The 107,841-nt window shown below is 41.0% G+C and overlaps 3 protein-coding genes across 4 annotated transcripts in view; all 3 read left to right on the top strand.

The window, feature by feature from the left end:
• Positions 1 to 2,211, top strand: part of LOC133402817 (calcitonin-1-like) — a 4,757-nt gene extending 2,546 nt beyond the window's left edge. The window contains exon 3 of the mRNA XM_061676983.1: positions 2,022 to 2,211. Coding sequence (XP_061532967.1) covers positions 2,022 to 2,211 — 190 coding nt within the window. The remainder of the gene's footprint in view (positions 1 to 2,021) is intronic.
• Positions 2,212 to 4,785: 2,574 nt separating this feature from the next.
• LOC133402571 (protein inscuteable homolog) lies at positions 4,786 to 70,922 on the top strand. The gene is made up of 13 exons (XM_061676477.1): positions 4,786 to 4,850; positions 6,093 to 6,251; positions 51,203 to 51,584; positions 51,663 to 51,715; positions 52,460 to 52,583; positions 52,649 to 52,762; positions 59,801 to 59,926; positions 64,437 to 64,608; positions 65,437 to 65,615; positions 65,702 to 65,768; positions 66,724 to 66,879; positions 68,618 to 68,694; positions 70,402 to 70,922. Exons 1-13 carry the CDS (start codon positions 4,786 to 4,788, stop codon positions 70,528 to 70,530), a joined length of 1,803 nt encoding a protein of 600 aa, XP_061532461.1. The 3' UTR covers positions 70,531 to 70,922.
• Positions 70,923 to 80,874: 9,952 nt separating this feature from the next.
• LOC133402820 (ethanolamine kinase 1-like) lies at positions 80,875 to 106,791 on the top strand. 2 transcript variants are annotated; one of them, XM_061676988.1, is made up of 8 exons: positions 80,875 to 80,953; positions 89,143 to 89,396; positions 90,331 to 90,465; positions 93,738 to 93,886; positions 95,501 to 95,584; positions 97,032 to 97,192; positions 98,840 to 98,913; positions 106,423 to 106,791. In XM_061676988.1, the coding sequence occupies exons 1-8, from the start codon at positions 80,951 to 80,953 to the stop codon at positions 106,484 to 106,486; spliced, it is 924 nt and encodes a 307-aa protein (XP_061532972.1). In that variant the 5' UTR covers positions 80,875 to 80,950; the 3' UTR covers positions 106,487 to 106,791. The 2 variants fall into 2 exon arrangements, with proteins under 2 accessions (XP_061532972.1, XP_061532971.1); XM_061676987.1 differs by lacking the exon at positions 80,875 to 80,953 and adding an exon at positions 85,099 to 85,242.
• The last annotated feature ends 1,050 nt before the right edge of the window (positions 106,792 to 107,841 follow it).

Raw genomic sequence — 107,841 nt, 5'->3', positions numbered from 1 at the left:
TCAGGACATCGTGGGAACTATATTTTCATAATCCCATTTCAATGCCAACATTACCAAATTAATGCAGACATTTTACATATTTACCTCCTCATTTCACAATTCTGCACCGATTCAAACCACTCCAACTTCAAACTGTTCAGCTTGTTCAGACATATACGTAGCTATTAATAACATTCCCAAAATTCCCATATTTTCAAATTCCCAAATCAAGAGAATTGATTGACCAATGACCTCCTCTTTCCACATTTCTTGACTGATTCAAACCATTCCAACTTTTACCCATGCAATTTCTGCAGAAATACCACCGTTTAATTATTATGATGAGTTGTGAGCCTGAGAGGTAATGTGTCAAATTCAAACACGTACAGTATAACAAAGCATTCATGAAGGCACTCCCGCACGGACAACTTGCTCTACATTAGTAGTACTACTTTGAATGAAGTGTGCATGATAGCATTTGGCATGAGAAGGGGGAGCAACTCTTTGTTCTATGGGTGTATAAAACTGTGTTAAAAAAAAAAAAACGGGGGTGTGTGAGTGGGGGTGCATTATATTTGCATGAAAGGATGGATGGGTGGTGATGTAGTTAGCATGATGCGAGAAAGCGGATGTTTGTTTACTAAGTGGTTTGCTGGCATGAGACATTCGCATGCCTGAATTAAACGTGAATGAAATGATTCGGAAAAAAGGGAAAAATATACAGTATGTAATGAGTAGAAAATGCATGTTTGGAGACAACTGTAATGTATCCCACTGGAGGTCATACGGATTTGCTCAAGCATTCCAGTACTGTAAGTTTGCATTAACAAATATTTTTACGTTTCTATTTTTGACCTCGTTATGGTTTAAGTGAAAAAAAAAATCAACAGACCTTTAAGCGTAGTAACAGTATGTGGTAACGAACAATTTTTTTTCAATTAATATTTTAGCATAGATAGTTTTCACAAAATGTTTCTTACAAAATGTAAGTGGAAGTTTAGTGACGCTCAATTTTTAGTGAAATATAAGTTTGGTAAATTTAAAATTGAAAGACAGTTAGAACAAAGCTATAGTAAATGTTTCATAAAATATAACTGTCCAAATTTTTTTTTTTTTGTTAAAACCCAAACTAAATGACGCTAAACGCTAACAAACAATTTTTAGCTAATTCTTGTATAGATAGTTTCACAAAATGTTTCTTACAAAATGTTAGTGGAAGCATAACAATGCTCAAATTTGAGTTAAAACCTAACTTTGATCAAATGTTTATGTAACTACATTAGATAGTTGCTAAAATATAACTATTAAAATATTCATAGATTTTTTTGTTAAAACCTAACTATGCTAAATGCCATTGAAACATTTTAAACGAATATTTTACAGTAGGTAGGCTTTCACTTACATTTTAGCATAGTTAGGTTTTAAATAACATTTTTAAACGAGCATATGAGCAGTTGTTTTATCAAACATTTTGAAACTAACATTTAGAATAGATAACATTTTAGTGCAGTTATGTTTTAAACCCTTTTAACTTACATTTTAGCTCACCTATGTTTTTTACCATAATTCTTTTAACAAACATTTTTAAAACAAATAGTTCAGCACAGTTATGTTGTAATGAACAATTTGAAGCTAATATTTTAGCATAGATGCGTTAAAAAATATTTTAACATACTGAAGTTACACTTAGTGTGTGCGCTCCATTAATTATTCCTTTTCTATGAATGGCAACTGATGGCTGTATGCTAACCTTCTGCCATCTAGTGGAAGAACATTTAATTGAGCTGCCTGTCCCTATATGTCGCTGGCATAGACAGATTAAAAAAGCTACGTTATTTGTATTAAATTTCTGGCCAATTAGGTGAAGTTGAAGAATTTCCCGCAGCACGCCTGATCTCTCTCGGCACACTGTGCCCAAAAATCCAAGAACTCCGGTGGGATCCAATGATTCTTCCTGCATGTTATTGTTCTATTTTATTCTCCTGCTCGACCCCACCCCTGTGCATGTGATCTGTATGTATTGTGTACCCCAATTCTAACAGCATGGCCCGGCCGCTAACCAAGCGCTGCTCCAACCTCAGCACCTGCGTACTGGGCAAACTCTCTCAGGAGCTGCACAAGTTGCAGACGTTCCCGCGCACCAACGTGGGAGCGGGAACGCCCGGCAAGAAGCGCAGCGCCCCCGATGGCGAACGCTACGCCAGCTACGGCGAGACATTTGACGCTGTCTAACCTCACCCTCTTTTACGCCATCATCCTCTGCCCCCTTGCCGCCCCCTTGCTATGTCATTTCCTCCCAGTCGTTCTCATTGGCCAGCGCATGTTGGCGTGAATTGCCTGACTGACGTGAAGAGAAAAGAAACAGGCGTTCATTTCGGGTCTCAGACCAGGGCTGGGCGATGAATCCATTTCATTAATTAATTTAAGTTAAGTTTGGTTTGTCAAGCTGAATTACATTCTTTTTTTCCAGTAAATTTTCTTAGGGGCTCCTGTTGTTCAAACAGGCCCAGAATTTATACAGTAACTATTTTAGCATAGATAGAGTTTAACTGACATTTTAGCAGTGGCGAGCTGTGCGTTTGATTCCATGGGCCAAAAATGCTGTACAAAAACAATATAACAGCAGGCAACTGTGGCAAATACATCACTTGGAGAGTTCAGAAACAATATTTATCTAATCACATGACAATAACATAAAACCTCAATAAAACACTTCATACTCTACAGAGACACTGGTTATTAAACATATGAATGTGTGCAGATCACTACAGAAAAATTGTTGGTCCTGGATTATGTCACACTCCAAGAATTTCCGTCATTCCCGGCAAAATATGTCGGGCCCGATGCGGGAAATCGGCTGCGATAGCTAATCGGGCCAATATCGGGGCTAAAATCCTGTACTCTGATCTAGGCATAAGTGAATTGAGGAGCGGAATTTAAACAAAAGAAGTACCTTGCCTCCAACTTGTGGCATCTTTAAGCAATTACAGAACACTCTGAACCTTTTTGGGTGGCATCAATTACGAGCATATTTTCCTTTTCTCCCACGAATAGCTGGGGTTCACTCATCGGCGAGCACTACTCGTTTTGAAGGCCCTGCACAGATAACACTGATATGATAGCAAACAGAGGCTGAAATCTGATTGGACAAAATAAATTCAAAAATTCAAAAATTCTAAATTGTCACCCTTGTACTGGAAGCAGTGCAGCCAAGAGAAACCCAGCGAAATGAAGACCATAGACTGTTGGGAATAAATTTATCAAATCAAATCACATTTAGGACTTTTTAATGAACCGCAAGCACACTATATAAAGGTTACCAAAGTGTCCATGGAAGCCGATGCAAGTTAACGCTGGTGAAATAAATAAAATGGTTTCAAAGCTCATATGGTATGAGGAAAAATAAAGCAATTCTCAGAAGGTAGGGAAAGAACTGACAGACTTCATTAAATTAATTTTACTCTCGGCGAAGTGGGAAATAAATGATTTAAATCCCAAGAAGGATTTTTGTGAACCAAACATGAGGGATTTTACTTTCAAGCCATGTCGCCCAGCCCTAGATTAGACAATCAGACGTTCTTTGCTGTACACCACCAGAGAAACCACGCACACACGCATACACACACGCCTACTGTACTTCTTCGCTTGTAACAAGAATCACCAGGTACCGCCATGTTTCTTGTTCAATAAACATATTTTTCTACCAGAAAGCCTTAGCCGACTTTCATTCAGTGCGGTACAGTGTGCGACAGACATTATGCTCCTTTACTGCCAATGAATGCCTTTGAAAGTTACTACGAATAAATAAAGAAAGAAAGAAAGTAAGAAAGAAAGAAACTAAGGGGGGGGGGGGGGGTTGACCTTTCAGCATATACTGTACTAAGGTAAGAACATCAAAACCACAGAAAATAATGCAACCATACGGACTATTACTTCTACATTTTAGCGGAATTTTGTTCAAACTAGCTTTGAAAAATAACACTTTAGTGTAGTTATGCTGTAAGTAACATTCTTAACCGACTACTTTGTGTAATTTTAAGTACAATTCAGCAGTTATGTTGTATTTCACATTTTTACAGAATATTTTGGCGTAACTGTAGTCTTAACATTTTATAACAGCAATGTTAGCGTACCTTTACAATCATTTTAGTATAATTGTAGTTTAACTAACATGTTTTCGCTAAAATGTTAGTGGTTATGTTTTAAGTAACTGTGAACTAACATTTTTGCTGTGTTCGAACTCATTCACTCACTCACTACTCCCTACTCCCAATGTAGGGTTGGACTATACAGTGAGCGCATTTATAACAGCTGTCGGACACTACCCGGCGCTCTGTTAATGATGTCACAGCTGTCGCACAATAACAAAGTAGGCTGTTGTGGTTGGGTTAAAAAAACAGCCACAATAAAATCAAATAAAAAAAGATTGCTGCACATTATTATAATGAGAGGATTTTGGAAACAAACATCCTGTTTTTGTTTTCTTTGTTGAAAAGTTACATTTATAGGAATAATTCACTCTCTCCATCTGTGACGTTTTATTAGGATTCCCAGGCAGGACACGCCGTGCTACAATATTACTGACTCCAGTACACGTGCTACTGCACTATGATTGCATGCTGTATCCCTGTAGAACACGCCCTACTGCTTCCAGTAGTATGTGTCTTAAGTGTGACGGCGTTAATATACTTCCCACTAACCCTAACCCACCCTAATCCTAACTTTAAGGCATCCTAAACCGCCTTAATCCCCAACCCTCGCCCGAAACTTAACCATAACAAACTTCTTTGTTTTTATTTCGTACAAATGTATTACATGTTTGGGATGGGCATCTCGTTATATCTGCGTAGCCTGCCCTTCCCGCGACGCAGGTGCCAATCATGTTGCAGTGGGGCGTGTCCTGCCTAGAAACTATGTGAGAATCTTAATAACGTGTCTGTGATGTCATTCTTCTTTCTTCTTCTCTGAAGACGCAATGCATTATGGTAAATCACAACACGGTGAGTGACCATTGGTTGGTCACCACTTTTTGCTATGCTTTGTGGGAAATTTCGAGTGTACTCTATAGGAGACTGAATTTGATCACTGAGCATTCGGACACCACTACAAAATGGTGTATAGTGTATAGTGCACTATATAGTGGTTAGTGAGTGATTTTGGACACAGCCTTGGTGTAATGATGTTGAAACTAAAATTTTCTAGCTACCATTTCAACATAGTTATGTCATAACTAACATTTAACACAGTTATGTTGCGAGTTAAATATTTTAAAACATTTTAACTAATATTTTTATAGCCTATTCTTAGTTGAGTTGTTTTAAAATACATTTTTATAAACTAAATTATTAGTTTAATGACTATGTTTGAACGTAATCATCAAATATTTTAGCATTATGTTTTAGAAATTTGTTTAACTCATTTTTAGCATCGTTATGTTTTAACTAACTTTTCAGCGTAATTATGTTTTAACAAACTGTTTCGAGATAAAAGTATTCGTTTTGTTATGTTTTAACATTTTTGCACGTTTTAGCTGCATTTTTTAAGCTATGTTAACTTATATTTTAACTTGCATTGTGAGCATAAGTTTTAACTGATGTTTAGTGGAGTTTTATTGTAACAAATATTTTTTAGATGACATTTTAGCATAGTTATGTTTCAACTGTTCAAATGTTTTTAGTTAAGTTTGAGATACCTTTTAAAGCTAACATTTGTGTGTAGTTAGGTTTGTATCAACATTTTGACAAACATTTTAGCATAGTTATGTTTTAATTAGCATTGTTAATTTTGCATTGCATTTTAGCATAGTTACTGTATGTTCAAATGAATATTTTAGCTAAAATGTACCATAGTTATATTTTCACACACATTGTTTAGCTAACATTTTGCCTTAATTATGTTTTAGTGAACATTCATTTAGTATTACTAACAAACATTTTAACTTATGCATTTTAGGTAATATTTTAGCGTATATTTTTTTGTAACATTCAGCTTTTACATGTGGATGACAGGCAAAAGTATATAGGAAAATTGGATTGATAAAAAAACCTGACGAATGTTTCTGTTTGATGTTTTATGTGGGTGAGCTTTAACGTACTGCTCCGCTTCCCCTGAAGCAGCGTTACTGCACAGAAGCGAGCCTGCAATACGGCCACCTGCGTCACCCACCGCCTGGCCGACTTCCTCAGCCGGTCGGGAGGGATGGGCAACAGCAACTTTGTGCCCACCAACGTCGGTGCTAAAGCCTTCGGCCGGCGGAGGAGAAGCATTGCCATGTAAGGGCCTCGACAAGCCGTCGAGGAAAAAAAAGGTAAATGGACACATCAGATGTCAATACTTGAAGAGGAGTAGTGGGACAAAATGATCAGAGTTTAGCTAACATTTTAGCAAAGTTATGTTTTAATGACATTTTGAAACTAATATTTTAGGCTATTTATATTTTAACAAACATTTTAAGTAACATTTTAGCATAGACATGTTTTAATAGTGGTGGCACGGTGGATGACTGGGTGACGTCCCGGGTTTGAATCCGGCCTCCCCTGTGTGGAGTTTGCATGTTCTCCCTGTGCCTGCGTGGGTTTCTCCTGGTACCCCCGGTTTCCTCCCACAACCCAAAAACATGCATGGTAGGTTAAAAAAAAACACACCCAGGCACTGGGAGAACATGCAAACTCCACACAGGCGAGGCCAGATTTAAACCCGGGTCCTCAGAACTGTGAGGCAGATTTGCTGTTATAGCTAACAATTTGGTGTAATTAGATTTTAAAGAAATGTTTTACAATTTTTGCATAGCTATGTTTTAAGTAACATTGAAACAATTTTCATTGTATGCTATAACGAACATTCTAGGCTAGCTATTTTTAATGTCCTTTTTGAACAAATACTTTTGCATTATGTTTTAATTAACATTTAAACACTTTTTATTGTAACGTTTTAACATTTTAACATAGTTACAGTATGTTTTAAGATAATTTTTAAACGTGTTTTAGTGTCATTATATCTTAAGTTTTTATTGTAATGTTTTAATTAAAATTGCAATACAGGTATGTTATAACTAACGTTTTTGTGTAGTTTTATCTTTTTTTTTTAAACAAATATTTTTGTGTCGTTATGTTTTTCAGAACCTTTTAAACTAACATTTTAACATGGTTGTTTTAACTACCATTGTAGCATACTTGTTTTGATTAACATTGTCGCATAGGTTTAAGTAAAACATTTTAACCAGCATCTCAGCATCAATAAAAATTATTTTGTACAAATCCCTACTAAATTCTTACAGCAATGGACTTGGCAGTTGTATACAAATATGAGTCAAATGTTTTTCCTTCTTTTTGTGTTTTATGCAGATTACACGGCAAGAAAACATCGGGGGTAAAAAAAAAAAAGGGGGAAAAAATAACACCACCACCAACAACAATGGAGCAGAAAACCAACAGTGAACTGGCCCTTTGAATACACTCACGTTCATAAAACAACAAGTTTCCATCTTGCTTTTGGCCCCAAAAAAGCCCTTTAGTTTGTGTACACTTCCTGTCTTTTATACATTCGTATCATTGCAAAACAATATAAAAAAAAACAAGTGCTCACCAAGTTTTTGCACCTCCTCCTCTTTCTCCTATCGTGTAGCATAATCCAGCCAGCAGGACCGCTATCAGCCTACCCAGGACCCCCCCCTAAAAACCCTCCGTCCCCTCTTGTCTCCCCACAGTGGGCTGTTGTCTTGTGCCTTGATGTAGAACAATTTACATGATTGTATAGTTCTGTGAAGAATGGTGATGATGATGAATATGATGATGAATATTGTCAACAATATTGTTGGAAAAAAGATGTTTGAGCAAGATTAAAATGTATTTTAGATACACTCGGGTTTGGGGTACTTGTGTTGTTCTTTGCAGGTTTTTAAGGGGGGGAACTGGCCACATAATTATATTTGAACACATTTTAAACACTGTCAATCAACTATAAATGATCAAATAACAGTATTAGAACATCACCGAAACAGAGTGATGTGTGTGTGTATGTGTGTGATTTATGGTTGGATACACACAACACACACACACGTATGCTTAGTTGGGATATGTTTTGCAAAATATGGGCAAATAATAAGTGCATGGGTAATTGCTGAATAAAAAAAGCAGTGCAACCTGCAATCAGACTTGTTCTTTTTAGAGCTTCAAAGGACAGAAATGCACTAAAACATCTTAATAGTCATCAATATATATCATGGATCGCCAACCTTTCTGAAACAGAGCTACTTCTTGGGTACTGATTAATGAAAAGGGCTACTACCAGTTTGATACACACTTCTGAAATAATAAATTCGACTTGAATTTGAAAATGACTTCTAATAAGCGGTACAGAAAATGAATGGATGGATGGATAATGTCATTATTACATAATGACATTCCTCTTTGGGAAGACACTGATCATGTTAATAATCATCAAAAATTGTTTAACAAGGTAGGAAACATAAATATCAATATGCAACACTTGAGTTCTATGAATCTATGCAAGTGTTAATAATTTCAAATGATCACTTCTAAGAAATCACAATGTGACATCACTGGTGAGCTACTGTATGTTTAGAACAGGGCCACTAAACTGTGTGTGTGTGTGTGTGTGTGTGTGTATATATATATATACATCCATCCATTTTCTGAGTCGCTTCTCCTCACTAGGGTCGCGGGCGTGCTGGAGCCTATCCCAGCTATTATTGGGCAGGAGGCGGGGTACACCCTGAACTGGTTGCCAGCCAATCGCAGGGCACATATAAACAAACAACCATTCGCACTCACATTCACAACTAGGGGCAATTTAGAGTCTTCAATTAACCTACCATGCATGTTTTTGGGATGTGGGAGGAAACCAGAGTGCCTGGAGAAAACCCACGCAGGCACAGGGAGAACATGCAAACTCCACACAGGCGGGGCCGGGGATTGAACTCCGGTCCTTGGAACTGTGAGGCAGACGCTCTAACCAGTCGTCCACCGTGCCGCCTTCATATTTATGTATTAACTAATATCTTAGCAGTTATTCTAAAGAAACAGCCTAGTTATGTTTTAACTACAATGTTCTAACTAAAGTTTTAGTGTATGTATGTTTTAACCAACATTTTACAGTAGAAATGTTTTAGAGAACATTTTAGCACAGTGTACATAGATTATTCTGATGTTTTTGACACAATTCCCTGGCTAACTAGCAGCTAGCTTTGCTGTTGTGTCAAATCAATTGTTTTTACCTTAGCCTCCTAATAGTGCCAAAATGTTTAAGCAGTATAAAAAGCTGTGTTGTTGCAGACTAAGCGCTTTTGAGCTCGTGGGTGATAAAAACCAGAACATACACCTTGTTTGAATGCCTCTGAAAAGCCATCCATCCCTCCATTTTCTGAGCCGCTTATCCACACAGGGGTCGCGGGAGTGCTGGAGCCTATCCCAGCTATCTTCAGGCAGGAGGCGGGGTACACCCAGAACTGGAAGCTAGCCAATCGCCTCTGACAATCACTTGTTGCTTATTTCACCACATCGCTACAAACGAAACTAAGCTAAAAATGGCTTAATATTACTTAGACCATTTGTCATAATTTCTACTATTGTACTTTGAACTGTACTGTATCTTAGCTATTAAAACTTTATGTATTCAAAATCATTAAAAGAATACTGCATTTACTGTATTTTGCAAAAAATAAATAAAATAAAATCTCATGTCCTAAGGTCGTAAAATTCTGAATTCAACATATTTTCCAGAAAATATGCCGCTTAACTTTGCTTTTCTTTTGCTTTTTATGTCATCTTTTTTGCCACCCTTATTCCAAAAGAAGGGGCTGCCTCAACAAGGAAGAGACTCCAGCGTCACCATATGCATCAACACAATGTTTTTACAGATTTTTACATTGGATTATTTTTACTATTAAGAGTGGTTAACACCTTTTGACACTTGTACAACAATCAAGAAAGTTAAAACGTCCAGTTTGACCAGCAACCTGGAAGAGTTGCATCTGACTTTAATGGTTGTTAGTAATTTTCAGGGATTGTGGGTTTGAAGGGTGTCTAGGAAAGTGTACTAAGCAGGGAACACACAAAGAGATAACCTTGCCTAATTTGAGCATTTCCCCAAACCTTCTGATCAAAGTCAGCGAAGCCCCGAATATCAGATGCCTCTAAAAGATTATCCGGATTGATTATCCTGCGGTGTGGGGGTTGTTAAGAAAGATTTTTCCTCCCACATCTGCTGGGATGAGAATCATAAATGTTAAACCTGTTCAAATTTTGCTCCAAAAACAGAGGTCAGTCTTGCGGCTACGACAGACATGGATATGTGTGTGATGCGCTGTATTGTGATCATCTTGAGTATACCACACACTATCGAAGCGGTAAGAACATACTTGTCCGTTTTTCCTCAACATGTGTTGAGTCTCTCAAATTTTATATGGTGAAATCATTGTTTTGTGTGTTATGCCTTTGTTTGCACTTAAAGCTGACATAAAATAAAAGCAACAGTGCAGTTGTTTCGGCTGGAAGAAGGCTCAGCGTCAACCGAGGCTGACAAATCGGGTAAGTGTTGGCAACAGTGTTTGCGCACCGAGCGTCATAACGAGCCCATTCAATAAGGGTGAAATTGCAAAACAGGATATAGTTGATCCTATTTGGGAGCACGGATGAGCGGTGAGTGTGCGCCCGAGCAAGGGCAGGAAATTTGTCGTCGTAGCTTCCGAAATCAGAGCGCGAGGATGTTATTTTGTACCGTGAGGAAAATATTTAATAATGCCCTTGTGGAAGCATGCTCGCTAATTGAAATGATATGCATGATTAATAGGTTGGGTGAAGCTATTGGCGTATATGAGAAGGGGGTTAGTTTCAACCCCCTTTGTCCCCGTCTTAGCGTCCAGCTGGAGAAGAGCCACAACCACACTGGGATCCGCACGGAAACTTTTCCTGGACGACGCATGTGGAGGAAAAATATGTACATATGATCTCTGTGTTCATTCGGGTACTTTGTGGGGACCGGGGGGGGAAGCAGCTGGAAGGCAGCTTGGTGGGTTGTTCTTTCGGTTTTGGAACTCGTGTTCCAGTAGTGATGTAACAAAGCCACAATGGTCGCTTCTAATGGCACACACATACACTGCTAGGGGCCCCTCCAAATGGAAATTAGAGGATTTTTGTCAGAAAAACCAAGCCCCCTACCCACCACAATCCAAAATTGAAGACGACCCCAGTCCCATTCCCAGAATCCAACACCACAAAAAGCTACAGTATTTCCAAACCAGAGTGCTTCGGAACTTTGGTTTTTCTACTGTTTCTGGAAATTCACTTAATGCCTCCCCCATAAAAAAACAGCTTCAACCAAGCCTTAATTGACTATATTGATTGACTTCTGTGTTAAAATGCGAGACAAAAAAATGCAATGGGAGCCAATAGAATGAAGGCTTGACCTCATGATACGTTTCCATCAAGTGCAAAAGTTCAGCATGGTAATGGTTCAGATTGTTAAACCCAGAAGAGGCTTAAGTCGAGTTCTGTCGGAAAGGAACAGGTGAATAAATGCCGGCATTACCATAACACTTCTGAACGCTTGGCAGGAAAGCATTGTGAGTGCAGCTATAAAGACATTTGGGAAAGGGTTATGATGACATGTTTCTATTAAGCTTTACAGTTATTTTTAATTCACCACGGGGCGGTTTGGATCAGTCAAGCAGGATTTTGCTTGTGTTCCTATTCACCAGCCGCTTAAATAGAGTGAAGTGCCCCTTTGCGTTGACAGCAATAGCTACTGTCGCACTGATGTCAACACGCATATGATTTTCTCAATGTGGCAAGACGCGACAGTCGTGTGAACACGCACTCCATCGAGTTCATTCTGAGAGGGACAGGCCATGAAATACCGTAATGGGAATTTGCAGGGGAGGCAGTATTGAAGGCGTTATAAAGTGGTACAATTCAGTTTGATTCGTCATGGTACGGTTCGCTTTAGTAAATCCAGGTGAGGTTTGTGTATTGGCGAAATGGTGCTAGCTCCATTACTTACTTAAATTGGGTGACACCAGCGGCACATACTACTTGTAATAAACGCTGATAAAAAAAAAATAAAAAAATAAAAAATTAAACAAAGCTGCTTCATACTGGCCATCTAAGGTTTGCGACCTAACTGTCCCTGTCCCAGACCTGGACATTGCCATGCATCGAATTATCTGCATGTGCCAAGCTGCAAGGACTGCGTGAAAGGCAATGTCACACTTTAACAGGTTCTATTTGAAGGCACAATTGAATAAATCCAGTGTCTACTGTGTCTAGCCCCTTTCACACTGGGCATCCAAGAAGTCGCTCAAAATTTGGATATTGGCACTATATCGGAAATGGGAGTATGTGGCCACATAATTATTCAGTCACTAAGTAACCTAATTCGAACCAGCCGACTGCCGTTCACACTTGAACTTTCCTTCTCCGTTTTTGAAAGCCCTCGCTTTTTCCACATGGGCGTCACATCCAAGCGTGAAAGCAGACACTGGTGGGACAAGTCAAGGCAGTACGGGTCCAGAAAAAACACTGGGTCTGACCCAACATCCTCTCACCTTCCCCACAATCCCTCCACTCGTCTGCGTACGATGATTCCCAGGGAAGGTAAACAAGCTTTTCGCCTGGTCTGAAATGGGATTTCATTCTGCTGCCGTAGCACTTTTTCTCCATCTTTTTCAGCCCCTCCCTTATGTACTTCTTCTCCTCCCCTTTGCCCACACATCTGGAAGCCAGCTCCTCATTTATTTATGTTTTTTTCCCCCTTCCTTCTCCAGTCTTATTCTAAAAAAAAAGTTATTTACCTTGTCGTGCAATTACATCTCAGTATGCAATTACACAGAGACTTTCTCCCGCCCCTTCAATCTGCAGCAGTGGTGGTGCTCACATGGCAGTAGACGGAAATAGAATAGCTTCACGTCTGTTTGGACCGCGGCCCGGCACAAACTATGCTCCGCTGCTTGACTGACAATAAGAGGTGGGCTTTCTCCAGCCAGGCCAGTGCAGCGCTTTACTTCGGCAGGGCTCCGCAACGCGGCTCCGGTACGGGAAAAACTGAAGAAGACAGAAGAAGAACCAAGTGGTGTAGCTATGAATCCCGGCGGGAACACTTAACCTTTTTAGACCACGGCAGCTGGGGTGAGTTCAACGAAAAGTTCACACTCGAGTACGTTTGGAAGCAGTGACTTTTGCAGATTGTAAACATAACGTGGATGTTAGCTCATGTGTCTTATGTCTATTTAGAGATTTAAGGAAATTTAAGACTTTCTATAACTTTTTAAAGCCACTTTGATCCAATTTAACACTCAAATCAAAAGTCTCATCCAGTTAAAACTGTTGTTTTTACCTTTTACCAGTAACTTATTTTTACACTTGTATGACCATGCATTAAATTTTTTTTTTACTTAAAACATGCCTGTAAAGTGACTTTTAATTTTTCAAAAGAAATTTTAGCAATGTGTTTCTTTTTTTTATTTTTATTTTTTAAAGGAGATATATTATGCAGGGCAGCATGGTGGCCGAGTGCAGTTATTGAGCTAAGGCACATAAATAACATTGGAAAATTTAATGGCGTGCCACCAAACAAAAAATATGTAATGTATTCTGAAATAATGATGATCTATACTAAATTTACTCATGAATGTACTTGCTCTGTTTGAAATCTGGGATTGCTTCATTGATCATGAAGTGCATAATAGTAGAAATAGTAGATGGCTACCCATCTAGCGTGCAATTAACCAAGTAAATCTTTTGTTATTTACCTATTTCTGAAAATGTCTTGGTGGAAGAACCCCTCTGAGTTTGTTGAAAATGTAAATTTTTGAAGTCTGAAATTGCACCATTACAATTGGTTAAATTAGAGACATATTTATGGTTAAATTAGCATGTGGTGGGTTCTGGCAAGCACTGTTTATTTGCTCTCCGGATGCAGAGGTGTGAGTCTCAGAGTCTCCTCACCACAAAATGTTGATGGATTTGTTGTGACTCACTTTTTTGAAAATAGTAACTAAAGTGGTTGGAAAAGTGATATTGATGAAGTCACTAAGTTGGCAACACTAAGTAGCAGTAGCTTCATCGCAACGCCCTAGCGCCGCCCTCGGTCGTCATGGTAACAAAAGATGTACTCTGTATTTGCTTGAGACAGCCACCAAAACTAGGTGATTTCAAGTTCAGTGTGACAACTGAAAACCTTTCTGTAATTCTTTCTCCTTTGTGTATTTTGACCCAAAAAATGCCAGAGAGCATTTATTAAGCAACTGGGAACTGCTTTGAATTGTGAAAAATAATGCATCATATACCTCCTATAAGGATCATGTGACATTTTTAAGAATAGTGAAAGTACCTTTGTTCAGAGTGTTTCAGTGACATGACAGTTGTTGGTTCTGTTAATACGTTTAGCATTGTTACTGCTTTTAATTTGGTAGCGGTCTATTTCCTCTTTTTGTTTTCATTCCTATTGGCTTGATAGGGCTGAATGACCAGCATTTTGAAAACAAATGACTTTGATTCAGATCTTCTGTGACTGCTGACTGGTATGGTGCATTTGAATTGAGCGTTTTGAGAATAAAAGGATGATTTTCTGTGACCAGTGTGGTGCATGTGACTCCTCAATTTTCAACAAAGGACAAATGTTGAGCTTCTGAATGGTATGGTGCATTTGAATCTAGACTTTAAACCGATCTGATCGGCCTGATCGGTATCGGCCGATATTTATCATTTTATGCTGATCGGCTTTAATGTCATAATTCGCCGATCGGCTCCGCCAAAGACATTTACTTTGCGTCGCCATCGTGCACAGTATATTTGAATCCAAAAGCTAGTTTATTTTTAACCTTTTCGCGTGTTTTTTGACGTGGTACTGTAAATACCGGACGGCCAATAAAGTAATTTAAAAAAAGAAAATGTCAGCAGTGTGGGACAGACAACACATCTAAGACAGACAACACGTAATGCCCGGATCAGACTACAAGACAAATTTGCTCTGTCACGATTGCACTATGTCAGACTACTGCAATGAAATATTGTATTCCGATACCCTTTTTTACGATCATTCATTGGGGTTTATCTTGTCAACTCAAATGCGACCGGATACACTCGTTACCGTGGCGACGACAACAAGAGTGGATCGCACTGTATTATAAGAACAAAATGGGGAAAAACGTGTGTTGGTGGTCACCAGTGCTCAGGAGAGGACGTTCGTTTAAGGCTTGCTTGAGATATGTTCCCGTACTTCTAATACGATACGGCTCGCAAGCAGGCAACAAAACGTTATGTAGCCTGGCAAGCTAGTGCTAGAACTAACAGTTGTACGTGAACATGCTGCTGTTCTGTCGAATCATGCTCTAAAGTTTCAGTGTGGGTGAAGTAATTTAATTACAATAAAGTAATTTCATTACAGTAAGTTAGCACCCATTATTTCTGTCATGTTGTAATGTTGGTTTGACCTGACTGATTAGAATACATGAACTGACAAGAGCAGCGATTTCCAACCTTTATGGAGCCAAGGAACATATTTTACAATTGAAAAATCTCATGGCACACCAACAAACAAAAATGTCACAAAAAGTGGATAGATTAATTACTTTATGTACTTCCTGCCATCTAATAGAAGACCATTCATTTGTTCTGTCTGTCACTATGCCCTCACTGGGATAAATAGATGAACAAAGATACATTATTTATTGTAAATGTAATTTTTTGAGCAATTAAGTACACAAGTATATACAGTAAATGAACAAGTCATTTATATAGACACATTGCTCCATCTTGTGATTGGATCGGTGATCGGTTATCGTTTTTTTAAACTCGATGATCAGTGATCGACCCCAAAAATCCTGATCGTATTAAGCCTATTTGAATAATTTTTTGGGGTGAACAAAGGACCTTGATGTGGATATTTGACTGATGTGGTGCATTTGAGTTCACCATTTTGTGAACAAAGGGCTTTGATTTGGATCTTGTATGACTGATGTGGTGCATTTGAGATCCACTTTTTGTGAACAAAGTCCCCCCAAAAACGGAGCCAGAGCTAACACTTTTATGCTCTTATGTGATCGGCTGACAGCTTGTGTTTTTTTTTCCAACATTTCGTGCCTTTTTTTCCCTTAAATTCTGAATTGTACATTAGTGCTTATAAAACTAACCACTGGAAAAACTACATGTCCAAAAACAGTTTTAAAAGGGTGCCAATTTTCAATTTGTCTGGCTCCTTCATGACATCACCCCTTCTGAAGTTCAGTGTTTCTTCGATCGTGGCTAGCAACAAAATGATAGCTCAGTACACAAAACACGTTTCCAACCTCTATGGCTGCTGAATAACTCAGAGGATTAGGGTGTGGCGCCTTTGGCCATTTAGGCTCAAACCTCCACAAACTCCTCCATCCGCTGTGTCATAGCCCTCGGCTAATCACAGAGCGACTTGCTCATTGCAGGCTCCAGAACTTTGATAGCGGGTGTGAGTGGACTGTATGGTGCGTTGTTGCTGCTGCTCAAAGGGAGGACTTCTCTTCCACACTCAGTTGGTTCGGATACCATTAGTAACATTTTACATACCGCTTATCCTCACTAGGGTCGCAGGTGTGCTGGCGCCTATCTCACCTAAATCTGGACGAGAGGCGGGGTACACCCTGAACTGGTCGCCAGCCAATTGCAGGGCACATATGGACAAACAATCACACACTTACATTCAAAACTATGGGCATTTTAGAGTCTTCAATTAACCTACTATGCATGTTTTTGGAATCTGGGAGGAAACTGGAGTACCTGGAGAAAACCCACGCGGCATGGGCAGAACATGCAAACTCCACACAGGTGACACCGGATTTGAACCTGGGTCCTCAGAACGGCGAGGCTGTCCTAACCAGTCGACCACTGCCCACATTTTATCATATTTCATATTTTTGTCTTCATAGACTCAGTTTTTGTTGTTGCTTGAATATGTAGCAGTTGCAAATTTTCTCAGAACTCGTTGAATTGGAGCCTCTTGGGTTACGATTTGTGATATTCTAATGAGACTAAAATTTAATGTTTGAACACGGGTCATCAAAGAATGTACATGGGAGCCAATAAAGTTACACTTCTTTTTCTTTTTTTTAAGACCAAATTTTCCCAAAAAGTACGAGATCCTCATCTACTTTGCCATTTTTTGTTGTTGTTTAAACATGTAAAAGTTATGACTAATTTTTTCAGATTTTTTAAAAATGTTAGAACACGGGTCAACAAATAAAGTACATAGTAAGAAAGCGATTCGTACGATTCAGGATTAGATACAACCTGCAGAAAAGTAAATGAATTTGTACTTTCCCACTTTTGCCTTGCTGACTCATTTTTGTTGATAGTTTGAATATGTTAAACTTCTATAACATTTTCTCTGAACTTTTAAATGTTAGAAGATGGATCATCGAAGAACATCTTTAAAGTTACGATTTGATTCAGTATTAGACGATAATCTTGGGAAAGGTATGCCATCTTGTATGGTTTTATATGAGTTTTAATTTTAGCACATGAAAATGGGGGTGTGTCAAAGTTTGATTCCGATTTAGTTCAGCCCGAGCAATGGATTATCATTTGGTCTATAGACATTAAATATGGTCTATATACAGTATGCTACATTAGAGTTGTTATTTAAGTTTTTGGTTCAGACCCTGCAATGAATTATCATAGCATACCATACATAGAGGGTGTCTTTTCGCATTGGCATTGTCTTAAATGCTCATTTGCATTTAACTCCACGCCAGCTTTGACCAATAGAAACAAACTGTTCTGGCACTGGGTCTCTGAGTCTGGCTGCTGTCTTTTAAACACTACCTTTGATCTCAACAGAGACGGACAGATAATATCTGCACCCTCAGCGGCGTAAAAATAGACGCTCAAATGATTTATTGCTTTGATCACAGACAGTTGGTCCAACTGAAGAAGTGGCATCACTATTGATGTCCTCCATTGGGAGTACACACATAACATAATATCTAAGACTGGATTTACACTGCGTACACTGCGTGGTTCAATTAAGATTTTTTTACTCTCAAGTGCCACAGTTGTCATATGCGTCATGGCGGTGTAAAGATGCAAAAGAACTTCAGATTGGAATCAGGCCTCTACCAAATGTGGATAAAAAAAAACCATGTTGAATATCTGCCAAAGCGGGTGCAGCGTAACTGCACTGATGGTCTAAACCCAGTGGCACGGTGACCGACTGGTTAGAACGTCTGCCTCACAGTTCTGAGGACCTGGGTTCAATCCCCGGCCCCGCCTGTGTGGAGTTTGCATGTTCTTCCTGTGCCTGCGTGGGTTTTCTCCGGGCACTCCGGTTTCCTCCCACGTCCCAAAAACATGCATGAATTGAAGACTCTAAATTGCCCGTAGGTGTGAATGTGAGTGCGAATGGTTGTTTGTTTGTATGTGCCCTGCGATTGACTGGCAACCAGTTCAGGGTCTACCCCGCCTCCTGCCCGATGATAGCTGGGATAGGCTCCAGCACGCCCGCGACCCTAGTGAGGAGAAGCGAAAACCACACTGCTGCTCTTGAATCTGAGATTCGACTTCCCGACGGACCCTCCTCTCCAGCACCCCTGAATAGACCTTACCAGGGAGCATTTGATGACGACAAACAATGGACTTCGTTTTCCCTTGCACGGACGCGGGTCACCGGGGCCCCCCACTGGAGCCAGACCTGGTGGTGGGGCTCGAAGGCGAGCGCCTGGTGGCCGGGCACAGCCCGAAAGGGTAGCGTGGGTCCCCCTTTCCATGGGCTCACCACCTGTGGGAGGGGCCATGGGAACCTGGCTCTAGGGAGGTGGAATGTCACCTCTCTGGCAGGGAAGAAGCCCGAGCTGGTGTGTGAGGTCGAGAAGTTCCGATATAGTCGGACTCGCCTCCACACACAGCTTGGGCTCTAGTACCAGTCCTCTTGAGAGGACTGGTCCTAACTGTTTTTCATTTGATTGTTATATATTTCCAGAATCAGAATCAGAATCATCTTTATTTGCCAAGTATGTCCAAAACACACAAGGAATTTGTCTCCGGTAGTTGGAGCCGCTCTAGTACAACAGACAGTCAATTTACAGAACACTTTGGAGACATAAAAACATTGACAAAAAACAATTGTGCAAAAAGATGCAGAGTCCTCTAGCACTTAGAGCAGATCGAATGACTAATATTGCAATAGTCCGGTGCAATGACCATTGTGCAAAGGGCGCTGAGACTATGGCCTATAAGTGTTTTAACTTTGATGGTCTGTAGCCATGACATGACTTAATCTGGCTAGCGAAAAATATGGATGTAGTATAGGTGCACACGGTACACGTGGCGTGTTATTTTACCATAGGCAACATCGACGACAGACTCAATTAGGAAAGTGCAGGTATAAATTTCTGCGAAGGTGGCTCCAATATGGCAGCCGGCGCAGGGCGTCAAGGCCGGCGAGTGAATCAATATCAGACCGCTTGAATTAGAGCGGCGGCTCCAAGCTTCCATTCTTGTGACCTGCTTTTTCTTTTGCCTTTTTTAGCTCTATATCTTAACCTTGCTTCCTTTTTTTTCTCTCCATCTGCTAATTGGAGGGAGGGCCGGACTGAAATCTACTGCGATTGTTGCTCGATAGGAGCCAACAAATGCCTCACGACTGCTTTCCCTATGGGAGAGATGAATCATAACAAATACACATAAAATTTATTAAAAACTTCCCTTTCTTAGGAGCTTGACTTTTGATTAACTCTGAACTGAACTAAAGTGACCAATGACTATTTTGTTCAACCTTTTATTTTTATAAAATTCTATTTTATTTCATATTCTTTTATTTTACTTTATTTTTCTTAAATATTTTCTAAATTGTATTCACTTTAATTGTATTTAATAGTTCATTTTATTGTATTTCATGTAAGTCACTGATGGTGTAGTGGTACACTCGCCTGACTTTGGTGCAGGCAGCGTGGGTTCAGTTCCCACTCAGTGACGGTGTGAATGTGAGTGCGAAAGGTTGTCCGTGTCTATATGTGCCCTGCGACTGACTGGCGACCAGTTCAGGGTGTAGTCCGCCTTTTGCCGAAGTCAGCTAACATAGGCTCCAGCGTCCCGCGACCCTAACCAGGATAAGCGGTGTTGAAAATGGATGGAAGGATGTATTTCATGTGGCGGCACGGTGGACGACTGGTTAGAGCGTCAGCCTCACAGTTCTGAAGAGCGGGGTTCAATCCCCGGCCCCTCCTGTGTGGAGTTTGCATGTTCTCCCTGTGCCTGCGTGGTTTTCCTCCCTCCGGTTTCCTCCCACATCCCAAAAACATGCATGAATTGAAGACTCTAAATTGCCCGTACGTGTGAATGTGATTGCGAATGGTTGTTTGTTTATATGTGCCCTGCGATTGGCTGGCAACCAGTTCAGGGTGTACCCTGCCTCCTGCCCGATGATAGCTGGGATAGGCTCCAGCACGCCCGCGACCCTAGTGAGGAGAAGCGGCTCTGAAAATGGATGGATGAATGGATGTATTTCATGTATTACTTATTGTATCTAATAATGAATCTAATTAATTATTATTATTTTAATATAATTATATTTGATATGATACCATTTTAATAATAATTTAATTTGATTGAATTTGTTTTATTATTATTTAATTGCATTTAATTTAATTGTATTTTTAAAAATTACATTTTATTAAATATTTGCTTGAACGTATTTAACTTTTTAATATTAAGTTAATGTTATTTAATATGTACTTTTATTCAATAGAAAAGTATTTTTATATTTAATGTTAGCCAATATTATTTAATTGTATTTGATATCTCATTTTATTTAATATTATTTAATTTCATTTACTAGTATCTCGGTGTTCTCATATTATTTTGTTATTTATTGAATATTTACTTCATTTAATTGTATTTAGTATTAGTTATTTAATTTTATTTAATTTTAATATTATTTAATTGTATTTTTCATTATTTAATTGTATCGTAATACTATTGATGTCTCTAATTTGATTTAATCTTATTTCCAACCATCCATTTTCAGTACCGCTTATCCTCTCTCGGGTTGTGGGCGTGCTGGAGCCTATCCCAGCTGACTTCGAGCGAGAGGTGGGGTACACCCTGAACAGGTCGCCACCCAATTGAAGTTAGTATTATTTAATTTAATTTACTTGAACATAATTTAATGGTTTTGTTTATACATTTTACTCGTTCACAGGGGTTGAATGACAGTAAAGAAATGTTTGATGTCCATTATTAGTATCCTACAGATTGCATCATACAGACCATCCATTGACCAACATCCATTCTGTTTTTTTCCCCAAATGTGTCATAACAGTGTTTTGTACATATTATAAGCTACTAAACTCTTGTGTTAAAAAAATTACACTGACTCTTTTATAGCAACATGCGTGTGAAGCACAGACTTCTGTACATTATTTACTTCTGTTGACCCTCATGTGGCTCCAATTTGGCTCATGCGTCTGCAGAAGATGCTGCGGGGAAACGCCTCCAATAAAACCTCCTTGAAGTGGTGCTTAGATCTGGCCTGGTGGATCCTCCCGCCCATACTTCCTTGTTTCTAGCCGTCTCGCCTAAACGGTCCTACAAAGGAACCAGCCCACCTAGTTAAGCCCCGCCGTCTAATGTCAACCAGCTGTGGAGTTGCCTCGTGAGCATTAAGCTGCGATAACGACGCCGAAGATTGGGCCGACTTTGAGCATTTTCCTTCCCTTCTGATCAAAGTCGGCAAAGCTGCAATTTTCAGATGTCTCACAAACATTACCCTGCAGGTGTGTTAAGAGTGATTTTACTCCTCCCTGATCTCCTTGTAAAATGATCGGGGCTGACAACGGTAAATGTCAAAGTTGTTGAAATTGTAAAGCGGCGAGCCCACATAACAACTGAGATGAATTTGACAATTTTCCCTCTATTGCTATAAACAAAGGATTGAAAAAAGTTTTGACAATGCAAGTTTTTGACACTAGATGATCGGGCCAAATTGGAGCATTTTCTCTTCCTTGCGATCAAAGTTCCTGATTATCGGATGTCTAGGAATGATTATTCCGAGCCATTATCCTGTGGTGCGTGTCATAGGGGTAGGGCTTTTACTCCATGATTCAGCACTCGCAAATTTTTAACCTGTTCAATATTTATTTTCTTTGTAATTCCTGGCAGCCCGGATGCCTTGTGGCACTTTGTTCCTCTCACAGGTCACTCTTAGTTATGAGAGACATGGTTACTGTATGTGTGTAGTGTGCTTTGTTGGTTATATGGAGTACAACGCACAATAAGAGAAGAAACAACACTCTTAGGCGGCACGGTGGATGACTGGTTAGAGCCTCTGCCTCACAGTTCTGAGGACCTGGGTTCAAACCCCAGCCCCGCCTATGTGGAGTGTGCATGTTCTCCCCGTGCCTGTGTGGGTTTTCTCCGGGCACTCCGGTTTCCTCCCACATCCCAAAAACATGCATGATAGGTTAATTGACAACTCTAAATTGCCTGTAGGTGTGCATGTGAGTGTGAATGGTTGTTTGTTTGTATGTGGCATGCGATTGGCTGGCAACCAGTTCAAGGTGTACCCCGCCTCCTGCCCGAGGAGAGCTAGGATAGGCCCAGCACGCCCGCGACCCTTGTGAGGAGAAGCGGCTCAGAAAATGGATGGATGGATAGACAACACTCTTAATTATTTTTTTTCCTGATGAAGTGAGAAGTCTCTCAGATTTTAATAATAGGTATGTGTGCACTCGTCTTTCACTCACAGTACCATGAAACTGCATCGCGTGGGTGTTGATGGATCCTCGGCCCGCCTATAAATTACACGTATAGGTCTACGCTTGTAGTCACCGGGTCCTCCTGACACGTAACGCTGAGGCCGATGCCATTTGCGAGGCACTCCATCTTGCTTGAAGGAGCCGTGCGACATAAATGCGAGTGAGGTCATTCGCGGCTTGATTGAGAGGAGATAAGGATGGTGAGAAAGTGCTTCAAAAGCCTGTTGGACACTGTTGTACTGTTTTGGCCGTTAGACGAAGCTCAGGATGGAGATAAAAGATGCTGTTAAGCCACCAAGGATGGGCTGTAAATTAGGAGGTAATGGAATACCAAAAACATTTGAGCCATACCTTGGTTTTACAGCCATGGTTCAGTTCACATTGGGTACAGCAAGGGAACAAAACTATCACTGCTTTTGTGCAAACAAGTTAATGACAAATGAAATGGGCAGTAAAATATCAAATAAATAAATAAAAGATTCAGCTGCTTAAATCATCTCTTTTGAGTAAAGTGCAACATAATTTTTAATACAAATAAAGTGGCTCTTCGGTTTATGATGTTCCCTCATGCAACATTTCAAGGTTACAAACGGTCAGGTTCTGCTCTACGGTTTTTCATTTGATAATTTTTTTTTTTTTTTGGCATAGAATTGTTTTTTTGTTTTTCATGTAAATACTTCCTGTACTGATTTTACTATGGCGTTATAAACAATGTGTTCCAACCTACAAAAAAAATTGCTGTCTTGCCACGAACAGAACAGAACTCCCCCGAAAAATCGAACACACCCTGTAAACAAAGAACGCTACTTTTAAGTTGGTTAAGCAACTATTCAGAGCTGCTCGACTAGTTTGCTGTCTAAACGGGTTGCAAAAGAAATTGAAAGTGAAATCTAATGTCAATGTTACAATACCATACAATCATCATGCAACTCAAGATAGCGTACAGTGAGTGGAGTGAGGTTCCCCAGGCCGAGGAAGTTACCATGTACAGCTCCTTGGTTTACGATGGTCTCGTTATACGGGTTCGTGTATTTGCTCAGTGACATAAGAATACATGGTCACACTCAGTGACTACCATACTTTCAGTTTTTCCTTTCCTTTTTTTTAACCCATTTACTGTAATTTCGACTTTACTACTGTGTTAGCGTAGGTTAGTGATAGACTACGTACTGACTTGAGTACAAACTCGAGTTACGTTGCTGCATTAGGAACAGAACTCAGAAACGGAGGACCCCTTTACTGCCAAAAGCATATCTCGAGCCATGACGTCCATTCACATCCATGATCTTTGCCAAAAAGACAAACCACAGTCTATCTGGGAAAATCTAATCATGAAATTGGAGGACTACCAAGGAGTCTTAGAGTAAAATACAGCTACCCACTGCAGTCATGTAGGTTTTGGTGGAAGATCGTGGCTTCTTCACAACAATTAAGATCACAAAGAAGCATTCAAAGCACATAAAAATGCTTGATAAGGGCAAAGGTTAAATGTGTGCTTTCATCGTATAGGACTGCTGAACAAGATTTACTTGCTCCTCATCCAACTTGGAGGCTCTAGACAGACTCAAATGACTCAAAAACCTCTGGCAAGGTTTTAAAGACGAGCATGGAAGACCATTAATATTGTTTTTACATGACATATTTTATTGCCGTGGGCTCTCTCTGTGTGCGCTGTAACTGCCAGTATTTTCCCAGCGCAGAAACAAAGATGGAAAAAATATGTGCGGACAAAACAAACCAAACCCAAAGTGGCTATTCAGACAAACATTAAGGAACAAAAAAAGAGCTTACGATCCAGCAACTTTCCCTTTCTTAAGCTGAGTTAGGAAGTCACGGTTTTCACCCCTGTTCATTCCTGCATCCGTAATTGGACACCAAAGACACAGGGAAAAATAATACGTAAAAGTACTGTTGTAAACTGCACTGAAAAGGAACATGAAGCTCACTAATGATATATTTATTACCCATGTTCTACTTTACATTTGCGGACAGGTAGTGCTTAAAAATCAATACATTTACCATAGATTTTTTTAAAGTTTATCTGGTCAATAACATAAAAACAACCCTGTTCTTAAAGGTTTGAAGACAAGGACCGTGTGCAAATCTGATATTTATCACCACTGACTATCTACGGATCAATATTTGAACATAAAGTCTCAGCAACAATCTTCATTTAAAATACCCAAATGCAATAGGTATCTTGCTTTGATGAAGCCCATATCTCTAAAGGAGATTGTCTGAAGAAGAAGATTGGTTGGGTTGTCAGAGACCGTTAGAGAGTTGACGAAGACCTTGTAAAAATCTGATGTCTGACCTCAAGTACTCAAGTATCTTTTGTCAAATATCCTAAACCAACATATCTTATCCTTGAAAGTGTGAAGATTGTTTGAAATGTGAGTGACAGGTAGAGTTAACAAAGAGAATGTACAAAAGATCACGTTTGACCTCAAATTCTCACCATGGACTTAAGGATCTAAACTTTGACCATGAATTCCCTACAAGTATCTTGGATTAAAACATCCAAAACCAATAGATATCTTGTTTTGACAAAGACCCTATCCTTTAAAGTCGAAAGAAGATGGGTTGGATTGTGAGTGACTCGTAGTAAATTGGCGAGGCCCGTGAAAAAATTCGACCTGCTGATCTCAGCTATCTTAGATAGAAAGTCAGTTTTGACGGGTAGAAAGGACGCAAGGACCATGCACAGGTGTGACAATCTAGGATCCAAACATCCAAAGTCAAAAGCAATCAAGGAACCCACCGAATAAAGATTGGACATTTGACCTCCACTACCTTCGTCAGCACGTGTCAGACGCAAATGAAAATCAACAACAGAGCTCGGAGTTGAATGCTGACGAGAAGCCGCTAAAGTCACAACAAAGACTCTATTGTCCCAAAGAAATGAGGGAGGCTGGAAGGTATTTTGGTTGGCTCGTGTCAAGTGTTAAATTGCTGTTTTTGCAAATGCAACCACAAAGTTCTGGTAAAAAGAACAATGATGCAAATAGCTTTTTTTATGCTACATTTATCTCATATTTACAAGAACACTCTGACTTTAGAATCATCGTCAAGGCCGAATTACTGGCAATGAAAAAGCATGAAAACTGCTGCGAAGAAGCTTAGCCGCAGGGCTAAATGGTAATGGCATGATGTGTGTCTAATGCGCTGCTGCTGTTTTTAGACTGTTGGTTGCTCAGCAAAAACTGAGGTCATCTTTTTGGTTTTGACAAACATCCAATCGTTTAAACCCAAAATGCATCACAGATATGTTTCTATCTCCTCTAATCTCAGTGCTGAGGTTACTCAACAGATGCTTCATGGGAGAAACACTGAGTCTGCTTTTCGTTCTTTGCCACGTTTAATTCTTGTTTCCACCAAGTCCAGTTGGGGAGGGTAAATCGTATGGAGCGTAACAGTACATCAAGATATCTCACTCTGGTAAGCCCCCTGGTTTTAAGGTCGAGGTTTGGATCACATACAGTACAATAGTGAACAAAATGCAATTTTTTTTGTTGTAAATGGGAACAAATGTAATGACATTTGAAACGAAACCTACAAAACTGCACATGGCAGCCAGTAAATACGCAAATAAACTAACAATTTTCAAATGATGAATATAAAATGATAAACATGTAAAATCTTAATTATTTTCTTTTTAGGAAGGTTCCACATCAAGTTTGACGTGTCAAAAGAATATGCCTCACCACAATGTCTCCTAGCCAGAGGTTGAGCTACACTGTGTTTGTTTACGGAGTAGTTGTGTGGCTAGAATGCAAGGCAGTTACACTTCCTGTCCCTTATCTAACATGTGCCACCTGTGAAGTCAGTACGCCTTTGTACTGTAATGAAAAATCTGAATACATTTATCATTATATAAAAACAATAAAATAAAAATAAAAAACCAGCCAAACCCTAATGCACTAAAATTCCTAATATGGTCATACCCCTCGTAAAATTCTATTACAATTCATCACAATAGAGTGGGAAGGGTAACTCTGGAGGGTGTAACGGTACTACAAAAATACCGGTTTGGTACCTTGGTTTTAAGGATATTGTTCAAGTTACATTTGGTACAGTAAGGGAATGAAATGCTAAATCAAAAGTGGGAACTGATTTAATGACATTTAGGAGAAACCATAAGTGCTAAGGCTAGCGGTGAATTCTTTAACAAATGAAAAGCTTCTCCAATAATGCATACAAAAAAGACATACATTGTCACGATTAGGGTCTTTGAAGGTGAGGAAGGCAAGGCAAAAACGTGGAGGACCTAAGTGTAGGCAAGCAGAGAGGCAAGGGTGGAGTGCGGGACTCCCAAACAATTATATTTAATTTCCAAAAAAAAGGGCAAACAAGGAACATGGATAAAGAAAACTAAACAAAGTCCCACAACAGATAACCAAAGTAACAAAGAAACACTTGAATAAACCTAAAACTGGAAACAAAACATGACTGGTAACTAAGACGTGACACAGACAAAGACAATGACAATGCATTAACAAGAAGTGAAAGAAACCAGGGAACTAAATACAAACAGATTGACGACGCAACGAGGAACACCTGGACAAGACACGAGTGGCTGGAGGGAGCTGATTGGTTGACACAAGGTAGAAGGTTGATGAGAACAGGTGGACACAATAACTAAAGGAGCAAAGAAGACATGAATAACATGGAATAAACACATAAAACATAAAACAAAAGCGAACAACCCAAACCAAAACATAGACCATGACATACATACATAGTTTAACTCTTTTCAGGAAAGTGCAACATTTGATGTCGTTCCAAACGCAGATCGCTCACCATGACGTCATCTAACCAGAGGCTGAGCTGCAATGTGTTCGTTTACGGAGTAGCTGTGTTGCTAAATTGCGAGGCAGTTACATTTCCTGTCCCTTACCTAATATATTCTGTGTGGGAACTCGGTAATACATAAAAATAAACATGTACCCTTACACCCCTAGTAAATGTTGATGTGCTGTGTGTACCACTGTGTTTGGTATCCCTAAGAAAGGATGCCCAAACGTGGCGAGGATGTTTCTGACACCCTTCACAACCTTTGACAAAGGAAACACACTTAAAAGAAGCAGACCAGTGTAGTTTCTTTGTCAACTTGTGGTGGTGACATTGCGCTTAAGAATTTTTCACGATAAAACTGTGTGAGTGTCAACACGTTTGCAGCCTGCTGTGTGTAAAGTGCCGCAAGGTGATGACAAGCGCTGTTAGCAACATGTGTGACCACTCGCTATGGCTGATTACAACTGCTGCATTTAGGCGGCCAGGCTGTGTGGCTGTGTCCAATTATGCCCGGATGACTCTCCTCTATTAGCCATGTGTGCTGCCGCCTCTCCGCAGGCCTCATTCATTATTAAGCGGTGACCGTCGCTTCTCCGGTATCATGTACCTACAGTGATCCCCTTCCCCGAATCCGATCCAGTTCCCAGAATTCTCTCAGCCCGACTGGAGAGTCTCAGCAGCCTCATCAGTTCTTTATTTCTGAGTTTCTTTGGATATTGTGTGAGTGGAGCAGTTAAAATGCATTTGGATATTTCACTGGTCCTGTCTCATGAGGTATGGCACTGCTCTGGTTTTATTTGTGAACAGTATGTAGTGAACAGACCCTAGAAGATATGTTGGTGTTATTATTTTTGATGGAAGGTATTTCCACTGTGAATGAGTGGTTTTTACGTCTGGCTTGCAGTTCTAAGGTACGTCTGGCTTACAGTTCTAAGGTACGGGGTATGAATCTCGGCTCAGAGCTTCTTGCTATGAGACGGGCAAGACCCAGCTTTGGTAATTTCATGTACCGGCGTACCTCCAGGGCATGTAAAAGTGGGACCTCTACGCTGGTCTGGACGTGTTCACAGCCGACTTCAATGCTGTCCAATTGAAGCGGCATGTCTCATTCCTTTTAAAAGCGGTGCAATACTCTCGTATGGAGACATTGCTATACTGTATGTGGAAGAGGACGCAGCGATCAATGATTAAGAGGGTTGGAACTCCGATGCCTGTTGTTGAAATAAGTCTGTCATCCACCAGACATGTCTGTTGAGCTCGAGTGTCTGTCTGCCTGTATGTGCCCTGATCAAATTCAACAAAATTGCGTTAGATCACCTCTGTGTAATTTTAGATGGACGTTCGGTTGTATGAATCCATTCTTGTATTCTGACAACCTATTAGTTCCTCACAGTTTGCCTCAAATTTGAAGTTATGTGGAGATGGCCTCTTTAACGGGGATTAGCATTCCGGTAGACATTCCGGTAGACTGACTGGGTTGCTCCGCAAAGTTGTGTGCGTCCGTGCTTGTAATCTGGCAATTTATTATGTCCTCCCAGTCTGCTTTAAATCTTACATTATGTGGAAGTGTTCACTTTAACAACAATTAGCACTCCACGATATGAAGGGGGTCACTCCGCAATGTTGTGTACATTTACGTTTATGCTTGCGATTTATTAGTCCCTCACAGTCTGCCTCAAATCTTAAGGTATGTGGAGACCTGTGGTCACTCCACAATGTCTTGTGTGCCCATTCTTGTATTCCGGCAATTTATGTCCTCCCAGTCTGCCTTAAAGCTTATGTTACGTGGAAACATTGACTTTCACAACGTTTGGTGCTCCAGTAGACTGAGGGGTTGGCACTGCAATGTTATGTGTGTCCACATTTATGTTCCAGGAGCTCGCGCATTTATTTGTTCCTACAATTCTGCCTCAAAATCTTACATTATGTAAAGACGTCTTCAACAATGATTAGTGCGCTAGTATATTCTGGGGACTTATTAGTTCCTTCCAGTCAGCCACAAATCTTACATCATGTGGAGACAGCCTATTTACCGATGATTAGCGTACCAGTAGACGGTGACAGGTGATCGCGTCGCAATGTTGTGGTGGTCCATGATTACGTTTGCCATTTATGGTTTTGTTACTTGCCATGTGGCCACATTTCTCCATTATTGTCATTTTTTCCCTCTCCATATTATTATTACAATGATGCCAGGGGAAAGAATGCAGTGAGACGTGAATAGAATGGCGAGGCCTTACAAGGGCATGTGTTTGGTTGCGTCTGCCGTTTGCAAGCGCCCGTCGCAGAGAGCAATAAAAGTGTATGAGACAGAACCAAAACAAGACCAAAAGCAGACCATGCAACATTGACAATGGCTTCTGTACAATCTGATGTCACATTGGGGAAAAAAAGAACTCTGCATTTGTCATCTATTTAGGGGGATGGAAGCACTTCCATGGTCAAAAATTACTTTTCCAGTTGAGTCACTTGTCTGCCTATAGTGCATGTATTGATATACTTGGACTTTGTCTTTACATATCAAATTTGAACATTCTAAACACTAGGTTGAAAATTACTTACTTGGCCTTGTAAACCCTTATAACAAGGAACAATTGTTATTCATTCATCTATTTTCTATGTAGTGCTTATCCTCATTAGGGTCGGGGGTGAGCTGGAGCGTATACCAACTGAGTTTGAACGAGAGTTGGCGTATACCCTGAACTGGTTACCAGTCAATCACAGGGCAAACAAATGACTGACAAACAAACATTCGCTAACCTACAGACAATTTATAGTCTTCATTGACACTAATATGAATGTTGTTGGAATGTGTAAACAATTAGGAGTACCGAGACAACAAACAAACAAACTCCACACAAGAAGACCGACCAATTTTTTTTTCACAAAGAAAGCAATGTTTCAGTCTAAATTGAACTAACTGTAACTTTCTTAATATTCATAAACACAGCAAAAGCCTGTTAACTCTGATTACAAGTGACATAACCTCCTCTCTTCTTTTGGAATATGTTTTGCGAAAAGTAAAAGCACAAGTCAATCCTTTAAAAATTAGCTCGTGAAGTACACTGAGGTCTTCTTTGACGTCAAGAATGACGGGGTGACTTTAGAGCCATTTTTTCCCAAAAATCTGGCTGAATTCCAAATTGTATGACTTTTGAGGTTGTACAGTATTTATAAAGGTTGACGTCATTAATAAAAAATAAGGTACACTTAAGGTACAATTCTGCTTTTGTAAGGATAATGAGTGAGTGGTATCCATTTAAAAATCTGTTTATTACTGTGATCGTGTAGAATTGCACTGCGTCATAGTGAGAGCTCTTTCTAATATTTTGGCAAAATGATTTAGAGATGACTAACTAGAAAAATTACCGTGGGAATATTAAATGGCCTAGATATGTATGCCAATCTTTTGATATGCTAACATATAGAAAGATAGCAACCCAAGTACAGACACCACCAGACAAATACTGTAGGATGAGGATTTTAGAAATGAGAATTGATTAAATGCAACATGCTAAGAGATGCTGTGCTAACTGCATTGTAATGCAGTAAATGACAGGAAATACTATGATAATTAAATCCCACCAAGATTCACGTGTTTAAAATAAGAATAGAATGATTGCCCTTCAGGAAAATAAAAATAAAAAAAGGTTTATTTGTACACTACAGTATGGTTTTACCCAAAATGTGCCTCCCACGTTCAATCCTGTCACCTCCTTGTCTTCCTCAACACTTTTGTGTAGTAAAGCAACACGGAAAAGAGCATCAACCCTGCTTACTTGTCAGCATCCTCCTCGTTTTTAGGCTTCCCATGTCAACCTCCCGGTGTAAGACGTGTCAACCACTCACCGCACTTTTTCCATCATTAGGCTGCAGGAGGCGGCAGGGTGTGCCGTTAATGGCAAGATTTATGTCGCTGCGACACTCAGAGTGAAACGACGGCTTCCCCGCCAAACTTTGTGATTAGTATTAATAAAAATAGGGGTTTAGTTCCCTTTTAACAACAGCTTTCAGAGACATCGGTCCTTTGCTGACTTTGATCATAAATATTGAATGTTTAACATTTTCGGGGTTACTATATCTTCAAGGTGGACAACTGCTAGGTTAACTTCGCCCCACCCTTTTCGCGTCGTCGTCGTTTATACACAACAGCGACCAGGTCCAAATATCGGCTTTTACAGGCAGTGTAAAGGGCTCATGAGATAGGGAGGTCCATGTCAATGTAATCAGAGGAATGCTGAGTATTTAGAGCCACTGGAGATAAAGGGCCAAGTGGACTGTAAACTGTACATGCAAAAGAGTTTGTGTGTGCACAAAAGTCCACAAAAACACTATGCAAAACATGAAATGGTCTAAAAGAGCAAGAATATGAAAGATGTCCTCCACCAAATTCTTCTTTTGGGTCCCAGACGGATGCTTCATTTGAGTAAACACTGTGATTTGTTTTTAATCTTCATGTCAGTGGTTTGTCACAGAGTCTGCGAAGAGTCATTCAACCTCACCACAGAGTGACATCAAAGCACTGAGCATTTATTTTTATACGGTTACTGCATGATTGTGACTAGGACAGACTGAGCTCAGTCCACAGCATAAAAGCTGGATTTTGAGCTCTTTCCCACCCGACTTGGTCGTATTATTGTTAAAAAAAAAAAGGGTGAAAGACTGAAGTAAAACTCCGTGGATTAATGTTTCCCTTTTCTTAACTTGTAACTAGTGATGCACTGAAATGAAAATTCTTAGCCGGAACCAAAAATTAGGAAACTAAGGCTGAAAACCTAAATACCAAAAGAAATGATTATGCCAATTATTAGTAAAACTGCATTTACGGCATCACTGTGTACTAACCTCACTAAAAGTCCTCTCACAATATTTTTTTCCCCTATCAGTCAATATCAATATATATCACGATATGAAACAAACAGTTTTTTTCTTTCTTAAATGTTCACTGTTATTCTTAACAATTCGATTGAAATATTTATGTCATAAGTTGAACATGATATGGAACATTATAGAACTAGCTAAGACAAAAAAATATATATATTCATAAACATGCATAATTTGACCATGCCAAAGCTTTCAAGTTTTCCAACTCCAATTTATGCCCAGGCAGCTCGTAACGAGGGTCTGTTATTCAGTCATCCACTCAAATCCTCTCTTTTCAAATGTGCTTACTGGAAGCATGTATTTTCTGGGGAGGTGCATGATGACATCTTTGACGAGAAAGACCTAAAAATTTCGGCAGTGTGGAGTTATTTTGGTTTTGGAAAGTCTCACAAGAAAACCACGGCTGGAGCAGTTGGGTCTCGCTGCTAAAATGCTTTGTGCATCAACCTAGCTTGGCATGGTTCTATTGACACCATGATTGTTTCAGCGTGGAGCAAATCGCATATTATTGGCTATTCGTATTGTCTGTCAAAACGGAGGCAATTTATTGAAGTTTGTTGACCGTGTCAGTTATTTTGAAATATGTATCTTTATCGTTTTACTATTGCCCAGCCCTGATTAAGACATTTTGACGGACCCTCGTAGCCACTAAACATCGAGACTGAGACGCACACGTAGCACACAACCTCATTATTGGTCTCCCCGCCGAACTTTATGCAAAGAAGTGCGAGCTGGCATCAACATCCTGTCCAGTGGTGTTGTTTGAGTGACAAAAAATGTTCGCCAAAAATGGCAAAGAAATGCATTATCGGTCGAAAGTTTTCAGTGGCCAAAAATTCGGTGCGTCGCTATTTGTAAAACACACAGACTTCACAGTTTTCTGTAATGCAGCAAATTTGCTCAGTCTTGACTAATGTTGTCAAAGGGGTATTATTTGGCTGTAGTACTATTGCTGTAGACTGATGACTGTCCTAAGTACCGTACCGTACTGTACTTTACATACTTTACATTTGTATGTTTCCTTTTGTATATTACCCTTTGTTTGTTATGTTTCATAAATTACTTTTTGTCAGTGAACTGAATGAAATGAATGAAAATGAACATTGTAGAGCACCAGACTATGTGATAAATGTTGCCCACTCGACGTCCATTGCAGCATGGTCATCCTGGAAGGGGGATACTCCCCATCTGCGGTCCCTTCTCAAGGTTTTTTTTCCCCCCAAATGGGGTTTTGAGTTTTTCTTTGCCCGATTGGGGGGTTTAGATTAGGGGATGTCGTCAATCATTGCCAACTATGGGCCCGTGAAGCCCTTTGAGACTCTTGTGATTTAGGGCTATACAAATAAACTTCACTAAGTTACCGTTCGTACGTTACATTCTGTCCCTTCCGTAACTTCTGTTCTCTACATTCCATTCTGGCTATTCTGTTTTGTACTTTATATTTTGTAGTTCACCCTACTGTATGTATGTTACGTTTCACATTACATTTTGTCCGTTTTCTTTTGTACATTAGCTTTTATATGTTGTTTTGTATGTTATGCTTCATCGGTTACCTTTTGTATGTTACTTTTCAAGTTACTTTTTGTGCATTATGTTGGTACGTTTTGTTGCTTAAACTACTTATGTTATGTTTCATCTTTCCTTTCATACATTTCCTTTCGTACATTACCCTTCATATGTTATGTTTCGTTCTTTTACATTTTGAAAATTACTTTTCGACATTACGTTTTTCTATGTTAACTTAAATTTATTTCCTTTTGTATATTATGTTTTGTATGCTATGCTTCGTTCGTTACCTTTTGTTGCATTACATTTCTTCCGAGGCCTTTGGGAAAACACTGTCAAAATCTGTACAGCTTTTTTTGCACAACCTACCAACCAGGGTTTATCATGATTAAGACCCACTAAAGTAGAAAGGCGGTTTCTCCCCCAGCACCCAAACCTAATAAAATACATTACGTACTTCCATAACATCGGCATAAACTGTACTTAAACCAATGGTAAAAAAAAAAAAAAAAAAAAAAAAAAGAGGAATTAAATTGTGTGTCGCCTTTGTGACCATAAAATGCTTAAGCCATTTTACTAAGGCTACCTAATAAAAAGGTCCCCCATTTTGGAACCTATTCCTCAGTTTGGGAAAATGTACAATAACGTCCTTGATGGAGGTTATAACACAACACCTGACTTTTATACTCTCTCAAATAATGCATGCAAGTATGGCAGTGATTCTGGAATGTGATTTTCTTCATACACATGCAATGAGACCTTGTTGTTTTAGCCGCCATGCGACATGAAGCTGAAACAGTGGTGTCCTTTGTTTGGTCCAATTTACCGCTGACACCGCAACCCACCGGCGGTGGGAAACCCCCCCCGTAAGGGCGGCTTGCGTTTCAACGCTGGACATGAAAAGAAACGTCCACCCCGGTATTGAAATTAGCCGGCGTGAAGTCAAAGTTCTCTCATCTCTGAAAGAAAATACAGTGAAACATTTGCGGCTTCGGTGACATGCTGGGATGTTCAGCATGCTGCCGGCTCTGCATCAGTTGTGTGCCGTGCTCCATTTAAAACAAACACTGAAAGACATTGAATTATTGGCACTGCATCACTTGAGACTAAACTAGCGCCATCTGCCTGCTGAGGATCTTTCCGTTCTTTTAGTGGCATTTAGTGACGCCCTCAAAGAGCTCGAACGAAATTGCATGATTGAACTCAGTCTTCGTTTATGTGGCCATCCTTACGAGAGCTTGTGATGGAACCTGCTGCTGCATGTCGCTCATTGGCTGTGACCCGTGATAGGACCAATCAAATTAATCTCCACAGTACCATTAGGTTTCCTAAGAGATACCAAAAGATTCTTGTCACTCCTGCCTTCTGCTGTCTAGCAATCTTTTGGTTACCAAATTTAGAGACTGCAGTCTTTTAACGACCCAGCCATCTACATGTTCTGAACCCCTGTTTTCAATACCAGCTTAGTCTTCTTCACACTGTAGACTCGTTGAGACCAAATCAAACAGTGACTGTGCTAGTCACAGCCAAGTAGTGCCACTCCATTTCGCATCCATTGCTCCAAGAAACGATGGATCAACAACCAGTTCCAAAAAATCAAACAAATATGGATCAAATCAATACACCACACAAGTCAACTCATTTTGAGATCTTTCCTGGTTGTGTCACATGTTCATACTCTCACCCTTATGTCACGATGAGAGTTGACTACCTCAACATTAATAACATTGTTTATTTTAGGTTTTACGCAACACATATTGGAATTGTGGTTTGCACATCTGCCTAACAATTAGGAGATCCAGGTTTAACAGTCTGTTGGAACTCCATGTGAAGATTCATTGAAAATGTCCAGTTAGCTGTTAATAAAAAGGACAAGCAGTATAGAAAATGGAGGGATGGAAGGATGGATGTTGTATGGATGTTTTAAGGTCCAAGGAATCTGTCATTGGATAGCCAAATGGGTAAAATAACATTGTTGTGTAAATAATTTTGGGATACAGGTAGCTGCTAAAGGACAGTAGCAATGCTTCTTCTCAAGAAACATGAAAAAGCTACATTTAGGGCTGCATTCAAATTGGGGCGTTTGGGCGATCAGCTGTTACTTTTGAAAGACATAAGTTTTCCTAAACGCAACAAATTGCTCTGTTTTGACTGACGCTGTCATAGAGGTATTCATTTACAGTATCGCTGCTGACTGTTGACAACCTGGTACAGTTCACTGGGTTACCTTTCATACATTACCTTTTGTACATTACTTTTCATGTCTCATTTTGTAAATTACCCTTCATTCCGTGTTACACCTTGTATGTTACCTTTCATGTTACTTTTCGACGCTGCATTTCGTATGCTACTTTTCATAAATTTCGTTTTGCGCATGACCTCACCTTTTGTATGTTATGTTTTGTATATTACGCTTCGTATGTTGCTGGTCTTTGAAATATTGATTGTTGTTCAACAGGAAATTCATCCAAGAATGAGTCTATGGCAGTGATTTTCAACGAGTTGTGCCGGGGAACATTAGTGTTACGTGAGTGCTCTTCAGGTGTACCGTGGAAAATTATAACATTGTATGTAATTGCTGAAAAGATTATTTATTTACAAGAAATAATGTATCTTTGTTCATCAATGTATGCCAGTGAGGGCATTGTGACAGACAGAACAAATAAATGCTCTTCTATTAGATGGCAGGAAGTACATACAGTAATTAATGTATCCACTTTTTGTGACATTTTTGTTTATTTGTGTGCCGTGACATTTTTCAATTGTAAAATACGTGCCTTAGCTCCATAAAGGTTGGAAATCAGTGGTCTATGGACTTTGGTGCAGTGGGGACAGAAAATAATTGCCCTAAACAGTTCCCCTATGTGTTGTCGTGCATGAGTGAGACTTACAGTATTGTTACTTCTTGCTAACTAATGGTTGCTAATTAAACTCCACGGTAAACACCAAATGAGTAGCTGCACTGCAGGATATCATTAACTAAAAAGGATTAGAGATCGGCTCTCCGGAAGGCGGCAGCGAGGGGGTTGGGCAGAGTGCATCCGTGGCATCCCCCGCTCGAAAATGGACTAATCCAAATGGGATTCATCAATAAAAACGGGCGGAATAAAGTTGTGGCACTTAAGGCTCAAAGTAGCGATGAGAAAGAGAGAGAGGACGAGAGAGTGAGTGAGTGAGTGGCTGGCAGCCAGCCAATAAAATAGAAGATAAGAAATATGATTCCACTGCCGCACCACAGAAGCCTTGCAGCGACTCCTAATAGACAGACAGCTTCATTGATAATTGAATTAGTCACAGCCAAAGGAAGGAGAAGTGCTAGTGGATTAGCCAGTCGTTCCTGTTACTCGCAAGACTAATTAAATGTTTTCTTTGTGTTCCAGGTGATAATCTGAAGCAGGAAGGTGGATGGAAGAATGGCAACGCCACAGTGCAGCTCCAGGCAGAGCAGCTCACTCTCGTCTTCTCCCAGCAGGCAAGTAGAAGGGTGACAGGGAGGCCTCATGGACGCAATGAGGCTTGGCAGCGGATCTTTATTGTGAAAAATCCAGTGGCCATATCTGTCACAAGATTAGCTTATGTAATACGAAGCTCACGTTTCGACCATATGGTAGGGCCAGGCGATATGGCAAACAAACAAAAAAAAAAGATTGACCATGATTTTCATCCATCCATTTTCTTCGGCATATTCGAGGTTGGGTCGCGGGGGCAGTGGCTTTAATACGGAAGCCCAGAATTCTTTCTCCCCAGCCACTTAAACCAGCTCTTCCGGGGGGATCCAGAGGCGTTCCCAGGCCAGCCGGTAGACATAGTCTCTCCAGCATGTCCTGGGTCGTCCCCGGGGTCTCCTCCCGGTGGGACGTGCCCGGAACACCTCACCGGGGAGGCGTTCAGGAGGCATCCTAATGAGCTGCCCAAGCGACCTCATCTGGCTCCTCTCAATGCGGAGGAGCATCGGCTCTATTTTGAGCTCCTCCCGGATGACCGAGCTTCTCACCCTCTCTAAGGGAGAGCCCGGACACCCTGCGGAGCAAAATCATTTTGGCCGCTTGTATCCGGGATCTTGTTCTTTCGGTCACGACCCACAGCTCGTGACCATAGGTGAGGGTAGGAACATAGATCGACCGGTAAATTGAGAGCTTCACCTTTCGACTTAGCTCCTTCTTCACCACAACGGACCGATACAAAGTCTGCATTACTGCAGACGCTGCACCGATCCGCTTGTCGATCTCCCGTTCCAGTCTTCTCTCACTCGTGAACAAGACCCCAAGATACGTGAATTCCTCCACTTGGGGCAGGAGCTCATCCCCGACCCGGAGAGGGCACTCCACCCTTTTCCGACTGAGGACCATGGTCTCAGATTTGGAGGTGCTGATTTTCATCCTAAAGGCTTCACACTCGGCTGCAAACCGTTCCAGTGAGAGTTGGCGATCACGGCTTGATGAAGCCAACAGAACCACATTGTCTGCAAAAAGCAAAGATGCAATACTGAGGCCACCAAACTGGACCCCCTCTACGCCTCGGCTGCACCTAGAGATTCTGTCCATAGAAGTTCTGAACAGAATCGGTGACAAAGCGCAGCCTTGGCGGAGTCCAACCCTCACTGGAAACGAATCAGACTTACTGCCGGCAAAGCGAACCAAACTCTGACATTGGTCGGACAGGGACCGAACAGCGTATCAGTGGGTACGGTACCCCATACTCCCGAAGCACCCCTGGACTCCCTGAGGAAGACGATCGAACGCCTTCTCCAAGTCCACAAAACACATGTATAGTGGTTGGGCGAACTCCCGTGCACCCTCAATTAACCTACCGTGCATGTTTTGGGGATGTGGGAGGAAACCGGAGTACCGGAGAAAACCCACGCAGGCATGGGGAAAACATGCAAACTCCACACAGGCGAGGACGAATTTGAACCCGGGTCCTCAGAAATGTGAGGCAGATGTGCTAACCAGTCACGCCCACATACAGTGGGTACAGACTTCAATTCAGACCCCCTTAAATTTTTCACTCTTTGTTATATTGCAGCCATTTGCTAAAATAATTTAAGTTCATTTTTTTCCTCATTAATGTATACACAGCACCCCATACTGACAGAAAAAAACTCGAATTGTTGACATTTTTGCAGATTTATTAAAAAAGAAAAAATGAAATATCACACACCCATAATTGTTCAGATCCTTTGCTGTGACACTCATATATTTAACTCGGGTGCTGTCCATTTCTTCTGCTCATCCTTGAGATGGTTTTACACTTTCATTGGAGTCCAGCTGTGTTTGATTATACTGATTGTACTTGATTAGGAAAGTCAGACACCCGTCTGTATAAGGCCTTACAGCTCTCAGAGCAAATGAGAACCATGAGTTCAAAGGAAATGCCTGAAGAGCTCAGAGAGAGAATTGTGGCAATGCACAGATCTGGCCAAAGTTACAAAAACATTTCTGCTGCACTTAAGGTTCCTAAGAGCACACCTCCATAATCCTTAAATGGAAGACGTTTGGGATGACCAGAACCTTTCCGAGAGCTGTCCGTCTGGCCAAACTGAGCAGTGAGAGAGGTAAAGAAGAACCCAAAGATCACTGTAGCTGAGCTCCAGAGATGCAGTCAGGAGATGGGAGAAAGTTCTAGAAAGTCAACCATCACTGCAGCCCTCCACTAGTCAGTGCTTTATGACAGAGTGGCCTGACGGAAGCCTCTCCTCAGTGCAAGACATATGAAAGCCCGCATGGAGTTTGCTCAAAAAACACCTGAAGGACTCCAAGATGGTGAGAAATAAGATTCTCTGATCTGATTAGACCAAGATAGAACTTTTTGGCCTTAATTCTAAGCGGTATGTGTGGAGAAAACCAGGCACTGCTCATCACCTATCCAATACAGTCCCAACGGTGAAGCATGGTGGTGGCAGCATCATGCGGTGGGTGTGTTTTTCAGCTGCAGGGACAGGACGACTGGTTGCAATCAAAGGAAAGATGAATGCGGCCAAGTACAAGGATATCCTGGATGAAAACCTTCTCCAGAGTGCTCAGGACCTCAGACTGAAATAACAAAGGAGTGGCTTCAGAACAACTCTGTGACTGTTCTTGAATGGCCCAGCCAGAGCCCTGACTTAAACACAATTGAGCATCTCTGGAGAGACCTGAAAATGGCTGTCCACCAACGTTCACCATCCAACCTGACAGAACTGGAGAAGAGCTGCAAGGAGGAATTGAAGAGGATCCCCAAATCCAGGTGTGAAAAACTGGTTCCATCATTCTCAAAAAGACTCATGGCTGTATCAGCTCAAAAGGGTGCTTCTACTCAATACTGAGCAAAAGGTCTGAAGACTTATGGCTGTGTGATAGTTCAGTAGATCTTTTGTTATTGTACATTAGATCTGCAAAAATGTCAACAATTTAGTTTTTTCGTTTCGATTTTAGCAAATGGCTGAAATATAACAAAGAGTCAAAAATGTCAGTGTGTCTGAATATTTTCCGTACCCACTGTATATAAAAATATAAGAACAATTTTCACTGTTAATGCCACGTAGCATTAGCACGTATATAGCACCACATACGTGTGCTGGTAGCACTGAGTGACAGACTATAATGACTCCGTTTGCAGTTTCATGCTTTCCACATAATCACTTGGGTTGTACTTCTTCAAATGAATAAAGAGGTCTGTTGTGTTGCCCGCCTTCAATATCTTGCGCAAAGACCAGTTAATAGCATTGCTCCATGTAGCTTTGGAGATTTCGCCACAAACCGACGTTGAGTGACTTCTCTTGTCAAAATAGCATCATCTTCGGAGGATAACTCTATTTTACTGCCCTCAGCTATGCGTTTAGCTCCACGTTCGGTAATTACGTTTACTTTTACAACTTGCAAACGAAAGTGGTCCAGGAAAAGGACGACTGCTTGGCTGTTGTCACGCACATTTCTGCCATGTTTGATAGCGTAAATAGGCTTACAGCTGATCACTGTGATCGAAGAGACATTTATTGAGAACATATAATCGCCCAGCCCTACCATACATTAAAGGTTGGTTCCAAAATGGAAATGAATGTATCGAGCTGCAGCATAAATGAAGCCTCATAATCACACAATAGTCCCACAAGGGTTTGGCCGCAGACATTCTATAAAAAACAAAAAAAATCCAGTGGCCATTGCCGTTACAAGAGTGGCTGATACGATACAAAGCCCTGTTTACACCAAACAGAAAAGATTGGTTCTAAAACAGCATGTACAAAGATATTGGTAATGCAGTGCTGTGATGCAGTGAATACATAAGAGCCACAATACTCCCACCAGGGATTTTTTAAAATAAAGGTCCGCCTTTATCCTAAAAAAATCCAGAGGCTATATCTGTCACAAGCGTAGCTGACGCATTACGAAGCCTTTTCCACCAAACAAGAGACTGTGGAAAGTCAGGAACTCACAACCAGTGGCCACATCTCTCACCGCTTACTTCCTGTGTATATATGTTAGCACCTTCTTCTTCTTCTCTTAACAGCCCTTATCGAGGCTGATCCTTCTTTGATGCAAAAAGCCAATGAAAAAGCAAAACACATGCAGTAACCCAAGGTATGTCTTGCGTGATGCCAACGTACGATGGTGTTTTTTTTAGTGAAAATTTGGGTAAAATTATCCAAATTGTACAATATCAACTTTAGTTGTTCCAAGGGTTCAACAGGTATAGGTGATCCTTACAACGGCCCCAACGTATGTCATTTCGAGGCTACAAATGGTAGTGTACATACTGTACAAAAGTGTACAATACATGCTGGTATAAGGTGACTAGAGCGAGGTTTTTCAGGCTGGGAATATTACAGCGTAAGGGGCTCCTAGGTTTCGATGGTCACAACAACCTACGTTTCGAGGTTAACAACAGGACACAATTAACTAGTTTATGCAACGTGGTAAAAAGTCATCAGTAACTGCCATACTTTGTTTTTTTTGCATTTCATTGTTTTATTTCTATGGTCTAAAATTTTTTTCATACAATTATTTACTGTAATTATGACTTTGCTACTTCTTGAGCACAGTAGTGGAATAGACTACAGCATGTTCACACTTACAGTATGTAAAAATTCAGGTAAAGCCACAGAACTCCGTCGTGAACCAAGGAACCCTATTAGAAAGGCTATTTCAGCTTGTTATGACAAACACTAGAATGTCGACACACAAAACCACCATTCTGACATTAATAATTATAATTATAGCCGTTACAATCTGAAATAATATGCCGACCCCAGAAGTATGCAGCCTGTTTGGCCCCCTAGCCGCCCCTGATAATGGAGCAGAGATGAGGTGTGTGGTTGTGCGTCATAGCAAGAGGTTGGGTGGCAATAATATTGTATGGATCTCTTGAGCACCGTGTCTCGGCAGCATCGTGCACACACATCATCCAACCAATAAAATATTAACTTGAAATTCTCTCCCACGACCCATTTATCCATTCCGTATTTTTGATTTGAGCCCAAAAAAATTGAAATATAAAAGATCAAGCATTTTTTTTGTGCTGGATTCAAAAAACAAATGACAGAATATACTGTTACTTTAAAAAAAAAAAAAATGTTGCCAATAGAAAATGGACAGAATGAATCAAACATGGATTTTGTACATCTAGTTTAAGCTGTGATCCACAAATTAGGGTCATGCCAGGGTGGAGACCTTAGCCACACGTGCACTTGCGACCTCAAAACATCTGTGTGCACATTGGTAACCAAAACATGGACCGCTCGTGGCTTTAAAAGTTCTCGTTCTTGGATGAACTATCAGCCAGGGATTTACTGAATCACTACCAGGGAAGGGACTTTTTGTACGACAGAGCATGTGAGCAGACATGCATCGAGACAGTTTCATGTAAGCAGGCGTGTGCAGAGTCCAAATAAGAGCAGAGGAAATTACAGAGACGATCACATTCACAACGGACCGAGTGTGAAAGCCGGTGAAATTGACTGCGTGCAATTTGCTGACTTTACTTTAAAAGTCGACCCGCAACATCTGGCAGGCATTTGTCTGCCATGGCTCGCCATGAGGACCCAAACGGACCATTCAGAGGCCACGGTATACAGTTACCACGTGGACGATAAAAATCACGTGGAGGATAAAATCAAAGCGAGGGTTGTACGTTTACCGGTACCATTAGTACCATGTGCTTTTACCATCTTCAGTTGCTCATATGTCTCACACACCAACAGGTTTTTGGCATAGACACTGCCCAGGGGAATTTAAGCACATCTCCAGTAAATGCAGCTGGAGAATCATTGGATACTGTGAATGCAGCTATGCAGCTGCAGTCTGTCACAGTGTATAAATATGCATCTGGATGCAGAGAATTGAGCAGAAGTTCAATTACACAAATGCAGCCGTGACCTTAAGCAAAGGATGAATCTGCACACAGATACTGTCCCTGCAGTCAATGCAGTGGCAGTCTGACAGAGTGAATAAATGCGCAACTAGATGCAGTGAATGTGTCTGGATACAGTTGATTCCTCTATGGCAATATGGCCGTGAATGCAGCATGAAGAACAACACTTCACCTCCAGCGGCAACAATGGAGTAGTGCATTGGTCTGACAATTTAATTTTATTTTTTTAAGGTCATCCACAGAGCCTTTTCTTTTGGTCTACATAAAGAGCAGTTCCAGTCCTGGGCCAGGACCTTTCCTTGCCAGTAGAATACCTCTCTCTCTGCCTCCAGGTCCACCTTATTAACCACGATGATGTATGCGTATCTAGATTCAGTAAATGTAGCTGTGACGACTGTTCAGTGAATGAGTATGAGCCTAGATGTAGTGAATAAATCTGTACCTAGATATCGTCAATGCAGTTGCGACATCAATGCAGTGATGCAGCTATCATTCGAGGATTTGGCCCGATCCAGTGAGTACATCTGCACTCCAATGCGGTGAATACATCTGTGCCTAGAGGCAGTGAATGTCGCTGTGGCCTAATGTCTGTGGTGGCATCTACAAAGCAATGCAGTGATTATAGCTGCAGTCTGATGCAATGAACACATCTGCAAATTGATGCAGTGTGTTGCAGTGGTTGTTCAAGTGTCTCTGTTATGCGGACCCACACCCCAACACAGCAAGCGAGGAGGTGACGGCACCGACAAGCCTGCTGCCCGCCCATCAGCCGAGTGGAGCCCCGGCTAGCTTGCGCGCTAGCTGGTGGCTAGCTCCTCTCGTGGTGTAGTGAAAGCCACCGCAAGCTTTAAGTGGATATCTTTTTGCAGCTCAAACATCTAGGGATATATAGGCATAATAAAGATGTGGTATTTGATTGACAGTTGAGCGGGGCATGGTTTCAGCGCAGCAAACACACCCACAGCGTTTCAGAGCGGAGAGAATTGCTTTATTTTTCAAATTTTTTGAGGCCCCATTCTATATCCCATATATTTGTTATTATTCAAATTTTGCACTGTTGTTAACAACACTCTTGTTTGTGGTGTGTTCACTTTAAGACATTTTCACTTTATACTGTCATTAAATTTACTTCTTTTCAGATGTGTCCTGGTTTCCTCTCCTTCAGTTCAAGCCAAAGCCACAATGGCGTGTGCAAATGTGTATGTGTGTGTGTGTCTGTGTATTCTTTTCTGCCCACATTTCCACTCGGGCTGCCACGCCGGACGATCTTCTTCTGTGGTCTTTTTCAGATGTGACATCTGGTGCCATGGCAGGCATGAAAAACATATTAGACACATAAAGAGTGACAAGTTGCTTCCTTCTTCCTCTTTTAACTAATTACTTGAAGAGTTTTAATCCGATTAGTGAGGACTACAACTGACTGTAGTACCTGCTGGTACGGAGATGTAGTTCCTCTAACACAGGAGCGGAATGTACAAGCCAGTAGGTTTTCTGTTGAGCAATAAGTTCCAGAACTACACAGTATATTTAGGGAACACAAAGGTGGGTAATTCAGTTTATGCCACAAAGGCATCCAGATATGATGCGCTTGTTTGCATACACTTGTTGTTTGACTTACTACATACATGTAGCTACACTGCAATTGGGCCTGGCATGCACACTACAGTGCTTGAAATAATAACCAATACAATAATTTACAATAGCATTTACAAACATCAGATTCATCCATTGTTCTTTTCATTTTATCAATTCTTCCTTTTTTATGTTTCCATCCATCCATCCATTTTCCATCCATTTTCTGAGCCGCTTCTCCTCACTAGGGTCCCGGGCGCGCTGGAGCCTATCCCAGTTATCATCGGGCAGGAGGCGGGGTACACCCTGAACTGGTTGCCAGCCAATCGCAGGGCACATACAAACAAACAACCATTTGCACTCACATTCACACCTACGGGCAATTTAGAGTCTCCAAGTAATGTATGTTTTTTGGGATGTGGGAGGAAACGTGCCCGGAGAAAACGGGGAGAACATGCAAACTCCACACTGGCGGTGCCGGGGATTGAACCCCGGTCCTCAGAACTGTGAGGCTGACGCTCTAACCAGTCATCCACCGTGTCATGTTTTAATTATATTTACTATAATTAGCTCTAGCTTCAAGAATAACAATGCCCCATACACAACCGTGTGATTGTTATATCACACATAAATATGAGAGTGATTGTTCTGACAATACAGCTGGCTGGAGCTGCATTTTTAAAACTTTACTTTGCTCTTAGAATGAAACTAGTTTCCCAAGAAATTATTTCGCCATTGTAAATTCCACCACACCACTATCAGTTAGCTCTACGGATTCCTCTGGGACTCAGGACTGGGACACTTTTAGCAGTCAATCAACTCAAGTGTCTCCTCTCAGTGGCTCTTAATAGTTTTGATTCTATACTTTACGTAAAAAGGTCACAAACCCAGCCCACAGTTGCTTAACAGTTTGCTTTGTCAGAGTCCTTCAATCCTCTGAATTCAGGTTACAAGCACTCTGGCGTGCAAATACTTTATTGACTGTGAAATTCCGAATCTCTTACAAACGCCTCCTCCTTACCAACAAATCCCTCCACTCCCACTATTATAATAATAATAATACATTAATAATAATTTATTATTCTTATTATTATGCGGCACGGTGATCGACTGGTTAGCACATCTGTCTCACAGTTCTGAGGATCCGGGTTCAAATCTAGCCTCGCCTGTGTGGAGTTTGTATGTTCTCCCTGTGCCTGTGTGGGTTTTCTCCGGGTACTCCGGTTGCCTCCCACATTCCAAATACATTCATGGTAGGTTAACTGAAGACTCTAAATTGCCCATAGGTGTGAATGTGAGTGTGAATGATTTGTCTAACAACGTGCAACAATAACTACAGTCTGGACCCTGCGGTAAACATGTTTGACACCCCTGCTGTAAGGCAAAGTCTCCCTGTACTTTCATTCAGAGCATCAGAACTTTGTTGGAGGTAACAGCAGGGAGTTAGGCTCTGCATAGAGACCATTTATCATCCAGCAGAAGCAAAGCAAAGCTGGCTTAACCTGCGCTCGTGATCCGTGAAGCGTTCTTCTTTTAACTCAAATCATCTGAGGCTTTCAGTCATGTTTTGGGCGACCACACCCCTCCCTCAGTCGCAAATTAGTTCCAGCTGTGCTTTAATCGCCATACTTGAGTGAAAACATCTGCTCTCCTGCACACCTGCCCATATGTCGCTGGCTAACGCCGCCACATTGGCCAACAGAACTTCTGGCTCTCTGACGGAGGGTCGTGGTGTGTTTTCATGCAAAGTTGTTTTTAGCCGCAAAAGCACTGACTCATACTTTACAAGGACGTTTGTCACACAGATTCCTACTGCTTGCTTAGTGATAATTTATCAAAATGCTGTTAAGAGTGGACGCCCTTGTATGTCAACATTCTGTCAGCAGGTGTGCCGATACTCCTCTAGATCAAATCGTAGTTTGACTCGGCGAAGTGCAAAAAACAAGCCAGGAGCTTAGGCTTTGAGATGACCTGCCTGGACCGGTGACCCGTCCACAGTGTGGTTCACCTAAGTCACCTTGGCTTGATCCCAGCCATGGTGTGACCCTGAACATGATTAAGCAGTATGCTTGGACTTATTGTGTTAAGATACACAGTGGTATTTACTCAACATTCTGCCACCAATGTTTTTCTAAAAATCAATTCAGTGCTCACTCTCATGCAACAGAGTTGCGCTAGAGGGGGAAACATCATGAGACTGATGACTCATCGGCAGGAACAACACCAGAAGCAACGACTGCTTCAAAAAATGAATCGCCACCAGGTTTTTGTTTACAGTCAATCAGAAAGTACGAACAGAAAAAGGTATTTCCCACAAAACTGGACACATTACAGGATTTCGTGTTAAGGTGAACAGGAGCAACTAAAGGGTTTAGTTCAATCCTTCATTGATACTATCCAAAGCAAAAATTTGCAGGTCAACTTCAACCTCCCATTTGGTCTCGCTGTTGTTCACACAGAACAGTAACCTGACAAAAAATTGTAAAGTTCGCAGAAGTAGGCTCTTTGTAGCAGGTAACCCAGGTCATTATCTCTATGATACTGTTATAAAATGTCATGACTCAATTGTCGCTTTCACAACTCTGTAAAAAACAATATTTTCCTGCTGCTTCAATAAAAATAATGCTAAATGGTGCAAACACAGAACATGGGAGATGGAGTCTACCCGGGAACTTTCTGTCATCTGAGGTAGTGTCAGAGCTGTAACAGACCAGTCCACGGGTATTCCACAATGGCTGGACCGGTGTTGCGAAGCGTAACAGTTTACTCTTGCCAAGGATAATTTCTGTGTCACCCTTGAATCTGGTTTCGTTGGATAGATGAAGTCAACATGGCTTGATTTTCTGCCTTGGGAGGGACTGTTTTATCAGAGCTGTAACAGATAGGACACCGTACACAAGTATTCTACAATGCCAGTTTTAACACCTGGTGCTCACTTCTCCTGTTCTGTTGGGTTGAAAGTGATTGTTGTTGTCCGTCAACTATTTGATGTCACACGAGACACTGTGGCTGAAATAATCAAATTATCTAATTATAGGATGCCGTCTTGCTGTGTGAAAGTGCACACAGTTGCGGCAACATCCTACTTTGCTGGGTTCTGTGTAAAAGGCAAGTGAACAATATGATGTTCCTGCAATGATGCAGCAAATTGGCAGACTTTCTGTGTGAAAGAGGATTCTGATACGACTCTACCTCTAAAGTCAACTTCCATCCCCATCCATTGCTGTTGGGGGATGAAGTTAACCTGGTAATGTTTCACCTTTTGGAGGTATTGTCAGGGCCCTAACAGAAACAAGACGTCACCTTGTGTAAAGGTATTCCGTAGTGCTGTCTTTTACCACGTCACAATCACTGCTCTGTTGGTTTGAATGCTATTGTTGCTGTCTGTCATCTATTTTATTTTAAGTCACACCAGACAGCGTGAAAAAGGGTGCTGACATTGAATGATGCTCAAGGTAGCGAATGGCTGACTTCCTCCCCACGGAGGAAGAGGACCTATCCGAATGCAGGATGACGTAGCTGCTGGGACCTCTCTCTGGGCCCTGCATGTAAATATTTTTCATGTTTGTCAAACTGAAGTGCACCACTTCCCCTCTTTTGGAAAAGAGACCTATTATTATCCTCATCACTGATGATTTGTGGCCAGCGAGGCGAGGAAATCCATTCATTTTTACGCGATGATGTTATATAATGTGTGGAAAAATTGTTTGGAAATGGCACCGTCCGCAAATGGATGTGGTGGTTTGCGCCCAGACCAGTTTTCTTTAGGTGTTGCTAAGTCATTAATTGTGTGAAATGATGCCAAAATGAGAGCAAATGTGCGGCTTTCCTCCTCGTCGGCCACAACAACGAGCGCTCATCAGTCTGTCTGAATGTGACTCACTAGTCACCGCATTTGTCAAGGAGTTTGCTGACACGTTCCAAAGTTGTCATTTTCTTCTCAGTGGATGAACTCAGGAAGAATTTATGTCATTACTGCTTTGAATTACGCCTCCATTTGCAAAATAAAATATCACTTTTAACATGGATTAAATGGTGCAACATTTGTACACTTTAAATCAAATTTCCTTTTAATGCTCTCAATTTGTACCCAATCCTCCTCTAAAATGTTCCATTGTTGGTGTCATGGCAACAAAGTTACTGATTTCGAATGGCATCATCGATAGCCTCTTTCACACTGCCTTCCTGACAAAGTGGCACATCAGAGGCGTAATTGTAGCGGTTTTCGTGTCTCTCTGACTAGCCGAAACATGCTCACACAGCCATTGCAGCTTGTTGCATTCAGATAATGGCATCTGGGACAGAGACCTTTGCTTTGAACGCAAAGGTCCCTGGACAGTCAATCTCAGGTGTTAAATTTCACACTATGATCGCGGCCCCTTACACGTAGGCAATCTCTGTTACTTCTCTGATAGTACGTTGGATGCCAGCAAATTCGTGGATCAACTTCAACCCTCTTTGTTGCTCATCACTTACTAAGACTTAGGATAGTGTGCCCGGAAAAAGACGGCTACAGTGGTCAGTATGAAAAGGGCAACTGTCCTTTTTTGATGTTTTCAACTGATTCTTGAGTTCTTTCATATTCTCTTAACAGCCATTGTTGAGGCAGCGCTTTCTTTTGGAATTGTTGCAAAACAAATGCCACAAAAAGCCTAAGAAAACGCAGTCTTGATGCTCCATGGTCTGACACTTCAAACGTGAAGGATTTTTGCTTCTCAATGACCTCTGTACGCCTTGGATACAACGCAGGAAGGCAGCACATTCGTGGGTCAACTATAACCCATTCAGTCATGCATCGATGCCTTACACACAGGACAGAGAGCCCAGAAAAAACTGGCTTCGATGGCCAGTTTGAAAGAGGCTACTATACTGTTGGATGTTTGTTTTCAACTGATTCATGTATTCATTCTTCTCTTTACACCCCTTGTTGAGGCAGATACTTCTTTTGGAATGAGTGTTACAATAAAAAGAAAAAGCAAAGAGCATACATTTTTGATGCCTGATGAACTGGTGCTTCAAACTCAAAGGACTTGTGACTTTACAGATGCATTTTTTGCAAAGGTTATGGTTGAATTCCCAACTGTGCGACCTCTGGGGTTCCACTGAAGGAATTAATGTATCATGTTTTTGAGCCCTCGGGCGCGCTCTCACTGGCTCGGGGACTGCCATGAGGTGGGTTTGTTGCCTTCGAGGGTTGGTGGCATTCACTGCTTGCTGTGCTGAATGAGACCTTTGCGTGACCCAAACAAAAGCCCACATTGATTTGGTTTCATAAACCGCTGGCTGCTGTTGGGTTTGTTAGTGGATTAGACCGAAATGGAGCTGTGGCTTTTTTAATAATTCCGTCCTGTGTAGCTGAAACCCAATACCTGGCTGAGCAAACGTCATTCGTCAAGACAGCTCGCCAATGGAAAATGTGTGTTTGGTGAGCACACACTGCCACAATCCTCTAAATCCACCTTCAGTGTGGTCTCGAGTGGCCAACTACACATGGTGTCCGGGGAGGAATATTAGAGCTGTTGGAAGGCATTGAACTGGCCACTTCGAGGACTCCCCTGGTGCCTGGATTCTAGATTGCCCTCTTAAGCTGCAGTTCACTAGAGAGCTATTGACATGTTTGCCTGATGCAGCCACTTGTTGGCCAGCTCCGACGCCCGGCACCACTCAATGGATCCTTGCAATAAGCAGCTTTTATCAAAGAGTAAAGAAAATCTGAAGGGGCTAGAACCACATGAACAGGTACAGGCATGATGGCTGAGAAAACGCACGGGCAGGTTGGTGAGCTTGATTCAGGAGAGGAGGAACAAACTAATTAAGAAACTTAAGACAATCAAGGGGCACAGAGGAAGTTTCACAGCGTTGCAAAAAATATGGATGAATGCCAAAATGTATAAAAAAATCTTTGGGGTGGGCATTCAACAAGAAAAAGACAAAGATGAATGCGCAATTAACACTACTAACTAATATTAATATTCATCAGTCATCATTTGATGCCAGTGTAGCGAGCAGTATCCTGCTGTCAGGATATGAGAGTTAACTGCTGGGCCCATGTGAACTCCATTGCTAACCAAAACAGCAGCACCCAGCCAGGCACGTTAACACCAGATGAGTTAAAGTGTGAAGATTTTGTGGAAAGAAAGGTTCACAGAACCTAAAGTGCATGTTTTGGGGTGTGAGGAAGCTGGAGTAGAGAAAATCCACCCAAGCAGAGATAGAACTTGGAAACGTCACACTGGAAAGCCAGAGCAGAGATTCAAACCCAAAACCTAAGAACTGTGAAGTTAGCCACTGTTTGACTATCCTGTGTGTCTGCCATGATATTTTTAAACAATTAAATTTGAGTGCTTGACTCACTTTTGACTAAAAGTGTGGTTGTCCCTCCAGCAGCAGCCGCATGCAGTGCCTGCAGGTGGACTCGGTCCAGCGCTGGATGGAGGACCTACGTCACATGACGGAGGTGGAGTGCATGTGTGTGCTTCAGGCCAAGCCCATTGAGGTCGAGGACGATTCTCAGCAGGCTGAACTGATTGTGTCCACCGGGGCGAGGCCGGGGGCGGCGGCAGGGGAACATGTGGCACGCAACAACCTGCAGACGCTGCTTCGCAGGGCCCTAGTAGTCAGCACCGAGCTGGGCAAGATGTTCCAGCGACTGGAGAAGGGACGCTGGCAGAGGGTCCACAGCACGGCGGTGCGGGCAAACTGCCACGTGCGCTCCCTGGTGCATGAGTACAGTGCAGCGCGTAGCACACCGGCCGATATGCAGAAGGTGATCTAGAGGCTATTTTTTGACCACTCCACTGGTCATGTCACATCACTCATCCGTGTGGTTTTCATTCTGTTGCAGTTTGAGATGTCTCTCCTGGAGAAGTGTATGGAGCTGACAAACATCACAGAGAGGTACAACATCAAGTCACTGATAGTGTTGTGGCTCTCTTGCCAAACAGTGTGGGGCTCTCTGTCTCGATAAGTGCACTATTATTGACTGGCAACCGGTCCAGGGTGTAGTCAGCAGCAATTACTGCATCATCTACTTGAGCATTTAAAAATAAAAATAAAAAATAAAAAACTTTTTTTTTTTTTTTTTAAATACGTTTTTTATTGTCACAAAAAAAAGGGTGCTAAGTATGACATGGTCGGTATACAATGTTGTGTGCATCCACATTTGTGTTCCAGGAAGCTACGCACAGTATTTTTTACATCCAATGTTACGTTATGTGAAGTCTTTAACGACAATTAGAGTTCCCTAAGATTTGGACATTTGGTCGTTCTACAATGTGTGCAACCCTGTTAATGTAACAGGGAACAAATCAATTTATTTGCAACACCCAGTCTTCATTGGATCTTAAGTTATGTGGGGATGATTAACATTCCAGAAGATTCTGATGTTTCTTGCTGCTTCACTGCTTGTCTCCCTAATAGTCCTTTACATTTTTTTAATCAAAACAGCAGCACCTAAACAGTCTCCCAGAGTATGTGGAGACTTTAACTGAGTTCCCCTTCATATTATAAAAGATAATATTATATTACATGGAGAGGGCATCATCGATTATCCTTCAAGTAGACTCTGATGATACAAAGTTGTATGCACTCATGTTTTGGCCAGAGCATATCTATTTACTTTATCACCACTTTTCCCTGCAGTTGCCTTCACACCGAGGATGAGTTCTTCCTGAAGTCCATGAGAGACGCCATTCACGAGATCCTGACTGATGTCAGCGATTCGTTCAGCAACATGATTGACATGGCATTAGCCAATGAGATCCAGGTTTGGACCAGATACCTTGCTGTGCTTTGATTTTCACATGTCAGAACTTCCATCTCTTCTTGCAGGTTCTGATCAAGCAGATTGAATCTTCCGACAACGTCCACACAATCGGCAGCGCCATCAGCAACCTGCTGTCCCTCACCCAAGATGGGCCGCAGCTATGCAGCATCATCGCCAAGGTACTGAGTCCAGTGTGGACATTAATGTGACATTGGCTCAGCATTTCTACCCAGTTAGAGTGACTATAAACGTGACATTTGATCCGTGACATTTGATCCTAGCCACCTTGTCCATTTTCTATAGCGCTTGAGCTGGAGCCTATCCCAGCTGTCATCGGGTAGGAGGCGGGGCACACCCTGAACTGGTTGCCAGCCAATCGCAGGGCACATAGGAACAAACAATCATTCGCACTCACAGTCATGCCTACGGGCAATTTAGAGTCTCCAATTCATGCATGTTTTTGGGATGTGGGAGGAAATCAGAGTGCCCGGAGAAAACCCACGCAGGCACGGGGAGAACATGCAAACTCCACACAGGCAGGGCCGGGGATTGAACCCGGGTCCTCAGAACTGTGAGGCTGATGCTCTAACCAGTCGGCCACCGTGCCGCCCATCTTGAGTCATGGTTCTAAATCAAAAGGGTTCTTGCATTGATAAAGACAACAAATGGCAGAACCGTGACAAAAATAACACTGCAGGTACCTACTGGTTAAAACTTGGTTTGAAATGTGAGGCCAGTAGACCTGTGCTATCTTAGCCCTATTGCGCCTAGAATAATCCTTAATCAATGCCGTTCTTGCTTTGATAGAGGCACAACAAACCAATAAATGTTGCATGGCTGCGAATGCAGCATGTACCTCCTGGTTGAAATCTCAGTTTAAATCTGTGACCTGTAGACCTGAATCTTGGCCGTCATATATCAGGAATTATTCGAAATCATCAGGTTCCTTGCATACGCAGACATGCCTATTTCTACTAATACTACAAACTGCAAAAAAATTATGAAGTAAAAACTTGTTTTGCCCCATATTTGGGTTGGCATCTTCAAAATCAATCGTAAACTAGCTGGAACAATGACAGGATCCCGACGCTGATCACATGATCAAGCATAACATAGGCGGTGACGTGATATTATTCTAGCAATTGGGGTTAAAAACAAACTTGTTTAATATTTATGATTAAAAAATACTATTGATAAAGTGCTGCAAACTCTGAGTAAGTCCGAGCTAAGGACTCCATTTTGTCACATGGAATGAGTGATAGCCAATCAGGAAGCAAGCTGAGGATCAAGTTGTTGAATTGAGTGTTTATATGAAGTTTTCTCCAAGTCTTACCACAATAGAAATTAACAAAATTGGGTTACCAAATAAAGGAAACAACTAGCCTAGTTGGTGCTTCTTCGTATTTTCCAACACTCCGGTTCACATTGTTGCCTCTCACAGGTCAGTCTTTGTACTGTTACAGGTGTGGTTAGTTCTGGTTTGGTGGCAGTGATGAGACTCTTGATTGTTAGGGACAGATGGTTAAGTGAGCGTTGGTTATCGATGTCAAGTTCATTGTCATGTTTTTAACACGTGTGTGTATGTGTGTACCCAGCCTTTTAAACGTAAAAGGCTGTTTAACTCCAAGATCAGGCCAAGGAGATTAGACAGCAAGTCTCAATTGGGCCATTAGTTAGCTGACTGCTTCCAGGACACACACACACACGTACAAAGATTGTAAGATCAATACTGTCAGTTCCCATTAGCACGGAGCATTGATCACGTGGCTTAGTCGCGTCTACCTATCAATCTGCCCCACCTTACAAGGTGGGGGGTGGGGATGGTGGTTGCGAGGCTGCCTTCCAGTAGCCGCTAATGATCGGCTGCCACGGAACGACATTCTGCCACACACACACACACACAAATGCACACATACTGCACGACGAAGTGCGTATTTTCTGGCTGGTGTCCAACCTCCTCCAATCCTCATTATCATTTTCCGCAGAGTGCGTACTTATTTTTTTTCATTTCTCCTGTTAAATGCGATTAGATTTTTAAATGCTGGGAAAGAAAGCTGATATTTCCTTTGTGGTGACACACAGTCTATAAATATAATGTAGTGAGTAACAGTGCGGCATAAATTGATGAGTGACAGTGCAAATCCAGTAGACTTTGACTCACAGATAATTTGTATGATTTCAAAATTTTTATTTTTTTAGAAAGATTTTGGGCTGAAATACACAACTAAACGTGAAAAACCCACCTTCATTAGGACAGAGTGGTTTCACATGGTAATATTAAATGGTAAATGGACTGCACGAATATAGTAGAGTGGTTAACTTTTTTTAACACTTGTATGACTCGAACACATGGTAAATTACAATTTAAAACCATGCCTTTTTTTTGTTCCTAAACATTTTATAATGATGTAAGCAAACTATTTTTGCTTGTGGTAAACTAACTTATTTCTACCCTTATATGACTGTTAAGAATGTTACATGTTATATGTTTTACGTGATAATATTAAAAGTGGTTAACTTGTTTTTTCCACTTCTGTGAAAATTAGGATTGTTAAAGTGTGATTTAAATGGTTTCCTTTTTGGTTACTTAAGATTTTATGATGTGAATGTTTTTATGTTGTGATATTAAGGTGGTAAACTTATTTTTTGCCATTGTATGACCGTTTAAAATTATAAGACATGGTCGGTATTGATCATAAACGTTGGGGCGTATGTTTTTACATTGTAATACTATTGGTTAACTTATTTTTACAATTATGCAACTTAAAACCTTTTTGTTGGTACAAAATGGTTTTGTGATGGCGTGAATGTGTTCTAATACTAACAGTGGTTAACGTATTTTTTTATTTGTACGACAGTTAAGAATGTTAAAATGAGACTTAAAATCTTGCATTTTCAGTTGCCTAAGGTTTTTATAGTGTGACTGTTTTTACATTGTAATACTGTATAAGCAAAGTTGAACTATTTTTCGAAAATATATATAAAGTTACATGACAACATACAACAACATACACCGAAATGATAAAAAAATAAAAAAATAGCGGTTTGGTAGATATCGATTGTATTGTACTCACTGAAATTGAAGATTAATGGCAGACAAGGTCGATTCCTCAAGATGATCCGTTTCCATGGAGGCTGATGTTGACGGTCCAGTCCCTCCAAAAAGTTGTATTTTGGGTATTTAATTCACTTTTAAAGGTCATAATGATCATCCTAAAAGTATATTGCAATAATAAACAAAAGTCATCCACTCGTTCAGAAATGTTGGCTTGAAACTATAAATTTTGTTAACTAGTTACGGAAAGCTAGTTAGCTCTGACCATTAGCTCCTCTGATGACCCAAAGGCTGCTTGGCGCGCCTGTCATCAAGCGTGATGACGATTCCCACGCAGTTTCTAGGCAGGACACGCCCTACTCCAATATCTTTGCCTCCAGGACACACGCCCTTGCACTATAATTGGCTGCTGTATCCCTGTAGAACACGCAATACCGCTTCCAGACGGGAAAGGATGTAATTTAAGTGTGGCGCCGTTAAAATGTTTCCGACTAACCTTAACCCACTCTAATCCTAACCTCAACCCATCCTAAACCGCCTTAAAACACAACCTAACCATAACAAACTTTTTTGTTCTTATTTCGTACAAACATGTTTCGGATGGTCATCTCAATACATCTGCGTAGCCTTCCCTTCCCGCGAGGCGGGAGCCAATCATGTTGCAGTTGGGGGCTTCGGGCCTAGAAACTACGTGGGAACACTAATAACGCGTCAGTCAAGTATTCGACCGCCATTTTGTTCACTCCCCGTTGATTCTTGCGGCCACGGGAAAGTTCCAGTCCTACCTGACAACACACATCTGATTGGATAACAGAGGTTACGTAAACAAAATATAGAGAAAGTGGCCCATCCTAGGGGAGAGCAGTCAAATCAAGAGAATGGCAATAAAAGCGTACAGCGACATATTGAAGGTATACAGACATTCAAAGTAAGTGTAACTCTTCCTTAGGGTATACAGTTGTATTTTCATTGGGACAATAAGAAGGAAGCCAGACAATCATGAATAATTCATTTTACGTTCAGTGTGTTTCCATCTATTGCCTGTGTAAAGGGGACACTTTATCTTAGATAATGTTAGTTTTTCCTGTTTTTCTTTTAGTTATGTTTCCTGGTTGTGCTTTCATGGTTCAAGGGTCTTTACTGGCTAATTAAGTCATATACTGTGAACATCAATCAATCAAAATTACTAATAACAAACATGATGAATACACTTAACACAGTGGTTATCAATCGTTTTACACCGTGTACCACCTAAAAAACAACCATCATGACGAACATTAAAGTACAGTTGCGTAGTGGGCCCAAGGTTTTGTACAAAATTAGACAGTTTTATTCCTAAAAAATATATTCTAAGGCAGTGTAACATGCAGAGTTTGAGCGAATAATGCTGCATTAAATATAGGAAAATATATATTTTTTTAAATACAGAGAAAAACTGCTGATTGTTGTATTGTGAGATTGTTTGTCTGAATGTGTTTAGCTTGTCCTGTCAAACCTGATTTATGCGTTTGTTGCTGTTGACTAGGACACTCTTGTAAAAGTGATTCTTAATCGCAAAGAGAATTTCCTGGCTAAGTAAAGGTTAAATGGGGAAAAAAATGATTCAATTAAAATGTTTTGTACATAGAAGTTAAATAACATTTATTTGTATCTAAATATATGTTTGAAAACAAACAGTTAAAGATTAAATGAAAATTTATTGAACTTAAAAGTTAAATACAACTGAACTGTGCTTAAGCAGTAATTCTTTCTAAAAATCTCATAGTTTGTCCTGGTCATGGTACTGTTGTTGCTACAAGGCAGATGTAATGGGGCTCAATCATAATTGCCCCATAAACCAAAAAAGCATAAACAAACCATAAACCAGCCTCACCCATTAAGCTGTTGGAATGACAATCTAAAGTAAGTCAGAAGTATCAGGAGGAAACGCACTGTAAAAACGTTTGTTTCCGTGTGTAAATAAGTGTTGATCTGCTGCTTTGTCTGCAATGGAGTGTAAATTACAGAATTACACGCCGCATTGTTCCATTTGTGCAAATGTGTCGCGGCGGAGAGTCATTTTTAACCTTGTGCGTGATGATCTCGGAGGGTGAAATCGGGGGAAAAGAATGGCAAAGTTGCTCGACGACGTGTGAAACAACAAAATTCAAATGTTACTGAATATTTCTTAGCAGGATTCAAGAAGCAAGCCATCCATTTTCTTTACAGCTAGATATAGTGTTGATTTAAAAAAAAAAAATGCAGGTTTCTTCAGGTACACCGCCTCCTCCTGCATTCCTAAAACATGCATGTCAAGCCCACCGCGCACTTAGCGATGTGGCAAAATGTGACTGAAGTGGAGTGGACCATTGTGAAAAGATTGGTGACGCACACCAAGCAATTGAGCACCGCACATCTCTTGACATGTTGAAACAGAATATCTGTGTCCCCATATCTGGTTTTGAGGCTCCACATCCAGTATACTTTACTGTGTTGTTTTTTTTATTGAACCACAAAAACATGCCACAATTGTTAAAGAAGCAGATGGACAAAAAAAAAAAAAGAGGAAACGGGGAAGAATAAGGAGAGTGTGGATATTTTCAACCTATTGTCAAAGATCGATTGCCCCATTCACTGACTGTCCCCGTGCATTTCGGATACCAAGACTCTCCATGCTTGGCTTTCTAGCCACATGTACACTGAAAATCCTAAATATAGTTAAATACTATAGTTAAACACAATGTATTAGGTATACTGTATATACTGTGTTCAAAGCTATTCAACCACGCAACTATGGTACTTCCAATTGTGGCCCCTCATTAAAATAGCTAGGTCAAAGTTCGCAGCAGCACGTTTTTTCAGATGAGCCAGACCTCGTCCCACAATGCGCTGTGATTACAACTCAATGAAACCAACAGAGGTCCAAATTTAGTTAAATGGAGTTTATAATGAAGGCCTATGAAAACATAACAAAACTTGAGCGAACCAGCATTTTGTGAGGATCAGCGGCTCATTGCAGATCGTCAACAAAAGGTCTTAGAGTGACCCATCGGCGACAACAAAACGTTGAAATTTGTCACCTTGTATAAACATTACATATTTCATGAGCTGAACACACTGAAAAGATGATGAGAAGCTAAAAAGAAAATGTATCAGCAAAATGTCCACTTCCAGGTATTCATTTGTGTGCAAATAGGCCGAATTACCTGGTGAAAGGACAGCCATTATCCTAATAAGGCCATTAGAGCCATGTGTTGTTCACACGGTGGAGTGGCCAAACACGCTGCCCCTGCACAACCTGACCGCTCTTTCCTGTCTGAATGGATGATTCGACCGCCCCAGTCCTGCAAATACTACAGTTGGAATGTTTGTTGGTTCAGAGAGAAAGCTAATGATTTTGGATGATCCAAGATGCTTGAGCAGCACATTGCTTGTCACCTTTATACTTTGAACTGGTATTCCAGTTTCTGAAGATGAGGTCATTCATGGTAGAGTGGAACCTCCAATGTCTAACACCCCAAAATTGTAATACAAATTTGGACTTGGTCCTAAATTGTCTGGACAAAAATACCCCCTAAGTCTGTTTGGTTTGCTTTTTCTTTGTGTGTGTGTGTGTGTGTGTTTGTGTGATGCCATGGAGAGGTACAAAGGGCAAAAATTACTTAGACTAGACTATGATTTCCTATGGTTGAAATTCCAAATTGTCTTGAAACAACTTAGAATTCTGATATTGATTGTTTTCAAATTTGTATGGTTAAGGCTGACTTTCGCAAAGCTGGCTTGGAATCAGTTTTCACTTTATGCCACCATAAACAGTCGATGTAGAGACCAGTCACTCAAAGTCGATCGTCCCAAATGTGGTTAAATTCAGGTTTCAACCATGCCTTTCTTTGCCTTTTTGTGTGTTTTTTGGGGATGCTCCACAGTGGTAAAAACGGATTGCAAAGAGAAAAAATTGATGACAACCATAGAACAGAAAATAGCTGATATTGAGATACAACGCGTGGTAAAATTGGCAATGAAATGAATTTCAAGTTGACCAGCCTCGCGGAGTTACCTGAGTTTTGTAAATTCCACTATATAGAGGTTATTATATCACTCACCCCCACCCCGCCTACACAAACACACACAACAAAACAAGTGGGTCTCCTTAACACGCCAACTGTCTATGAATGTATCGCAGGAAGGAGCTGTGGTGTCGCTGTTCAAGATTTGCCGTCAAGATCGCTTCAAAGGCCTCTACGCTCACGCTCTTAGGACCGTGGCCTCCATCTGCTGCGTGGAGGAGGGCATCATGCAGCTGGATAAGGTACCCACACACCCACCCATCCTCATCTTAATGCAAGACTGAATAAAGTAACTATGTAAAAATCATATGCCAATATCAGCTTCAAAACCACACTGATGCTATAATGGCTTTTAATGAAGAGAAAATCATCTTTTGCGACACTGGATAACCTTGAGCGGTCTATAATATTGGTGGACCACCCAGGAGACGTCTTTTGCTGTGTTAGCACTAGCGTCTGGTGCAGGACGTGCTTGTACAAACTTAGCGGCGCGTTACGTCGTGTTTAGCACATGCTAAACAGTGATAGCAGTTAGTTTGTGGTGTAAAAATGGCATTTTAAACCATGTTTTTGTAGCACCTGTATGTTTAAAACTGTTAAATTGCATTTAACACAGTTTTTTCAAAGTCAATTATGCTTCACAATTGGAGTGGGAGCCCGAGAACAAAACACAATTGTTCCCTAATGGTACTTTAATACTTTTCCTGCCTTATTTTCTTTATTTTTCTTTCTTAATTTATTTTTTTTATTTAAACTTTTTTTTTTTTTTTTTTTTAATTTTAAAATTATTATTTTTTTACTATGAAGAATCAAGCGATATCACAACACTGTAAATGATTAGCAGCTTCAATCCTAGTATTTAAAATGTAAGACTAAGGGGGGGGGGGGGGGGGGGGGGAACGAAGCGTTCAACCGTGAAGTCTTTTAAAGCAAAAGTCCGCTCCTGATGAGCGCGGCATCCTCTGGGAGCGTCTGTCAGCCGCGTCCGCTCAGCCTCGACAAATACAACTGTCGCCGTGCAGGGCGGTGGTGGTGTGCAGGTGCTGTTTATCAGCCGATACGCTGCACGCTTTCATTCCCTCACGGGGCTTTATGTAATCACAACATGGAGCATGATGGGTAACAAAATTTGGGAGCAGACCGGATAATTGACAGTCTACTCTCTGGTGTCAGCTGGCTTTCAGTGTTGGAATAATAATAAACCCTTATTATTAGTAGTAGTAGTAGTAGTGGCAACATTAGTATCCATCCATCCATTTTCTGTACCGCTTATCCTCTTCTTCTTTTTATTATTTGTATTATTATTATCATAATCATCATCACCATCTGTATTATTTTTATAATAATTATTATTGTGAGTAGTAGTGCCTGTTAATCTTCTCATTCATCCAGGTCCTTTCATTGTCAGGGTATTGAGTTGATTGCAACCTGACTATTCTGGACTAACCTCAGTCTCGTCTGTCCTAATTAAGCCTTGTTGCATGAACTGATGAAGCCTGCTCGGATGATAGGTGAAACGTCTTCTAAGACAACCAGAACAGTCCAGGTACGATTGATTCAATGCCCTGAGAATAGTAGTAGTAGTAGTAGTAGTAGTAAGAATGAAAATTGCAGTAGTTAAATAATAATAATAATTTATCAGCTATGCTATTATATAAAATGAATAATTATCATATTATGAATACAAAATGAATAAAATGTACCTTTCAATAATAGTGATTTTTCTTTTCATTCAACAGTGATTAAATTATGAACAATATAATACAGAATACTAAAAAATAAATTAATTTAAAAAATGACCATGAAGTATTGATTTTTTTCCTTTTTTTTTAAATGACACATCTCAGAGTCACAGATTTCCCCGTCTGGGCATTAAATAAATTCATAATACTGTACTAAAGTTATTAAGCATAGAAAAGCAACAATGTGCGTTTTTCATCGTCTTCTATTCTTTTATATTTTTCCCTTGCATCAACCACCGACTTTGTGCTTCCAATGCAGTAACTGTATGTGAGGTGAACTCCTTACGGAACATTCTCTTTCCGGGAGTGAGTGCAGCCAGGAAGCTCGTGTAGAAGGGCTGGGGTGGGATGGGTTGTGTGGGGGGAGGGGGGGGGGGGGGGGGTTCCACGTCACTGCTACTGACGTCCGCGGAGACTAATATAGGGAAGTGTCCTGTGAATGTGGGCGCACCGATGCTCATCAGCGGATGGGAGTGGCAGGTGTGGATGGATGATAAGAGTCGGTCTGCATACACGTCTCCAAACTTTTGTTTCCCCAAAGTGACCGCTGATGCAAAAGTAGCGCCGAGGACTGTGATTGACAAGTATTGACTACTGTTCATCATTACGCATACGTTATTGTTATTGTCAATCAAACTGTGATCAACCCATAACTGATAATCCTAGTGCATAGAATAAGTGAATGGATGCATTAGTCATGTGCATTTTTCTGCCGTGTAGAGAAAAAGCATTTTCCACTTTTTTAATCACATGGTCAAGCAATACTGTTAAAAGAATTATGCAGTGCAAAAAGAAGCATTCGGCACGTATGCGATGCAAAACACTGCCTCCATGTGGAGAAAATCTTGAATTGCATCTAAACAATTTAGTTCAATTTGACTGGAAGAATAGGGGCTACCAAACAAACAATAAAAACGTACATCTTTTGAAATTCCTTTTTTATTTTAATTGGTTTGCTTGAATTTGATTTGATTTTTCAATTCTTTTAGTATTGACATATTCTTCCTCTTCATTTATTGAAATAGCAAAAGGACAACTTAATAAAATCATGACTCTGAGGGGAAAAAGTTCTTGAGGGTGCATGGGAGTTTGCCCAACCAGTCTACAGAGCCTACAGAGAAGGCGTTTGACCGTGTCCCTCAGGGGATCCTGTGAGGGTGCTGCTGTAGTGCAGAGTACCGGAATGCTTGATAAGAGTCTTGTTCGCATTGCCGGGGCAGTAAGTCGGATTTGTTTCCATTGAGGGTTGTACTGCGCCAAGACTGCACTTCGTCACTGATTCTGTTCATGATCTTTATGGACAGAATTTCTAGGTGCAGCCGAGGTGTTGAGGGGGTCCGCAAAGCTCTCGATTTAGCGGTCGATATTACATTCCTACCCTCACCTATGGTCACGAGCTGTTGGTCATCGAAAGAACAACAAAGCGGATGCAAGCGGCCAAAATGAGCTTCCTCCACAGGGTGTCCGGTCCCTTAGAGATAGGGTGAGAATCTCGGTCATCTGGGAGGGGCTCAGAGTCGAGCCGCTGCTCCTCTACGTTGAGATGAGGTGGCTCGGCATCTGGTTAGGATGCCTCCTGGACACCTGCATGGTGATGGTGAGATGTTCTGGGCATGTCCCACCAGGAGGAAGACCCACGACACGCAGGCGAGACTATGTCTCTTGGCTGGCCTGGGAATTTCTTGGGATCCCCTCAGAAGAGCTGGACCAAGTGGCTGGGAAGAGGGAAGTCTGGGCTTCCCTGCTTAAGCTGCTGCCCCCGCACCCTGACCTCCAATAAGCGAAGAAAATGTGTGGATGCAGAGATCATCATCAATTAAAAATAAATAAAATACAATTAATAATAATAGTAAAAATAATAGTAATAAAATGTATTTAAAGTGTATTATAATTTTAATTGTTATTTATTTGCATTTATTTGATATTCAATATGTACAGTCATGTATGATTATTGTCTATTATATGTATTTGTTTAAAAGAAAATCCTTCTCTCACTTGTCTGGCATTCAGCAAAAAACAGGAAAAGTTTAGTTTGATTCCATGTCAGACAGTCAAGTATAAAAAAGCATAGTGTCTTTCATATTTCAATATTTTTTTTAGCACGACTATTTTTTTAACGGTATTACATAACAAAATATTTGAAAGGAATGAAATTGAATGCAAAACATTAACATATAATAAATACGGCGCTTAAAGTATTAGAACGCTGCAACTCGGGTTCTGACCAGAACAAAGATGCAACACAGATGAAACGAGTTGTTGAATGTTTTTCAATCTAGGTTCAAAACTATTATTATTGTTATGCTTATGATTGCCCTTTTTTTTTGTTATGCTTATGATTGCCCATTTCAAAACATTTGCATCTCTATTTTTTTTTTTTTAATACTGTACATTCTTTTCATAATTTTAGTAAGCTGCCCAATGTTTCCTGTACTGTTTTTAAATGTCTTGTGTTCTTTGTGTTTAAATACTTTTATCATGTAAAGTTACCTTGTGTATGAAATGTGCTATATAAATAAATGTATCTCCCCTTATTGTAGTTAATTGTTGTGATTTTTATTCATTTATTTGATATTTAATTATTCATCAATCCATTTTTTACGACTTACATTTGTTTTAACAAATATTGATACATACAGTATAGTCACTGATGGTGTAGTGGTGCACTCGCCTGACTTTGGTGCGGGCAGCGTGGGTTCAGTTCCCACTCAGTGACGCTGTGAATGTGAGTGCGAATGGTTGTCCGTGTCTATATGTGTCCTGTGACTGACTGGCGACCAGTTCAGGGTGTAGTCTGTCTTTTGCCCCAAGTCCGCTGGGATAGGCTCCAGCGCGCTGTGACCCTAACCAGGATAAGCGGTGTTGAAAATGGATGGATGGACATACAGTATTCACATACAGGTATATGTGTGTGTATATATATATATATATAATTTTTTTTGGGGTCATAGTTTTAGCATTCTTCGCCGAAAAGTGGAATTTTCGATGGCGGATGCTTGGCTCCAAACAGGTAGACGGCATCCTGTGCCTGGCAGACATATTGACGGACGACGGCAGCACGGAGGCAGCGCGGGCCGAGGCGGCAGCAGTGGTGGCGCAGATCACATCGCCACACCACACGTCCACGCAGCACCTGGCCAGTTTCCTGGAGAGCATGCACGACATCGTCACCGCGCTCATCAGTGAGTCATCAGTCTTACCTACGCCCCCCAGCCTCAACACAGTATATTACCAGAATAAAGTTGGATTTAGAAAAAGTCAGCATTTTATTAGGCTTCACGGTGGATGACTGGTTAGCACATCTGCCTCACAGTTCTGAGGACCGGGGTTCAAATCCCGGGCCCGCCTGTGTGGAGTTTGCATGAAGATGAATGAATGAATTTTATTAAAGTAAAGTCACAACTTGGAATACGCGTCCGATTTATTGAGATTTATTTTTTTGTCAGTTTTTATTGTTAGGAATTGCCCCTTTTTTTTTTTCTTTTTTTTTTTAAATCTGGTCTGTGACATTCAAGGTAGTGGTTTAACATTTGTACCAGTACCACCTCCAAAAAATACTTAGCTTTCCAAATATAACTATCATGACCAACATTAAAATACTTTTAAAAAAATGTAAGTGTTCTGAAAGATACAAGACAGAGGTTTTATTCCTAGTGTATTTGATAATTTATCAGTATGCACAGTTTGAACATTTGACACTGCGCTTGAACATAGGAAAATAAAAAAATAAAAACTTGAAAAAATATTCAATTAAAATGTATTGCATATAAGTTAACTAAAAAATACCTTCTGTTTTAACAAACGGTTCAAAATTATTAAATACAAATGTATTGTCCTAAAACGTTTAGCATAACTGAACAGATATATTGTACTGGAGTTTGAAAAAGTTGAAGCCACTGTAGCATTATTCACAATTTGAACATTTTATTCGTGTACCATATAGTAGTTTGCACGGGTACCACACTTTGAGAATCACTGATCTAAACTATGGATTTTTCCTTGTCCTTCAGACTTGTGTGAGAGTGCCTCCTGCGGCGAGGTCTTCCTGCTGGCGTCCGCAGCCCTGGCCAACATCACTTTCTTCGACAGCATGGCCTGCGAGATCCTGCTACAACTCAACGCCATCCACATCCTGCTGCAGGCCTGCAAGGACCGCCAGAGGGTGGACACGCCCTACTCCAAGGACCAGGTACTGCGTCGCCATTGTTACGGGATGTGAAAATAAACTAAAATCACTCTTAAAACGAGCATAGACTTCCGATGTTTTAATTTCAGGTGGTGACCATCTTGGCCAACCTATCTGTCTTGGAGCAGTGTGCAAGTGAAGTCCTACAGGAGCAAGGTGATCTGTTTGTAATTACATCTAATAAATGTATTCATTTTTAATTAGGCCAGCACAATGAGCGACTGGTTAGCACATATGCCTCACAGTTCTGGGCACCCGGGTTCAAATCCCGGCCCCGCCTGTGTGGAGTTTGCATGTTCTCCCTGGGCCTGGGTGGGTTTTCTCCGGGCACTCCGGTTTCCTTCCACATCCCAAAAACATACGTGATAGGTTGATTGAACACTCTAAATTGCCCGTAGGCGTGAATGTGAATGTGAATGGTTGTTTGCTTCTATGTGCCCTGCGATTGGCTGGCGACCAGTTCAGGGTGTACCCCACCTCCTGCCCGAAGATAGCTGGGATAGGCTCCAGTGGCCCGCGGCCCTAGTGAGGATAAGCGGAAAAGTAAATGGATGGATGGGTTGATTTTTAATTAGGGCTGCACTTGTGGTTGGCACATCTGCCACACAATTCTGAGGTTTGGGTTAAAATCTCGGCTCCGGCCTCCTTGTGTGGAGTTTGCGTTGGTTTTTCCTCCCAGCCTCCAAAAACATGCATCATAGTCCAAAAATTGTCCGTAGGTGTGAATGTTTGTCTGTGTATATGTGTCGCTTTCACATTTACTGGTGACCTGTCAGTTTGTCTATATGTGCCCTGACATTGACTGGCACCCAGCCCAAATTTTTGTTAATATGTACCCTGGCGACCAGTCCAGGGTTTATTCATCTCTTGCACAATGTCAACTTGGATAGCGCTGTAGAAAATAGATTAGACATCATGGTTGTTGTGCAAGTAAGATCCACAAGATGGCAGCATTGTGCCATATATGGTCATAGCTGCTTAAAACCCTGTCAAAGTGAAACACACAAAACACACCAGTACTTTACTAAATACACAATACAGTCTAATGCTACATAGTGTAAGACCTTGATATTTATATCTGACTTTGTCCTGTTTTTCCATCACCTGTCAGGCGTGGAGCGGCTGCTGCTGCTGCTGGGCGAGAGGCCGTCCTCCTCTAGTCCGTCCGAGGGGGCCGCCTGCGAGCGTGTGCAGCAGAAGGCCGCCGTCACGCTGGCACGCCTCAGCCGGGATGGCGAGGTGGCCCAGACCGCCATCCAGCTCAAAGGTACCTAGGTTGATCTTCCTCCCAAACTCTCTCAATAGCGCTCCCCGCAAAGTGTGAAAAATTTCAGCCCCCAACACCAGCAATTGACACAGAATCGGGTGGACGTGTCTATAAAAACACGACGCACAAAAAGGTCTCAATGACCCAATGCTCAAAATTTAACATTTGTTTTGAAGCAGCCATTTCGCACTCAGTTGCAACCCAGGGGAATTAGAAAACAATGAGCCCCCACCAGTGTGGCCACAGTTACCTTGAAAAAGTAACTTAGTTACTTTACTGATTACTTTAGCTTAAAAGTAACTTAGTTACTTTGCCGATGACTTGAGTTCAAAAGTAACTGTTTAGTTACTTTCGGCAGCTGCCAAGTGGCAGGTATATCACTTATCTACAGGACAAAGAAAATTGACTAATTTGTACTTGGGAATTGGCCCTAATGAGCCCCAATCAGGCGGCACGGTGACCAACTGGTTAGAGCGTCTGCCTCACAGTTCTGAGGACCTGGGTTCAATCCCCGGCCCCGCCTGTGTGGAGTTTGCATGTTCTCCCCGTGCCTGCGTGGGTTTTCTCCGGGCACTCCGGTTTCCTCTCACATCCCAAAAACATGCATGGTAGGTTAATTGACAACTCTAAATTGCCCGTAGGTGTGAATGTGAGTGTGAATGGTTGTTAGTTTGTATGTGCCCTGCGATTGGCTGGCAACCAGTTCAGGGTGTACCCCGCCTCCTGTCCGATGATAGCTGGGATAGGCTCCAGCACGCCCGCGACCGTAGTGAGGAGAAGCGGCTCAGAAAATGGATGGATGGATGGATGGATGGAGCCCCAATCAGATGCAGGTAAACGAGTTGGAAAACATTTTCCTTTGACACCATTTTCACTGATCGACACCAAATTGGTCAGACATGTCTGTCATAAGAGGTCGCACATAAAAGTAAACAGGACCCATTCCCAAAATTGAACAGGAAGTCGGCCATTTTGTTTTTAAGCAGCCATTTTGCACTCGGTTGCATATAATACAATTTTATTTCTGCATGAACTCTGAAGAATGACGCTTAGTTGAAGCTTACTTTCAAATACCCAATGTCTCATTTGACTCCTCGTTTTCATGAAATTATAACTCAACTTAAATTATCCATCTGCAGCGAACCAAAAAATTCCGTCTGCTTCTTTGTTCCTTTATCACTTTTATTGCATGTGGAGAATGCTGTCAGCTGTCAACTTGAATGAAAAAAGGACTATTTTACTTAACAATGTTAAATATATATTTGCAAAATAATAGCCAATTCAAATGTTTATTTTACCTGGTCAATATGATCTTTGCTCCTGAACCTCAGCGCAGAGCGTCGCCACATCAGTGCTTTAGACGTCGCCTCCATTTTCACACACGATTGTAAACTGTCATCTGTGAGGTGTGGGCGATGTTTGTTTTTAGTATAGTTCATGTAGCATGTAACATTAAATGTTCTGTTTTCTTCAGAAACTTTTCTTTTCTTGTATTTTTCCTACTAGTAAAGAAATCTTAGCAGAAAAGTATCCTGGACAGATGGTTGATGCTAAAATTGCATTGCTTTTTTGTCATCTAATGTTAGAGCATGGGGTCAAAGTTGAAGAGAGCGACAAATAGCTATAAATTGGGTTTTCCTTGACTTACTCTATTCTCTATTACAGTAACAGTAAAAGTAACAGTGATGGTAATGATGATGTTAACAAGATATGTGAACTTAACCTCTGCTGCCTTCAGCCGTTCCTCGTCTCATCGAGCTCTGCCGATCCCCCACGGAGAGGAATAACAGTGACTCCGTCTTGGTTGCTTGCCTGGTAAGTACAAGTAGTAGAAGTGTGTGTGTGTGTGTGTGTGAGAGAGATGCTTCACTCAGGATGAGATATATTCCGACAGAAAACGCCTTGAACGCAACGCACGCATGCTTTAATGTACTGTATACTGTACACTATACAGTATCGGGGTGGTGGGGGGGGGGGGGGGGGGGTGTGGAATTAGGCCCCTGTGGTCTCCTCCGAGTGTCCGGTGTTCGGGGCGCCTCAGTGGGGGAGGTGTCCCGTCCACCGGGTCGCTCTCGAGTGGGCTCTTGAGCCCGACCCCGCCTCCCGATTGGATGGGGTGGTGTCCTCGGCACCCTCGGTGCAGGAACAGCAATTACAGGACACTTCCGACGGTTATTGTGCATGCGAAACGGTGTCAATTCACTTGCATGTGTCCACAGACACACACCCCTGGGACTTATTCGCTGGGTGTGGCTCACTCATTGCGACAAATCACTTATAACTATCCGAATAGCTTGGGTATCCCCTCACTTACACTATATTTATAATTTACATAGCCACTCCCACCACACTTCAGTGGTACAGCCGGGCACACGACCTGTCCTGCATGCATCCCCTCCTGTCCCCGTCCTGTCCAGTCCTGCCCTATCTTGTCCTGTCCTTCCCTCAGAGAGTGTAGCACGACTGCCCCATACAACACCCGATTCTAATGTGTCATTTTACTAGGTATGTAATGATTTACTTTCCTCATCTTGTTTACAGTTAGTGTCTTGTCTTTTGTTGTCTTCTTTTCCTATATTATTTCGTTATCTTTTCACTCTCTCTCCTTTTTGTCATTTTTTTCACCCCCCTTTAAAAACTTTGTTCTGTTCGACTGAGCGACTGTAATTCTCAATTATCCATCAGAATACAAAGAAACCACAGTGACACCTTAAAAAGGTGTCACTGTGGTTTCTTTCCTTCTGACACAGTAAAACTGTGTTGAGGATGAAACTTCAATATGCTTTTTTTTTAGGTGTGTGCGGTAATTTTGCCCTGAAAACGCCGACTTCTAATAAATAAATAAATCACCAGAGTAAACGGTTTTCCCTTATTCTCGTGTATTCATTTTCTTTTCTTAACACTGCTTTCCAGAGGCCAGCTCACACGTGGCATGTGTAAATATGTACACATCATGAATATCCACTTATCATTCTATCTGAGGCCCCATCATTATCAGGAGGAGGGCGTTGAGGCGGTCGGCAACTTAATTGGGTTACCCTCATCTTTACACTCCATTGCCGACTATTAAATAGCGCGCTACAACGTACAAGATTCTTTTTTTCTTTTTGTTTAAGCTTCAAACAGTAATTTTGTACGTCATTTTAAAATTTGGAGGTGATGCAATTTTCACCCAAAGTTAGAATCAAAAAATCAAAGTAAAAATGTTTTTTTTTGTTTGCTTTTGCCCGCAACACCGGTGTCACCAATCAACACAAAGTTGGGTCTCAAAAGTCTCAAAGACCTACGCCCACAATTGAACGGGTTAGAAAAGAAATTAGCCCCCGACACTAGTTTCCCCGTTTGGCATGAAATTGGGTGGATATGTCTTTTGAAAAAGTCTCAAGGACCCCTGCCTGAAATTGAACAGGAAGTCGGCCATTTTGGTTTGAAGCAGTCATGTTATCTTTGCACAGGCAGGCTTTTTCATACAGCATTTGTATCGCTCAGGCATACCTAATATTTTGGTATCTGTCCGTGCAGGCGGCTTTGAGGAGGCTGGCATCAGGGTGTCCCGACAGCATTGAGGCAGCAGACCATCAGCAGCTGATCAAACCGCGGCTGGTCGACTCCTTCCTGTTGTGCTCCAACATGGAGGAGAGCTTTGTTTGATACTAATGTGTTAATGCGCATCACACGATTGAGCGGTAAAAAAAATATTTGAGTGGACCACCAGACAACAACATTAGATTGGATGAAAGAGACATTTTATATGAGTGTGTGTGTGTTTGTGTGTGGTTAAAGATGATATCAGACATACAGTGTGATGGTGGCTTCGCTTCACAGGTCAAATGAGGACAAGTTTGTGTGAGTCCAGTGTCACGTATCCTATTTATTTATATTGTGTGTACTAGTTTTCATTGCATCCCAGGCTTAAAAATGTTGGAATTTTACGATCATTGCTACAAATCTATTTATTAATCAAGTTCATTCATAAATATCCCAAAAGTATTTGAACTCAGATACATTTTTTTTTCTTTTTTTAGAATAAAGATTGTTCTCAAGAAAATAGTCATCTTACTAAAATAACTTAAATTCAGATAAAGCTGATATTTTTTGGGGGGGGGATTAAACTATCTTTTTTTTTTTTTTTAAGTTGTAATCTTACAAAAATAATTTAAAATGAGATAAAATTTTACTTTTTCAAGGCAAAAAATATGTTACAAATAAATTCAAATTTTTTTGGGGAAAAGAAGAATCTCATGAAAACAAACAATTTCAATTTAGTTGTATCTTTTCAAGGAGAAAAGTCGACATTTACGAGAAAAGCCGATTTGTCGTGAAAAAAAAGCTGGATCTTAAGAAAGTAAATTAACTTTAGTTAGAAAAGTCTTACCCGAATAAAATCTACTCTTTTTGAGAAAAAAAAGTTGCAATGTTGCTCAAATACTGGCGTATTTTAGTGTTTTTATTTTTATTTTTTAATAAAGATATTAAGTTGTAATATTACATTCATACCAGCCACTGTATTTGCATAACCACATAATTACAACATTACAGTTGAATATAAATGGACAGACGATTATGACGATTGTGTGCATGAATTATTCCTGTTGCTTGTTTCGTACGACACGTAGAGTTAATCCTCTTCATGTGAATGCCATCAATATCTGTCATGATCCTACGTGCTACTGGAATTTATATTGCTTTTTTTCTTGTTATTTAAAAGGAACGATTGTACGCAACGCATCTAATAAAGAAAACCAGCCACGAGTCTTGCATCTGTCAGATAAGATGAAGTGTTATTCCCCATCGGACTTAATCTTTTTCCACCCTGGAGCACATATGAATAAAACAAAAGCGTTTGGGCGACCCGTGCAGCTTTTGCAATGTGTGTGTGCTGCTTAATTGCACCCTCGGGAGGGGTGGCAAAGTGGCACTTTTATAAAGTAGTTAAGCAGCACGGACCAGCACATAAAGAGCAGTGTATTTACTGTAAGTGTTTGATACAATGGCATGAATAACACCTGTTACCGCATTATTGACACCTTTTTTTTTATTCTTCTGAGGGCTTTTCCAATTGGAATTTTCCAGGCCAGTTTCACTTCATTTGGTATTTCCATGCAAAGCTTTGCACCTTTTGCGTCAAGTCTTTAAAAAAACAAAACAAAAGTGCGGTAACAACATTCATTACTGTTTTTGGTCGCCCTGAATGCTGGATTCCGAAGCACCGGGACCACCGGGGGTTATGGGGCAGTTGCAGATGAGTGTTAGCTGCCAACCAAAATGCCAGAAGGCAGCATATTAGTGAATAAACACCATATCACATGCATGTTGGGCAACAGGTGTACGGAGTTGCTGTGCCGGCACACTGAGGAAGGGCGGGCCCGGTCCCCTCCATCCGCAAAGGGGGGTGGGGTGCGAGCCAGCACGCCCATCCCGTGGGGGGTTCAGCCAGGGGGACGCCACCCAATCCCAAGGACCTTGGGCAGTACCCCAGCCCAACTGAAGTGCCCCGTCCAGCCCCCAAAGGAGGGGCCAAGGGAACCGGACCACCAACCCCCACCCCCACCCAGCTCACCCCGCCGCCGACACCACCCCCGTCAAGTCTGGAAAGCACGGGTGCTCCAACCAACAGCAGGTCCCAACGCAGGAGCCAGCTACCACCCGAAAAGGCAACAGTCTGCCAACAGTGAGCCCATGTCAAGCGCCAGCCGCAAGAAATGACGGGTGAGGGCGCCAGAAGAGGGGAGCGGAAGGCCGGGACCCATTTTCGGTGAATATTTTTCAGAATTTTTCTATTCTAATTCCAAATACTGTATTTGAGTATTTCCATGTTTTCTGTCTATTATTTTTGTTTTTGTAAAAAAAATAAAAAATAAAAAAAAGTCAACGTGTATTTTTTCCTAAGATTGAGATTATTTTGAAATATTTTGTGAAATACTTTTCTGTAATGTATTTTTTCCAATATTTTTTTTCTTCATATTCTCAGATTTTTTTAATTTGTCCATTTTGTTTTAATAATTTTTTTCCCTTCATATTTACCCAATGCTGTATTTTTGTTCTGCGATTGGCTGGCAAACTGTCCACGGTATACCCGGCCTACCACCCGAAGATAGCTGGGATAGGCTCCAGCAGCCCGCGACCCTAGTGAGGATGAGATGTATAAAAGATGGATGGATGGATGGATTTCAGACAGCATGTTTTTATTGTGGTGGTCCCGCACAGCTTTGAGAAGAACTTTTGAAGGAGCGACCCACACAGAATTGCTAGTGCTCCAATTCAAAACTTGTCCTTTTGTGGCATAGAAACAAAACATTTCCGCCTCTAGCCTTCTTCTCCTTGGAGACACAATCTTCTTCTTCCCTCTGTTCTTCGTTTTCTTTGTCTTTTGCACTTCAGGCCACATTCTCACACAATAGTGTGTGTGTGCTCTTTGTGATCAAAGATGTATTTTGTGCAGAGTGTACCGACGTCGCACCACAAAACAGGTTCATTTCTTTTTTTCTTTTCACACTGCCGCTGCCTTTGACCGTGACCGTGAGAGCAAATTGATCAAAAGCGCTTTTTTCTCGCTTTTTTCTCGCTCGCTCAACTCGCCAACCTTGGGCTTAGTGGCGCACGCCCGCTGCCTCCATTGTTGCCCATCTTGATCCATAGTCGAGGCACAAATAGGAACAAAAAATAAGTTGAAGCGCATTCAATAAAAATACTAGCGCGCCAGTGAAGGAAATGCATTGTACCATTCACAAGTTACTTTTTACACACAATCGCATGCCACATACAAACAAACAAACAACCAACCAACCATTCACACTCACATTCACACCTAAGGGCAATTCAGAGTTGTCAGTTAACCTATCACGCATGTTTTTGGGATGTGGGAGGAAAACCCGAGCATGCAAACTCCGCACAGGCGGGGCCGGGGATTGAACCCCGGACCTCAGAACTGTGAGGCAGACGCTCTAACCAGTGGGACACCGTGCCGCCGGATTTTTACCGTGCAACCCTTAATACCCATCTGCACTAAACACTTCGGTTCACTTTGCGATAAAGTCAGCACAGTGTCGAGTTTATTCAATTTGTTGGCAACTGTGTATCATAAATTATCATTAGCAGTTGTGATTTATTTAATTGTTTTTTCCCAATGCTTCAATACCGTGCACACTTTTTGTTGTGTCCCCAAAGACGACCTGAGCTGGTCGGCACTCAGTCGCAGGGCACATATAGACACAGACAACACACCGTCACCGAGTGGCATGCAGCTCTGAAGACCCATTTCCACTAACTACTTCGACTTCTGTTGTGGGATGGGTTTTTTGTTATGTACCAAGAGAGCCAAGCATCGTGTCTCACGTTTAGCGTATGTACGATTGTGGGAAATTAGCTTTGGGATCAGCAATTTTTCCTTGCAACCCTTAAGACCCTTTTCTAACATCCACTATGGTTTTTATACGGTCTGCATATCTTTTTTACTGTTTCTCGAAAGAGCCAACCAGCACTTTTTTTTTTGTAAAAATAATTTAATTAAGACTGCACACTTCAATTCCCCAGAGTTCATGTGTCTCACTTGGTGCTTCTGTTTTGGTTAGTAACAGCAATCAAATGGCTCACCAGTTAACCTTCTTTTTTTCCATCCTAATTCTAAAAGGGAGGCGTTATTTATTTGTGTGGATGAAGTAAACCAAAGAGAAAAGTAGAAATGTGTTGAGTGGTGCATTCAATGTCCTCAACCAAAAACATTTCTCTCTATGGATTTACCTCCAATTATTTGCTGCCTGAATGCGCCGCGATGCGTTGAAGCGCACGGGGGTCAGCGGGATGCCACCCATGCATCTTTTGTTTGTGTCCTTGAGCCAAAACCCTTTTATGAGCTTGCATTGTTTTGTTTTTATTCACTTATTTGTAGACTCTAAATGGCAAAAATAAGATAAAGAAAGTAAACATTGCAAACAACATTTTGAGTGTGACGTAACTCTTGAGCTTGTGACGCGTTTAGTGCGAGCGTGCTTGTGGAAAAAGGAATGAATTAATGAAATGCGCTGATTAAAATTTGAGCAACCGCAGTCTTGTTACTTTCAAAGGCTCTTTTTATTAAGCCCACATTTTTCAAATCTGCGTGTGTGTGCTTGTGTGTGTGTATGTGTGATGCTTCACTTTGTGGGGAGGTGATATATTCCGACCGAAAAAACGCCTTGAATGCAACGCTCGCATGCTTTAATGTATACTGTACACTCTAATTTCTAAATATTTTCTTTTATAACAACAACACCACAGTAGATGTGTAAATCATGAGTAGACACACAAAAAAAAAAGTCTCAAGAAGCTTTGCCGGAAAAAACTGAAATTCGGCCTTTTGGGATCAAAGTGGTGGGTCGTGTCCATGGATCCTTGAAATTCAAATTCATCCTAGAGATTTTGTCTGATTGCTAACAATTTGAAATTTGTATTGTAGACGGACGGGTGACGATCAATGACCACTTACATTTAAATTGAAACAAATTTCCTCCACTGTCTCTTTTTTAAAAGCCATCATGTCAAAACAGACGCTTTCATTTAAGCAATGTTTCTTTAACTTTGATGTGACAGACACACACACACACGCACACCAGCACAAAGCCGCGCGCACACACACACACACAAAACGCTTTCCCCTCCGCTAGTCTTCTGGGCCCCACTAACCATTAATGGGCCGCCACAGCACGCCTTCTCCATTTAGGCCCTGTGCGTACACACACACACACACACACACAGAATTGAGGATCTCTAAGGACTTGTGGAGAGATTATTTCACCTGCAGACGACAAGGCTGCTGTTTGTTTTTCTGCGTGTACACAACTGTGACAAAATGTGAACGTGTTCGCTTTAAATGAGCCATATTAGATATAAACACATGGAATAAATGTAAGTGGTCAAACTCCCTGAACGACATCCTCAAACCAAAAATGTCTTATTAGGCGTGCCGTTTAGAGACTTGTTTGTGGGTCTCCTCAAAATAGAAATTCCTACCAAGCGAAACTGGCTTTGGGGGCTTTATTTTCAAAACATGCTGGGGTGAACTACTGAACCAATGGTAAGTTGTCAAAATTTGCTGCCAAGCCACACACAATGCAATGAAGAAAACTATTGCACAGTTTTGCTTTGTCCATCTGTGTAGTATAGATTCAAAGTTAGCAACAATTTGACAAAACCTAAATTGTCAGCTTCACACCAAAATGGCTGTGCTGATTTATACATGACTTCTACAGACTTTTTTTTTTTTTTGCAGGTATACTCATGATAGACATGTCTCCCAAATTTTGTGCTGCTCAGTGAAACTGGCTTTGGGGGCTAAATTTCCCCCAAATTCTGATGTCCACTACCAACCCAATGGCGACACCTCAGACTTGAAAAGATCTGTAGGTCAAGTTACGTCATGATCCATGCCCTGCAGTTCCTCTTGGAGCTTTGGTGGCGCCGTGTGCCTTGTCTCTCCCTCTCCCCCTCTGTCTCCCTTGCAATCGTCATCACTGGTGCAGCGCTCCTGTCTTCAAGCATCACTGATTACTGCCTGCAATTGAAGCCTGTCAAGTTCTACAGCCTTCGCCTGAGTATTGACACTTGTCTGTGACTCACGCGTGTAGTGCCGGGTTTTTTGTGGTATGCCTGTAAGTCACAAGTGTGTGTGTGTGTGTGTGTGCGCGCCAGGTGACCCCTTCTTCCTCACTGGTACTTGTGCATTTACATGCGTGTGCACAATGGGGATGTTAGCGATGCCGGCAAGAATTCAATAACTTTATTTTTGTATTGAAAGGAGCAACCATGCGCCCGCTGTGATACTAAGCACGCCGCTCGACAGATGTGTGTGTGTGTTTTTTTAAAGCGAGCGCTTGTGGAAGGCAGCAGTAGCAGTGCGTTCAAAGTGAATATGTCATTCAAAGTCTGTAATTTCCGACGGTCTCGCTTTTTTAGTTCAACTTGAAATGACACAGACCCGTTGATGCATATTAAATAAGTGAGTAGCTACATACTGTATGTGTCTGGATGCTTCATTAAAGCAGCTCTTGGCCTGTGAACACTGGCTATGACTACATTTATTTACTCAGTTGCAGTTTCATGGAATGCTAACGATGTCTACCCCACTAAACATAAATTGGAAGCAGACTGGGTGCAACTAGTAAACTGCCTGAATATACAGTAAACATGGATTTACACAACATTGTGGACTGACCACATGTCAGAATCAACTCTAACGCTATTTGTCATTGCAGACACTGTGTCCGCATAACATTAAATCATCTTTAATACTGCAGACTTGGCCGGAACAAATAGCAAGTAGCATACCTCCCTGGAACATAAACATGAACACAACACTGTGGCGCAACTGAGTTTAATGGAATTAAACTGCATTAAAGATGTTTAAAAAAAAAAAAGATTTGAAGAGTTGAGGCAGACTGTGTGGAAGTAATAAGTTGTATAGCTCTATGAACTTAACCATGGTCTTACACAACATTGACAAGCAACCACACACTAGAGACCACTGGAAAGAAAATGTTCCTTCACAACGTCTCCACATAACATAGATTGAATGCAGACTGGGCTGCGCTCATAAGTGGTGTAACTCCCTGGAACATAAACCTGGTTGCACACAACATTGCGGAGTGACCACACGTCAGTCTACTGGAACATTAATCGAAATTAAACATGCCGTCTCTGCTTAAACTAAGATCTGAGGCAGACTGGTTGGAACTAATAAGTCACCACACGGACTCACACAACATTGTGGAGTGACAACACATCAGAGTCTACTGAAAGACTAATTATCATTAAAGACGCCATCTCAACATAATGGAAGATTGGAGACATACTAGGTGGAACTGAGTGGAATTTGAGTAGTTCCCCGGTACATAAACATTGTGGAGCAACCACATGTCAGTCTACGTTGTTAAAGACATTGTCTTTATATATAACCTAAGATAATCTTTACTTCTGTACAGGGCGCTCTTTTACAACATGTTGTAAGACTTCACACTGAAGACTGTTACATGTTGCCGTTTTGGTTAGCAATAGAGTTCAAATGGGCTCAGCAGTCAACACTATAATGTCTGTGGCGGTCTCTCTGGTGTGAACTGAGAAAATTGCCTGTACTATCTGCTTTTCTTCTGATGGGAAAATGGAGACGTCTATTTGAGGGAGGTGATTATTTATCGTAAGTGCAGGGCCCCATTGATTGGGGTGTGGTGTCCTTTAGAGGGCCACTATTTGAGGAAATACAGAATGCATTACTGTGCGAAAGTCCGAGGCCACCATTCATTCTTTCACTAAAGTTGTTGAAATCTGGGAGTTCATGTTAGCCAGCAATCATTCTTCCACTATGCAATAACTTGCGTTTCTGCCTTACTGTGGAGTGTTTAGATTTTAAGTCGCTGGTCTTGCAACCGTTGGATGTCAATCATTATAAGAGCACCACTGGAGGTGGCGCTTTAACCTCTTTTACCAGAAAGCCATTTTAGCCAGTCAAAAGCCTCAAGAACTCATTCTTGAAAAGTACACAATATCAAGATGTGAAGTGGACTTACTTTTGAACACCACACAAGCATATGAATATGAATATGAAGCTCATAAAACTAAAAGAATGGAACACTCAGAACTCTGTCAAGGCCAAACAAAATAGACTGGATCGGCTCCAACATTTAATGGCTTTTCTGTCAGAAATCCATACCAGCTGTCCTTAGAATTCATTCAAAATAACAAATATGGGTCCTTCCACTGAGGTGGTACACAATTTGTGACATGGAAGAAAAATTGAAGAACTTGAATCATTTTGCTGAAAACATGCTAGTAAAATTTCTTTGAAGTATACCAGTTACATGTAGGGGTTCATGGGATAAAAACATACATAGTTTACTTTATATGACCGTTATCTGACCAGTGGTCGCTTGTAACACTGACTCTTGATATGAACATGGAAAGCTGTTTATTGTATGAAAACCTTGGGAATTTTTCACACAAATACTAGGGTTAGAGTAGGTTCACAAACCAATTTATATCCAACTTGCTAATGTTAATGTTGTTCATAAAAACAAAGTATCGAGTAAAAAAAATGACTTAGGGCAAATATAGATGTGTGTAACATTAACTAAAAATACAACATGGAAAATGAAGGACCTGGGGCCTCATGTACAAAAGATGAGTACGCACAAAAACGTGGCGTCCGTTCTTTTTCAGGGCAAAGGTCAGATGTATCAAGAGTGACACGACCGTGGAAACGTGCGTTGCCTCACGCCAACTGCACGGCTGGCGTACGCACGTTTCTGCAGCTTTTGGTGCTTTGGCGACACTTAGAGGTGATTCTGGGAAACCGTTATCATAAATCTGCACATCAGAGAGACATGAACAATTAGCACTGATGAACAATTCATGCCCGGCAACATTTGATTTCAACAATGCAATTGAGGCAGGGACTCAGAATTCATTTGCTAACCAGTGTATTTAATGAACCACTGAAATTTGTGAGGACACCTATTAATTGATCAAGGCGATCATTTACGCCGCCTATTGCCCTCACAATCGCTTCGTGACTCCAGCACATGCACTGAAAAAAAGAGTTCTTTGAATTTACTTCATTTGAACATGTACATCGGTTGCACGTGATTAAAATGTGTTTAAATTGACATCATTTACCGAATCCAAGTTTAATAGTAAGGATTACCAATACCAATCATTTCTCCTTCAACGAATTAAACAAGAAACCATCGAATTCTATACAAAATCGCTTTTCATCATTGCTAGTAACTTGACCGTTTGAGATCGAAGCTTGTAACATTTTGACATCATTTTCTTGAAAACACTTACCGGGTTCTACCGGCCCCTTCATGTTCCCAACAAGCTCAAATGCTGCCGTATGCTGGTCGTATGTAAGCCGAAAATGGTTCTGGGTTATCGATGTCGCAAAATAGCCGACAGGTTTTTGTTATTTTGTCCAAGTCGCTCGAACGAAAATAGGACCGACACTTAAAAATGTAAGTCAATATTGTCTCCTACTCCTTCTGAAGCAATTGATTGATCCTTCTACGATTATTTTTGGAGATTATTGCATCAATTCCAAACAGCCGTCATAAAATGGTCGTTGTTTGTTTACAGTTTTTTTTTAAAGCGAGCGCTTGTGGAAGGCAGCAGTAGCAGTGCGTTCAAAGTGAATATGTAATTAAACTATTAACTATGCACTTCAATCCATCTGAGAGCCTGTTAATTGACATACCTCGCTTGGTGCTGCTGCTCTAGCTAGCAAAAGTGGCTGTTAACTTTTTAATTTCCACGTGTGTGACTGCACTTTGACCCAAATTTGCTCGACAATCAAATTGTCCGCCAACTGTAGCGGCGAGCTGTCAACATCTCCGCCGGGCTCTGTTGGCGACCCTCTCTGGCCCGGATGGCTCCGCCCCGGTAACGACCCCCTTATTTTTGACTCGCTTATTCATCTGGGGCGCCGTGATTGGAAAGAAAATTGAATCCCCTTTTGATGAGCTCAACTTGCCCATTAATGCATTTGCACACAAAGTGTTGGTGGAAATGACGGTGGGGATTGCAGGGGGCCTAGCGGGGCGTACATATTTCAATTCCGCTGTATCTGCACTACACAATGCCAATAAAGGCTTTCTATTCTAGTCTATTATTTCATTTGAGCGGAAATATACATTTACTGTATGCATGCCTGAAATGACTTTTTTATCTTTACAAATGTGTGTTAGTCCTTATCCCAGCTATACTTTAAGTATATTTTCTTAAAAAACAAAACAAAGAAGACAACAATTTAGTTTAAATTGACAGTCCTGTTCCCCTAACACATTACCCCCTGTGAAAAACTGAATACGCCACCGCGACGATGTGGGAACATTTTGGATTCAAGCCAGAAGAACGCGGCCATCCCGCTAATACAGGAAGTCTTCGAGTTACGACGCACGTGACCTACGACGTTTCGACTTTACGAGGTCCGTGCCTCGTCCGCCATTTTGTCCGCAGCACCATAGTGTTTCTATTTAGCTAGTGCATAGTGCTTGTCTGTGTTTGTGCGGTGGGAGTACCTTTCCCTTTTTTCACACTCTCAGCTGTAATGGTAAGTACAGCATCTTGTTGTTTTATGTTCATGTACTTTAGTTTCTTTATACAACGTGTTAACCTTTCCGGCTCCGGTCACCTGACCGCGGTCGGGAGACGCAGGGGTTAACTCCCTTCTCTCGTTGCACAGCTTGAGCTGGGTGGCGGCAACAATAAAGGCACGAAGCACCGATTTGCTGCTTTAATGGCTTTCTTAGCTCCTCTGCACATTCAACGTCAACGGGTCCTCCGCTAATCGCTACTCTTCCCCGGTCGCCGTCACTACACTTGCCACTGTACACACTCTCAATGGCGCGCACTCCTTCCTCCTTCGCATTCCCGTCTCACTCACACATCGACGCACACGCCCACACACACACTGAGCTTGCTGTCACGATCACGTGGGACAATACCCGTAACAGAAGTGTTTCGACGTAAATTTCGACTTTTAACGGTGAAATCTGACTTACGCGGAAATTCGTGTTACGTCGCCAACGTAGGAACGGAACTCGTTCGTAAATCGAGGACCGTACAGACGAGCTGGTGTGTCTAATTTGTATAAAGTCGCAACAAAGACAAATACAACTTAAAAACTCACCATGACAAAATCCATCTTAAACACAACCATCCCACCCGAATTTCTTCAGCTGGGAACAAAAAAAAAACCAAAAACTGTGGGATATCTCTTCTTTCCCGTCAGCTTTCAATTATGCCCAACAATGCAAAAACAAATGTGAATATGGTGCACATATGCTCATATTATATACAGTATAGCATTACTATTGTAAAGAGATGTCGCTATTGAACATGTTGACAAAGCAGCGTTTAAAAAAGGTGGCAGACTTTTAAAAGGTAGTACACAAAACACAAAAAAACAAAATCAAACCGGGTTGCTTTGATCTACTTGTGTTGTCATTAATGTTTCTACGTGGCACTTTTTCTTAATCAACTGAATACTTGATTGGCACTATATTGCTTGTTACGGTATTAATGACTGTTTATACCACTGTGCCAATATTTATAGGGGAACAGAGCCTGTGTTTGTTTTATTTATATCTATATATCTTTAATCCAAGATATGTTATTTATTGTTCTACATTACAATGTCAATGTTCATTATTCTTAGAATTAAAAGGGAATTGTTCTTAAAAAGGATGGAATTGAATTATTATGCTCTAATATCATTATATCAGTAGCATTAAAAAACACCAATGATACTATCATTTGTCGTGATAGTTTTGGGGAAAATATATTGTCCTAAAAAATGTGATATCATGACCGGCCTAAACACATATAATATACTGCGAGAGAACAAGAGCAACAGATAACACACAAAAAAATATTGTAAAAACAGCATAAAACACCTGCAATAAAAATATGAAAATAGCGGACCGCGAAGCAAGAACCGTGATATCGTATCGGATTACTGTATCTTTATTTCGTGATGATAAATTGCAGGGACTCATTTTTCCCGGGGTTGGACTCATTGTTTACATTGACATGTGCATCGTGGGACTCACATGGTCCCAAGTGTAAAATGATCTATGGGCCTTACTCTGTTCGTTTTGTCTTGGTTTATGGTTTTAGTTTTAGGTTTTTGCGGTTATTAACTACTCCATGCGGCACGGTGGACGACTGGTTAGTCAGCCTGACAGTTCTGAGGACTAGGGTTCAATCCCCAGCCCCGCCTGTGTGGAGTTTGCATGTTCTCCCCATGCCTGCGTGGGTTTTCTCCGGGCACTCCGGTTTCCTCCCACATCCCAAAAACATGCATGAATTGAAGACTCTAAATTGCCCGTAGGTGTGACTGTGAGTGCGAATGGTTGTTTTTTTGTATGTGCCCTGCGATTGGCTGGCAACCAGTTTAGGGTCTACCCCGCCTCCTGCCCGATGATAGCTGGGATAGGCTCCAGCACGCCCGCGACCCGAGTGAGGAGAAGCGGCTCAGAAAATGGATGGATGGATGGATAACTCCTCCATGAATTATGGTCCAAAAGAGCATCAAATTAATTTTGTAACTTTTTTTTTTTTTCTTCATCATCGGATTACATGAAATTTGTGTTGCCAGCTGGCTGGCTCCCCGCGGCACGCATGAACCGGGCCACTCTGTGCATGACTCCCAGCCCCCTTCCCCCCCCCCCCCCCAGTCTGCCCCTGAAAGGCCCTGTTGCTTCAAAAGGAAAACAGAGACACTCCAGTAACCTTTTTGTTGATTCCGTTGTCAATTATTAATTCCCGTGGATCACAGACCTTGAAAAGTTCACTCGTCTATCAGCGTTCTCATTTATTGTCTCATAACGATGAGAGCAAACGTGCGACAGGCCACGTGTGCACCAGGTGTCCGCCAAAATATAGAGACAAAACCGATGTCTTGTTTGGACGCTCTTTGATGCTGAAGACGCCATTTGATGGCGAGCTGGCGTCTAAAAGCTTGTTAAGTATTTGGAGCCATCACTGTAAAGCATGCAAAGGAGTAAACATCAAGGCTACATTTGTTAAAAACACACGCCCCCTCCGCCAACACCCCTATGAAATTCACTTTGTTTACAAAGTCATCATCTTCACATGAAAATAAATTCAAATAGATGTAATCAAAAATGTGATATGAAATCGTAGAAAAATAAACATAGAAATGCAGTTTAAAAAATGTAAGGTAAAATGTTCAAATTTGCAGTTTTAAAAATGCCCCTCATTGAAAGATCCATCCATCCATTGTTTTTACCGCTTATCCTCACTCGGGTCGCGGGCTGCTGGAGTCTTTCCCAGCTATCTTCAGGCGGGAGGCAGTACACCCTGAACCGGTCGCCAACCAATTGCAGGGCACATAGAAACAAACAACCATTCGCACTCACATTCACACCTACGGGCAATTTAGAGTCTTGAATCAACCTACCATGCATGTTTTGGGGATGTGGGAGGAAACCGAAGTGCCCAGAGAAAACCCACGCAGGCATGGGGAGAACATGCAAACTCCACACAGGCGGGGCCAGGATTTGAACCGTGGTCCCCAGAACTGTGAGGCAGATGTGCTAACCAGTCACCAACGTGCCGGCCTCATTGAAACATCCATCCAACCATTTTCGGAGCCGCTTCTCCTCACTTGGGTCGCGGGCGTGCTGGAGCTTATCCCAGCTATCATCGGACAGGAGGCGGGGTACACCCTAAACTGGTTGCCAGCCAATCGCAGGGCACATATAAACAAACAACCATTTGCACTCACGTTCACACCTATGGGCAATTTAGAGTTGTCAATTAACCTAACATGCATGTTTTTGGGATGTGGGAGGAAACCGGAGTGCCTGGAGAAAACCCACGCAGGCACGGGGAGAACATACAAACTCCACACAGGCGGGGCCGGGATTTCAACCACGGTCCCTAGAACTGTGAGGCAGATGTGCTAACCAGTCATCCAACGTGCCGGCCTCATTGAAACAATTAAAGTAAAACAAAAAGGCAAAAAAAAATAAAAAATTTAAGTGACATTTTTCCATTTTCAATTGCACAATTGCATTTGGTTGGGTGTTGCCAGACTGACCGCCGAAACTGCCTCAGTCGCATCGGGTGGCATGTTTGAAATATACAGCCCCTGAAACCAGTTTTAGTTAGCAACATGAAATTTGGTCGGCATGTCTATCATACCCACAAAAAAAGTCTCAAGAAGCTATGCCTGAAATTACACACACAGTCAGCCATTTTGATTTGAAACGGCCATTTAATGTCACATTAGGGCATTTTTCCAAGAGATTTCTCTTAGAGGTTTTTGTCATTGCGTATGGATTGAGCATGGCGGTGAAGTTTAATGACTCGCCGATGGTTCAGTTGTACACCCCAGAAATGTTGGAGAACTCAGCGCCAGCAGCCAGTTTCACTTATCAACATGAAATTTGGCAGTCATGTTTATCATTAATTCGACCCGCAATAAGTCCCAAATACAGTAATGAAAATACACAGAAAGTCTGCCATTTTGGTTGAAAGTGACCATATTTGGGTTCCACCAGTAATTTAAAGAAAGGTTTCAGTGCTGTGGTCCAGTGATGCTTGTTAATCAGTAAACTCCTCGTCATACTAACAAGATGTCCATGGGAACATTGGCCTCTGATCACCACAGTGGGCAGATTGTTGGTTCGAAGGACACACTTCTGCACTTGGAGAAGGTGTCCGTAGATGAGATCCGTGTTGAAAATGAAGAAGAGCGATGAACTTCTCCACATCGACATCCAGGTGGATGAAAACAAAGCTCGCACCTCCGTCCTAGACCTCCTCAGAACTTTGAGGCCTAATTGGAGGCCAGAAGACATCCACATGAAGGCCAGTAGCCTTTTGTTTTGGCTGTCTTTAACAACAATTAGCGTTCGAGTAGATTGACAGTCACTTCGCAATGTTGTGTACGTCCATGTTTATGTCCAGGGGAGTTATATGACATATTTATTACATCCAGTGTGCATCCAGATCTTACATGTGGAGAAAGCATCTTTAACAAAGATTAGTCTTCTCGTAGACTGACATGGTTGATCCACAATGTTTTTGGCACCCATGTTGGCGTTCCTGGGAACTACCTAACTTTTCATTCCACTTAGTCTGTTTTAAATTGATCTCATGCTATGAGGAGATGGCGTATTTAACGACAATGAGCGTTCCAGTAGATTCTGACATGAGATGTGATCCACAATGTTGTGTGCATCCATGTTAATGTTCTGGAAAACTAAGTCACTTATATGTTCTACGCAGTCGGTCTCAAATCTTACATTACGGGGAGTTGGTTTCTTAAATGATAACAAGTGTTCCATTATATACCATTTGGTTGCTCCACAATGTTGTGTGCGTCCATGGTTATGTTCAAGGGAAGTACACGACTTGGTTGTTCTATCCAGTCAGTCTGTCTCAGATCTTATTCTATATGGCAGCGGTGTCTTTAATGGCAATTACTGTTCTAGTAGACTGACATATGGTAGCTCCACAATGTTGTGTGCGTCCATGTTTATGTTTCGGGGAGATACTTGTATGTTCCTCGCATACTTCTTTGTTTGATTCAGTCTGCCTCATATCTTACATTATGTGGAGAGTCCATCTTTAACAATGATAAGCATTCCAATAGACTGACATGGTTGTTCCACAGTGTTGTGTGTGTCCATGTGTACATTCCTGCAAACAAGGCCACTAATGTATTTTATCCAGTCTATCTCCTAACTTTATATTATCTTATGATAACAACAATTAGCACTCCAGTAGAATGATACGTGGTTGTTCCACAAGGTTGTGTACATCCTTGTTTACCAGGGACGTGCAGGGGGCGGGGCTATGAGTGCTCTGGCACCTGCCCCTTTTCCTCTTAATGACCAAAGTGCCCTTTTGTAAAAAGAAAAAAATCTGTGGCCTTTCAACGCTAAAATGTTATTTAACGCTTGCAAAAATGAGTGAAATCCCTATTTAAGAGGTCGTTTTACGCATTTCCGAGCTGCTCTTGAACACATCACCAATGGTGCGCACGCAAGTAGGTACTAATGTTTATCTTCAACAAACAAGTCATGGAAGTTGAGTCAAACTGTTAAATGTTGATAAGGTAGACAAGTGATGACAAATTAATTGGTAGCGTAAAAGTACAGGGATCACGTGGATTGTGGAGTGAGTCAGTCATTAGGCTGAAAAGCCCACCGATTGGGAGGAGTCTGACTACGTGGTCCAGCCCTTTCAGATCAGACATTTAGAGCATTTTGATACATTATGAGTCATAAAGACACACAAAAAAAGTCCTAAACTCGGGCTGATATTATTACCAAGCCTACATACCTGAGTTGCTAAAAAAAACGAAAACAAAAAAACAAATGTTCCTTAATTTGTGCTCACAATTTGTGCTCATTGCTTTTCACACAAATGCACACAAATTCAAGAAACAAGGGTGGTCTAATAAGTTTTTTAATATTTTTATTTTTTATGGCCAAAATAGATACAATGTGTGCACAAAATACTCATTTGTAGGTTAAATTCTCATGATCAACTTTGACATCTGGGCAAGCAAATGACACGCACCTTTGCAGGATACCTCAATGCCCGCTGTCCTTCAAGGCAAATGTCATTTAGTCTGACCTCTTCAATAGCCTGGAATGCAAAATTTTCAGAATGTCTGTAGTTTATGTCGATCCGAAAAGAAAATTCAATCTTACTACTATATCTCTGTCCATTCATTGTCTTTAGCCGGCCTCTACCTCTACCTTACCGTTTCCAAAGAAGGATGTCTCGATTTGCTTACCCAGCTGTACAGTAAGGAGCTACAAATTTGTATTGCATGGCCCACATTCTATTTACATATTTTCCAACTTTCCACAAGAATTTTTTTTTTCCATGTGCCCCCTTTTACTTTGAGCACCTGCCCCTCCAAAACTCTCTGCACGCCCCTGTTGTTTACATTACGGGAGATACGGGAGATACTGTTCTTTTCATATTCTATGTTCCATCCAGTATGCCTCATATCTTATGACATGTTACTTTATGTGTAGACAACCTCTCTAACAACAATCAGTGTTCTGGTAGACTGTCATATGATCGCTCCTCAATGCTGTGCACATCCATGTTTATGTTCTTCTACCATTTGCTCTTCTCTATCTGGAGACAACGTCTTTAACAGTGATTAGCATGTTGTGTACGTCCATATTTATTACGTCTAATTTCGCTTGGAAAATTGGAAAGAGTGAACAGTATTTCTGCAGACATTTTCACATTTATTTATTGTGTGTACACAGCAAAGAAATGGCCATAGGTAAAACGTAAAAATAAGGACAAGAGGGTGGAGGTATGTTGGTGTAGCCACAAGAAACTCATTGTGTCGCCATTTTGGCTTAATCAGAGTCTGAAATAGAGTTTATGTTTGTTAGGTGACATCACATCGGCCGGATGACCTCTCCATTTGCAGCAGGTCCACTAAAGCACACACACACAGACCACATGTTCCCCTTTAATCACGTATTGTGCGTTTATTTATTTGGGGGAGGGTGTTGACCACGTATGAGCGACACCTGCTCTGGGACTGCGGCTGAAAATGAGAAAGTGTGAGTGTTGTGTACACTGTATCATGTGTCATGTCAGCAGACGCTTCAATGGGGAGCTCCGAGTATGTGAGCGAGAACCCTATTCATTTTGAATGATGTCAGACACCTCGGAGGTTGTGGACAAGAGCACTATTCATTTACCAAGTAATTAACGGACCAAACCAAAGGTAAATTCATGACGTGGACAGATTTGAACTATGGCTTCCACCACTCATCTTGGTTTGGCTGTTCAAAATCTTTGTTCTTGCCCAAACATATAAACATTAATACCAGCTGTGTGGGAAAGAACCCTATTGATCTTTTCATTTTTAAAACATCTTTTTTTGAAAAACACATTTATTTTTTACTTTACATTAGCGACCTGCAGTATTTCATTGTATTTACATCAATTATAAGCGCCTTGAGGTACGAGTGACCCGACTTTCGGGTTTTTTGAGATACGAGCTGTTGTTCAGTCGAGTTTCCGCTTTGACTTTTGACTAAAAATTTTAGATGTAATTGCTGTACGGTGGCAGTGAACTCAACTTACTTTGCAACAAGCAGCAGTTTGGCAAATAGTAAGAAATTCTTCAAAAAGAGGCTTCAAGTTGTTCTCCCAGTTGAAGTTCACAGTCAAACTAAACACAAAACAAAGACAATTACACATTGTGTATTTAAAAGAACCACAAAGCAATGTCTTAAAAGCCGTCAGCTTAATGCTAACACATAATGGGAAACTCCATAGAACAAGTAGCATCTGTGTTATAAACTTTTAAGCAATGGATATTTGAACACAAACAGTGGAGCAACACATGTAGACAGATAATATAACGGCACTCACAGGCATATATTATTTATCCTCTGTGAAGAACGACTAATACTATTGAGGAGCTGAGACCAACTCCATGTGTTGTACATACAGTATGTCTATCTGTATTATACTGCTCCCTGGTGGCCAAGGTGTGCACACTAGAAGGAGCTGCACAGTGTCCATTGAGTTGAAGCTAACAATGTGGCAAAAACATTTTGATTCTTTACATTTTATTTAGTTGCCATTACTGTGCTGCATGTTTTTACAAAGTACAAATTGGCTGATTTCAAAGGCTATTAACTAAAACAATTGTTACTCTGTATTATTGACATGATTTTGTGAACTGAATATTCTTACATGTTCCTCTGGTGGTAGACGTTCACGGAAGGCATCACCAACCAGCTGCTGGGCTGCTCCGTGGACGAATCCGACTGCGTGCTGGTGCGAGTCTACGGCCAACGGACCGAACTCTTTCTGGACCGCCAGCGGGAGGTGGAAATGTTCCGCCTCCTGCACGCAAACGGCTGCGGGCCGCAGATCTATTGCAGCTTCCGCAACGGCATCTGCTACCAGTTTGTCCCTGGAGACGTGCTGGAAGACGAGCTGCTCTGCCAGCCCTCCATCTACAGGTCAGAACAATTCCATTCAGTTGATTATTCACTGTCATCCAAGTGATAAACCATAGACATATAGAGCCAGACCCTCCCTTGAGCGTGTTGGTCTGTTGCTGCGACACGTCGGTGCGTCCACCATATTGGATGTGTCCCATCTGCCCTGTAAACTAATGCAAGAAAATGAAGTGAACTTCATAAAGCAACAACTTATAAGTACAAAAACGTAATGCCTCTCATTCATCTTCACAGTAACAGTCGAATACATTGGTCACTATTCACACTCATACAATCATTTGAAAAACACATGGCATGTTTTTTTTGTATATCCCAAAAATATAAAGAGCAAACATTTAAAATTACAAGATTAAAGTCAAATACATTTTATTTATATAGTGCCAATTTGCAACATGTTATTTTAATGTATTATGTAAATATGCAATGTAATTTTATTGTGTTTTATGTGTCAGTTATACAGTAAACTAATCACGAGTGACAAATATAAAAGCTTGAAGCAAGCTTGCGTTGCCTCTTTTTTTGGTGCACTGTGTGTTTGTTTCTTCAAAGTGATGTTGAAACTAATGTTTAATTTCTTGACAGTGTGAGAATGAGAACACGTGCTAAGGAATACTTAAAATAGTGTGTTTTAACAAGTTCAAGTGCGTTTTAATAAGTCTATGGTCTCTCTATATCACAGATTTAGCAGAAGCAAAATATCAACAACATTTTGGTTTCATTGAATGTGGTACAACCTCTGGAGCGCTTTTGGCATGTATGCATGGGTGATTAAGTCAAAGCAAGAAATCTATATATTTGGAAGAATATATTGTATACAATAAGTAAGCTTATATTATCACACATTTTCATGTTTAGCACTGTTGACGTAGAACAGAAAAAAATCACACGAGAGAAGGAGATAGGGGGGAAAAATGCGTGCCCTGCTCCCCCGCAGGTTGATCGCAGCGGAGATGGCAAGAATCCACTCCATCCGTCCGCCGAGCGCTCACCCCCCCGAGCGTGTGCTGTGGACCAAGCTGTCTCGTCTTCTCACGCTCGTAGAGGACAGCGGCGAGTTCACCGGGCAGAGGTAATAAACCATCCTCTCACAACAGTGAAAAACGTGTAAATGTTTGGATATGTTTCTTTATATTGCAACAAAAAATGCATATAATGTTGTGCTTAAAAGAACAAAAATCAAACAGAATTTGATGATACATGCCTTTCATTAGACAACAACAGAATGCGTGTCTCCAAATTGGTAAGAGCTTTTAAATTCTTGTCCCAAAAAACATCCATCCTTTCATTTTCTTGAGCACCTGTCCTCATTAGGGTCTCGGATGAGCTGGAGCCTATCCCAGCTGACTTTGTTCGAGTTGTGGGGGGGTACACCCAGGAGTGGTCGCCAGCCAATCGCAGGGCACATATAGACAGACAATTGATCATCAGCCACTGTCAAGGTACTTAAAAGCAAACAGTGGTATGGTCACCAATCAATGGCAGGGCAGATTACAAGCAACCATTCACATCTATGGACAATTTGGAACCATCAATGACGCTAACATATTGTTTTTTTCTAACGTGGGAGCGCTCGGAGAAACGCTGGAGAGCAGAGGCGGTCCTAGATCGAATGGCGCCAAGTGCGACGGGTATCGATTGCGCCCCCTTGGTCGATCGTCAACACGGGAGGTGGGGTGCTGGAGATTGGCCAGTTAGAAGTCTGCCACCTGTGCGGCTGCCCATATTGCCCGTATCAGAGACCGCCCTTGCTGAAGAGCCAGGCCCGAGATTAGCACCCGGAACCTGTTGACTGTGAGGCAAACGGGCTAACCGCAATATCGCCGTGCTGTCCGTTGTGTACTGAGTATACTAATACAGCAACAATATCCGATCCAAAACAATCTGAATTATAATTAGTTTCAATTTGAAAACAGAGTACAACATAAATAATAATGAACAAATTCAGTATTAAACAAAAATATACAATGAGAAAAAAGACTGGTGTATGTCCAAGACATTTGCATGTACTTCCAAATGTCATCTGGTGAATCAAGTAAGCTGGTGAAGTTAGCACATCAATTAGCATGCTCAATTTGGACTACTTCCTTCCATTTTGGCGCTGGTAGTTTTTCGTTAGCTGCGAGGCAAACGAAGTTCAAAGGTGAACTTTGCGAGCACTGTGACGGAATCCAGCAACATTCTCTTAGGTTGTTATCTTCCTCTCAATTCTTCCACGCTACGTTCAAGGGAGGGGACTTATTATAATGAATTATAATCATATAATGTATATATAATTATGTACGTTATCTCTGACAGGAGTGGGGGTTCGTGGTGTCAGACGTGGGCGCAAAATGAAGAACACAATTCCTGCCAGGAATAATAAGTCATGCCTGGAGAGTTGCTACAATGTCAGCACTTAAAGCATTTTATAACATTGCATATCCATTGTGGCAATGTGACCATAAATCTTTGAAAAATATGAATAAAAGAGGAATATTTGTTCAATGTCATTGATTGCTTTTCCCACTCTTCAGCCTTCACCCTTGTCCAAGCAGCGTGCACCTCTTGTGGAGGCCCAATAGATGGTGCTATGCTGTGAGACATTATTAATAACCCATATGAGTACTATGCACGGGTGTGCGTGTGTGTATTCATTAGTCTTTGCAAGGAGAGGCATCAGAGGCACTTTTGTACTCTTGAGCGTGAATGTGATCTTCAGAGGAAACGTCCAAAGAAAGAGCAGGAAGATGTTGCACCTGCAGAGGAGGTCTACAGCCTCGCCGCCACCCGCTGCGCATAGATAGGCGGCACGCAGCTGCAAAGCACACACACACACACACACACACACACACACACACAGGGCAATAGTGCATGCGAAAAGGCCTCCCGCTGGGTCTCTGGCATGTACTGGCGCGAGCGAGCGTACAAGAGTGCAAAGAAAAGGCAAGGTGGCGTCATATGTAAATAAGTTGCATTGATGAACGGAGGAAATTCCCGCTAATGAGCAGGAGGCGGACGCACGCCTGCTGCCCAAAAAGAGGGCGATGGGTTCAAAAGATTCGCCTAATCGACGCACTTGAGCTGAAAGGGAATCAGGCGGGTTTATGATATCTGGGCCACGGGTAACGCAGGTGATCGACTGCAATTAAGTGAACAACGGCGTGGGTTTAAACGCCACTTCGCTGCGGCTCGAAGTCAAACAGGAAGGAGAAAGCTACCCATTTTTCTTTTCATTTTTCAGTGTGTTCAAAGGAAGAAAGAGTCAAAAGATTGCGAAATCAACAGGATTCTTGTTGAGGCTTTTTTTTTCTTTCCTGGTTCACAGTAATGGAATCGAATGTGATTCCTTGTTGGTGGACTTGATCCACTATAGCAAAGAACAAAACTAAATCTGGCATATGGCATGTTTTCACCATCTTTCAGCCATAGCTTCAAGGACTTTTTGGTGGCTCTACTCATAATAGACATGCCTACCAAACTTTACGTTGCTAACTGAAACTGGCTTCAGGGGTTTAATTAATCTTTCCAAAATTCTGAGGCACACAACTGAACAAATGATAAGTGATCAAACTTTGCTACCATTCTCCGGCCACACGCCATGACATAAACTCAATTGTTTTACAATTTAGGGCCACCAATCTGTCTTGTGTATGTGCTGTACATTTGGTAGCCATCGGACAAAATCTCTACGACCAGTTTGTCTTTTAAGGGGAGCCCTGGAACTTTTTATGTGGGTTTACTTATGAAAGACATGCCTACAAAATGTCCCATTGCTAAGTCAAACTGGCTTTTGGAGCTGAATGTCGCCAATATTCTGAGGTGCACGATTGAACCGATGGTGAGTCATCAAACTTTATCACCATACTCCGCCCACACGTACGTAATGGCTAAAACTCAAATGTTTCACAATGTAACATCACCCATGACTCTCTCTCTTTTGTATAGTTATCAGACAAACTCTGTAAGGCGTATTTGTCCTTAAATGAGCACAGGAAATGACCAAATATACCCTTAGCTTAAAATGTACGCTTTAAACCTTTGTCTTTTCAGGCATGGCCTCTTAAGAATTTTTTGCAAGGCTAATCGTGATGGACATGCCTACCAAATTCCAAGTCACTAAGTGAAACTGACTTCAGGGGCTGAATTTTTAAACGATTCACACCCGACTTCATACCGCTGCACTCGGGCCCTTAAAGCTCATTTTCAAGTTGTTGTGAGGACAGCTGTTAACATTGAACACGCGATGCTGCCAACACGGTTTAAATTAAAGATGCTCTGAGCACTGTGGAACATTTGTCCTAATTGCACAAACTCAGACCTTCAACTCAAGTCTTTTTTTCTGCGGTTTGTGTCGTCCTGCAGTTCCACATCCGGCCCGCAGTTGCCCGGTTTGGCGAGGTTGTCGATGGAGGCGGAGACGCTGGAGCGGCAACTCTCGCCGTTGGGCTCCCCCACTGTGCTGTGTCACAATGACCTCCTGACCAAAAACATCATCTACGACCGCCAGCAGGGTGAGCAGGACTGTGCTTTCGGGGACGACTTATGAATTATTTTCACATGCGGGCATGTCGCAGGGCACCAGCCTTCGCTTGTAATTAACCTGCATGAATACTGCTGACAATAATAAAACACTGTGGTGGGTTTATATGGAAAAAAAAAGATCCAAGAACCAATCACTTAGGAAAACTGCAGTACTTGCTCTGACTGTGTCTTGTGATTAATTTAAACTTAAGTGTAGAAATCAACAGAATTGTCTTAAAAGTGTACTCAGGCTCAATATAGACCTACCTATATCCGACAGAATAAAACAATATATTTGAAGTTCAACGTAAATCAAGATAAAGTACATTTTATGACTTTATTTATTCGTAGTTAAACTGAATTTTTACATTTAACTCTTTGAATTTAATTCCTAGTTGAACCTAAATAAACATTTCTTTTTATCCAAAATTGTGCAAAGTAGAGCAAAATGTTTGTTTTTAATTACATTTATTTAAAATGATTTACAAATTTAAAGTTCAATTACGAACAATGTCAAAAATATCTTTTCATGACTTTTTCAAAATTCAAAGTTCACCTGAATTTAACTTTACATTTTTTTAAGTACTTGTATTAATTCCTAGGTCAATGTAGAGCAACATAACTTTTTCATCTAAAAAGTTGCATTAATTTAAAGCTCAGTAGATAAACATAATTGTTGTTTAAATAAGTGCATTTAAAGTTCATTGAATAAACAAGACATTCAAAAATATGTTTATGACTATTAATTCCAGGTTCAACTGCATTATTTTTGCGTGATGTCCTGTATTTAAAGTTTAATTTAAATCAACAGAATGATTATTTTTTTTAATGACTGTATTAAGTTCAATGTAGAGCTGCAGAATAATAAAAAAACAGCAATTAATTCAAAGTTCAACACAGATCAAGACAAGGCATACTATTGTTAGGACTTTCTTCATTCAAAGTAAACCAGAATTGTTACATTTATTTTTTTAAATTAAGTCCTCGTTCAAAAGAGAGTTATATATATATTTTTCATAAAAATCTATTAATTTAAATCAGAATGTTCAACACATATCAACAGATGTTTTTAATTTTAAAAATAATGTTAACAGTTTTTTCATAATAGATCAACAAACAATATATTTACGACAATGTTGATCACCCATAAATTCTCTCTCTCTCTCTCTCTCTCTCTCTCTCTCTCTCTATGTATATATATATTTATAAATATGTATGGTTTTATTTATTCTTCGTTAAACATAGGAGATTGTGGTTAATTAAAAGAAAATAACTGTGTAAATTCAAAGTCAATTTGAATAGCTGCTCTGTTGTAATACAATAAAACAAACGACAGAAAAAGCAACGCTGTCTAATGGAACACTGCCTGCCCTTTAACTTTTGAAAAAAAAGATTTTCATCCCTAACTTAATTATTTTTTTCTCCTATCATCCATATGCAGTTAGTAATATTTCTTTATGCTGCTTGTTTATTTTATTTTATTAGCATTATTTTCTTAAATCTCCGGCACAATCACATCTATACAATGAAACGAGCCCGCTTTGCTTACATCTGTTCTTGTCTCGTTTCCATGGCAACCGGCTCCCCCCTCTGCCCTCCTTCAGAGACGGTGAGATTCATTGACTACGAGTACGCTGAGTACAACTACCAGGCCTTTGATATTGGCAATCACTTCAATGAATTTGCTGGTAGGTTTGGGGCTCTGATAGTTTCTATTTGTCATTGTTTTTAAGTAGATTTTTCAGGTATCTGTACTTTACTTGCGCATTTATGTTTGTGAGTCTGTACTTTCAAATTTTACTTGAGGAATTGAGTCGGGGCGGCACGGTGGCCGACTGGTTAGAGCGTCAGCCTCACAGTTCTGAGGACCCGGGTTCAATCCCCGGTCCCGCCTGTGTGGAGTTTGCATATTTTCCCCGTGCCTGCGTGGGTTTTTTCCGGGCACTCCAGTTTCCTCCCACATCCCCAAAAACATGCATAAATTGGAGACTCTAAATTGCCCATAGGTGTGAATGTGAGTGCGAATGGTTGTTTGTTTGTATGTGCCCTGCGATTGGCTGGCAACCAGTTCAGGGTGTACCCCGCCTCCTGCCCGATGACAGCTGGGATAGGCTCCAGCACGCCCGCGACCCTAGTGAGGAGAAGCGGCTCAGAAAATGGATGGATGGATGGAATTGAGTCGGTAGTTTGACTTCTACTAGTCTTTTTGTTTTATTACAAGTAGGGCCTATCTGTCCTTTTGCTTAAGTACAGAGTGTGAGCACTTTTTTCACCTCTGATAATTGCTAACTGCAGCGGCGTGTTAGCTAATGGCAGGTAGCCATCGCGGTGACGGCAAGTTATGAGGCCATACCGTGTAAATCACTGTGTTTTAATAATGCCCCAAAGAGACAGAAAAATATCAAGAATTTGTAGTGTGTGTGTGTGTGTCTGTGTGTGTGTGTGCACGTTCGTTTGTGTGCGCGTGTACCTAAATGTTCAAGTGAGTGCCGGTTTGATAGTGGGGGCATACAAACACACACACACACTCAAACCATTGCTCCCACCATCATAATTTTGATACGAAGAGCAAGAAAAAGTTACGCAACTATGTAACTACCAAAGTTGTGGGTGATTGACAGGGGGAGAAGCACTGATTTATGTGACGTCAGCCGCGCAGCGCGTTAACCCAGCTCACAGTCCGGACTACATATGAAGTTGAAACTTTTCACATTTCATTGTAAATATTATTTAAGATAATGATTGTAAGTCGGCACGGTGACCGACTGGTTAGCACATCTGCGTCACAGTTTTGAGGCCCGGGGTTCAAATCCCCCAAATTTACATTTGGCCATATTCGGACATACGGGGGTTTCGTCCGACAGCGACGATATGTTAGCTAGCATTCTACGAAATAATGGAAGATGTTGAACAATGTCTACTCCACACATGCCAATTTTTAACATCTTAACCAATTTTTAAAGTGCAGTCGGTCGATTGCTTCCACTGTGCCTCAAATGGCAAAAAGTACACACTTTTATCTACATTTGCATTGAAATATAATTGTTTTTTGCCCCAGAAAGTTTGATGAAAATCTGCGTCGTGTTGCGCAGACTGACCTCTGGTAAAATACGACACGTCTTTGTGCTTGAAAAGGTGTCCAGGACATAGACTACGGCTGCTACCCGAGCCGCCGGCTGCAGAGCGACTGGCTGGAGGCCTACCTGCTCAGCTACAAGCACTGCACGGGGCAAGACGTTGTCGTCGCCCGGGACGAGGTGACGCAACTCTACGTGCAAGTCTGCAAGTTCTCCTTGGTGAGCGACGACTTTCCACAAATCCTAACTTCCTGTTGAAGAAAATTGTGTGAATCTCTGAAAATGTGACCTAACACAATTCCTGATGTGATGGACTTGCTGTGAGTTGATTGGAAAGTGACATAAGGAGAAATGAGAGACTGAAATGACTTTGCTTTTTGAATGTAATTGTCATACTTACCAGACTATCAGGCTTAAACGTGCTCTTCAAGTCCAACAATGACATGAGAGAGACACTTGCAAATGATGCGGACGTTTTTAAGAATAAAATGGAAATAAAATGGGAACGAATGTTGTGACAAACCGGAGAGAAATGGGTTCAAACTGATCGTTTCAATTACACCTGCTTGTGATATGTTCTCATTTGGTACAAGCCTGAAAAAAATCTTAAAATGAAAATGGCTGACTTGCTGGTCAATTTTGAGCATGAGTCCTGTTATGATAGACATGTCCAACCAATTTGCATCAAACGGTGAAGCTGGTTTGGGAGGCTATTTTTTATTTTTATTTTTTTAGTTTCCATTTTCATTGCGAATCCTGGAAATGATCAAATCAAAATGGCCGACTTTCTCATCAATTCCGTGCATGGGTCGTTCAGACATTTTCCTGAGTCCTGTTATGATAGATGTCCACCCAATTCTGCATCAATTGCTCAAACTGGTGTCAGGCGCTAGCTTTTTTAGGTTTTCCTTTTCCAATGGCATATCCTTGAATGATCATCAAACTTTGACAGCATGCTCCGCCCGCATTAGTTGGCATATGCAACAAAGCTTCTCATTTTAGTGTCACACATCTGTCCACGATACCGGCGTCCGATTGGAGCTCAACTTGACGAATTCCCGAGTTGGAGTTTGTCAAAGTACAAGCCCTGGAATTCGCCCCGAAAAATGCTTCACACCAAAATGCCTGACTTCCTGTTCAATCCTGAGACTTATTTGTGCATCATGTAATCATAGCTTTGCCCACCCAATTTCGCTTCTATTGGTGAAACTGTTGTTTTTTCCCTTTTCATATTTCTGGGGTCAGTACTGAGTGAGGTTTCGAGGATCATGTTAGAGACCTCTAAAACACATCTTTCTTTTTTTAATGGTGACTCTTCAAAATGATCATCACATTTTGATCCAATGCTTCAGTGCCTAGTCGTCACTTGTAAAAGCCAGAGCTTTGGAATTCACCCAAAATGGCTGCTTTGAACCAAAATGGGAAATTCTTGGTCAGTTTTGACTATGTGGGAGCTTAAGACATTGTGTTACGGCAGACATGTCTACTCAATTCCGTGTTCATTGATGGGGTTCATTTTTCTTACTTTCCAGGCGGCAGGAGTTGTGGGGCATAATATTGGAGACCTCTGGAATACACAGTATATATACATTTTCACAGGGATACACGCGCTTGCCAAAAGTTGTAGATTTTTGAGCATTTTGAGACTGGGCTGAAGGGGGATTGAGTCATCGAAAGAATAATAATAAACAATGGTTCCAATTGGGCCTTAAAATGTCTCCCTTCCTTTCCTGGCTTTTTAAAAATAACTGTTAATAAACAAAAAAACATAAAGAGTGAAAATACAATGCTTGAAGTGTAAATAAGTAAACAACCTCTCAACCTATTTGATGACTGATTTTGTACTTATTTTTCTTCCCCTACCAGGCATCCCACTTCTTCTGGGGTTTGTGGGCCATCCTCCAGTCTCACTACTCCTCTATTGACTTTGACTTCCGCAGGTTTGTGCTTCCTTCGCTTCATTAGGTACACACAAGTAACACCATCTAATACAACAGGTGTTACGTTGAAAGCAATGGTCGTAGTCTGACAGCTATTTTATACATCACATCACTGATGTAATCAAATTTTCTGCTTGCCGGATGCCGTGTCACTGTGTGAAAGACGCCATTGTTGTGGCAATAGCTTGCTTCACTGGGTTCTGCGACAGGCTTAAGTTTTAAAGTCAAAATTAATGTCTTCTAATTTTGACACACCAGTGTTGTTAACAATCCTGCCAAATTTGAATGATTAAAAAAAAAAAAAAAAATCACCAAATATCTCAAATGAAGCTTCAAAATTGTTCTCTCCGCTCTCCAACGCTGTTGCCGTGTCCGCTGAAGGCGCTGAAACCACGCCCCGCTCAACCATCAACTATGAATGAAATACCACTACGACAAGCAGGAAAAATGGATGCTACTTCGTCAAGCATCTTTGTTATGTCTACACATAACTTCATGTTTAACTGTGAAAATACAATGTAGCCGCTTCATGGTTGTGTTTTGTTTGTTTGCATGCTGTGACAATGAGGCACTCTAAAGCGGTCATGCACGCCCAAAGCCCCGATCCACATGTTGGCTGCTAAGTCTGACTTAAAAAAAAAAAAACATTCCTCCCTTCTCGCTATTTCACCTTTCTCTGCATGACATTCACGGACTCATAGCCAACGATGAGGCGCTCTAAAGCAGAAGGGAAGATGCATTTTCAGGTAACGGCATGGCTAACTAACTGAAAGTCACAATTGCGCTAGATAACCGCTGATGCGACCAAAAGTACCGTAATTTCTCATGTATAATGCGTATTCCCCCCCCGAAAAAAATGGTCAAAAGTCAATAGGTATAGGGAAAAATGAAAAAAACTTTCACATTTTATAAATATATGCCGCCATCTAGAGGTTATGAAAAAGCTGTACACTTTCATTTCAATATGCCACCGCCACCTAGAGGTTATGAGAAAGGTGAACACTTTCATTCTAATATGCCACCGCCACCTAGAGGTTATGACAAAGGTGTAGCCAACACTTTCATTTCAATATGACTACATAATATGTACAGTTGTGCTCATAGGTTTACATACCCTGGTAAAATTTGTGAAATATTGTTTTTTATAAATACGACTGGTGACTGAACAACAACTATCATTAATTTCTTTATGGTTATGTTTTGTTTAATGATAATGCTTTTCTGAAATGCTTGACAGTTTAATTTGAATCCCAATAAAATAAAATGTTTTTGCCTGGCCGTTCATGTTTACTTGAAAGAATTGTACCCATCTTACAAATTCTGCCTGGGTAATGAAACATATAAGCACAGCTGTGTGTTTTCTCATTTACTAAATAAAAGTAGGGCTGTGAATTTCAAAATAAGAGCAAGTAAATAAAATATTTTATTACGTGTTCAAATAAAGTCCTTAACTTCAGAATAATTATTTGAAAAAAACTTAACAAAATACAGATAATACTTCATTTTGATCATATGGGTAGAAGCAAAATCATGCATTGTAACAATGCATTATACATAGGTAGAAGGGTTTTCCAGAATTTCGAGGCCAACTTTGGGGGTGCATATTACACATGGGTGCGCGTTATACATGAGAAATTACGGTACTCAAATTCTTCTTTATTGGGGGAGGGGCAACTCATGCTGAACGCCAAAGTGCGTCACTAGACACTTCTAGCCACACCCTCAAAGAAATCAGGAAAACTGAAATGGTGAAATAGAATTTAACGCAATATCTCCACAATTGAGTACAACACACTTTTCAGTCTTTGCATGTTTTCAGAAGTTATCTTCAAATATGTATTACCTACACAGAAACAAATCTCTGAATTGACTTTCCAGTGTCTTTAATGGGTTCTGTATAAAAAGTCTTGACCCCCTCTCACACTACCAGTGAAAACAAACATTCTTCTGCCTTTTTTCTGATCTGTTTGAAATCGCACACATTTGTGGCAAAATCACACTTGACTGAGTTTGATGTGAAAGACAGACAAATGCTGAGTTTTCGCCAACGGCTCTGAAGCGCCCAATGTGCGCTATCTCTGTGTGAAAAAGATAACAATTCTCTACCCCTATCTTTCTTTGCGTCTGGCCCACACTTACCACGATGATTCAAATCACTATTGACACCCAGCAGACCCCCACCCTCCTGTGCCCCCCCTCGTAACCGCCTGCGAGATCAACGGCAGCGCCTTCGCCTCATTTGGAAGCGGACCCCTGCAGGAAATGTGATCCAGAGGGGCGCTGAAGCACAGAGGCGCTATTGTTCCTGCCCGGCCGTCGCTGCCACGTTTGCGTACGCGTCCCCCGAAAGCCCACTACCACTGCCGCCGTCTGCTCCCCGGTCACCCCCTGAGTTAGTGCACAGACCCCGGGTCGGGTTACCTTCGTTTAAGTGCTAACTGTTGCCAAGCAGGATGGGAAATTGACAGGATGGCGACCCTGCTAACATCTGCGTCCCCCCTAATCCAAATTCACATACAGTGGTACCTTGGCTTTTAAGTGGCCGAACTTATGAGTTTCTCGACTTAGTTTAATTTTGCGCTACACTTGAGCTTTATATAAGCTTCCGCTGAAGTGAAGTGGAAAACAAATGGACCAATTAATGCCCTCTCAAGGAGAGCCACAATGACCGATGGATGCACTTGAACTGGAGAAACAGTCATAGACACAAATACAAAATGAGAAGACTTGCAAGGAGCTACTGAAGGCCACAGACTCCGACATGTGGACCCTTAACTCTTGACATATGGTGACTCCACAATGTTTTGTGGATCCATGTTTGTGTTCTGGCAAGCTATATAACTTATTTTTTGTTGGTTATGTGGAGATAGCATATTTGACAATGTTATCTGCATCCTTGTTTATTTTACAGTGACGTATTAGTTCTACCCAGTCAGCTTTGGATCTTACGCTCTATGGATACGGTGTCTCTTAACAAGAGTTTCAGTAGACTGATGTGTGGCCACTCTGCATACACTTGTGCGCGTGTATATGTGTGTGTGGCACATTTAACACATGGGTATATTGTTATACTCCAAAGTGCTTTAAGAAGATAGCTGAAGGGCTAAAGTCAGACTTGGAGTTAGAGGTAAGTATCCATGAAACCCATGCGACTAAATGTTGTAAATATTGTCTGAAGTCATGGAAATATGTGTGTTTGGGGTACACACGTTTCCTCCGACTGTTATCCCTCTGAGCCAAATCTCCGCCGTCTTCCCGACGAGTGACAGGCGTCTGTGCGGCCTTGTGCTCTAATCCGAGCCAGATGTGCACTGACAATAGGAACGTCTTGACTCCATATTTACTTTGCTCACGAATGTGTATGTGTATGTGTGTGTGTGCGGTTTAGATGTGCGGCAGCGCTGGCTAGACAGCCCTGTTATTTTGACAAAGACATTATTATGAGGAAATGAACAAGGAGGAGGTCCACCACTTTTTGCACAAAAAGGACATTGTGAAAGGCAATACCTGCTTTTCATTTTTCCCCTCGCAAAAAAAAAAAAAAAGGTCTCGGTTTCATTCGTGATCATGATAAACGTTAAGTACGCCACTTTTTGAGGTGTCAGCTTGAATAAAAGTGCACAGGAATGGGATAGACTGTGAGGCTGGTGCTTCATTTCAATAAATGTAAAATGTGCCATTTGGGTTCTTTTTTTTCACCAGACAGAGCACAATTTTACTTTCACAGATAATATTTTTTTTATTTATTTGCAGAAATGGCCCCTTTGAAATTATACCAAATAAATGCTGACTGAATTTAAGAACTCCGGACCGGCCCCAAAAAAACCCTAAAAGCTAAAAATAATATAATTTAGAATTTTGATCAGGCAGTGGTACCTTGTTTTAGCAAAGTCCAGGCCAGCTAAAATACTGTGACTTTATCATATTTTTTACAATGTAATGTGAAATGTAATGATGAATTCACATTTGATAAATAGATATTTTAATATAATCTTTCTAAAATATCTTCTATAAACTATATAATCTTTTTTCTATAAGATATATAATCTCTGACCTGTTTGAAAAACATAAATGTTCCTTTCCCAAATACAGTAGCCTATTCAGATTTGAGAAAAAAATAAAAATACAATGAAATCTACCATGGGTAGATAAGATATTAAGTATCGCAAAATTACATTACAATTATGAAACAATGGTTTAATTTTGATCCTGTTTAGCAACTCAAGGTCATCTTAAATAATTGTATCATATTTTTTATAATATAATGTAAAATGTAATTATTATTTGATTATTATTTTTACATTTATGAAATGTTTGACCTGTTGAAAAAACATTTTTTTAAATTTTTTTATTTGGTCTTTGCCAAATTCTTACCATATGAAAATATAAGGCCCGGTGGTCGACTGGTTGGACCGTCAACCTCAGAGTTCTGAGGACCTGGGTTCAATCCCCTGCCCTGCGCGGCTGTGTGGAGTTTGCATGTTCTCCCCGTGCCTGCGTGGGTTTTCTCTGGGCACTCCGGTTTCCTCCCACATCCCAAAAACATGCATTAATTGGAGACTCTAAATTGCCTGTAGGTGTGAATATGAGTGCGAATGGTTGTTTGTTTGTATGTCCCCTGCGATTGGCTGGCAACCAGTTCAGGGTGTACCCCGCCTCCTGCCCGATGATAACTGGGATAGGCTCCAGCACGCCTGGGACCCTAGTGAGGAGAAGCGGCTCAGAAAATGGATGGATGAAAATATAATAGAAAATTAAATAAAAACTGTAATGGCTAGGTAGGATTTATTTTTTACATCTTATTTATTATTGTTTTTTTTTACTCTCTCAAGGATAATGAGATAATTATATTTTATAGGCTAGATTCTTTATGTAGTATACAATATTGAACCAAAGTTTATTGTCATAGTGAAATCTGGTATTTTTTTTAAACCAAACCATTATGAAGTCTGTGATAACTCAGATGAACAAAGAACTGATTTTTCAAAAGCGATATTATAAAAATGGCCAAGGGCGATGGCATTCCTCGAGGCGTCTGATAATATGGTTTTAACACAACACAAAAGCAGTTTTTCACAAGTGAATGGGAACCTGACGCCATATTGTTGAGAACACAAAACCAACGGTCCTTGTAAGCATGACCTGCCCCCACTGCTTTGAAAAAACTAAATGAATAAAAGAAATACATGGATTTTCTTTTTTATGCAAACTTGAAAATGGATAAATATCATGTGTTGGGTTCTTGTCCAAATAACCTTAAAGATTAATTATTATTCTCAATATAAAGCTCAGTTCAGCCGACATTGAATGGAGCTTTTGCTTTTTCTCTGGCGTCAAAGCACAAAGACATCAAAGTTAGGGTAGACAAGTTTTTTCTGGTTCTTTTTTGCGTTAATATGAATCATGGTTAACTTTTTTAAAATATATATATAATAATTGATGTTTTTAATGTTTTGTTAATGTTTGACTATCAAGTGGTTATCTGCATTTTACACTTGTACATTTTACACTTCAGTTTTTTAAAAAGGGGATTCATTGTGCATTTTCCCACAATTTAAAACAGTTCCCAAGCGTATTAATAAGATAATTGTGACAGGCTGTATGTTTATTCATTTCCAAAAAATCAAATGAAGAAAAATGTTTAATCAAGTTTTAGGGATACAAAACTGGATCAAAGAGAAGTAGCTGTCAAAGGGGCCTTTTCTGGACACTTTTATGACAAAACCAAGGTGTTTTTTTTTTAGATGAAATTGACACTTTTATTCCATGTCAGAGAGTTACTCTATGGAGGTCTAAATAGCCAAAATAAGGGACCTTTAATACCTTTTTGTCTTGTTTATACATTAAAAAAAACCCAATGATTTTAAACTTTAGAATGGGTCAATTTGAACAAGTCCAAATGTTTTATGTCTTCCAGCAGCTTTATTGCTCATGTGTATTTAAATTGTTCACAAATGATCCAGTCCCTTTTTCAAATGATTTTAAGAGACTGTGGAGAAAATAAAAGGTCACTGAGTTGTTGGATGACACATGTGTAGCCGCACAGTAGCTAAGCGATGTGTCGCTTACACAATACAGCCATTATTTTTTTTGTCCCAGCTTAATGTTTATATGTACAAAGGGACACAAGAGGCCATTTGTTAAATATTTGTGCTGCTTTTAGCACACAGTGTAGAGAATAAAGGGCCACCCTAGTCACCCTGTAATTGTAAGGAAAACCACATTACATTGACCAATGGTGTGTTTTGTATAGATAAAATGGTAGACACTCACCACGTACTACAGCTACATACGCACTCTTTCTGTCCAGTGTACAGTTTTGTAATCAACTATAATGTTGAGTTTTGGGGGTCCTAAATATAAAAATAACACCCAAAACTCACTTAGTAGTGCCCCTTGAAATGTGTTTTTTTTTTTTTTTTTTTTTAAATCAGCCCCTGACACTAGTTTAACTGATTTACACTGAATTTTGTGGGCAGGGTGTCAAACTCATTTTTGTGGTGGGCCACATCGTAGGTATGGTTTAGCTCGGAGAACCGTTAGGACTGAACTAGGGATGGGCGAGTACCAATTCAAGGTAGAGGGTACTTGCGAAGGCTGCTGATACCAGCCACAGATACTTGAGGCAAAAAAAAAAAAAAAAAAAAAAAACCTGACATAAAGTCCTACTCGGCAGTAGTTGGCACTACACGACCTTTGACACATTGTTGAATCATTATGTGGGTCAGAAAGAAAGATCTTTGTTCATAATTATCTGTCATTGTGTGAATTGAAAAGTACTAGTTGTATTGGTGTATTAGGAGTGAATACTTGTACTGGTATCAGTCCGAAAACATCCATCCATTTTCAACACCGCTTATCCTGGTTAGGGTCGCGGAGCACTAGAGCCTAACCCAGCTGACTTCGGGAGAAAGGAGGACTACACCCTGAACTGGTTGCCAGTCAGTCGCAGGGCACATATAGCCACGAACATTCACACTGTCACTAAGTGGGAACTGAACCCACGCTGCCCAAACCAGTCAGGCGAGTGTACCACTACACCATCAGTGACAGTCCAAAAACAAGTGGTGTTGAATATCCTTACTAAGAACCCATATAAATGTATCCCCAAATATAGCATAGTCACAACAAATTAACGGATAACTAGTTTTGAAATCAGTCAGTAAAAAATAATTTATACATTTTCAGTAATATTTTTTTCAATTTATTTTAAAGGGGGATTGGTAAAAACAAATGCTTTCAATATCTCAATCTGCAGTTTTGGTATTTTAGCAAGACGTGAAGTCGACGCATATGATTTGCTTTTGCGGGCCACATGAAATGATGCGGCGGGCCGGATCTGAAATGAAATGATGCGGTGGGCCGGATTTGAGGATTATTTCAAGGTTTTGCCATTAAAAAGTGATTTGTAGGCCCAGCTTTATTATTGTACTAGAACATCCGCTAGAACGTTTTATCTACTATTTACCATCAATGTCCTAAGGACTTGTTTGCTTTTTGTTGTTATAGGTACGCCATGGCGCGCCTGAACCGCTACTTTGAGAAAAAAGAAGAATATTTTTTATTGAAATGAATTGACAAGAGGTTAGTACATTTGCCCCAGAGTTCAAAGTTTATGGGCTCAAATTTCTACTCTGGCCTTCCTCTGTGGAGTTGGCATGGCATCCCTGTGCTTGCGTGGACTTTCTCCAGGGACTCCAGCTTCCTCCCACATCCTAAAAAAGATTCTTCTTGGGATAATTGAAGACGGTAATTGTCCACATTGTGAATGGTTGTTTGTCTGGTATACAGTATGTGCCAAGCGATTGGCTGGCAACCCTGTACTGTTCTAATATCCACAAACCACATTTTGAAGGTCTTGTCTCGGTCTCGGAGTGCCCGTCGAAACCAGCACTGATCTGCTGTTCTTCAACTTCATTCATGTGAACAAGCACTTTGTAAAACAAAAAGTATCTTCGATTCATGTGTTTTTAATCCCCCCAAATCCCCGTAATGACTGAAAGCTTTACGGCGTTATGACTGAGGGAAAATCAAGGGCTGTGCAAGGAATTAATCCCTATCCACTGTATACTGTAGCACCCTATGTAGTGACTTTGCCATTTAATAGTGCTGTTTGAATGTACTGTATAGTGAGTAAAGATTATCTTCCATATAGTGCCCTCAATGTATCAAAGAATGCCTTTTGAAAAGTGGCGAGCAACCGATGGTCACTAGAAACACAAAACATCCCATGATGAATTGCACCGATTCATGAGTTGTGGCGTGAAAATATCTTCAATATATAAGTAGAGCAACACTTCACAACACGGATGGAAGTAAACTCCTTTGTATTAATTTGGAAAAAAAATGCACATAGCTTCAAACAATAAAATACAGTGGACCCCTGCATATTTGCAGTTTGGCATTTGCTGATTCCCCTATCTGCGGATTTTTCTGGGGAACCTATCCCCCGTTGTTCGTGTGAACCCCTCCTTATTTGCGGTAAAATTTCATTTCTTTTATTCTAAAGACTTTCAATTAGTCGCAGTATTCTTGCTTTTCGTGGTCGGGCCTGGTCCCTATCCCCACTGTAAAATATAGTTTTTTGTTTGTTCGATGTTTGTTACAGATGGTCCACCATCTGACGTTGATCCAGCACGTTGTAATTACGCGGGAGCAATAACATAATTAAAGGGACACTGTAACATTTTCAGTTGTTTACTGGCCAAAATCGATGTGTTTATATACAGTGGGTACGGAAAGTATTCAGACCCCCTCAAAGTTTTCACTCTTTTTTTATATTGCAGTCATTTTCTAAAATAATTTAAGTTAATTTTTTCCCACATTAATGTACACACAGCACCCCATATTGACAGAAAAAAAAACTGAATTGTTGAAATTTTTGCTGATTTATTAAAAATGAAAAACTGAAATATCACACAGCCATAA

This window comes from Phycodurus eques, chromosome 5 (assembly GCF_024500275.1).
Source record: "Phycodurus eques isolate BA_2022a chromosome 5, UOR_Pequ_1.1, whole genome shotgun sequence".
Classification (NCBI taxonomy): domain Eukaryota; kingdom Metazoa; phylum Chordata; class Actinopteri; order Syngnathiformes; family Syngnathidae; genus Phycodurus; species Phycodurus eques.
The sequence above is the reverse complement of the archived record's forward strand: the minus strand, read 5'-3'. Positions and strand labels throughout refer to the sequence as shown.

Excerpts from the sequence above, each read along its gene's own strand:
- LOC133402571 (XM_061676477.1), top strand. The coding sequence starts at position 4,786 with ATGTATTACATGTTTGGGATGGGCATCTCGTTATATCTGCGTAGCCTG. Across the intron at positions 51,585-51,662 it reads CACCGGCCGATATGCAGAAG|TTTGAGATGTCTCTCCTGGA; the intron begins GTGATCTAGAGG and ends ATTCTGTTGCAG. Across the intron at positions 65,769-66,723 it reads TGAAGTCCTACAGGAGCAAG|GCGTGGAGCGGCTGCTGCTG; the intron begins GTGATCTGTTTG and ends ATCACCTGTCAG.
- LOC133402820 (XM_061676987.1), top strand. The coding sequence starts at position 85,099 with ATGAGATCCGTGTTGAAAATGAAGAAGAGCGATGAACTTCTCCACATC. Across the intron at positions 90,466-93,737 it reads GGCGAGTTCACCGGGCAGAG|TTCCACATCCGGCCCGCAGT; the intron begins GTAATAAACCAT and ends GTCGTCCTGCAG. Across the intron at positions 97,193-98,839 it reads AAGTCTGCAAGTTCTCCTTG|GCATCCCACTTCTTCTGGGG; the intron begins GTGAGCGACGAC and ends TTCCCCTACCAG.